Source organism: Ceratotherium simum, chromosome 24 (assembly GCF_057802395.1).
Source record: "Ceratotherium simum simum isolate JZ-2026a chromosome 24, ASM5780239v1, whole genome shotgun sequence".
Lineage (NCBI taxonomy): Eukaryota > Metazoa > Chordata > Mammalia > Perissodactyla > Rhinocerotidae > Ceratotherium > Ceratotherium simum.
In genome coordinates, this window is record NC_141923.1 from 23,724,328 (window position 1) to 23,868,506 (window position 144,179).

Sequence of the window (144,179 nt, forward strand, 5' to 3'; positions counted from 1 at the left end):
GTCTCAATATTTCACAAAGTCTGACAATTTACTTTTGGAGTCAAATCTGGCAATGTGACCAGGAAATCTTTCGGAAAAAAAAAAGTTCTTGGTATTTCCTGCTTCTTTGTAGATAATGAATTCAGAAAGGATGACCTCCTCCCACCAAGTTTAAAAAAAAAAAATGTTTACCTACCCTTCTGTTTTCCAACCCAAACTGGTATGATAACATTCAGGAGGTCAACATTTGAAAATGGGTTTTGAAAAAGAAAACCACCCACACTCAAAAAACTATTTTCCTTCCTTCTAAATGTAATTTTAAATTTCAAAGGCAGGATTTAGGTCAGTGGTTTGGGTCATTTTTTATTTTACCCAAACTGGGCCACCCTTCTCTTATTGTGCAATTCAGAGGAATCAGAAAGATGTCAGGTAATAAAAATCCAGCAAGGAAAAAAGAAGTTGGAATGCATTCTGCCCAAAGTTGCATGCCCTTAAGTTCTGCTGACTTCAGCAGGATTTGTACATTAGTAACGAAGGGCAGAATCTGGTCCACTGATTTTATTATCACTGAAGAGGAGATTTTTCTGACTGTAAAATGGAAAAACATAATTTATGATTCAGCCCCAGGCTTGACAGGCTGAACAAGAACTAGAAACTTACCTGCTTGTGGCTTTAAATACAAAAATATGCAAATGAGGGGAGACCAGGAGCACCCACACATGACTGAGAGGCACTCAGGTCCAAAATGACCTTTTAGCTCCTGGAACATCCAGAGCATATGGATGTGCTCTCAGACAGGGTCTGTAACTAAAGTTTATTATGACATGGGAGCAAGATGAGGTGTGGCGAGCTGACTGGACAAGTGACCTTTTCAATCTGTCAATCTCTGTTATCCTCATAAATAATTTCAGTGCAAGGCAGAAGCCAAGAAGACTATTTTTCACCTCATACATAAAGATTTAGCTTGCTAATGCTGACACTTAACCTGGACTAATCACCTTTGATGAATGATGAAAATATGGATGAGGTGCAAAAATGATGTTCCTTTGAAAACCCTTTGCCCCCAACCTGCTGTACTCATATTTGAACTCGTCCACTTCTCACTGCCTGCATTTACTTCACCTTTTGATTTCATACGAATGTGCTACTTTTCTGTACTAAATGCTCAGGTGCTATGATCCTTTGGCTGATTGGTGACTACATTTCAGAGATGGTTAAAGTGAATCCAGTTAATTGATCTACGTATTTTTGGTGTTTGGGATGCTATTAACATATAGACTCTCTAACAAGTTCAACTTTAATGAATATGTTTCTCTTAATCATACCAACTGTCTCTTTTTGTAACTCTTTCTTTTTAGAAGCTCATATGTTTATTCAACAAACATAACCCAGTACTTGGTACATAGTAGACATTTAGTTAATGTTTGCAGAATAGATGAATGGCTTCTTATTCATAGCAGATGTTATATTTGAACTGGATTTTGAAGGATCGGTGGAATTAAATAAGTGAAAGGGGGAAAGGGGAAAGTACAGCCAGAGAGGTATGAGAGTACAGGCATGTGTGTGGAATGGGCCCAATGCTTGGTACTGGGTAGGTGATCAACAAATTTATGTTGAATGAATGAATGAATAATGGTATTAGGCACTGAACAAATAGATAAGTAAGTTATAGCACCTTCAGAGAGCTTAGAGTCTAATAAGGGAATTGGATCCATAAATAACTAAAGATAAATCATTTATTTGTTCCACAAATATTTACTGAGTGCCAACTGTATTAGTCAGGGTTTTCCAGAAAAAGAACCAGTAGGATATATCTCCATCTTTCTCTCTCTCTCTCTGTATATATATATGTCGATGTCTATATCTATATCCACATATAGAAAGAAAAATCTATCTATCTATCTAGACGGAGATAGAGAGATTTATTTTAAGAAATTGTGGGGCTTGGCAAGTCTGAAATTGGCAGAGGGGGACAGCAGGCTCAAGACCCAGAGAAGAGTTGATGCTGCAGCTTAAATGCAGTCTGGAGGCAGAATTTCCTCTTCCTCAGGGGACTTCAGGTTTTTTTCCTCTTAAGGCCTTCAACTGATTGAATGAGGCCCACATACATTATGAAGGGTCATAGTCTCTACTCAAAGTCTACTGATTTAAATGTTAATCTCATGTAAAAAAAAATACCTTCACAGTGACATCTAGACTGGTGTTTGACCAAATATCTGGGTACTGTGGCCTAGCCAAGTTGGCACATATTAATCATCACACCTACAAAGTGGTGGGTCTTGTCTGGGCACTAAGCATATAACAGTGAACAAGATAGATGAAAACCCCTGTGATTATGGAGTTTACAACACATAATATGTAAAATTTACATTATAACATATGGTAAATATTATGTAGAAAAATAAGATTAAAAAGGGAGGAGGGGAGCTACCATTTTAGAGAAAGGTCAGAGAAGGCCTCATTGAGAAGTTCCCATCTGAGTCTAGACCTTAAAGAGGTGAGCAAGTGGCCATACTGATATCTGGGAGAGGAGTGCTCCAGGAGAGGGAGCAGCAAATGTAAACTTTAGGCAGGAGGGTGCTAGTGTATTTGAGGATCAGCTTTTGATAAGTGCTTTTAATATATGTAAATATAAGCAAAAATGTAACATAGACAAAGCTTGCTATTGGATTATTGTGGAAAGAGAGATGATTTCCAACTGGAGCCTTCTTGGGATAGACCTCAGTGCCTAGTACTTAAATATTTAATTACTGTTTTCTGAATAAATGAATAGCACCTCATCATAGATGATGCTGTATTTGGGCTGGATATGGAAGGATGGGTGGAATTAAACAGTGAACATGGGGGAAAGAACAAGATGAGCAGTAGGAAAGTACAAGGTATTTTTGAGTCATGGACACCAGTCTAGAGTGGCTAAGTCATGAAAGGTTTTGTGGATTAGGGATGGGGAGTGTAAGGAAGACCAGGCTCAAAAGGAAGGTTGAAGCCAAATGATGAAATGCCTTACATTCAGGCCACAGAGCTTGGGTGTCATTTCATAACCAATTCTGAACCATCAAGTTTTTATAGGAGGGGAAAATGAAGTTATGTTTTGATTTAGGAAAGTATTTGCTAAAGAACGTTCTTTAAGCTCTTATTCTTAGAATATTGGTAGCTATTATATGAAAAAACCACACCAACAACTTAATTTTTAAACAAATTTGGGATATGCTAGGTTAAGCAAACGTAAACAGGTTTTTTACTGCAACCCCTCAGATAACTCAATATGCCAATACGCATTGTAAGCTCAAATAGATGGATATAATTTGCTGTGTTTTCTAAATATTTTTGGCCACAGAAATACCCTTGATAGCACAGCTGAAAGGACTAAGAGATCATTGTGTGCACTTCATTGAAAATTTTGTTTTGGGAAGATAACACTTGGTAAGACTGGATTGAAGGAGTGAATGAAAGGAGAAAGACCGTTTGGAAAGCTGATAGAATAGCCGCAGAAAAGTTAAGAACAGCCTGAATTGGCGCCATAACGGGATTGTGAAATACAGACTTTTCAGAGATAGAATCACATGATTTGTCAATGGATTAGGCAATCTTGGGGAGAGGAGGTCTGGGGGTTATAAAAAGAAAAGAGTAGACAAGGTTATTGTTTAGAGAATGGGAAGGTGGTGATGTCTTCTGAAGTAGAAACCCCAAAATAGATTTAGGTTTGAGGAGGAAAGGATAAATTTGAGAGACTTGTAAGAACCAATTTTGTATAATTTCTAAACATTTGGATATTTTCCAGATATCTTTCTATTATTGATATGCTTTATTTTTATTATGGTCAGAAACTATATTTTGTATGATTTCAATTTTTTCAATTTGTTGAGATTTATTTTAAGGCCCAGAGTATAGTCTATCATAGTGAATGTTCTATTCACTAGAAAATAAAGTACATTCTTCTATTGTTGGAGGGAGGATCTTATAAATATAAATTTGATACAGTTGGTTGATAGTGTTGTCCAGGTCTTCTATATCCTCACTGATTTTGTTTACATGTTCTATCAATTACTAAGAGAAGAGAATGGAAATATCCAACAAAAATTGTGGATTTGCCTTTTTGTTTTAGTTCTTTTAGTTTTGTTTTATGTATTTTGAAGCAATGCTTTTGGGTGCAGTCACATTTACAGTTGTTATTTCATTTCGAAATATCCCTATATATGCCTGGTAATATTCCTTGTGCTGGAGTCCTCTTTGTCTGATATTACAGCCACTCTAACTTTCTTTTTGTTAGTGCCTGCATGGCATATTTTTTTCCTAACCTTTTACTATTTACCTATCTATGTCTTTATAGGTAAAGTGGATTCAGAAGATAGATATAGTTATGTCCTGCTTATAAAAAAGTCCAATCTAGCAGTCTTTGCCTTTTAATTGGTGTGTTTAGATCATATATATTTAGTGTAATTACTGACATGCTTGAATTTGAATCTACAATATTGCTAGTTCTCTTCCACTTGACTCATCTATTCTTTTTTTTTTTTTATTGGTTTATAACATTGTAAAAATTTCTGGTGTACATCATTGTACTTCTATTTCTGCATAGATTAGATCATGTTCACCACCAAAATACTAATTACAACCCATCACCATACACATGTACTGAATTATCCTTTTCACCCTCCTCCCTCCCCCCTTCCCCTCTGGTAACCACCAATCCAATCTCTGTCCCTATGTGTTTGTTTATTGTTGTTATTATCTACTACTTAATGAAGGAAATCATACGGTATTTGACCTTCTCCCTCTGACTTATTTCACTTTGCATTATACCCTCAATGTCCATCCATGTTGTCACAAATGGCTGGATTTCATCGTTTCTTATGGCTGAGTAGTATTCCATTGTGTATATATACCACATCTTCTTTATCCATTCGTCCCTTGATGGGCACTTAGGTTGCTTCCAAGTCTTGGCTATTGTGAATAACGCTGCAATGAACACAGGGGTGCATGTACCTTTGCAAATTGGTGTTTTCAAGTTCTTTGGATAAATACCCAACAGTGGAATAGCTGGATCATATGGTAGTTCTATCGTTGAATTTTGAGGAATCTCCATACTGTTTTCCATAGTGGCTGCACCAGTTTGCACTCCCACCAGCAGTGTATGAGAGTTCCCTTCTCTCCACATCCTCTCCAACACATGTTGTTTCCTGTCTTGTTAATTATAGCCATTCTGACGGGCATGAGGTGATATCTCATTGTAGTTTTGATTTGCATTTCCCTGATAGTTAGTGATTTTGAACATCTTTTCATGTGTCTGTTGGCCATCTGTATATCTTCTTTGGAGAAATGTCTGTTCAGGTCTTTTGCCCATTTTTTAATTGGGTTGGTAGTTTTTTTGTTGTTGAGATGCATGAGTTCTTTATATATTTTGGAGATTAAGCCCTTATCAGAAGTAGCCTCATCTATTCTTAGTTCCCCTTTTCTTCTTTTTTGCCTTCTTTGGATTCAATGTTATCTCCTCTATGGTCTTATTAGTTATACTTCTTTTAAATTTTTTTCAAGATTGCTCTAGGATTTAAACATATATCTTTTACTTATAATAGTCTATATTGAAATTATATTAAACTATTTCATACATAATGTAAGAAACTTTCAACAATATACTTTCATTTTCTCTCTCCCAGTTTGTGATATTGTTTTCATACATTTTAATTCTACATGTTATAAATCCTGCAAGACATTATTTTTGCCTTAGATAGTTATTACTAAAGCAATTAAAATAAGAACAATGTATCCTACATGTATAGCATCCTTTAAAAAAACATTTCTGCTGCTCTTAATTTTTCCATGTAAGATCTTCATTTCTAACTGGATATCATGCTTCTTTTGACAGAAATATTTCCTTTAAAGATTTTATTTATTCATTTTTTTCCCCCCAAAGCCCCAGTAGATAGTTGTATGTCATAGGTTCACATCCTTCTAGTTGCTGTACGTGGGACTCGGCCTCGGGTTGGTCGGAGAAGTGGTGCCTTGGGGCGTGCCCGGGATCCGAACCCGGGCCGCCAGCATCAGAGCGCGCGCACTTAACCGCTAAGCCACAGAGCCGGCCCAGAAATATTTCCTTTAAAATTTTTTGAGTCTACATCTGCTGACAAGTATTTCAGCTTTGGTTTGTTCCAAAAGGACTTTACTTTCTCTTCATTATTGAAAGATATTTTTGGTGAGTATAGAATTCTGGGCCAGCAGCATTTTTTGTTTGTTTGTTTGTTATTGGTTTTGTTATTGTTTTTGTTCCTTTTGTCCTTTAAATATGTAAGTCTAATGTCTTTGGGCTTGCATAATTTCTGCCAAAATATTTGCTGTAATTCTTATCTTTGTTTCTCTGTATGTATATTCATTTTGTCTCTGGCTATCTTCAAGATTTTCTCTTTATCTTTGCTTTTTATTGTTTGACCATGATCTGTCTGTGTGTGTCTTTTCATATTTATCCAGTGTGGAATTCTCTGAGTTTATTGGATCTGTGGTTTGTTGTCTTTCATTAATTTTAGAAAATTATTAGCCATTATCTCTAAAGATTTTTAATGCTCTATTCTCTCTTCTCCTTGGACTTATGTTAGACCATTTGCTATTGTCCACCAGTTTTGAATGCTTTGTTTTTATCCTCCACTCATTTTGGTCTTTGCATTGAGGTTTTCATGAGGACAATGGTGTTCATCTCATATGAAGATATAGTCTGAGGCTGTTCACTTTATTCCTTATTCCATGTTCCCAACTGACAAAGAACCATAATAAGAAGGGAAACCCCTTATCACAGCTGAATACTAGGTCTAAATGCCATAAAGAATTTCATTAAAATTTTTTAGGATATGATAAAGGAGAGACTGATTGAGCTAGCAAGTAGTGAAGGAAATTTACCAAGCAGGCTTTTCTTTGATTGTGAGGACTCACAGGCTGGTTGACCCTTCCTTCAGAGTGGCATGGGCTTGGAACAGTGGGACTATGGGGTAATCAGGAGGTATAGGAAGTGGTACACAAATCTCAGTCCCAGTAAAATCTCTGAGAAGTATAACTTGAGCTACTGCTATGGTGAGCATAGCTGGTGCTTGACTGCAACAGCATAATGAATGAAGCAGGGACCCATCTGAAGTTGGTACCTTATAAAGACAGTCACCTCGGTTAAGGAAGCAAGATCACATCCTTAGTTAACGTCTAGCTATCAAAACAAACATGGAAAACAAACTTGAAAATACATGGATGAAACTCACTGTTATAACTATCTTCAGCTATATTTGAGAAATTATCATAAAACTCATTGAAAAATCTAAAGTCATTATAAGAGAAAATGTAAGAAATATGAAGAACATTCCCAGGCTATTAAACCTAGGAATATCAGGAAAAAAGTACAGATAAATAATAATAAAAGAGAAAGGGGAGAAAATTTTCCTTAGATGAACATTTGAGTCTTCACCTTGTAAGCACTTATCAAACCAAATTCAGGCAAAATAAAAAGAATGGCACCTAGACTTAACCTACAACGTATTTTAATTTTTGGAAAAATTCCTGCAAACATTCAGTGAGAAGAAATAAGTTATTTATGAATTACTTCTTTTTCACAATATTAAATGCCAGGAGACAGTCTTTAGATTTTGAGGGAAAAATATGATTTATGAATTTTATACTCAATCTATTTCTTACATGCATAGTAACAAAAAGAAATTCTCAGAAATGCAAGAGTAAAAGTATTTTAAAAGCAAGCTCTGGGGCCAGCCCAGTGGCATAGTGATTAAGTTCGCATGCTCTGCTTCGGCAGTCTGGGGTTCGCGGGTTTGGATCCCGGGTGGAGACCTATACCACTCAGCAAGCCACGCTGCAGCGGTGACCCACATACAAAATAGAGGAGGACTGGCACAGATGTTAGCTCAGGGCCACTCTTCCTCAAGCAAAAAGAGAAAGATTTGCAACATATGATAGCTCAGGGCCAATCTTCCTCACCAAAAAAAAAAAAAACCTAGTTCTTTGAAATCTTCAAAGAAAAGATAAATCTATGCTCTGGACAGTGCTTAGAATAAGATGGACATCTTCCCAATTTGCTTTATTAAGCTAGACTAGCCTGATAAGAAAAAAAATACATTCTTTTCTTAGTAGATACAAAAAAAAATTTGGTAAAATGCAACACTTCATCTTGATCTTAAAAATAAAGGTCTTAGTAACCTATGATAGGAGAATGCACATTAAAATACTAAAATTATCAGTATGAAAAAAATGGAAAATGTGATATCTAATGGTGAAAGACTGGAATAATGTCATGAAAGTCAAGGAATAAAGTAATTACATCAGTTATTACTAAATATTTAGTGTTGGTTTGAAAGTTGTAACAGGTGCAATGATAAGAAAAATCAATGAGATGTAAATATTAGAAAAGAGGAGACATAATTATCATTATTTGCAGATCATGTAGAAAACTAAAGCGAATCAGGTATAGGAAACTAAAGAGAATCAACTTAAAAGCTATTAGAACTAACAGAATGAAATAAGGTATCCTTTTAAAACTTAAATACATAAGAATTAATTGATTTCCTACATGCTCATATTTGAAAATATGAAAAAATAATAGAAACAGTTTATTTCCTAAGAGTCACAAAATTTGAAAATATCAAAGAACAGAATTATCATGAAATGTATGTAATCTACAGAAAGAAAATTCATATATCTCAATTAAAAAAAAAAGAAATTTTATGAATTTTATCAAGTGACCTAAAAGAAGACTAATGAAAAGCTATTCCATTTTTGAAAGATTTAATTATATGGGTAATTGTTTATAATATTTGCTTGAAATTGGCAAGACACAGAGCTTTAAATGCAGTATGACTTCAAATATTTATTCATTCACTTAGGAAAAAGATTGGAGAAAACCTACCCAAGTTAACAGTGGTTATCTTTATATAACAGAATACTGGGTGATTTATTGTCTCTATGATTTCTTTTTCCTCAACATGAATAAAAATTTCAAAAATTCACAATAAATTTTAAAAAATTGTTTTAAAGATAACATTCTAGGGGCCGGCTCCGTGGCTTAGCGGTTAAGTGCGCGCGCTCTGATGCTGGCGGCCCGGGTTCGGATCCCGGGCGCGCCCCAAGGCACCACTTCTCCGTCCAGTGCGAGGCCGAGTCCCACGTACAGCAACTAGAAGGATGTGAACCTATGACATACAACTATCTGCTGGGGCTTTGGGGGGAAAAAAATGAATAAATAAAATCTTTAAAGATAACATTCTTAGCCTTATGGATATAAAAATGTAGCAGTTAAGTCAGTGTTTTATGTCAGTGGCCAGTCTGCAATCATTTATTTCATCTGGAGTATTTGTTTAATTCTTCTGACTCTGGGATCTTATGTCACACCCATTGATTCAGACTATCTTAACGAGAGCCTAGGAACTTGTATTTTAAACAAACACTCCAGATGATTCTTGTGTAAATTAAAATTTGAGAGCAAGCAGGTTAAAGGGCTTGCTTAGCTTGTGCACAAGGAAGGCATTTGTACAGCAGAGAACAAAATAAATTTGTTGCACCTGGGGTCCTGCCCTTGCTGGTATGGGATGAGTTCAGATGCAAAGCTGGAAGTGTGTCTCAACAGTTACTAAGTCATTTTTTTTTTTAATTTTTTGTTTATTGCAGTAACATTGGTTTATAACATTGTAAAAATTTCAGGTGTACATCATTGTACTTCTATTTCTGTGTAGATTACATCAGTTCACCACCAAAATACTAATTACAACCCATCACCACACACATGTACCGAATTATCCCTTTCACCCTCCTCCCCCCCCCCTTCCCCTCTGGTAACCACCAATCCAATCTCTGTCCCTATGTGTTTGTTTATTGTTGTTATTATCTACTACTTAATGAAGGAAATCATGCGATATTTGACCTTCTCCCTCTGACTTATTTCACTTTGCATTATACCCTCAATGTCCATCCATGTTGTCACAAATGGCTGGATTTCATCGTTTCTTATGGCTGAGTAGTATTCCATTGTGTATATATATCACATCTTCTTTATCCATTCGTCCCTTGATGGGCACTTAGGTTGCTTCCAAGTCTTGGCTATTGTGAATAACGCTGCAATGAACACAGGGGTGCATTTATCTTTACGCATTGGTGTTTTCAAGTTCTTTGGATAAATACCCAGCAGTGGAATAGCTGGATCATTTGGTAGTTCTATCCTTGATTTTTTGAGGAATCTCCATATTGTTTTCCATAGTGGCTGCACCAGTTTGCACTCCCACCAGCAGTGTATGAGAGTTCCCTTCTCTCCACATCCTCTCCAACACATGTTGTTTCCTGTCTTGTTAATTATAGCCATTCTGACGGGCATGAGGTGATATCTCATTGTAGTTTTGATTTGCATTTCCCTGATAGTGATTTTGAACATCTTTTCATGTGTCTGTTGGCCATCTGTATATCTTCTTTGGAGAAATATCTGTTCAGGTCTTTTGCCCATTTTTTAATTGGGTTGGTAGTTTTTTTGTTGTTGAGATGCATGAGTTCTTTATATATTTTGGAGATTAAGCCCTTGTCAGAAGTATGGTTTGCAAATATCTTCTCCCAATTGTTAGGTTGTCTTTTTGTTTTGTTGATGGTTTCCTTTGCTGTGCAGAAGCTTTTTAGTTTGATGTAGTCCCATTTGTTTATTTTTTCTATTGTTTCTCTTGCCCGGTGACACGTGGTGTTGGAAAAGATGTTGCTAAGACCGATGTGGAAGAGCGTACTGCCTATGTTTTCTTCTAGAAGTTTCACAGTTTCAGGTCTTACATTCAAGTCTTTAATCCATTTGGAGTTAATTTTTGTGTATGGTGTAAGGTAAGGGTCTACTTTCATTTTTTTGCATATGGCTATCCAGTTTTCCCAACACCATTTGTTGAAGAGACTTTCTTTTCCCCATTGTATGTTCTTGGCTCCTTTGTCAAAGATTAGCTGTCCATAGATGTGTGGGTTTATTTCTGGGCTTTCGATTCTATTCCATTGATCTGTGTGTCTGTTTTTGTGCCAGTACCATGCTGTTTTGGTTACTATAGCTTTGTAGTATATTTTGAAATCAGGGAGTGTGATACCTCCAGCTTTGTTCTTTTTTCTCAGGATTCCTTTAGCTATTTGGGGTCCTTTGTTGTTCCGTATAAATTTTAGGATTCTTTCTGCTATTTCTGTGAAAAGTGTTGTTGGAATTTTGATAGGGATTGCATTGAATCTATAGATGGCTTTAAGAAGTATGGACATCTTAACTATGTTAATTCTTCCAATCCAAGAGCACGGAATATCTTTCCATTTCTTTGTGTCTTCTTCAATTTCTTTCAGAAATGTTTTATAGTTTTCGGTGTACAGATCTTTCACCTCTTTGGTTAAGTTTATTCCTAGGTATTTTATTCTTTTTGTTGCAATTGTAAATGGGATGGTATCCTTAATTTCTCTTTCTGCTACTTCATTGTTAGTGTACAGAAATGCAACTGATTTTTGTATGTTGATTTTGTATCCTGCAACTTTACCATATTGGTTTATTACTTCTAAAAGTTTTCTGGTGGATTCTTTAGGGTTTTCTATATATAAAATCATGTCATCTGCAAATAGTGATAGTTTCACTTCTTCCTTTCCAATTTGGATCCCTTTTATTTCTTTCTCTTGCCTGATTGCTCTGGCTAGGACTTCCAGTACTATGTTAAATAGGAGTGGTGACAGTGGGCATCCTTGTCTGGTTCCTGTTCTTAGAGGGATAGCTTTCAGTTTTTCACCATTGAGGATGATATTAGCTGTGGGTTTGTCATATATGGTCTTAATTATGTTGAGGGACTTTCCTTCTATACCCATTTTATTCAGAGTTGTTATCATAAATGGATGCTGTATCTTGTCAAATGCTTTCTCTGCATCTATTGAGATGATCATGTGATTTTTATTCTTCATTTTATTAATGTGGTGTATTACGTTGATTGATTTGTGAGTGTTAAACCATCCCTGCATCCCTGGAATAAATCCCACTTGATCATGGTGTATAATCTTTTTAACGTATTGTTTTATGCAATTTGCTAGTATTTTGTTGAGGATTTTTGCATCGATGTTCATCAGTGATATTGGCCTGTAATTTTCTTTTTTGTGTTGTCCTTGTCTGGTTTTGGTATCAGGGTAATGTCAACTTCGTAGAATGAGTTAGGGAGCTTCCCCCCCTCCTCAATTTTTTGGAAGAGTTTGAGAAGGATAGGTATTAAGTCTTCTTTGAATGTTTGGTAGAATTCATCAGGGAAGCCGTCTGGTCCTGGACTTTTGTTTTTGGGGAGGTTTGTGATTACTGTTTCGATCTCCTTACTGGTGATTGGTCTATTCAAATTCTCTAATTCTTCTTGATCCAGTTTTGGAAGGTTGTATGATTCTAAGAATTTATCCATTTCTTCCAGATTGTCGAATTGGTTGGCATATAGCTTTTCATAGTATTCTCTTATAATCTTTTGTATTTCTGAGGTGTCTGTTGTAACCTCTCCTCTTTCATTTCTGATTTTACTTATTTGTGCCTTGTCTCTTTTTTTCTTGGTGAGTGTAGGTAGAGATTTGTCAATTTTGTTGATCTTGTCAAAGAACCAGCTCTTGGTTTTATTAATTTTTTCTATTGTTTTTTTGGTCTCTATTTCATTTATTTCTGCTCTGATTTTTATTATTTCCCTTCTTCTACTGATTTTGGGCTTGGTTTGTTCTTCTTTTTCCAGTTTCTTTAGGTGCATTGTTAGATTGTTTATTTGAGATTTTTCTTGTTTGTTGAGATAGGCCTGTATTGCTATAAACTTCCCTCTTAGAACCGCTTTTGCCGTATCCCATAAATTCTGGCATGTCGCATTTTCATTTTCATTTGTCTCCAGGTATTTTTTGATTTCTTTGTTGACCCAGTCATTGTTCAGTAGCATTTTGTTTAATCTCCACGTATTTGTGGCTTTTCTGATTTTCTTCCTATAGTTGATTTCTAGTTTCATACCGTTGTGGTCAGAAAAGATGCTTGGTATTATTTCAATCTTCTTAAATTCATGGAGACTTGTTTTGTGGCCTAATATGTGATCAATCCTGGAGAATGTTCCATGTGCATTTGAAAAGAACGTGTATTCTTCGGTTTTTGGATGGAATGCTCTGTATATATCTACTAGGTCCATCTGTTCTAGTGTGTCGTTTAAGGCCAATGTTTCCTTATTGATCTTCTGTTTGGATGATCTGTCCGTTGGTGTAAGTGGAGTGTTAAAGTCCCCTACTATTATTGTGTTACTGTCTATTTCTGTTTTTATGTCTGTTAATAATTGCTTTATATATTTAGGTGCACCTACACTGGGTGCGTAGATATGTACAAGTGTTATATCCTCTTGTTGGATTGTTCCCTTGATCATTATGTAATGCCCTTCTTTGTCTCTTTTTACAGTTTTTGTTTTAAAGTCTATTTTGTCTGATATGAGTACTGCTACCCCAGCTTTCTTTTCATTGCCATTTGCGTGGAGTATCTTTTTCCATCCCTTCACTTTCAGTTTGTGAGTGTCTTTAGGTCTGAAGTGTGTCTCTTGTATGCAGCATATATATGGGTCTTGTTTTTTTATCCAGTCAGCCACCCTATGCCTTTTAATTGGAGCATTTAGTCCATTGACGTTTAAAGTAGCTATAGATAAGTGTATACTTACTGCCATTTTTTAACTTTTTTTTTTTTCTCAGTGTTTTAGTAGTCCTTCTCTGTTCCTTTCTTCTTCTATACAGAATTGATGGTCACTTTAGTTTGACCTCTGTCTGAAATATGTACTCTTTAACTTCCCTCCTCCCTCCTTTTATGTTTTTGATATCATATCTAACCTCTTTTTTGTGCATTTGTATCCATTACGTTCTAATCATGGAAATAGATAATATTTCCTATTTGTGGTCTTCTCTTTTCCCCTTAAATCAGTCCCTTTAACATTTCTTGTAGCACTGGTTTCTTGGTGACAAACTCCTTTAATTTTTGCTTATCTGGGAAAATTTTGATCTCTCCTTCCATTTTCGATGATAACCTTGCTGGGTAGAGTATTCTTGGCTGTAAGTTTTTTCCTTTTAGCACTTTAAATATATCGTGCCATTCTCTTCTAGCCTGTAAGGTTTCTGCTGAAAAGTCAGCTGATAGCCTTATGGGGTTTCCTTGACATTGTCTTGCAGCTTTTAGGATTCTCTCTTTATCTTTAATTCTGGACATTTTGATTATGATGTGTCTTGGTGTGGGCCTCTTTGGGTTTATCTTGTTTGGGGCTCTCTGTGATTCCTGTACCTGGATGTCTGTTTCCTTCCTTAGGTTAGGGAAGATTTCATCTATTATTTCTTGAAATAGATTCTCTGACCCCTTGTCTCGCTCTTCTCCTTCCGGGACACCTATAACACGGATGTTAGTGCGCTTGATGTTGTCCCAGAGGTCCCTTAGACTGTCCTCACTCTTTTTAATTCTTTTCTCTTTTACCTGTTCACCTTGGGTAATTTCTTCTAGTCTTTCGTCCAGCTCACAGATCCGTTCTTCTGTATCCCCTACTCTGCTTTTGAGTCCCTCTAATGAAATTTCATTTCCAGTATCATATTCTTCATTTCTGATTGGTTCTTTTTTATATCTTCCATTTCTTTGTTGACATTCTCACTGAGTTCATCTATTCTTCTCCCCAGATCAGTGAGCATCCTTAACACTCTAAGTTTGAACTCTCTTTCGGGTAGGTTGCTCATTTCTGTTTCACTTAGTTCCTTTTCTGGGGTTTTGTCCTGTTTCCTTACTTGGAATGTATTCTTTTGCCTCCTCACTTTGCCTCTTTCCCTGTGCTTGTGTCTACATATTAGGTAGGTCAGCTATGTCTCCTGCTCTTGGATAGGTGACCTTATGTAAGTGATGGCTTAGGAGGCTTCCAGTGTGCTTCCCTCAGTTCTCAATGTTCCAGGGGTGACCCCTATGTGGGCTACGTGTGTCCTTCTGTTGTGGCCTGTTTGCTCTCCCTGTAGGCACCCAGGGAGGCCGAGTTATGCTCCTGGCCAGCTGTTGTAATGCTCAGCTGCTTGTAGTTGTTGTGGGCCCTTCAGTCTCTTTATCAGGTGTGGGGATCCCCAGCACAGTTGGCTGCAAGTTCTAATACCACATTTGTGTTGCAGTATTTCTTTTAAGTGAGTAGGCCCCCAGTGTGGCAGGTTGTTAGGCTTAGTGCCTTACAATTGCTGTAAGCCTCTAGCCTATTAGGTCTCTTGTCAGCTCTCTGAGGATTGCAGCTGGGTGGGGCTGGCCTCAGGTACAGGAGCACCCAATTGTTTCAGGCTTTGGAAGGTGGGGCAAACCTCCTATGTGGGTCTTTGAGAAGCACAAGTCTTCTGCAGCTGACAAGCCCTGCCGCCCACAGGTCCACACACACAGTCAACACAGTCCTGCCCCGTGTGAGCGCCCCGATCTCCCCAAGCGCACCCAGTCTCTCCACGGCGGGAGCCCCACACACTCCGCCACCGCCCCACACTCTCCACCCACTCCTTGTGCACACCCTGCCCCGCTCAAGTCGGCTCAGTTGCCAGGCTGCAGAGAATCCAGTCACCAATCTATGCAGGCCCACACGTTGCCTGAGGGCTTGTTGTTGGGTGGGGCCAGTCTCTAGGGTGGGCTGCCTGCCCTGGCTGAGCTGGATTAAATTGGTGCTCTAGCGGGTGGGGCAAGCCTGGGCTAGCAGGTCTCAGGGAGAACTCCAGTGGCGTCTGTGTCAGCCCGCCCACACCAGGCCACAACAATGGCCGCCGCCAATGTCCCAGTCCCTGGAGAGGTCTCACCCCCCACCGAGTTGCACTCAGGGCCTATTAGGTGAGTCTCTTTTCACCACAGCACTGTGCTCCTTTCTTTCTGGTGATTTTAGGATGCTTTCTGAAACGGGTGAGTTTGCGCGCGGGCCCTTTAAGAGCCAGTTTTAGTTTCTTTGTGAACCGGGTTTTCTGGGGGTGCTCCCCAGTGTTTTAGTAGCAGCAAAGTCAGATATTATGCCGCTGGTCTCGACTGTGCTGGGTCCACCAAATGCCCACAGCAGGGGCGCTCCCGGCTCAGGGCCCCGCGCCTCCAGGGAGGCTGCGTACCTGTGCGCTGCTCCCGGCGGCCGTGACCCTGGCGGCTTGTGAAGGCGGCGTTTTTCTCTCCAGAAGGGAGTCTCTGCCTCTTCTACCTCAGTTAGGATTGTCCGTTGTTGCAGGAGTTCCTCTCATCCAGTTTTCAGTTCTGTCTCAGGGGTAATTTTTCCACGAGTAGTTGTTATTGGCTGTGTCCCCTGGAGGAGGTGAGTTCAGAGTCTGCCTACGCTGCCATCTTGACTCCGCCCTCCTACTAAGTCATTTATCTTCATGCTTGTAGAGCAAAAGTCCAGACTAGGTGCTCATGAGCTGGAAAGAAGTTTGCTTTGTTCTGTAAGCTCCCACTGGTCTGTAAAAATCCACAAATTCCAGCTTCTTGGATGGAAGCATTGGCTGTCATGTTCACCACTGTATCACTAGCATCTAGAACAATACCTGGGACATTATAGATACAGAATCAATATCTGCTTAAGGAATGAATAAATAATAAATTGACCTGCCAAGTGTGTGTGTGAAACTCCAGTGCTCTAAGAAGTCACCTGGAAACCAGGCCTGGGTCACTTACCTCTATTTTCCCTCCACAACTCCTTTCCTCATAACCTGACGATTTCAGAGAAATCAGAAGTTGCTAATTGTTAAGAAATTCTGGGGATCTTGTATCTTAGAGACATGGGAAATGGTTGAAGCTTGAGGTCTGTAGTTCAGTGGCTTTGGTTTCAGCACCTAAGAATATTCCTTTAGTTTATTTCCTGGAAAATAGAAGATTAATGAACTCTTTATGTCCTAATAGCATACATGGTTCTGTGTAGAGAAGAAAGTGCATGTATTAGTCAGGGTTCTCCAGAGAAACAGAACTAATAAGATATATATTTATCATGAGGAATTGGCTTGGCTCAAATGATTATTGAGGCTGAGAAGTCCCACCATGTGCTATCTGCAAGCTGGAGACCCAGGAGAGCCCACGATGTAATTCATTCTGAGTTCAAAGGCCTGAGCATTGGGGAACCTGATGGTGCAAATCCCAGCCTGAGGGCTGGAGAAGATGAGATGAGATATCTCAGCTCAAGCAGGCAGGCACAAAGCAAAAAGGGAAAATTCCTCCTTCCTCCGAACTTTGTTTCATTCGGGCCCTCAATGGCTTGGATGATGCTCACCTACATTGGGGAGGGCAATCTAGTCTACCGAGTCTACTGACTCGAATGCTAATCTCATCCAAAGAGACCCTCACAGACACACTCCAAAATAATGTTTAATCTGAGAACCCCATGGCCAGTCAATTTGACATATAAAATTAACCATCACAGTTCATTTCCTTTGGTAGGAACAAATGATAAAAATACCTGTTGTAAAGGTTGAAATGATATTTCTTGTTAAGTTGAGTTGCCTATTAACTTGAAAATATTCTGTATTAATTTCCTATTGCTGCTATAAAAAATCATCACAAACTTAGTGGCATAAAACATAAATTTATTATCTTACAGTTCTGTAGGTTGGAAGCGTGACACAGGTATCTTTGAGCTAAAATCAAGGTGTTCGCAGGACTGCATTCCTTTCTGGAGGCTCTAGAGGACAATCTGTTTTCTTGCCTTTTCCAGCTTCTAGAGTGCATGCATGTTCCTTAGGTTGGGGCCCCTCCCTCCATCTTCATAGCCAGCAACATTGTATCTCTCTGGCCATTCTTCTGTACTCACATCTCCCTTTCTGACTATAAACTCAGTTGGGAAAGGGTCTTCTATTTTAAATACCCATGTCATTAGATTGGGCCCACTTGCATAACACAGGATAATTTCTCCATCTGACGCTCCTTAACCTTAATCACATCAGCAAAGTCCCTTTTAACCTGTAAGGTAACATAATCACAGATTCCAGGGATGAGGACTTGGACATATTTTGGGAGTCATTATTCCATCTTCCACAGACCCCATAGGACACCTACGTTTTAGGGATGTTTTGGGATATGAGTGAGTGCTGAAATGCTTCTTTTTCCATAACAGAGTGCCTTTGTCCTGCAACTAAATCAGACAAATGTTCAGACTGCAAATGCCAGAGGTTGCAAAGAATTTACTGCTTAGAGAGGGAAAGGACTGAAGGTTTTATTTATAAACATGATGCTTCATTTGGCCTAAAAAAGTTGAACTGAGATTCTGTTTTTGCTATGAGGATTTGACAGAGAAATAACTGTTTTAATGTAAACCAGTGTATTCCTTAGTTCAGTTACATAATCTGCCACCTGGTTCTCTACTAGGGCTATGGCATTTGAATTGATGTTATTTGAAGTTTAAGGATGTTTGGACAGTGGGAGATTAGAATCTTGAGATTTGGGAGTTAGACATTATCTATCATTGGAAACAAATCACTTCTGACTATTTGTTCCTTGAAAAAAGGTGGCAAGGAAAGACCTTTGAGTGCAATATTATTGATACATATTAATAGTGATCCTAAGATAAACCAAATACACAAGACTCTGAGCAAGATTGCTAGAATTTAATTAAGACACAGGAAGGGGTTCAGTTGGTATATTTACACACTCTGTATGTCAGTTATTTGCAGAGGAACATTAATAATCTGAGGAGAGTGTGACCTATATTTGTCTGAATATGTAAATAATAAAGTCCTTTTGCCAAAAGTTAAAACTGTTTATAGCCTGTGGAGAATTTCATAGTAACTATTTTTATCCTGTCATTTCTCTGTATCTTGTGTAAACATCACTCGAGGAGGATTATCTGCAAGCAGGAATTAGTTAGCATTAGAAATAAGATGTTCTCATCAAGCTTTCAACAGAGATACCATTTTCCAAAGTGACATGCTGTCAGAGGCCTGCATGACTGCAAAGATATCATAATGAGAAAAAGGGGGCACACGCTGAAGTGATCCAAGTGTTCTTGCTTTCTTCACAAATCTCTCTTGACAAGTGGAATGAAATCCCATGTACACTCCAAGGACGTGTGTGTGTGTGTTGTGTGTATCTTTCCGCCAGTGAACAGCCACTTTGACTATAAATCACTGAGAGTGGTCTTTTACATTCCTGATTATCTAGGCAGTGGAACCAGCTGTTGATGTGGTTACCCCCGGTGGGATACTAGTCAAGATAGAGGCAGCGATTTAGCTCTGGGAACATAAAAAGCAGGAGTTGAAGGGTCCCAAATGTGTTTACTGCCTATTGACATCCTGTGGTTTCCTGGATCTCTGCCTCCTCAGTTTGAGGGTGAAAGGCCATGTAGCGTGGTGGTTAAGAGTGAGGCCCCAGATCAAAAGGCCTAGTTTTAAGTCCTGATTCTTGCCACTTTCCAGTTGTGTGGTGTTGGGAAAGTCATGTAACCTTAAAAGACCTCAGTTCCCTCATCTATAAAAATGGGGATAAAAATGGTACGTATCTTGGGGCTGGCCCGGTGGCGTAGTGGTTGAGTCTGTGCACTCTGCTTCGGTGGCCCCAGGTTTGCAGGTTCGGATCCTGGGCACAGACATATGCACTGCTTATCAAGCCATGCTGAGGCGGCCTCCCACATATAAAGTAGAGGAACATGGGCATGGATGTTGGCCCAGGGCCAATCTTCCTCAGGAAAAAGAGGAGGATTGGCAATGGAGGTTAGCTCAGGGCTAATCTTCCTCAGCAAAAAAAAAAAAAAAAAAAAGATACCTATTTCATAGGACTGTTGAAGGAATTAAATCATTTGACATATGTGGAGTGCATAGAAAAATACCTGACATAAACTGACCACTATCGAGTGTTACCATGTTACCATTCTTGTTTGAGGTCATTTTGCAGGTGAAACAATTTTATAAAGAGATGTGCAAATAAATTTTTAGTAAAGTGAATTCTTTGTTGAAATATTTTTAGGAGAGCTGGGTATTTGAAAGAAGGTGTAGGAGATGGCTTGAATAATGAAAAAACACCTCATTCTCAGGATACTAATGTCTTCCATTCTTTCAGAGACTGAAGCCACACCTGTCTCTGCAATACTTGATCAGTGCACCAAGTAATCATGGGAATAAACCTCTTCCCCACCTCTTTTATTTACATGAGAAATACAGGGCTGGGACTAGGGTGAGGCACTGGACTTGGGCACCAAAAAAACACTCCTACATAAACAATATTTTAATATAATATTTTAAAAATCAAAATTAATGCAAAAAAATCATGATGAACACAATATCAAAATTTTAAGCAAAGACAGGCTCAGCATTACTGATTTTCCCTTTTGCCTCAGCCTCCAATATGGCTTGGCATGGCACCAAGTAATACACTGATACCATCCATATAAAAATCCAAATTATTCGTAAATACATGTAACAACATTGGTTAACATTAATGGATGACTATAGGCTAGACACTATGTTAAGTGTTTTAAATGAAGTAACTCCGTTAATACAGATACTCCCATTTACACTTCATTAAACTGAAATTAAGTGACATGTGCCAAGCTAGTGGTTGGTGGAGTTGAGATTCAAACCCAGGCAGTCTGACCATAGACTTATGGTTCCATTCTCTAAACTACTCCACTAATGTCCCTCAAAGTGTGATTCAAGGACTGTTGAATCCTAATTACTTGTAGGTGCCTGCTAAAGATGCAGACTTCTAGGCACAATCCTAGATCGACTGAATCCATCACTCATGGTGAGGCTTGGAAATCTGTGTTTAACAAGCTCCCTCTTCCCTTCACTCTAGTTCACCTTCCTTCCCCACAATTCTCCCTGGACTTAATTACTGTTAAGAGTTTGTGTGTCTTCTCTCGACCTTTATTTCTGCACAGATAGTTTTCTATTTGTATGTTCTTACTTCAGGGGAGAAGGGCTGTAAAGATAATGTCTCATGGTTATCTTTGATTCAAGGAGAAATCAATGTTAACAATGCACTTTTATTTTCCAGTTATGTCATTCATTATCCTTTCTTATGGAAGCACTGATTTTTGGCCAGTCAAATGCATTTTCTTTTTCTTTCTCAAGGGTAGTACTACAACCATTTATAATTAATATAATTATTGATATTATTAGATTTGTATCTACCATCTTTCTATTTGTTTTCTATAGGAAATATAGAAAACAATTTCTATATTTCTACTTATTCTTTGTCCCTTGTTTCCTACTTTCTTTTGGATTAATTAAATATATCTTATGATTCCATTTTATCTCCACTATTGACTTATTAGCTATACTTTTTTTTTTACGTGGTTGTTTCTATGGCTTACAGTATTATATATCTTTAATTTATCATAGTCTTCCTTCAGATAATGTCATACCACTATACATATATTTAAGAACCTCTGCTAGTATACTCCCATCTCCCTGCCTTTTGTTATTGTCATACATTTTACTTCTACATATATTATAAAGTCCATACTACATAATTATTAATTTTGTTTTAAATAGTGAATTATCTTACTATTACTATTATCTTATTTTTAAAAGTATAAAAAACATTTTTTATATTTACTCACATATTAACATTGCTGGTGCTCTTCATGTTTTTGTGTAGATCCAAATTTTCCTCAGGTATCATTTTCCTTCTGCCTGAATAACTTCTAGTGATGAATTCTTAAGGCTTATGTTTATCTGCAAAAACCATTAATTCATCTTCATTTATATATATATATTTTTGTTGGGTGTAGAATTCTTAGTTGAAAGTGTTTTTGTTTCAATACTTTAAAAATGTCACTTCATTGTCTTCTTGATTGCATAGTTTCTCAAAAGAAGTCTGCTGTCATTATTACCTTCAGTCTTCTATATGTGATGTCTTTGTCACTGAATATTTTTAATATTTTCTCTTTATTACTGTTTTTCAGCCATTTGAATATGATGTAAATTGGACTGATTTTCTCTTTGTCTATTTTGCTTGGGCTGTATTGAGCTTCTGGGATCTGAGGGTTTATAGTTTTCAATAAATTTGGAAAATTTTTGCCATTCTTTTTTCAAATATTCCTCCTCCCATTTCTTGCATGTTATATCACTTGATATTGTCCTACAGTCACTTATGTTCTGTTCATATTTTAGTCTTTTTTCTCTCTGTTTTATTTTGGATATTTTCTATTGCTATGTCTTCAAGTTCACTGATCTTTTTCTTTCTTCTGCATTATTTAATCTGTTGTCAATCCCATCCAGTGCGTTTTTCATGTTAGAGATTGTTTGATTTGTTTTTTTCCTTTTTGTATATTCCATTTCTCTCCTCATCATGCTCACGTTTTTTTTCCTTTATCTTCTTGAACATATTGAGCATATTTATAGTAGCTATTTTAATATCCTTGTCTATTAATTCTATCATCTTTCCATTTCTGGATCTATTTCTATTGATTGATTTTTCTCCTAAAAATGGTTTATATTTTCCTCATAATTTGCATGCCTGGTAATTTTTGATGCATTTGTAATTTTATGTACTTGAGTGCTGAATTTTGTTCTATCCCTTAAATACTGTTTGGCTTTGTTCTAGGTTGCAGTTAAATTACTTGGAATCAACCTGATCCTTTTGAGACTTGCTTTTAAGTTTTATTAGGGAAGATGCAAAATCAGCCTTTAGTCTAAGACTAATTTAGCCCCACTTCTAAGGCAATGCCATACTGACAACTCTACCTAACTCCCCATGTATTAGGAGGTCTTTCCACTTAGTATGGTTGGAACAGAACGATTCTCAGCCCTGTGTGAGCTTTAGGAACTGTTCACCTTCTCCCTTCCCTGGCCTTAGATAGTTTCCTGTCACACACATGCGCATCAGTACTCAGCCAAAACTCAAGACTCTCCCTCTTCAGATCTCTGGGGGTTTCTCCCTGTGCAACTCCATCCTCTACTGTACTCTACCCCACTAATTCTAACTGCTTTAGCCTCCTTGAATTCCAAACTCTGTCTGCTTAATTCAGACTCAAACTTCAGACTCTGTCTCCTTAATTCAGAAAGAGCTGTGGTTCTATTTGGGTTCCCTTTTTCTGCACTGAGTCTGGAAACTCTCTGAGAAGTAAGCCAGGGCAATTATGGGCTCGCTTTATTTGTCTCCCCTCTCTCAGGGATCACTGACCTGTGTTGCCAGTTGTCAAATCTTTGAATATCATTGTTTTGCATTTTCCCCCAGTTTTATTATTGTTTAAGATAAGAAGATAAATCTAGTCTGCATTACTTCATCATGGCTGGAATTAGAAGTCTCCTTAAAGGTAGTACTATTTAAAAGTTAAGGCCATTTAGTGTATTATTTAATCTTCATTACATTCTCACAGATTAGAAAACTGAGGCTCAGACAGAGAAATTGAGTAATATTGAGGAATGTTATAGCATAGAGGTTAAGAGCATTGTTGAAGAGCTAGCACCATGGGTTCAAACATTGGCTTCTTCACTAATTAGCGATTTGGCCACTCTGTATTTCTGTTTCAACATTAATAATAATAATGATATCTAATTCATAGAGCTATTATGTAGACTGCATGGCTTAACACATGTCAGGTGCTCAGAACAGTGCCTGGCAAATATTAAATTCTCAGTAAATGTTAATTATTGTTATTTCCAAAGTCACATGGCCGGTGATGGAGCAGGGTCTAAAATGGGGTCTTTGTAGCTATTCATGTGCTTTCCTTTATTTTATGCTGGTTCTGAATAGTGAGGCTTATGAACGTGCTATTCTCGAGACTTAGCTGATGAAATCTGGTAAAAAAGTCTTAATAGTCTTTCATTAACATATATACGTTGAATGTATTGTTTTAGGTTCCCAAGTAGTCAAAAAAAAAGGACTAGCTGTTTACGATATAAAGTGACCCCCCCCACCCCCAAGTGATAAAAGTCAATTTAGGGGCAGTGACTTAGGGCTGGGAATATAAAAATTGAAGCTGAAGGGTCCCAGATGTCTCGGCTGCCTACAGGAGGCCAATACTTTGGTAACTTGGCAAGCAGATTGTGTAAATATCTTTGATATATCATTTTTTTTCTCTTTTTTTTCTACTTCAGGCCACTCTTTTGCTGTACACCCACACTGTACCAATTCAACTCAAATTCAACTCACAGCCCATGCAAATATTTTGGATGGCACCCCTGCCTGAATCACAATGCCTGTGGGGACTGGACTCTTTTCTGTCATTTCCTTTCAGTTTCAAAAATCTATGAAGGACTATTTCAATGAAAGATTAATCTCTTTCAGGAGGCGTTTTTCTATTTAGATGTCTTGAGAACATAGTGAAAAACATATTGGATCTTTTCTTTTTATTCAAAGAAAAGAGAGAGAGAGATTGAGAGATAAAGAAAGAAAAGAGACAGTAACAGAGGAGGGCAGGGAGAGAGAGAGTGAGCAAGCCATAGAATAAAAAGAAATGATCAAATAGAAACTTCCATTTTATCTGAATGTTTATAAGAAACAGAAAATATTCAAGGTAACTTAAAGTGATTTTACCTTAAACTTATTTGATAAGACTATGACTATCTGATAAACTCAGTGTTGAAAGATCCTATAAAAGCCCCCAGTGTCCTAAAGAAGGTAAATAATTAGAGGATTGATGAGCCGCCAACTTTCTTTTTTACCAGTTTATCTACATCGTTAAGCTCTTAAAATGACTATCTGTTCATTTCTTACCAATGTGACCTTCTTTTCTCAGGATTTGTCTCAACTGATGTGGCTTTCCTATCAAAAGGATAATTCTTTTAAGGCCAATATGTTTCTCTTATAAGCTGGGGTCACGTCAGGTCTTCACGGGGTTAGTGGGTTTACATTTTTTGTCTTAATTTCTTCATTTCTTTTGGGTCTCTGTCATTTCCCTTTATGATGATATCTGAAAGGAATTTCTTCACTTTAATTATAAGTTACTAGTGTTCTTCACAACTTGCTCCCCGAGCGATGAGGAGCAGCTGATGCTTCCGTGAGGCGGGGAGGCTCTGAGAGGGCCTCTCTCCCTTATGCTGAGAAATCCTGTTAGGAATGTACCATGTTTAAATGGAAGTTCCTTTGTTTGTTTATCTGCAATTGCATGAGTGACCTTAGCTAAGTGAAACCTGATGAAGAAGAAGGGAGACACTCATCACAGTCCACTCTTTTTGTTTTCTTGGCCCACTGAGTGCATTTTCTCAAGTTTCTGGCATTTCATTTTAAAATTTATTTGGAATAATTTTTCTGTTGCATATTTAAAAACAAAAGCGTTATAAGCTGTTCTGGATTTGGCAAACCAAGCCTTACAAAATGGTCCACTTTATGATATAAGAACAAAAGCTTTGTGTTTTTATAACTATTTTCCTTTTGGAATGGTGAAAATGATGGTTTTTTAAACAATCAAAGCTGTAATCTTAAACAAAACGTGCACTCCAGAAGCATCGGTGGACAGTGAAGTGTCTTCTATTGAGACTTGGTACATTATTAACCATTTAGACTTGATTCGCAAAGAAATACTCACTTGATTGTTTTAATTCCCTGGTGACCCATTACGAGGTGAAATAACTCATTCTCCATACACCAATCAATGCTTGTACAGATGGAGGCAGCAAATTGAAGCAAAATGTCAAATTACGTAATGTTACCCCCGTCACTCTTGAGAACAGGATGTGCTGCAGTCACTGCCCCATTCTCAGGCGTGTGCTTCTCCACACATTTGAAACAGGAGTCATTAAATTATAACTGTCATCATGTAGACCCGTGAAGGATTAGTTAAAACCTGGAGCACATCTTAGAGGAAGGGTTTATTGTGTTTACATAGTCTTTCTTATAGGGAACATCTTGGTCTTAGAGATGGGTATAACTAGGGAGGAAGTTTGAGTAAATAGATGCAGAAAATAAAAGACCTTGTAACTGCAGATTTTAATTTGATGTAGAAAGTTGCTATGTTGAATGTGTATTTATTTCCCTACTGATGTTTTACATTGATTCGGAATAGTATTGGGATAGAGTCTTGCATTGCCAGAATGTGCAACTTTATGCAGTATGTATAGCAGCAATTCTCAACCTTGTTTGGAATTCTAATCTTGTTAGAATACCTGTGGAACTTTAAAAAAATACAGGTGTCTGAGCCCTACCCAAAACTTACCGAAAACAAATTTGTGGAGATGAGGCCTGGGGATTTGATTTTTTTTAAAGCCCCGCAAGTGATTCTGATACATATGCAGGATTGAGAATCACAGTGTACTCAAAAAAATTTTTTTTAGTTTTATTTTGGGCAGTTTCCCCTTTCTATCCATACATTATAAAATTATCAGAGTAGTTCAATTAATAGTCAATTTAAAAGATTCTGGAATATCCAGGTAGATTTTTTCAAGAGATTTTGAAAAAATCTGGTTTGAGAATGACATGTTATTCAGTGAGAACATCTCCCTGGTCCTTTTCTCTTTCTTCAATCTTTTAGTCTAAAATAAATAACAACAATCACTGTTACTTCTCTGTACTGAGAGTCTGCTCTGTCAAACACCATGCTGGCTCTTTTCATTCAATATCTCATTTGATCTTCAAATTTATCCTACAAAGTAAACATCATGTCCACTGTAGAAATGAGACAATTTGGGCAGAGACACATAGCAAAAGCCAGAATTTAAATTGATGTCCATCTGATTTCAAAACTTGTTCTTTTTTTACACCATCTACCTTCTTTTCTCATTTCTTTTCACATTTCCTACCCTTTTCCTCTCAGCTCCTGTCCCCTTTAATTACTTTCTTCTTTTCTTTACTTTTCCATGCCATATATATCTGTCTGGAAAATGAGAGAGAAGAGTGCATATGTCTCACCAAAGTTCTTGGTAACAATGATTGCTTCAGTCCTCTTGTAAATATTTTCGCTTGGAGACGTTAGCACAGTCACTGATTTGACAAACCTTTGTCTGGTATCCTTTGACTAACGGAAATATTTATATTTTTTGACTGCCTCATTTTAAAGAATGTCTTGGGATTTGCTCAAGAGAATATAAAAACCCGCTGTCCCTGTTTCCATTTGCAGACCCAGACATGACCCCAGGACATTGAAGCATCTGCTTTTAATTTCACATCTTTTCTATCTTAAGGGCCATCTTTCTGAACTGGGGTTTGAAGTATCTCAACAAACAGCAGATGTGAGATGAAGGTAATGAGGGCAGTGGCTTTGGTTGAAAAGTGGCAGAAAATACAGAACTATCTCGTTGGGATATTGAGGAGCTGTGTAATCTGGCCTTTGGTGGAGTCGTCTGTATTCATGGCCTCCCATCTGCACTTGCCATGGGCCCCCTGCTCCCAGCTGCTCATCCACCTGTGCTCCTTAAATACTGCCAAAGAGACGTAACTTTTCTTATCCTTTTCTCCTCTAATCCACTTACTTTTCTCTCTAGGTAGTGGATGGGGAAAAGGGACTATGGCTATAAATTACTATGCAAAATAAGAGAATTTAAAAATTGATATAAGTTATAGAGAAAAGTTTTGACCCTTTCTGTGGGGCTGAGGTGGGCATACACTTAAGAAGTCAGACTCCACATGATATTTTATAGTATTTCGCTGGAAATTGTAGAGGAGACTAGTTCTAGATTCAAGAAACACAGAGATGAACAACTTCTGTTGGTCATTTTCAGAAATGAAGAAACTGACCAAGTTGGCAAGGATGAATACTCCCACTTAGTAAAATATATTGCACACAGTTGATGCTCAATAAATATTTGCTAACTGACTGTGTGACCAAAGAAGACTGGAGGGAGGTGTTAGAGTTGATAACTGGAAGCCATAGTGATGTGGAGTCAGAAATGTCCATTTCTGCCCAGAAGATCATGTGTGACCTTGGGCAAGTGACATGGCATCCCTGAGGTTCTGCTGCTTCTGTAAAATGAAGTTTATGACATCTACCTCACAGACTGTTTTGAGGATTAAATGAAATCCTATATGTGAAAGTACTTTGTAAATTACAGGCTATGAATAACCAATCAAGGATATAGGAGAACCCTGACATCACAGATATATAGTGTGAAATTTTTTTTTTTTTTTTGGTCAGGACGATCCGCCCTGAGCTAACATCTGCCAATTTTTTGCTGAGGAAGACTGGCCCTGGGCTAACATCCATGCCTGTCTTCCTCTACTTTATATGGGATGCCGCCACAGCATGGCTTGCCAAGCCGTGAGTGGGTGCGCGCCCAGATCCGAACCGGGGAACCCCGGGCCGCCGCAGCGGAGCGCGCGCACTGCGCGCACTTAACCGCTTGCGCCACCGGGCCGGGCCCTATAGTGTGAATTTAATTAAAAGTTTGGTAGAGAGTCATGAAAGAGAAATTAATAGGGGTAAAGTTACATAGACTAGGTATATTTGGACCTAAAAGCTATTGCTGTTGTTGAAGACAGAAACTTTGGTTTAAGGTAGATAATTGATTCAGGGCAAGGATCATGTTTTATTAATACTTATAGTTCCTGTTCGAACAGGGTCTGTTTGAGGGGACAGATGGATGGATGAACAGATGGGTGTGTGGCTGTATAACTCTGGAGTCATTTTTAGGTTCAGAAATGGAAAAGTAGTCTATGGTATTTTTTTTTTTGCTGAGGAAGATTGGCCCTGAGCTAACATCTGTGCTCATCTTCCTCTATTTTGTATTTGGGGTGCCGCCACAGCATGGCTTGATGAGCAGTGCGTTAAGTCCACACTCAGGATCCGAACCTGCGAACTCTGGGTGGCAGAAACAGAGCTTGCAAACTTAACCACTATGCCACCGAGCGGGCCCCCTAATACAAGTTTAAAGGAAAAAAAAATCATGGCTTTTACTAAACATTTTGGTAAGACATGCAGTGTTTTACCTCATTTTCTAGAAAGACGGAAGATGGCAAGGAATACTGCTGAGAGAATAAGACTTGTTCTGTGTGATTGGAAGCCACGTTTTCTGAATGAGTATTACAGTCAGCCGATGAGACCGAGCCAACAGTTACATGATTGTTAAAGCAGAAAAGAGGTGTAAAGACTGTGCCGTCAGCCTGTTTTCTCACATACCATAGTGTGGGCACTTGTGGTGCCTGCTGGCAATGGGAACCAATATCCTTATTAGGCATTGGGATGGGAAGGAGGCAGTGATCTTGGTTGGGGAGAAATCTTCCTACAGAATTAGGAACAATTATGGATGAGACCTTTACACTAAGTTCCAAGACTTATTTGAACCTTTCAGAATGTCAAAAGCACCAATTTGGCACATCTCACGATTTATGTGTTCATTTTGGTAGGCTTGAGCTTTTGTGCCCTTACATTGTGCCCATTAACATTTTGCACAGAGAAGAATTGTGTGTTGGTGAATAGGCATCCAAACTATTGGTGAATTCAATCGAGTAGCTCTTTGGTTGCACAAACTTATTTTTGTAGTTTGGAATCCCCTGCAAGGAAGCAAGACACAAAAATTTGACCCCTGGAGGCTAACAAGATAGACATGAAGCTCTGTGAAAACAATCCAGTTCCTGTTATTGCTCCCATGGGGAAACTTTCTTGGGATACGCGAAGGCATCAAGTTTAAGCCTACTCAAGAGAAGTAGAAGGAGCAGACAGAGAGGGAGAGTTACCAACCTTTCTATGTTCATGGGCCAGCACACGTCAACGAAGGGTGCTTCCTGGTGACTGGACAGACAGTCTCCAGTCACAAAATCATAATTATAATGCCTAGTGTGTAAAGCAGAGAGAGACCTAGGATTATGGGCAGTAGAGGATGGCTGTGGGCACATAAATATTACTTGCAGCCCACATCAGTGTGTCTGGCCTTAACCCATTCCCTTTGGGAAGGTGTTGTAAGAAGTTGGAGCAGCATGTACAGAAGCCTTCAGATGAGATCAAGCTAGGTTCTTAGAGAAGCAGAAAGGAAGTCAGTGTGCGTTAAGTGGAAGGATTACAGGGAAGAGAATGAGACTGGAGGGACCGGCAGCAAGAGAACCAGGGACACCTGTGTAGATCATGATTCAAATCTAGACATCATTCTAAGTGTGAGGAGAAGCTATCAAAAGGTTTTGAGCAGGTGAGCAATATGGTTTGATTTATATTTTAAATTCATCTTTCTGCTGCCATGTAAAGACTAAACGTCTTGGGGCAGTCACTGTGGCAGCAAGACCAGTTATCCCCTCATGATCTCTAGCCTACAAAGAATATGAGCTCCCCAAGGGCAGAGAATACATCTCTACATATTATTGTTCCCAATGCTTTGCCTTATCCTGGCACTTCATAGGTACTTGGTAGATATTAAATATATTCTCGATGAATGGTTAAGGGAGATTTGTAATTTAGACTGGGGCAGAAATACCTCAGCCTTTTATGACTTAGGACCCTTCCCACAGATGGATCTGTCCCCATGAAGGGTGAACTGAGTTCCTTCTGTTTTCTAGAGTCTCCTAAGTGATTCTTGGGGATCATGGAATATACGTATAATAATGTCCACATAGTACTTGCAGGGATTTATTGGGGAGCTATGAAAGCATCACATATAATGGGGACAAGGAGAAATATGAGTCATGCGGAAAGTTTGGCTTGAGATTGGAGACCGAGACTAGATGAGACAGCTGGTCAATTTGTTGTCTTGACCTGAAAGGCACTTTGCAGATTTCAGCCACGGAAGCATTAAAATTTTTCTTCCCCTTTGTCAGTATAAAATGTATTTGATAAGGTCAGAGAGTGTTGGATAAAAAATAGGTCTTTCTTCTTTGATGGGCCCCTCTGGAGACTTGTCTTGACCTGTGTCCATAAAAATCACCTTTTCCTAGCTAAATAAGAGACACAAATCTGTGCAAGCCTCCTCATAATTTTGACTTCTGGGTGTCAAGCAAGTCTGTGAGCTCCCACCCTTATTATAAACACCATCTCCACAGGAGGTGGATGTTCTTAATTTTTACAGTCACACTGCAGTCATGCTTTGAGATCATCTGAGAAGTGCTGTAGAAGCACAAATCATTATTACTATCATTATGACAGTAATGACTATGATTATAATGCAGTTGGGGGGGGAGCCGAGGAGGAATGGCAGTTAAGGGTGAGTAACCTTTACCCCCCATATGTCTGAGTAAGTAAGATTTGCAGTATCAAAAACCGTGTTTGTGTGCATGTCTGTGTGGTGGGCACAGGGAGGCAGATGTGGGTATTGAGATATCATTACTGGAAGATACATACTCAAGTCCACTTTAGTGAAACTGTGTTTAGAAAACTTCATTCCATTCCATTCTACTTAAAACCCAGAGCACGGCTTTGCTTTGTTTCAGTAATAATGTGTTGGTATGAAATATGATTCCCCTGCATATCACTTGGGAAGTGATGGTGATCTCAGGAGCTCTGGATGCAGCAGGAGGTTGTGATATAAAGTATTTACAGTCATGTGCTGTATAATGACGTTTTGGTCAACAATGGACCGTGCATATGTCAGTGGTCCCATAGATTAGTACCATATAGGCTAGGTGTGTATTAGGCTATAGCATCTAGGTTCAAGTACACTATAATGTTCACACAAGGACGAAATCACCTAATGACACATTTCTCAGAACATATCCCCATTTTAAGAGCCACATGACTGTATTTTAGATGTTACTCTAACTGGTCTGGGGAATGAGAAGATGTAATAGAAGGTCTACAGTGGGCATCTGTGTGATTTACTATGTTTTTCCCACTTCCTTCCTGGATATCCGTTTTTGGGAATCTGTGATTCTAAAAAACTAGTATTTACTCATTCAACAAGCATTTGTAGAGTATCTATTAAATACCATGCCTGGTGTTGGCTTGTAGAATTAATGGGATGAATATGATTTGTTTCCTGCCTTAAAGGTTTTACAGGTTAGTGAGGGTGTCAGGCAAGAATATCAGTGGGTTTGATGTGTTAAATTCCAGCTCTTCCTTTGCCCGAGTGCCATGATCAAATTTACACCTTAGATGTCTCCCTCTGGGATCAGTGTGTAAGATGGATTTAAGTGGGTTGAACTGAAAGCAGAGAGAGCCTGATCAAGACCATTGCGGAAAGTAGAGGTGAGAGATGAGTGTCTTTTGAAAGATTTTTCATCTCTGAAACCCAAATACTGGGCATTAGTTGTCATTAGACCAAGTGGAGGGAACGAATGGTTTGTAGGATTTGAATAATTTGTGTGGTTGGAATATTCAGTTCCTTGATGGTGTGTCCTGCCTGTGAGTGGAGGAGGAAGCGATCATTTGGCAGGGGTGGGAAATGCCTAGACGTTTCCTCTTCAGTTTGAGGGATTCTGTGCAGTTGAGGAATTGACTTACTCAGAAATGTTTTGTGACAAGTTCCCATAGAGGGCTAGAGTTGCATGTGACATTTTGGACCTGGGCCTAAATGTTGCCTAAGAGAGTGTGCACAATAATAATGACCAAAATTATTGCTTCTTCTCTACCAGAGTAGATTGCCAAGGTAAATTTTGGAGATCTTTTGGGCTTTGAGAACTATTCTAGAGGAGAAAGGGGGGGTGGAGAGAGAGAGAGAGAGGGAGGGAGAAACAGAGAGAGACAGAGACAGAAAGAGAGACTGAGACTACATCTGCCTTGTCTGGGATAGATACAGTGGGTTTTGGGAGAAGATCCCTGGTTGTTCATTTCAGGCAGGGTTCAACAAGTCAATGAACTCATAGGGCTATATAAGATGTACTCTATAAATTCTTCCCTATCCTAAGAAAGCTGTAAAGCCCATGACTTTTAAGGTTATAAAGAAGCTCATTGTTTTGAATTTATAATTTCGAAAGGCTGAGTTTGCCTTTTGTATCACTGGGAAGACTATAATCACTATGAATTAATGATGCAGAGTACATTTGCAGAGGCTATGTTTTACTCTCTTAGAGATCAAACAGCTCTCGGGGACTTCTGGAACTTTGCTTGTATGCAAATATTTGCTGTTAATTACAAAAGAGGCTTAATTGAAGTCGGACTAACATCACATGAGATCTGAGTTATAGAGTATGGGGACCAACTGTTTTCTATTCCCTCTGCAAGTGTGGAAAAGAGGAATGACTTGAAATGGAACCAGGAAAGATAAAGCTAGCAAGCGTCTTTCTTAATACAAGTAACATAACAAACAAACAGTAGAAGACTGATATCAAATCATCAAGAAAAATATCTTGATGGTCGCTATAATGAGACCTGAAGGAACCTACCTTGGTTTTGCCAAACTCGTCTTTTCCTAAGAGTTCCAATAACAAAGGAGTCTGTTACCTTTAAGGTATCCTTTCAGGCGGTGAAGGGACTGGTTAAGCTCTGTAAGTTCTGTATTATACAGAACTTGGAAATTACCTTCGTGGCATTTGCAGAAGTGTGGACCATTGTTGAATTTAAAGGCAATACTTTCTTATTGCCTCCAAATAAGAAAAGACTTTCCAACTGCATTGTCAGAAAACATCTCTACCAGAAGCAGAAATAATATGGGTTGCATGGGGACATATTCCAGGACTTGAAATCACTCCCTTCTATAGCTACAGAGACAATTTTCTTTTTACATCTTCAGAAGAAGCAGAATGGTCCTCTATTAAGATGAATAAGTGTAATTTGATTGACATTTATTAATATCTTCTTATGATAGGCACCCTGCTAATGTTTTCACATGCATGATCTCATTGCATCTCACTTTATTAAATGAGGAAGCAGATACGAGAGACTAGTGATTTTTTTTTTCCCCCAGAAACAAAGAGCAGAACTAAGTATGGCAGAACTAAAACTTGAAGCTTCTGACTTTGAGATTCAAGGTTCTTTCCCATACAGCTGTGGTCTTCTGCTCTTACAGACACGCTAGTGATAATAACTCCATGGCTGTCAGACAAATGGGCTGAGCCCCAGGCAGCGTCTCTATCCCACCCTCCACCTTCAACCCCCTCCCGATCCCTCAAGCTAAGTTCTGGCCTACTCATTGAAAGTTTCTACCTCTGTCTTTAATTCCTCAACTGTTATCTCCATCCTTATCCAGTGTTGAGACAAGAACTTCAGAATCCCCTTCAACTTTCAGAAATGTTGGTTTCAGAAGTCTTAATATACACACTGCTGTAATGTTAAGAGGCATGCTATAGAGAATTTGTTAGTTCCAACTCCTGCATATATTTCAAACGTATCAAATTTCCTCCATTACTACATTTAGCATCCTAGCTCAAGCCACCATCTTGAAAGAGACAAAAGTCTGGATTCCTGTAAAAGTATTCTCATACTTTGCTACACAGAGTGTGGTCCATGGACCAGTAGCTTTTGCATCACCTAGGAGCTTGTTACAAACACAGAATCTTATGCCTCATCCCGGACTTGGAGAATCAGAATCTACATTTTAACAAGGTTCCCAGATATTCATGTGCACCTTACAGTTAGAGGATCACTGTCCTAACACCTCCCCACATTCTCTTGGCCTCTTTCGTTATATTCTCCCTTTTGTATCCAGTGTGATCTTTTAGAAATATATATGGGTTCATACCATTTCTCCACCTTAAGTCCTTTAATGGCTTCCCATCTCTCTTCTATATTTATTTATAAAATAAAGTCCAGACTCCTTACAATAACCTACAACGTCCTCCAAGATCTGATTCTTACCTATTCCCAGGCTCACTGACTTTCTTTCAGTTCCTAAAACACACCAAGCTTGATTCTACGTGCAAGACTTGCCTCATTATTTCCTCCGTTCAGAGGAATAGATAGAGGACTCTTCTCCTGCTTTTGGCATGATTTTAGTTTTCTTCACCTTTAGTCTCAGTTTAAATGTCACTTCTTGGAGAAAATTCACCTGACCACTCTAGGTTCCTTCAGTTTTTCTATGTCATAACCATGCCAGTTTCCTTCAGAACATATATCTCAGTGTGTCATCATCTTATCTATTTATTTCCCTAACAATTGTCTATTTCCCCCCTGGACTCCATAAGGGTAAGAACCATGAGTATTTCTCTAGTACTTAACATAGTGAATGGCACAGAGAAGGCACTCTATAAGTGTCTGTTGAACTAATAAATAAACATACTATAGTTGTGCTTCTTGTTTATTGAATTTTTTCAGGAGCATGTAATTCAAGAGAAGTTGTTAGTGTTTATAATTCTTGCCATTGTTACTAGTTATTTGTAGTTTTACCTGAATTATGTTCAGCTAGCTATGCAGATTCCGGAAGGCTTTTCTAATACTGACTTGCAGCATTACCAGTATAGTGATTTTCATTTCCAAGCTACTTGCAAATGTGAGCTAGTTCTCATTTACCTACTGTAGCCAACAAATATTTCCCTTTTGTCAAATGTCCAGCCATCTCCTTAATGGAAACCAGAAAAGGTTGTCTACACGTATAATTGCTTTGGTCCAGAGTTGATGAGGGAAAATATTGGACAAATATTCTTTATTTCTTTCTGTTTTTTCTTTTCTTTTCTTCTTTTTTCATGAGAGAGTGCAGTAAAGGTTGCAGGGATAATGAGTTCAAGGACTGGTGTCTTGAAATGTTAGGCTACAACTGATGGCTAACCCAGGGTCAGAAAAAGAGAACTCCCTTGTGATGTATCATTGCACAATTGCATAAAGCAGATGTGTAATAGAGGCTTGTATCTTTCCCTGAAACATCTGGCATTACTCATCATGAGAAGCAGGTGCCTAGGTTGGACAGATCACATGTTCGTTCCAGGATGACACATTTCTGTTATTTCTGGGTTGCATTTGAATTTTCTTTGGCTCCTGTCAACCCAAGCACATTAATGATCAAAATGATAATGCAGAGAAAGATCGCCTAAGAAAGAAGGTAAACAAGGTAGCTGCTTCTTCTGGCATGATGAGGTTCTGAGTTTCAGAAAAATTAGTAAGCCACCCTGTGATTGACAGCCCATGGCAGTCCAGATGTAATGTTTGTACACTTGTTGTGACAGGCTGAGTCACGACTTCCGTGGGTGGGGCTTGTCTCAGAATGGAGGGTTTGCCTGCTAGTTAGCCAAAGTGTTTGTTAGGTCTTGGCCAACCATGGCTCAAGGTGTCATAAAAATTTACTGAATTGTACCCTTTCTCCTCACATAAGCCATTGTGTCTCACAGGACAAAGGTTTGCAAAAGTACTGGGACAAAGTTTATAAACGTATAAAACTTCAGCCAGGGTACATCTTGTAAAAACTCACTAAGAGAAAATAATGAAGTCACCTCTCCTGTTACGCCTTTTTCCTTTGCTTTACTCTAGTATGGTGTTAAATCGTTGATTGTTAGATTTTCCAGAATGAAAATCATCTGGCTATTCAAGTCCATGCACACTGCTTGGATTGTGATCTCTTTGAATCCCATGCCACGTTTGGCTGTAACTTGTTAATATTTGAGATTCTAAGAGTGGCAGTGTTTCTCAAGGTGTGGTGTGCTGATCATCTGCTTCAGAATTATCTGGCATGCTTGTGAAAAGTATAGATTCCTGAGGCTGTCCCTACAGATCTACTGAAACAGAGTCTCGGACATAAAGTTTAAAAGTCTATGTTTTTAACAAATATTCCAGATGATCCTTATGAATTCTCAAGTTTGAGAACTACTAGCTTCTGCTGAAGTTAAGCGTGCCATTTTCAAATTATTTTCTAATAGGCTTTAGATAGAATTGAGCGTTAAAGTAGTTAACTTTAAAAATAAGACTTTCATGGATCAGCAATAACCTTACAAGCCATTTTTAGCTTGTTGGCTATGATGCTAATGAAAATTATCCCATAGTTAACCCTTAGAAATGTAAGTGTATGAGTCTTGCTCAATAGAGACTCTTTATAGGACAAAGACTTATTTTCAGAGATGGTTTACATGGTTTGGAGTGTGCGCGTGTGTGTGTGTGTGTGTTTATGCATGTGTGCACATGTATGTGGCAGAAAGGGGAGTTTATTAGGGGTCTGTTGTGTATGACGACTTTAGATTTCTCTTTCTTATTCCAGGTCAAATATTTTTGGAATACAAGGACTAAGAGGAATTTGTCTTTTTTTTCTTAAGTGAAATGATTTTAAGAAATTTTCTCCTGTCTTTTTCTTTTGCAAAACAATAGATATCCCCTATACCTAAGCTCTTCTCATGACTCTTGTTTTTGTTTTAAAATCTGTAGTGCAAAGATACAAAAACTGCCATTTAAAAACCATTCAGGTTGTTTTTAGTCCTCACTGTTAGAAGTCATTTCTTAGCAAAGTTTATTGAATTGTAATATACAAATAGAAAATACACTGAGTGTCATCATGTAACCAGTCCCGAGATCAAGAAAAGAACTTCATTGATACCGTCTTTTCCCTAATTCCAATCACTAAGCCTTTCTGAGAATAACCACTTTTCTGATGGCCAGAAATAATGTTAGTTCTAATAAATATCTAATCACTTTACCAATATTTTCTGTAAATGTTAGTCTTTCTACACATATTGAAATCTTTAGTATCTTATTGATCAGTATTAATTCAATCTGAACTTTCCTGACTAAATTCTGACTTTTAAAAAACTCTTTTCTTTGGCTAATTTATAATTCTAGAATTTTTCTTTCATTGAAGGAAATTCTCTAGATTCGGCTTCAAGCATTCCTGTTTCCTCCATGTTTTGCTTCTGATCTGGAATGTACAAATTAAAATTTCAGGGTGGTATTAGGTATGTAATCAATATCAAGTATGGAACACTTGAGGCAATTGTTTTAACTACATTAGTTTAACACAAGTGGCTGATTTTTTTTTCATTTTATCCAACTGGAAAACTTGGTTTACAAGCAAACCAATTGATCGGATATAAAGGATTTAATGCAATAGTTTATCGGGACTACAGATACTCCAATAGGAATTGATATTTGATATATTAGGGAGCCACAAATAAAAAGAAGTATGGAGCTATTAGAGACTTCACATGATTTTCTATTTTAGTCCTAAACCAGACTGCTATTCTCAGCAAAGGGCAAGGCTACCGTCTGCAGCATTAAAAGACAAAGTATCACCGGGGCCGGCCTGTGGTGTAGCGGTTGAGTGCGCGTGCTCCGCTGCTGGCAGCCTGGGTTCAGATCCCGGGTGTGCACCGAGACACTGCTTGCCAGGCCGTGCTGTGGCGGCGTCCCATATAAAGTGGAGGAAGATGGGCACGGATGTTGGCCCAAGACCAGTCTTCCTCAGCAAAGAAAGAGGAGGATTGGCGTGGATGTTAGCTCAGGGCTGATCTTCCTCACAAAAAAAAAAAGAAGAAGAAAGAAAAGTATCACGATAATGTGAAAAGAATACCGTACTTAGGGTCTGAAACCTTGTTTCATGACCAAAGGCAAGTCATACAACCTCAAAGAGTCAGTTTCCAAATCTATAAAGTAAAGATAATGATATTTTCATTGTGAAGTTGTGGTGAGAAGTAGATAAGATTAATGTTTCTAACCATCTAATTAAATGCCTGAACATAGTAATTACTCAATCAATGCGGGCTTCCCCTCTCTTTCAGCATGGCAGGATTTAATAGCAAAGAGATTTAACATGGGAGGTCCATTCTAATGGAAAATAAGACAACACTATATTATATCCTTTCCCCATACATTTTCTATTATTTATTTAATTCTTATTCTAAAACAAATGCATGCTAATTACATAAAAATTTAGAAAAAGAGATATGACAAAAGAACTCCCTTAATTCCACACTCTCAGAGACAGCCACACTAAATACTGGTTTTTGCAGGCATCTCACTTACCGCCGTATTTCATCAGTACAGTAGCCCCCTTTATCTGTGGTTTTGCCTTCTGTAGGGTCAGTTACCCGTGGTCAACCGGGGTCTAAAAATATTAAATTGAAAATTCCAGAAATAAATAATTCATGAGTTGTTAATTTCTCGGTGTTCTGAGTAGCATGATGAAATCTTGTGCCATCTCATTCCATCCTGCCCAGGACATGAATCATCCCTTTGTCCAGCATATCCACACTGTATATGCCACCTGCCTGTTAGTCACTTAGTGGCCTTCTGGGTTATCAGATCAACTGTCGAGGTATCGCATTGCTTGTATTCAAGTAACCCTTATTTTACCTAGTAATGGCCTCAAAGTGCAAGAGTAGTGATGCTGGCAATTCAGATATGGCAAAGAGAAGCCATAAAGTGCTTTTAAGTGAAAACATCAAAGTTCTCAACTTAATAAGGAAAGAAAAAAAACCATATACTGAGGTTACTAAGATCTATAGTAACTTTTATTACAGTTTATTGTTATAATTGTTTTATTTTATTAGTTATTGTTAATCTCTTACTGTGCCTAATTTATGAATTAAACTTTATCATAGGTGTGTATGTATAGGAAAAAACATAGTATATATAGAATTTGGTACTATCTGCAGTTTTGGGCATCTACTGGGGGTCTTGAATGTATCCCATGCAGATAAGAAGGGCCTACTGTACCCCTCAGAATGCACTGCACATAGTAAGTGTATTAGTGTTTGAGGAATTGAACTTTTTTCCCAAGAAGATATGAAAGTGATTGTAAATCCTTTAGGAATATTAATTATTGGCTTAGACTGGAATCCAGCAGACTTTCTGGTCTACCTGTTATTTTTTCAATACTCCAGGACAGATACCTGACCTACTGAATTCTCAAATAGCTCTAGGAACAGAGATTACAACATCTCTTTTTATAGCAGGGTGGGTCTAAGGGCAGATGTTAATAAACTAAATCATTTTAAAACTCTATTTTATTAGATTTTCATTGCATTTAAAAATAAAAGCTGGGTTTTTCTTTGCTTTGCTTTTCTTTTAAAAGGAGTACAGCATGACGGGAAAAACTGAATTAGGCATGGCAGGGGCTAAACTGTTGCACTTACTCATTCGTTCATTCATTTCGCTGCCGTGGGATCTAGGTAAGTGGTGCAGCTTCTGTCACCTTGTAGAAAGAGGGGAAATAATGCTCGCCCTGCTTTCCTCTTACATGGTGATTGTGGAAATCAATCATCGTAATGTATGTGGTGACGTTTTTCATGCAGTAAAGTGCTATAAGCTTTTTGTATTGCTATGGTAATAATAGGAAAATTAGTATGCGTAACATTAACATAAATATTTCTGTTGGGCTATATATGAAAGCAATGAAAAGCATGGACTTTATGCTCTGATTTTACTTTGCAAAGCAGTTCATATCTACGTCCTTAATCATTTTTGATGAGTGTCTGGAGGTTGGGAGCTATACCCAGAAGTCTAAAATTCCCCAATTGCCTAGAACTTTTGTGGATTATCATGTCATCTCTTTACTAAGTTCCAGTCTAGAAATTCAGAAAGCAGAATTAGGAAAAAGAGGATAATACATTTTCTAGCTCTCATCTTACCCAGAAATAGATGTCCATTTATATTACCATTTTCCCTTGGTTTTTATACTTAGATACAACATAATGATAATAGTAACTATTATTCAAAGCATTAAATGAGCTACTTAGCATTTGGGAAAAAAATAATATTAACACTAAATACTATAATCATGCATCCCTTAGATAAGTGGTAAGACGTCTGTGTCTCTGTGTAGAAAGAATATGTGAACAAGCTGGTTTTGAAACATTGCTCCACTTTATCAGCTACGTGACTATGAGGGTAAGTTATTATCCTCTCTAAATCTCAAGGATTAAATGAAATGGCATTTATAGTGTAGCCAGGACAGTGGCACATTTTAGGCGTTCTGTGTTCTCTTTTTCTGCTTATTACAAAACCAAAATGTTTACTTATTTTAACAGATATGAATGTTTGATAACTTAGGGTAACATGAAAAATATGTTACATTTATTTTTCCCAGGCATAGTGTAAAAATCCATGCTTTTATCTACATAGATTGAGAGGCTAAGAATTATATTTTCAGAAAAGATGTTTATTGGAAATTTATTTGCCTTGCATAATGTACAAACATAAGCTACAATTGGATTAATGACATAAATGTGAAACTGAAGCTGCAGAGCAGGTAAGAGAAAGTATAGGAGGCTATTTTAATGATCTTGGATTGGAAAAAGGCTTTCTTCACATGATAACAGCTCAGGGATCATAAAAGAAAAATATGTCTCATTTGATTATGCTAAAATTTAAGACCTCTGGCAAAAATTAACCATAAAACAAAGGGTAAAGTGTGGAAATGTATTTGCAACTCAGAAGCAATATCCTTAGAGAGCTTTGTCAAGAGCTCCTACAAATCAATAAGAAAAGATAAACAACTTAGTACGGTAAGCAAAGGTCATGAAAGGGCAAATGTTTAGGTAACTCACTTTTTCCACCTGAAAAACTTACCTTGATAGTTTTGGATCCAAGTATAGTCATGTGCCACATAACGATGTTTCTGTCAATGATGGACTACATATAGGACAGTGGTCCCATAAGATTATAATGAAGCTAAAAAGTTCCTATCGCCTAGTGACATCATAGCCTTAGTAACGTCCTAGTGCAAAGCATTACTCATGTGTTTGTGGTGGTACTGGTGTAAACAAACCTACTGCTCTGCCAGTCATATAAAAGTATAGCATATACCCTATGTACAGTGCATAATACTTGAAAATGATAATAAATGACTATCTTACTGGTTTGTGTATTTACTATACTATACTTTTTATTATTATTTTATAGTGTACTTTCTACTTATAAAAAAAAGTTTACTGCAAAACAGTATGCCATGTTATACTGGCAGCAGCCTCAAACATCTCTTGTTTACTGCGTCTTTTGATTGTATCATTTTTTCTTGTGCTTGATTTAATCTCGTGTTGTTTTGTTCCTCATGGCCCCTAAGCATCCAAAATCCATTGCTAGTGTTGCCAGTAAGAGGCCACATTGAATGATTGACCTGGAAGTGAAATTAACTGTGATTAAGACTACAAAGGTGGGAAATCAATGATGGTTATTGCTCGCCATGTCACATTCCACCATAGCTACAATCTTGAAGAACAAGAACAAAGTGACGGAAGCAGTTAAAGGATCTGCTTCATTGAAGGCAATAAGACTAACAGAAATTCAAGAAGGACCTATATCAGACAGAGAGAAACTTCTAATGACCTGGATTGAAGACCATATACAAAAGTATATCCCTCTCAGGACCATGATGATCATGGCTGAAGCAAAAATATGTTTGTAACATTGAAAGAAAAGTCTGGACCCAACTACGATGTTGAATTTACTGATAGCTCTGCGTGGTTTAAATGAATCAAGAATCATTATTCATTACATAATGTGAAAGTGAGTGGTGAGTCTGTGAGTGCCGATGTGAAGGCAGCTGAAGAATTTTTGAAAACTCTAGATAAGCTGATTGTGGAGGAAAATTAGTCACCAGAGAAAATATTCAATATGGATGAAACCTCCCTATTTTGGAAACAGATGTCTAAAAGGACTTTCATCCATAAGGAGGCCAAGTCACTGCCAGACTTCAAAGCTTTTAAGGACAGGATGACAGTTTTGCTTGGGGGCAATGTTACAGGCTACAGATTGAAACCCTTTGTGATCTAGCACAGTAAGAACCCCAGGACCTTCAAGCACACGCTGCTAGTGTATTACAAGAGCAATAAGAAAACATGGGTGACTCAGCTCCTCTTCCAAGATGCCCTCCTGAGTTGCTTTGTAAGTGAAATGGAGAAGTACTGTTTGGAGAATACCATACTTTTCAAGATTTTGCTTATTGTTGATAATGTTCCTGGACATCCTCCTTTTATTGGTGATCTTCATTCCAATATCAAAGTGTTGTTTCTCGCTCCAAACATCACCTCTTTGATCCAATCAGTGGATCAAGGAGTTATAGCAGCTTTTAAGGTCTACAACCTGAAGAGGACATTTGTCCAGTCATTGCTGCAACTGAGGAAGACACTGAGAGGGCACTGATGCAATTCTGGAAGGATTACAACATCTATGAACCTTGCCTGGGCTTGGGGTGATGTCACCAAGAAGTGTATGAATGGCATCTGGAAGAAGACACTCAAGAGGTTCATTCATGACTTCAAAAGATTTGCCAAGGATGAGGAGGTTGCAAAAATCAACAAGGCTGTGGTTGAGATGGCAAACAACTTTAACCCAAGTGTGGATGAGGATGACATTGAGGAGCGCCTAGAGGTGGTTCCTGAGGAATTGACCAATGAGGAGTTGTGGGAACTGGAACAGGAGCACACAGCTGAAGAAGAGGCAAGAGAAAAGGAAACTGCAGGAAAAGAAAAAGAAGAACCCCCAAGAAAATTCACAGTGACAGGTATAACAGAACCTTTTGCAAATCTCAACAAACTCCTTAAAAAGTTTGAAAACATGGACCCCAACACCAAAAGGTTTTCATTAATAGAGAGGAATGTTCATGGTGCATTATCTGCTTACAAGCAAATCTATGATGAAAAAAAAAAAAAGAGAGAAACAAACCAAGCAAACTGCCATGGATGCATTTCTGAAAAGAGTGACACTTCCTCAAGAAGAGCCTCAGGCAGGTCCTTCAGGAGGTGTTCCAGAAGTAGGCATTGTCACCATAGGAGACGACAGCTCCATGGGTGTTATTGCCACTGAAGACCTTCCCGTGGGACAAGATGTGGAGGAGGAAGACAGTGATCTTGATGATCCTGACCCTGTGTAGGCCTAGGCTAATTGTGTTTGTGTCTTAGTTCTTAACAAAAACATTTAAAAAGTAAAAAAAAAAAACCCAAAAAATTTAAAATAGAAAAAAACTTATAGAATAAGGATATACAGAAAGAAAATATTTTTATGTAACTGTACAATGTGTGTTTTAAGCTAAGTCTTGTTACAAAAGAATCAAAAAGCTTGAAAAAATTTAAAAGTTTATAAAGCAAAAAGATTATAGTAAGCCAAGGGTAATTTATTATTGAAGAAAGAAAAATATTTTTTTTATAAATTTAGTGTAGCCTAAGTGTACACTGTGGATAAAGTCTACAGTAGTGTACAGTCCTGTCCTGGGCCTTCACATTCACTCACCACTCACTCACTGACTCACCCAGAGCAGCTTCCAGTTCTGCAAGCTCCCGTCATGGTAGGTACCCTATACAGGTGTACCATTTTTTATCTTTTATACCGTATGTATATATGGTATGAAAAAATATATATATATTTTATACCTTTTCTATGTTTAGATGTGTTTAGACCCACAAATACTTATCATTGTATTATAACTGCATACAGTATTCAGTCCAGTAACATGCTGTATAGATTTGTAGCCTAGTAGCAATAGGCTATACCATATAGCCTAGGTGTGTAGTCGGCTATACCATGTAGGTTTGTATAAGTACACTCTAAGATGGTTGAACAATGACAAAATCACTTAACAACGCATTTCTCAGAACGTATCCCCATCGTTAAATGACACATGACTGTACCGAAGAGAAAGCATTAAAACATCTTTATATGTGAGTGGGAAGACAGTGGTCCTATACTGATCCGGTGGCATTGTGATTAGCTCTGTTTTGAATGAATGAGTTTTCTTGACTGGCTAAGTGTTTATGCCTGTAAGTTTCCTGAAAAAATATTGTTTAAAAATTCTAGTTTTGGAAATCATATGGTATTTGACCTTCTCCCTCTGACTTATTTCACTTTGCATTATACCCTCAATGTCCATCCACGTTGTCACAAATGGCTGGATTTCATCGTTTCTTATGGCTGAGTAGTATTCCATTGCGTATATATACCACAGCTTCTTTATCCATTCGTCCCTTGATGGGCACTTAGGTTGCTTCCAAGTCTTGGCTATTGTGAATAACGCTGCAATGAACACAGGGGTGCATGTGGTTACCAGAGGGGAACGGGGGAGGGAGGAGGGTGAAAGGGATAATTCGGTACATGTGTGTGGTGATGGGTTGTAATTAGTATTTTGGTGGTGAACATAATGTAATCTATGCAGAAATAGAAGTACAATGATGTACACCTGAAATTTTTACAATGTTATAAACCAATGTTACTGCAATAAACAAACAAACAAACAAAAAAAATTCTAGTTTTGGGGGCCGGCCCGGTGGCGCAAGTGGTTAAGTGCGCGCGCTCCGCTGCGGCGGCCTGGGGTTCGCCAGTTCGGATCCCGGGCGCGCACCGACCCACCGCTTGTCAGGCCATGCTGTGGCGGCGTCCCATATAAAGTGGAGGAAGATGGGCATGGATGTTAGCCCACGGCCAGTCTTCCTCAGCAAAAGGAGGAGGATTGGCAGATGTTAGCTCAGGGCCGATTTTCCTCACACACACACAAAAATAATAAAATAAAAAAAATAAAAATAAAAATAAAAATTCTAGTTTTTTAAATGATGTTTATAAACATTTCTGTTTACTTTGTCTTCTTTGTCAGAGCTTTAGAGGACATACATACATTTAACCCTTTCTTGATGACTTAGTTCATCATTAAGAACATTGATTGTTGCATTTCGCTATAATGCAGTGCAGTGAGGTTAGGAAGCTGTTTACCCTTATGATAGACAGGTTTAGATTGCTATGCATTTTGAATTCATATGGAGATATGATTACCAGCAACAAAAGACAATCAGATAAATTAAAGTTACCATTGCAAATCCCCTAGGAAGCTTCCACTGTGGAGATCAATGTATAATCAATCTCTCAGTAATTCCAGAATAGCCCATTTTTCTTTGACATTGGAAAGACTTGCTATTTCTCTGATTGAGGCTCAGATAAGGTAGTTGGTTCACAATGTGGTACCAGGTTCTATAAATATCTGTGATTGAACTCTAGGGCACTTGCTTTGTGTTTATACTTTACATGAATGTGCTGATTACATCTTCATACCTATCCTATGAAATATACCCATTTTATAGGTGAGGAAATTGAGGCTTTGAAAGATTAAATCCCTTACCCACTAATCCATGGGAGCTAGTATATGTGAGAGCCTGTGATCTGGATTTAGATTAATCATATGCTATACCAAATTTCTTAGAATTGCATGTAAAATAAAAATAAAAAGGCTCTGAGTGAGAGCCCAATAAACTTTTCACTGAATAAAATATGGAAGTTTTAAGTATGAGCTGTGGGAATAAATGTGTACTAACTAATCAGAGGCATCACTGTCTTCTGCTTCTCATCAGCATTCTGCCTAAATGAGATAATACTCTCCGTATCTGTAGAGGTGATAACTAAAGTATGAAATGCTGTAGTTTATAAAGATATGTTTTTGATCATGTATGCAGCTTGCCACACTGTATTATATAAAACACATTGTGATTGAGCAATGAATTATAATAATTTCATCTTCTACTGGGTATTTCTCATTTGACACCTCTGTACTGTCATTGTCCTCACGAATCTTTCATTGTGCCTCAGGGTTGGGTAATAGAGTTGAGCGTATCAGGGATGGAAGCTTTCCTGGGAGGGATGTCTATAATCAGCTGATGAACTGAATACAATTGGCTATGCATGATGTTACTCCTACCATATACACCCCACAGAAAACCCTGAGTAAGGGAAAACAAACCCACCACAGCATGTTTACCATTTATTCATGAGTGCACAGTTCTTGGCTTCAATACTCTGGCATCAAAAAGGATGATGTGAATTGGAAGAGTTAAGATGAGGCTCTGAGCAACAGGGAATTTTATATAAACCTCTCTTGTAATGATTGCGATTAAATGACTTAATGTTCTTCTATTCTTTCTAAGAAGAGATTAGCTAGGGAATCATTTTCCAAACCTTACCTCAAGCAATTAACTCAAATACTTGTCCAAATGTCTTAGATTTTTATGACATCTAAACTTTTTCCTCTTCTCTCTTTACTGCTCTCAGTGAGAATTCCTTGCGTTACTCTTAGGATGAGTCTCTTTGATTTCTTTTCAGCCATTATTTCCCCTCCTCCTCTCTCCCCTCCACTGCTCTTCTCTTCCCCCATCACATAGCTGCTCCACAGGAAGAACCAGCTTAAACACATTTGTTAAATTATACATTTTATCTACTTCACAGAGTCAATTTTATTCTTTTTATTAAGCCCCTGTTGCTACAGAACTTTCTCAATTTTTAATGTCTGAGCTACCATGAATTGCTCCAATTTTTTCAACTTTTTAGTTTGAAATTACTCTAATTTCTTTGTTTTTTAAATTCATGTGTATTGGCAGCTCCATGTTTTATCCTTCCACCCACTCTCCACCTTCCCCTTTCTCTGGAGAGAATGCTGCTGCTGGTGGCTACACCTTGGAAATCCATGACTAAAACCACTCACAAGCTTAGTGATTTTGGGCTCTTGCATAACTTCTCCAAGTTTTAGTTTCTTATCTACAAAATGCAGATGATAATAATAAGTTGTGGAGTCGATGTGAAGATTAAACAAGATGATGCATATAAAGTTCTTGGCAATTGTATGTATTGTATTATGTGTGTTAAAGAAATGTTAACTATTGTTATGATTGTGATCATCTCACTTCTCATAAGTTCTTTTGTATTTGAAACGTGATCTATACTTTGTAGTTTGTATTCATTTGGTAATATATGTCATATATGTATGTGGTCTTGATTTCAGTTTTCCTACCCATTCTGATTGTTCTTCACTTACATTTTTCTCTTCTAGATATCACTCTATTTTTCTCCTTTCATTATCACATAGCTTGAAGGAGTATTCTATATTATTGGCTCTGGATTCAGAATTTTTGAAGCCCTCAGCTCTGAAAAGATTGTGGTGCCCCCACTCTCAATACTCATCCATATACAAATCGAAATAAAATTCTATTTTTGAAGTAACACAAAATCCCATAATAACTACTTCTGGTTTACAGATGAAAATACGAGATTTAAATGATGAATTAAAGTAGATTTTTAATTTTATGATTATAAGTTTCTGAATCAATTCACTGTACCGGTGCTTTTTACTTCTTTGGAGGGGGAACTGTTGAGCTGTTGTTAGTCTCTGTATTAAATAGTTCAGCCTTGTAAGCCAGTTGTCATTTCTTTGAGAGACATGCAATCACACACACATATTCACACGTACTACTATATGCATATATAGATTATATGCATATATATATATATAGTCATGGTATTGTTCAAAGTACCTGAAGTCTGGAGATGATGAAGACAGTTCTCGCATCTGCCATTTGCTAGCAGATTTTTGTGTAGGTTTCTCAACATCTGTGAGTCTCCTTTTCTGGTCTATGAAAATGGGGTCATAACAATATTTGCTTCTCAGGGTTGCTATGAAGATTAGAAAAGATTATGCAGGTGACACCATTTGAGAAGTTATTAAGCACTACAGAACCTCAGTGAATTAAATTTAAATATGGAATACTTTCTTTATCTCATTAAACCATTTAGCTGTGAGATCAAGGTCAGTACTGAATAATTGTTACCTACCTATCCCCTGCTCTTCAGCAACACATTCCTGGTTGCCGAGTGAGCACACTGTTTCTTTCCCACCGAAGTGTAAGCACCAAGATGAAAGTCTTTTTTTCATGACAAGGGAAAGGCAAAGGGGCAGATGTGAAAAGTAATATCTACTTCATAGACTTGTTGGGAGGTTTAAATGTGCTTGTTTGTAAAGTACTCACCACACTGCCAAGTGCATAGAAAGCTAAATAAAAGGGGCTATGCTGATGGTTATTGATAAACTTCTTTGGAAGCAGAGCGCATTCTGATTTTTGGTCCAAGTCAAACCCAAGATTCAAGGATTGGAGTAAGTGAAGATGAGAGCCAGATTGAGGTAAGGACAGCCAGAATTAACATGCAGACAGGTATGGTATATATAGACAACAGCGTCAGTCCACATAACTTTCATGGATAGTGATTCTGGACAGCCTAGCTTATTTTTAAGAATACTACATCTCATTGCCTCCTATGGAGGGTGGGTGATATAAGTTAAAAGGCCTTTATTTTCCTGAGTGTCATGGGGCTTGAGGTGCAATTTAGGGGTAGTCCTGAGGCAGAGCTGACATTTTCAGCATGCTAAAGGGGAAAAGTATTTGAAGATCCTGAGAAAATTCGAGAGGAAAGAGAAAAGAGTCAACAAGGTTGGGCAGCATGAGGCGAAAGAGAAGCGGAAGAGAAATTCTGGTAGAGTTTTGGAAAAGAAAAGAAATATCTAATGGAAGCATTTAAAGGTTTTGGAGGGATGTGCAGTTTAAATCTCTTCCTCCATCTTGCCAACAAAATCTTCAGTAAAATCTGCACTGCTTGTGAATGCTTAGGTATAGATGGATTCTTTAGAAGAACTATTGAGACACAGAGGTATCCCTAACAGAGATAGCACAGAGCTGGTGCCTTTGCGAACATCTGGGTCACACTCTGCCTTTCCCCGTCTCTTTTACTCTAACATCCATGGTTCTCAGAGGCTTCTGTTATGCAGAACAGGCTTCCTCCATAGCCTTTTTAATATTCAGATTTGAAGTCACTGTCAAGTTAGGCTCTGATCTCCCAGACCCCCAATTCTACCTTACATTGCCCTAGAACATGCATACTCCTTTGATGTGAGGGTTTAGATGTATAGTTCAAGAGATCAGAAGGCAAGATCACAGTGATGGTGGTAGTAATAACAGCAATAATGGTTACTGGCTTTACAGAAAAGCATAGTATAATGGTATGATGGGAAAAGATCCACATAATTTTTGAGTTAGATCCACTTGAACTTGAATTAAGATTCTGTCATTGTTTGCAGTGTGACATCAGTCAATTTATATAACTTCTCGAAAACTTAGGTGTTCTCATCCATAAACCCTTTCCTCAGGAAGTTGTGAAAGACCCACAAAGACAAATAACAGTGGTGAGATGGCAGCAGGTTGAAAGAATCCCATAGACATCAGCATTCCCTATTAAAGTTAAGATCATTTTTTTTTTTTTTTAGTTTTAATGAAATAATATTCCTCCTGGCTAAATATTTTGAAGAAGATCATTAGTCTACAATATAGCAAAATAAAGATGCACTTTGATAAATGTTTATTTATCCTCTTTCATAAGAAAGTAATTGTAATAGTCAATGAAGTCTTCAGGTATTCTAATTATTTTAATTATGAATAATCTGGTAGATTTACACAAGATTCAGATATTCATAGTAGTAGTTAGTATTGACTGCCTATGTATGAAACTCAATTTTTAAAAATTATCATTCTAGAGGCTGGCCCGGTGGCGCAGTGTTTAAGTGCGTGTGTTCTGCTGCAGCAGCCCAGGGTCTGCAGGCCCAGATCCTGGGCGCGCACCGACGCACCGTTTGTCAAGCCACACTGTGGTGGCGTCCCATATAAAGTGGAGGAAGATGGGCACGGATGTTAGCCCACGGCCAACATCTTTTTGCTCAGCAAAAAGAGGAGGATTGGCATCAGATGTCAGCTCAGGGCTAGTCTTCCTCAAAAAAAAAAAAAAAAATTCATTCTTAAACTACCAAGAGGATAAAGAACTTGCACAACCCTTTTGGCACAACCCTTTAGATACTGGTAAATTGAACATTTCCAAAACTAATTATATACATCACAAAATAGCAGTAAGGATATGCTACATTTGCAAATGTATTATCTTAAAATTTTTATTATTCAATTAGCATATCAACTTAAGGTATAGATCAGGAACTAAGGAAGGACTACTGAACCATTTATTGGACGAAGAACATGAAGTTACTCATTCTCCTCAGTCAGCTTCAAATTTCTAGTGCCTCTGGAGCTAGGAAATGCCAACCAAGTTGCAAAGGAAATAATCACGGTCTCCTTGCCAATATTTTCTGTCTTAATAGAACTAAGGATCATGGCTAACATTTTTCATTTAGCTGTTACTGGGCAAAAATTTACCTTCTATAAATCTTGCTTACGTACAAACATGGTAGTGCTTGAGAAATATAATGGAGAATAATGGCTGTTTTGTAGAAATATCTTTGAAGAAAATGGTCATTCCAGTATTTAAACATTTATGGAATAACTAAGGGGATTATAAGGAAGACACTTTCAAGTTTCTCAATTTGTAATAGTTGTTTAGCAGAGGGAATATCTTTAAAGTTTCCGTTCCTATTAAAAGGGATAATCAAAGGTGAACCATAACTAGAGATCCCCTGAGCAACCAATATACAATCATTTAGTAAATAAAAGAGAAATTAGAAGGCTTATACAATAGAGCATTTTTTTCCAAGTAGAATTGAAAAATTACTTGAACAAGGACCAGATGATAATTAATAGGGCCCATTACTAAGAGTGGATGGCCTGATGCAGTACTTTAACAAGCATTCTTATTTATCTTCAAAGCCAAGGGAAAATGCTTTGAAACTAGGTCAAAGAGAGAAGTGGTTTTTCTTAGATTATTTTATGATCTGATATTGCTTGACTTCTATATTATAGAGTAACCGACCACAACAGAGATAATCATGTGATTTGTTTACATTTCAAAGAAATCCATAAAAGACTTTACTTCATTCTGCAGAGTTGAGAAGTTATGTGATTCCTTTACTGTTGATTCCAGGGCTTTTTTAAAACCTTGAATGACAACATGTATTCTGATTTTTTTTCAGGTCTTACCTCAGCAATTTTTGATGTATTATAATTAGAATTATCACAAACACTATCAATTATTTTATCAAATAAGAAAAATCTTTGCTATAACGTTTTTTGAAATTAGTTTTGTAATTTTAATTTGTCATGTATAAACTCATATTCTTATGAGTTGTGTTGTTATATTGACATATAACCATTTCAAGAGTTAAGCTGCAATTGACTAGTTGACATACAATTATGTTTTGTAGACATTAAATTGAACATCTATGAATTTAAATTTTTCTGTTTTCTTTTCATAATTTGGAGCCAAGGGATTTTTTTATATCTTTAATATTTTTGTAGGCCCTAAGTCCTGAGCCTATAGATTAATACATTTTTAAAAATCTCAGGTTTTATTGCCTTCTATCCCTCAGTGTTTCACAATTGATTGCTTTCTACCTAACATGCGTTTGTTATTGCTGCCAACTAACTGCTTATAAAGTACAACCATATTTTAAAATTTTTATCAAATTTGCAACAATTAGATAGCCATTTATTGCATAATTAATCATGATAGTTTGTACCTAATGAAAGGTATTAAAGAGTTAACCTCCTAAAGATTCAATGCAATACCTATCAAAATCCCAGCTGGCTTTTTTGGAGAAATTGACAAGCTGATCCTAAAAGCTGATTCATATGGAAATGCAAGGGGACCAGAAAGCCAAAATAATCTTGAAAAAGAAAAACAAAGTTGGGGGCCAGCCCCGTGGCTTAGCGGTTGCGTGCGCGCGCTCCGCTGCTGGCGGCCCGGGTTCAGATCCCGGGCGCGCACAGATGCACCGCTTCTCCGGCCACGCTGAGGCCGTGTCCCACATACAGCAACTAGAAGGATGTGCAGCTGAGACATACAACTACCTACTGGGGCTTTGGGGGGAAAATAAATAAATAAATAAAATCTTTAAAAAAAAAAAAAAGAAAAACAAAGTTGGAAGACTCACACTTTCCAATTTCAAAACCTACTACAAAGCTACAGTTATCAAGACAATGTGGTACTGGCAGAAGGATAAATATGTAGATCAATGGAATAGAATTAAGAATCAAGAAATAAACCCTAGAATTTTGGGTCAATGGATTTTTGACAAAGGGGCCAACTCAATTTAATAGAAGAAACAACAGTCTTTTCAACAAATGGTGTTGGGACAACTGGATATTCATATGCATAAGAATGGATTTGGACTGCTACCTAATACCATCCACAAAAATGAACTTGAAGTAGATTATAGACTTAATGTAAGACTTAAAACTAAAAAGCTCTTTGAAGAAAACAAGAGTAAATCTCTGTGATCTTGGGTTAGACAATGATTTTGTAGGAATGACATCAAAGCATAAGGAATAAAAGAAAATATCGGTAAGTTGTACTTCATGAAAATTAAAGACTTGTGCTTCAAAGGACACCATCAAGAAAGCGAAAAGACAATTCACAGAGTGGAAAAACTGTTTGCAAATCTGATAAGGTATTTAAATATAGAATATATAAAGAATTCTCTCTTACAGCTTAATAAGATAAGCAACCTAATTTTAAAATAGGCAAAGGATTTGAACAGGCAGTTCTCCAAAGAAGATATAGGAATGTCGAGTAAGCATATGAAAAGATGTCAACATTATTAGTCATCAGCAAATGAAAACCACAATGAGATACCACTTTACACCCACTGAATGGCTATAATAAAAAAGAGAGATAATAACAGTTGTTAGTGAAGATGTGAGAAATTGGAATTCTTATACATTGCTGGTGGGATTATAAAAGTTACAGCTACTGTGGAAGACAGTTTAGCAGTTCCTCAAAGGTTAAGCATAGAGTAGCCACATGACTCATCAATTCCAGTCCTAGAAATCTACCCAAGGGAAATGAAAAGATATGTTCACACAGAAACATGTATACAAATGTTCACAGCAGCATTATTCATAATAGCCGTAAAAGGGGAAACAACCCAATACCTACCAACTGAGGAATGGAAAAGCAAAATGTAGCATAGCCATACAATGGAATATTATTCCATAATAAAAAGGAACGAAGTATTGCTACATGCTACAACATCAATGAACCTCAAAAACGGTATGCTAAGTAAAAGAAGCCAGTCACAAAACATCACCTATTTTATGATTCTGTTTGTATGAAATGCTCTGAATAAACTAATCTACAGAAACAGAAAGTAGTTTCCTAGTTGCCTATGGATGGGAGACGGAATTTGGAAGGAGATGGGTGTGACTGCTGATGGCTATGAAGTTTTTTGTATGGAGTGATGAAAATGTTTTAAAATAAGATGATGGTGATGGTTGTACAACTCTGCAAATATACTAAAATCCATTGAATTGTATGCTTTAAACAAGTGAACTTTATGGTATTTAAATTAAATATCAATAAAGCTGTTTAAAAAATGAGGTAACCTCCAAAATGCAATAAAGTGGCATATGAATATTTCTCATGGTAATTATTTATGGTAATTTTAGCAGCTGTGATTTATATTTTCTCCAGAAATAGTCTGAATAATGTAATTTCATGATCTCCATTTCTCTTTCAATTTTTACCTCTACCTCTTCCTACATCTGTCTATCTCTACACAATTCAATCTACAAAATTAAAACACTGTGGTAGGATATGTTTTAAAATCCGGGCAATGTAGCTATGTGTTCCCATGTTTTTTTTTTGTTTGCTTTTTTTTAAAGCTTCCGCGCATAGTTGTGTCTTCTAGTTGTTAGTATAGTTCTCTGTGTGAGCCACCACCACAGTATGACAACTGATAGGCAGGTAGTGTGGTTCCACGACCAGGAAACAAACCTGGGCCACAGTGGTGAGAGCACTGAATCTTAACCACTAGACCACCAGGGCTGGCTCCCCATGTTTTAATAAATATCAGTTTAGGTTATTTCAGTTTAATGTGCACTAAACTAATAAAACCTCTTTCATGTTTAGGCTTGATATTAGCAGACACACTTGGCAATTATGGATCATAGCTGTTACTGAATAGCCTCAGATGAATTGTCACTTTCTGAGTCTCGACATTTCTTATTAAAGTTAAAGAAAACTCTGATTAATTTAGGAGATAGGTTGAAAGATATTAGAATTATTTCACCTGGGGAAAGAAAGCTTATTGAGAATCTTCTGGTATTTGAAGGATAGTGGTCAGTTAATCTCCCTCTACTCTGAGAAATATTCTTAAAGACAGGCAAGAAGAATTTTGTTAATGTGTAAGGAAGAAATTCCTAAAAGCAAGGATTTCCAACAATGAAATGACTTACCAAATGTTTGCTTGGCATTTTTTAAAAGCTCGTTCACAGGAAAAAAGCAATCCACAGGAGCCACTGCGGGCCTAATGGCTAGAAGCAGAGGACTTTCCCAAATGAACCAATTAGGCACTTTCTTTTTTTCCCAGGAGATCTTTTCTTGATTGGGGAAGTTCAATATGGACTAAATGTTTAAGTTAGTTTTGATGTGTTTCACATCAGTCATTTCGTGATTAAGAACAACTTCTAGTGAAATCGATCAGTTGAATTGACAATCTAGGCTAGCTTTGGACCAAATTAGGAAGTTGATACAGTTGTTCCCCGGTATTCTCTTTCTTTTCCTTCTTCTTCAGTGAAATGCATCTCTTCCTAGTAGGCAGCACGGTGCAGTAGAAAAGCAGTGAACCTGAAAGTAAAATCCAATTTCCCACATACAAGTTGTTCATCTGGTCCCAGTTGCTGAACCTGTTTGAGTCTGTTTCCTCATATTGCAGAGGAGGATTATCACTCCTACTTTATGGAGCTGATATGAGCTTTAAGTGACACACCCCTACAATGTACTAGAAACAGAAGAAATGTTTCCTTTCCCTTCCTCTTAAGGTGTCTCCTGTCACAAAAGAAAGCAGTACATTTAAACCATTCTAAGATGTTGTCATCTTAATAAGTTACTCTTTTTCAGGAACATTTGAGTTTAGAAATAGCCTGTGTAGAATTTTAAATAATTTGTCAGAAGTGAGGAAGGGAAACATTTGAGGGCACAGGGAACAATCTTAAGTTCCCTTAAATAATATTATGGACATGATCATGTACATCGCTTACACATGATTCTGGCCAACTTGCTCATGGTACTATACAAGTTATCAGCTAGTTGGCCGAGGATGTGTGGCCTGATGGCTCTGATGTAATGACCATTTATACGACATTTAAAAATGATGACATACAATGAAATATTATTCAACCTTAAGAAGGAATGAAATTCTGACGCATGCTACAACATGGATGGATGTTGAAAATATTATGCTGAGACAAGTCAGATACAAAAGGACAAATATGGTATGATTCCACTTATATGAGATACCTAGAATAGTCAAATTCATAGAAACAGAAAGTAGAATAGTGGTTGTCAGCAGCTGGAATGAAGGGGAAATGGGGAGTTATTGTTTAATAGTCATAGAGTTTCAGTTTGGGATGGTGAAAAAGTTCTAGAGATGAATAGTGGTAATGGTTGCATAAACTTATTGCCACCCAACTGTACACTTAAAAATCGTTAAAATGTTAAATTTTGTGTTATGTATATATGTATGGATATATACGTGTATGTATATATACCACAATAACAAAAGTAAACTGCTAAAAACAGAATAAATGATATGATGTAAACACTGAAAAGTATACATATTGAAGAGCATGAGAAGATAAGCCATAGACGGGAAGAAAATATTTGAAAAGATATATTTAATGAAAAACTGTTATCCAAAATATACAAAAAACTTTAAAAGCTCAACAATAAGAAAATGAACCAATTGATTGAAAAATGGGCCAAATGGGGCCAGCCTGGTGGTGTAGTGTTTAAGTTCGCATGCTTCACTTCGGCAGCCCAGTGTTCACAAGTTCAGATCCCGGGCACAGACCTGTGCACTGCTCATCAAGCCATGCTGTGGCGGCATCCCACATATAAAGTAGAGGAAGATGGGCACGGATGTTAGCTCATGGCTAACACTCCTCAGCAAAAAGAGGAAGATTAGCAACAGATGTTAGCTCATAGGCTAATCTTCCTCACCAAAAAAAAAATAAAAAATGGGCCAAAGATCTTAAAAGATACTTCATCAAAGAAGATATAGAGATGGCAAATAGCATATGAAAAGATGCTTCACGTCATGTCATTAGGAACATGTAAATTAAAACAAAAATGAGATATCACTACACACCTATTAGAATGGTCAGAATCTAGAACTCTGGCATCAAATGCTGGCAAGGATGTGGAGCCACAAAAACTCTCATTTGTTGCTGGTCAGTATGCAAAATAGTGCTGACACAGGAAAGACAATTTGACTATTTCTTATAAAACTAAACATGCTCATACCATATGATCCAGCAATCATGCTCCTTGGTATTTACCCAAAGGAGTTGAAAACTTATCCACACAAAAACCTGCATGTGGATATATGTAGTAGCTTCATTCACAACTGCCAAAACTTGGAAGCAATCAAGATGGCCTTCAGTAGGTGAATGGATAAATTGTGGTACATCTAGACAATGGAATATTATACAGCACTGCAAAGAAATGAGCTATTAAACCATGGAAAAACACAGAGGAAACTTAAAGGTGTATTACAAAGTGAAAAAAGCCAATCTGAAAAGACTACATAGTGTATTATTCCAGCTATATGACATTCTGTAAAAGGCAAAACTGTGGAGACAGTAAAAAGATCAGTTGTTGCCAAGGGTTGGGGAGAGAGAGGGATGAACAGGTGGAGCACAGAGGATTTTTAGGGTAGTGAAACTATTTTATATGATATTGTAACTGCAGATACTTGTCATTATACGTTTGGCAAAACCCATAGAATGTACCAAGAGTGAAATACTGACACAAATGGAATAATACAATATATACTCTTTTGTATCTGGATTCTTTCACTAATCTGTTTTGTTTGTAAGAATCATCCATATTGTTGCCTATAATTGTAGATTTTTCATTCTCATTGTCATGTAGTATTTCATTGTGTGAATATCCTATAATTTATTTATCCACTCCACTAATGGGTTTTTGAGGATAACCCTGTTTTGGGCAATTATGAAGTGTACTTCTATGAATATTGTAATGTATTTTTTTTTTTGGTGAACATATGGATATATTTCTGTTGAGTTTATACCTGGGGGTAGTATTGCTAAGCCATAGGGTATGCACATATTCAGCTTTAGTAGATACTGTCAAGCGGCTTTCCAAAGTGGTTGTACCAGTTTACATACCACCATCAATGCATGTGAGTTCTGATTGCTCTGCATCCTCGTTAGCCTCACCAATTTTGTTATCTTTCTGTCTTTTCATTTTAGCTATTCTGGTGGGTATGTGTAGCCATATCAATTTACATCGTTTTTGAAATGGCTTCTCAATTGCCTCTATTATACATAGCTAGATGTCTCTGCTTTTGATTAGGTTGATGCTCAGATTTAAAAAAAAAAACAAAATCATCCTTTATTCTTTTACCTTATAGTTAAATTCTCATTTCACATCATTTATTCATAAATAAAACAGTGGATTTTTGGTCTGGGTTCCACTGTTGTTTTCCTGGCAAACACTTCAAAAGCCAACTGGTAGTGTGAAGATTCCAATGTCTTGGTATGAATAAAGTAACAGTTGTCTTTGCAGAATTAAAAATCTAGCTTAAGGCTTTTGAAATATTTTGACAACTGTTTTACTGATGTAAGTAATTTAGACAGCCCGTTTTTATGGAGAAGGAAAATCAGAATACTTTGAAATCTCAAAAGGGTAAAATTACTGATATTGGCTAAACTTATTGTTTATCTAGTAGTATCCAGGTTATGTAAAAAAATTGGGCCCTGTCAACTAACAGCAAAATAGGAATGACATTAACTCTTACTAATTCAGATTAATTGAGAGACAGTGGTATAAATATTAAATTTGAGTTCTATAAGAAATTTAGTTTTATATTTTCCAAGCATATGCTACACAATTGGTAACTAAAATGTTTATCAGAGGTCATTTAGGAATTTGCTAAATTCCTAAAAAGTGAATGGATAAGGATTCATAGTATATTAATTGTTTAAAGATTGATATAAATAAGGTAGTCAATAAAATTTATTTTTTCTCATCAGTTAAACATAAACTTTGCAGTACCATGTATATTAGCAAGTTGATTAATATACCATTCTCCTTTCTTTTAGCCTTTCTCTGATCTATCACGAATTCAAAATGAGTAGATTATGCATTAACTAATTAAGTGTTTTTGTGACACTTTGATCTTCAGGGATTCCCAGGATTAAAATTACATGCATGCAAACAAAACAATTCTTTGCATATCAAATTATTTATGTAGGTTGATAAAATATGCATAAAAGTTTCTACAAATCAATGAACCATCATTATGCATTGCTATAACTGCCACACAGCCTTATACTATTAATAATGTATTTTTAGATACTCAGCCATCCCATAAAATCCATTAACAGTTCTGTCAGTCTTGTTGAGTCTATCCTCAGGTGTCATTTAAGGGATAATCAGTTTAAAGGTTTAAGACACATTTTCATGTTCACACTAGAATTCAACCCCTGGGCCACACTACTCTAGGATGGCTGAATCTCTCTGATTCTGAAACAAGAACCATCCTGAGTCTTCTTAGTTAGTGATCCTTGAGGCGCATGTAAGGATGCCCTTGAGGTATTTAATTAGATGGATTCATTGCTTACCTAGGGTTATTGGGGGGTTTGCCAAAGGAATATAATATTTAGTAGATACTTCAAAAGGCTTGTGTGCCAGTTGAAAAATTATACTCTGTAGTTTTCAAATGAGTAAGTAGAGTTCCAACGTTTCCTGCCATTCCATTCACCACAGAATGCCAGAAGTGTTCTTCAGTGGCTATTTTCACTTGTTATAGTAAGATCATTCTGGTCATTCTTTACTGTGATTTTTTTGAAAACTTCATTCCTATCCCTAACATAATTCTAGGAGATAATTTTTTAACTCTATTTTTTCATTTCATTCTGTGTTAATTTTCTGACTTCCATATATCATCTATTGGCTTTCATTAGACTTGGATAATACAGTTTCTCTTCCTGGCAGATATGGTATTCTAGAATATAATCTTCATGAGGTCAGAGACTTTTGTCTGTTTTGTTCACTGCTATATCCCCAGTGTCAGGAATAATGCCAGACACATGGTAGATCTCAGTAAAATTTGAGTTTTTGAGTTTGAATGAAGAATGATAAATGGCAATTTAAACTTCAGGTAAATTGTAACAATTAAAAGAAATGTAGAATGGAAATAGTAAATCCAGTTAAATAGTTAAATCCAGTTTTCTAGATATCATTGGTAAAGGAATACATTTGTTTCACTTAAAACTTCGCGATGATCACAGAGGGTGAACCTCATGAACTCCTCTCTTCTTTTCTTATGTGAGGTTGCCTCATCCTCAAGCTGAGAATCTACCTTTCTTATTTCCTTTACTGCTGAACTCTTTGAAAGAGCAAACTCTCTCTACTTCCTTGCTTATGGGTCAGCCTCCTTACCTCCTCCTCACATTGCAGTCAGGCTTTTCCTCTACCATTTTCCCAGAGTTCCTTTCACTAATGTCACCAAAGGTTTCCCAATTATAAGATCCAGTGGTCTCTTCCTAGTTTCTCTCTCACTTGACTATTCTAGAGGATTCGTCCTCTTAGCTGCTTTTTTCATGAAACTCTTTCTTTGGCTCCTCCCTTTCTCCTGTCTTCTTCTAAATTATTGCTTATTTATGGGCTCCCTTTCTGACTTCTTTCTGCTTACCGTTGCAGGGAAAATTGGTCTTCCTCAGCCCCACTTCTCTTCTTACTATATATCTTTCCTTCTCTGACCCCATTCATTCCCTTGGCTACAACCTTTCCCTCCATGCTACTTACTTTCTAGTCTGTATCACCAACTCTGATCTCACCCTCAAGTCGCACGCCTTTATGCCCAAAATCTTTTGAGATTTCTCTACCTGTATGTCTCTTAGATTGGACATATTCAAATTAAACCTATTTAGAATTTAAGTCAGTGCCAATTCTTAAAAGTTGTACCATCACCTGTCTTCACTATTTCAGGTAATAGCATTACCATCTTCTCAGATACTCAAGCAAGATAAGTAATGGTGATCCTTGACTTCTTTCTCCACATCCAGCCAGCCACTGAATCCTATAAATTCTAAAATAAAGTTGATTTCTTTTATAAAGTCACTTTGAAGAGTGAATTAGTGAATACTGAACCATTGCTCCTAGAGGAAATACAGGGTTAGGTTCCTGTGAGCCTCTGGTCACAACATTTTTGTGAGTAATGCATAACCTTGTTTAGTGTGTTTTTATTTAAAGACATCTTAATTAAGATATATTGTTGATTCATTAACATTGAAATCATGGCCAACAAACATCACTATAACTCATGCCTGAATGAACTTATCTAATAGACGAATTTTCTCCATAAGGCACATCACAGCCTTCTTGCACTTAGGAAAACTAAATAACAGTTTGCTTGAGGGCCATTTTAAACAGTGAAATCACCAACAAAAAGCACAAAGATGTGAAAAACAAAGCACTCAATAGACCATGAAAAGGACACTTGCTTTCAGTATCAAAACTGTAACAGGAAAGCAAAGCGTCTCCTTGTTTGACCTCAGCCGGGAATATGCATGTTGGGCAACTCAAATTTTTCACTGCTCTGTGCATGTCTGTGAATGACTACAAAAGGGACATGAGTATTGATTTGGGGGTTCCAAAAAAATTTTAGTGAGTAGGCAAATTTGCAAATGCAGACTTTGTGTGTACTTAGGATCAGCGAGTACGTCTGAATCCCACTCTTTTATGTCCATTGTTTATTTCAGATGCTCCTCATTTCTTTCTTGGGTTATTATAATATTGCCTAACAACTATCATTGACTCAGGTCTCTCTTTAATTTCTCCTCCTACTGTTTGTTAGAACTCATCATTGATCTAGTCACATTTCAGTGTAAAAACTTTCAGTGTTAACTCCATTAGTGAAGGACTATATCTAAATATATGAGCACGGCATATAGATTAGCCACAACCTGCTTTTCCAGTCCCATATTTTATACTCACACATCCCACTTTCTTTTTGAACATAACTGTTCAGTGTTGGCCTTTTAGTATTTTTCATACTCTCAGTAATAACCTCATCCCTCTTCATTGCTGGATAAAGATAGGCCTCAGATGTCATCTGCTTTGAGTAGCCATTTGAATCTTTGTCAGGCAGGTAGTTGTCCTCTCACCTTGCTCCCATAGATTATTGTAATATACCTGGACTCTATTATTTACTTAGGCCTCCCCACACACTGTGCCCTTCTTAATGGTAGGAGCCATATCTTATTCAGGTAATTCCTCTTTCTCCACTCACATCCAATTAGTCATTAAGTTTTATGAATTCAACTTTTAATTATCTGATAGTACTAGGCTTAGCATCTGACCCTTGTTGGCCTAACATGGATATTTGCTGTGTAAATGGATGAATGAATAAATAAACAATTGAACTTCAGTCAATTTATGAGAGATTTTTGACTGGTCATATACTTTTATTAACAGTTTATAAGAGATCATAAAATGTTAGTCCAGAACTCTCCATGTGCCTAAATTAAAGCAACTAAAGTATATAAGCATTTGCTGGCATTTGTTCCCAGTATAATTTCTCTTCAGGATTGCATCCTGTTTCCTATGAAATGGAAACCAGATGACAGCCATTTTGAAATTCACTCTGAGCTGGTGCCACTTGTATTCAGTTGGTGTGGGTCAATTACCAATGATTTTTTTGCTAACAGGATTGTTTAAAGAAACAATGAGAGAAGAAATGTGTTAAGATTCTGAAGAATATTGTTACACACATTATTTTGTAGTTTCTCTGGGGGAAAATCATAAAACAGAAAATGATAATATCAAGAACAGTTCAGTGAAATAGTTTACAAATGATAGCATGAAAAACTTTACTATATTTATTTTTCCTTGGTAGATAATGTTTGAAATCATGGATGTCTTTTGCTATGATCCATCTTTACATTCTAGAAAAGTCATTTATATGCTGATGAATGTAATACCTTTTGCCCTCATTTTTGATGAACATCATTGGGTTACTTGGATGTTAGCAAGAAAAATTAAACCTCTGAAATGCTTCATTCAGGAATAGAAATAGGGTGTTTTATTATATTTCTGTGTAATGCATGAAAAACTAGAAAGGATGCATTTTTATCTATGGGAATCTTGTTTTTTATATCTAAAATGTGTTTTATTATTGCTTGGAAGCTGTAATAAAGCTTTTATCTCTCCCTGTGTTCATAAATGCTTGTGTGTATGTATCTGTAACAAGATAAACACCCCACAAGGCTTATGTATGTATGTGTATCTATTAATTTCTTTTTCCTTCTGAGATTGGGATTCACAATCAAGTACTGAAAGAGAAGTGAAACTGTGCAGTATAATGGAAAGAGTATTTACTCTTGACCTTCGCTCTAGGCTTACCTCTGTCTTTACCAGGAAAATTGTGTTGCTTGAAGCAAGTCACTTAGTGTCTTCAGGTTTTATTTTTGTCACCTGTATTAATGATTCGGTTGGACGACATAGTTTCTAAGATCATTTTAGTTTTAAAATTTTTTGATGAAAGATGAAAATTCAGTTACTACAGGGATGTTGACAGAAAGATTTATTCCAGGCACAGAGCAGTCATTTAACACACCGAGTGCATATTTGTTAAATGAAGGAATCCTGTGTGATGGCTAATTTTATGTGTCAACTTGACTGGGTCACGGAGTACCCAGACATTTGGCCAACCATTATTCTGAGTGTGTCTGTGAGGGAGTTTCTGGATGAGATTATCATTTGAATTGGTAGACCAAGTAAAGCAGATTGTGTTCCTAATGTGGGTGGACCTAATCCAATCAATTGAAGACCTGAATAGAATAAAAGGGCTAAGTGGGAATTCCTCCTGGCTGACTGCTTTAGCCGGACATTGGTCTTTTCCGGCCTAAACGTCAGCTCTTCTTGGGTCTTGAGCCTGCCAACATTTGGACTGGAGCTTACACTATTGGCTCTCCTGGTTTTCAGGCCTTTGGACTCAGACTGGAACTGCACACTGGCTCTCCTGGGCCTCTAGATTGCCAACTGCAGAGCTTAAAACTTCTCAGCCTCCATAATTGTTTGAGCTAATTCCTTATATCTATCTATCTATCTATCTATCTATCTATCTATCTATCTATCTATCTATCATCTATCTATCTACCTACCTACCTATCCATCCATCCATCCATCCAACCATCCATCCATCCGTCCATCCGTCTTTCCATCCATCCGTCTATCCTCTTTGTACTGGTTCTCTGGAGAACCCCAACACATCTTATATGTGTTCCCCTTAACCCTTTCTTCTCCACCTACATCCAATTAGTCATTAAGCTTTGTGAATTCAGCTTCCAAAATATCTGGTATCTTCCCAAACTAGATTTTACTGAATTGAAGCTATTGTTAATTTTTTAAAACAATGTACACAGTGTCTTCTTTTGTTCAATTTTTCTTCTCACAAACCTGAGTAACAAGTGGACCAACAATTTTCTAAAAATATATTTCATTATATATAAGTAGCTTTTTATCCAGATACATTTTTGTGATTTTTTTTCATGACGTGCTCTAATGAAGTTAAATTACAGGAGTACTGTACAGATTATTTTATTTATTTAAAAACTCAAGGGATTCATCTCATATGTCAAATAAAAGGACCTTGAGGAAGAAATAGTGAATGGTCCAAACTATTGGTATCAGAGTATGTAAAATGTAAGAGTCATGAAGATGTGTTAATAATGGGGATGTGTTCTAGAATTATAACTTCCTCTTTCCAACAGCGTAATTAATCAAGTAGACAATGTGTTAGGTATTGGGCAAAGAAAGATAAAAAAATATATGGACCTTATCCTTGAGGAATTAAGTCTAATGGAAGACAAACAGATATGTATTATATTATAGGGAGGAATCTAAGTCCTGTAACTGGAGTTGGTTTCCTCTACTTTTCAGTGGGGTAATACAAATAGTAGGTACTTCACAGAGCTTTGAGGTTTAGATTAAATGGCAGTGTATTGGATTTGCCCAATATCTCAGTGGCTTGCTAAAACCAAATTGTGTTTCTTTCTCTTGTTACATGAAGACTGTGGGTTATCTGTGGTTTTTCTGGACTTGATTGTTCTCTGCTGAGCTCCATGTGTCTTCTCATTCTGGGAGTCATGTTAAGGGAGCGTATTGGACTATTCTGTTCTTGTGGTGAAGATAAGAGTAAGAGAGAGAGAGCCAAACTGTATGAAGGCATGCAGGCACGTAAGACATGTAAGGCATGTAAGAGTAGGATCAGGGAGGCCCTCCCCCATAAGCTTTGCTTTCTCTGTTGCAGGAATCAGGGGTGGAGGCCAATTGTTCTTCTGTTTTTTTATTTTATTAGGTTACGTTGGTTCATAGCATTATGTAAATTTCAGGTGTACATCATTATATTTTAGCTTCTGTATATAGACTGCATCATGTTCACGACCAAAAGTCTACTTTCCATCCATCACCACACATATGTGTACCTTTACCTCTTCCACCCTGCCCCCACCCCACGTCCACCCCAGTAACCACCAATCTGTTTTCTGTATCTATGTGTCCATTTGTTTGTTTATCTTCCACATAGGAGTGAAATCATATGATATTTGACTTTCTCTGTCTGACTTATTTCTATTAGCATAATACCCTCAAGGTCCATCCATGTTCTCACAGATGGCACGATTTTGTCTTTTTTTCTGGCTGACTAGTATTTCCATTGTCTACATATATAACACATCTTCTTTATCCATTCATCTGTTGATGGATGGATGAAGCAACTTAGGTTGCTTCCAGGTCTTGACTATTGTGAATAATGCTGCAATGAACATAAGATAGGGTACATATATCTTTTTGAATTAGTGTTTTTGTGTTCTTTGGATAAATACTCAGAAGTAGAATAACTAGATCATATGGTATTTCTATTTTCAATTTTTTGAGAAATCTCCATACTGTTTTCCCTAGTGGTTGCACCAGTTTGCATACCCACCAGCAGTCTATGAGAGTTATCAAACCAACAGCTACCCATAAAGAAGAGAACTAACCCTAGAGATCCAGTCACACTGAACACTTCAGTAAGGCAGCAACTCCACGAAGAACTAGATTCAAGACAAGTTACCCGAATATTACAACTGTCAATCTACAATTAGAATCTAGTTCTTTGAGGAGTTGTTGCCTTAGCAAAGTGTTCAATCTGACCTCATCTCTAGTTCTGTTCTGTTCCTTATGGGTGGCTGTTGATTTGATAAGCACCAGGAATAGTGTTAGAAGGCTGCTGAGTGGCTTTCAGACCTGGCCAGCCACTGTGTTTTCAGAGTGGTGCTTTAAGGTTGTACTTCCACCAGACTCCAGATGGGAGCAGAGCCCCCTTGCCTGGGCTTTCCTACCTCTCATGTAAGGTGTGGGGAGAGAGGGAGAATCCCCCTCTGCCCTTTCCCTTAAGGTTCTTATGGCTGGCCAAATAATCAACAAGACAGGTTAGCAGGAGAAAATAATACCAAGTTTAATAACATGTATATATGGGAGAAACTCAGAAATGAGCAACTCATCCCTCTGTCTAAGCTGCTTGCTTAAGTATTGTAGCTAAAGGCGAGGGAGGTGTTGGGGGTGGGTAGTGATCTGGGACTTCAGAGGGAAAGAAGACAATTCTTTTCAGGGTCATCTATAGATAATGTGGTCAGGGAGAGATAAAGTCTTTTGATAAAAGGGGCTTGGTGCCCCTCCCATTGTAACATCTATTTTACATTATCATTACAGCCATCATGATAGAAGATCTGTTCCAGGAAGGAGCCACCATGTCAAATTCTTTAGGCAGTTAGTGGGGGAGGTCAAATATCCCTCAAAGAAAACAATCAAGGTAAAGAGATATATTTCAGGGTGGCCAAATCTTGATCTCCCACACGGGCCAGGAGCACAAAAGTGGTCATGAAGCATCAAGCAAGCACAAACTCTACATATGACAGCAGGGATATGAAAGAACATGTCTCTTTGCTTTGGATTCTTCACCTTAAAAGGCCAGTCTATTTATGAACAATGGTTACAAATGGATAGATGCAATTTTTTCCTAAGAAACACCGTAACTTATGAATGCCTTCATAACTATTAATAATAACAGATTTATCACTTATGTAGCACTTATTCTGTGCTAGGTATGGCTGCAGGTGCTTTACATATACTAGTTCATTTAATCCTCACAACTCTTGAGTTAATACTGTTATTATCATCACCATCCCCATTTGATAGATGAGAAAATAGGCTCAGAGTACTTAGCCCGGGACTATACAACTAATAAGTGGTCAAGCCAGATTTGGGACCTGGGCAATCAGGCTCCACCACCCTATACTGCCTTTGGTTAGCTAAGATATATTTCTAGTAAGCCACAATACGCATCTGCCTGATTTTAACAGCAGCAACACCATCCCAAACATCTTGTCGAACCACAATTGTCATTCTAGGGGAAGATACTGAGTTAAAAGGCAGACAAGTTTTCCATTCAGAAAGACTGATGGAAAGGCACCCATCACTTGAAAGATAGATAGCCTTAGGGTTCCATACGGCAAAGAGAAAGGAGATTGTCAGCTAAGTCTTTAAGTTTGAACAAAAAGCATCAGAATATGAATTGAGACCACCCAAGCCAGGCCAGGGGTGACCATGCCTTTCAGATTATGCTAATAAACTTAGACTGAGACTACAATCTTTATGCAAATGGTAGGCATCAGACCTGATGTTTAATCTTTTGCTTTACCACTTATTAACTGGCTGGCTTTATTTATTTAGCTTTTCTAATTTGTTTTGAATGTTAGTCTTATGTAACTCTGCTGCTTAAAATCCTTCAATCTCTTCTAATTGCTTGGTGAGCACAATCAAACTCTTGAAAAATGGTCTATAAGGGCATGCAAAATCTTGTCCTTGCCTACTTTTCCAGTCTCACAGAATGCCTCTTTCCAGTTTGCTCTCCTCTCTAGCCTCATTAGCCTTTCATAAATTTCTTATACTTCAAACAGGCTCTTTCTTTTGCCTGACGCATTATTTCCCCTCCTTTCACTTGGCTACTCATCTTTGAGGTCTTAGCTTAAATATTCCTGCCTTAGAAAACAGGCCTTCTTCTCTGAATTAGCTTCCCATCCTTTTACTTTATAGCCCTTACTCCAACTTGCCATTATATATTTATTTAGGTAATTATATTTTAATATTTGTCTCTCCCACTATTGTTAGCTCTTAGTAGCTCTGTTTGGTTCTGCATTGTTTATCCAGCACCTAGCACAGTGCCTAGCAATAATAGGCATTTGATAAATATTTATTAAGTAATGAATGAGCCTCAGTATCTTCATCTATAAAAGGGAGTTTCTAGGGTTGCTGTGAAGATTAAATGATATTTATTCATACACCCACTGCCTAGCATAGTTCTAGCACATTAGTAGGGCCCGAATAAATATTAGTTCTCTTCGTCTTTTTCCCTTTGATGTTAGTGACTCCAGTTTGGGCTCTTTTTAATTTCTCATAAGCCATGGGTAAGAATGATGAATGATGGCTGGTGGAGATGCTGGGTGTGGGGGATGCGGGAATTCCAGGAAGAGAGAGCAGCATGAATAAAGGCAGAGAGGCAGAACAGTGAATGCCAAATTTGAAGAAAAGGGGGCATTTTGACTGGCTAAAACTCAAGGACTGTGTAAGGGAGTTATAGTAGAATAGTCTGGAAAAAATAAACTTGAATCAGATTTGGAGAGTCTTGTTAAGGAATTTAGAAGAGAGATTGAGTCAGTGATACAGATTTTGGCATTATTTGCAAGCTTGATTGTGAGGGTAGGAAATTCTAGTGGGACATTTCAGTTGTAGCAAGAAGGAAAACAAGGACTATGACTGCCAATGCAGGTGGGTTTATAGAACTGGCAATCATTTCTTTTTCCTTTGCTGAGTTTTCTTCTTCTTCTTACCACTTAAGTGCTGATACTTCATGTACTCTGGCTTAGTGTTATTTTCTCCATATTCTGTTCTTTCTCCCTGAGTGTATCATCTATTTTCCTAGTATAATCATACGACTGGACTATCTCTTTTATACTTATAAGTGTCAAATCCATATTCCAATGCAGAGCATAAACTCCAGATCCATCTAGCCAACACTTCCTGGATTTCCCTGAGATATCTCAATCTCAATGTGTCTGAAGCCCAACCCACTGTCTCCCCCACCAACCTATACCTCTTCCTATATTGCCCATCTGTAAGACATGGCATCAGCATCATCCATTCAGAAACCCAGATCAGAATCCGGGAGTCATCTTGGATTCCATTCTCTCTGTCCCTCCCACCCTCCCATATGGAATCAGCATCAAATCGTATAGATTTTACCTCTTTAATCCTGACTCTTCTCCACCTCCTTCACTCTTCTCCATCTCCTCTTTTCCATCCTCACTGAAGCTACATTAGTCCAAGCCTGCATCAATTCTCACCTAGCCAACAGCAATCATGTCCCAATAAGTCTCTTCATTTCTAGTTATTTTCTTCCATTTCTTTCACTGCTTTCAACCATTTTTCCAAAATGCAAATCCGTATTACTTGCTGGCTTAAAATTTCCCAGCTTTCCTTTCTCCATGGGATGAAGTCTAAGAAGTTTCACCTCTTTATTATGACCTACAAGACTCACCTCTTCCTAGGAGAGGTCATTCCACACCCCTCTTCAAGCAGAATCTGCCACTTTCTCCTTTGTACATCACTGTTTTCAGTCCAAATCCAATGCACAGCACAGTGCCAAATATGTAGCAGGGTTTTAATCAATATTTGATGAAATAAAGTGGCATGAAGATTGGAAACTGACTTGAAAATAGCTTTCACATAGGGAGTGGGAGGAGAAAGCAGAGCCAGGGAAAGCGTGAGACCGGGTGATAAACACAAAGAAAGAATAGCCATTGGAATTAGAGAAGAAGGACAAGAGTTCTGAACAATAAAGTTAGTTTGCCTTTGGTTTCTAAAGAAGGACGAAGAAGTCAAAAATGTCAAATAGAGCAGAAGGATCAAAGAAGATGTTGGGGGAAGAGGGAGAATTCCCCTCTGCCCCTTCCCTTAAGGTTCTTATGGCTGGCCAAATAATTAACAAGACAGGTTAGCAGGAGAAAATAATACCAAATTTAATAACATGTATACATGGGAGAAAGCAGGGACACTGTGTTTCTCAACACAATAGCAGAAATTCTCGTCTTAAATACCATGTTCAGCCAATGACAAAGGAGGATGTTGGGGGTGGGGGGAGTCAGTTACAGGAGATTACCACTAAAGCACAGTAAACAAGAGTAAGGTTATTATGCAGATTTAAGGCCTCACCTTCCACATTGATAAATTTCTAGAAATGAGGTCATCCCCCCTCTTCCCAATACAGAGAGGGAGATACCTTTACAAATGGAGATTTCCCTTTGTTTGTCTGGCAACTCCTCGAAGGGACATCCAGAGAATGTGGCCAGAGAGACAGAAGTTCCAATAAGATGGGCTTGTTGGTGCCTTTCCTATTGTAACACCTATTTTACATTATATTACAGCCATCAGAGAGAAGATCTGTTCCAGGAAGGAGTTACTATGTCAAATTCTTTAGGCAGTTAGTGGGCGAGGTCAGATGTCCGTCAGAGAAAACACTCAAGGTAAAGAGATAGATTTCAGGGTGGCCAACTCTTCATCTCCCACAAAGAGAAGGAGTGAGAAGAGATATCTTAATTAAGTAATTAATTAAGTAAGTAATTAAGAAGTCATTGGTGACTTTTGGGAGAAGAGTTTTAAGGAATTAGCAGATGGGAAGTAGAAGTCATATGGTAAACACTGAGAGATGTGTGGCAAGAAGGTTGAGGCAAGACATACCCTTGAGGATTTTAATCATGAAAGGAAGAGCAATATCATGGAGTTCATGTTAGATGTGACTGTCCCCTCTCCTCCCCAAAGAATATGTATGAAAACTACCCCTTCCGCTTAATTTGGGAAAGTTAAGAAATGTGATGTAGTTACATTTTACACATTCTTCTCCCTACCAACTACTTCTGAATCTTGGAGAGAGTGTTAGGATACATGTTGAGTGTAGAAAGAACTGGGTTTCATTGGGGAAAAGTGACACACACACACATACACATGCACACATGTTGGAGAGGGAGAAAGAGAAAGACTGTTATATATAAGTTACTTAGTGACTCTTTCAATTTTTCAAGGAATTTGTGCAGATTTTAAAAGTAATGCATACTAATTATAACTATAATATAGTCATATGAAAAGAAAATAAGATCACATGTAATTCTTCTGCCCAGAGAAAACTATTTCATGTCCATATTATGTGTCTGTATGTGTATAAATATACCTACTGCATAACTTAATTTTAGCAGCCTAACTCAAAGTTTTAAAGATTAGGCAGGAGTCTAGTGGCTTCATTTATTGTAGAGTACGTTTGCTGTTAAACTGGTTGGAACTTCTTATAATTATTTTTTCCCCCAGTGGAAGCTCTCAGTATATTTTTACATTTAACAATTATTCTATTTGAACGTAGCCTAACAGCACTGAGTAATTTATGACAAAGGTCTGTGAGTAGCAAGCTAAGGGCAGAGTTTCTGGGCTTAGTGACCCAAAGAGAGATGGGTCAATCAATAATATGTTGTAAAACTTCTGCAGAATAAATAACTCAGGCTTTCCTCTTCTACCAAAATAAACTTGCCATCTCAGCAGTTCTTGATGGATTTTTCACTCCCTGAATGCAACTCTCCATGATGTCATAGCTCCTTTGTAACCAGGCCAATGACTTTGGAGCTTTTCAGTCAACCAGGAGTGTCCTAAAACCCTCAGGAAGAGGCTGTTCTTATGGTTTTCTGAGCTGGCACAGGAAGTGGAAACACTGGGACTGAAGCTCTTGTCGTATTTCTAGCTGACTGCTGTGGGAGCTAGGATTTGGCTCTCTATTGAAATGTTTGGGGAACCTTGAACTCTGACCTTAAAGATTTCCATCAGGTTTGAAGAAGAAGGAAAACAATGTTGCTACATTGTGCTGGTCCCTTATGGAAACCACAGTTTCAAGGCACTACTTTTTTGTGTTGTTTGTAGCTTGCCATGTCATCTACAGGGGAGATGAAACTGGCCTGACTTCTAATGCCAGCCACACTCTGATATTCCTCTCTTCTCTGTGTTTTACAATGTTCTTTACATGTCATGCCAGAAAAATAATAACTCTGTGAACCTTTTTACCCCTGATAAGTGCTCACACAATGAATTTAATTAAAATCCCCCTTATCTATTATGCAGAAAACAAGGAATTAACAATATCCATTAAAATGACTATTACATTCACATCAAATGGATTTCAACACCCAACTAAAATGATATGAAGGAAGCCATAATCACGTGAGGCCCAATATGGTGTATAAATTTTAAACCTTTCGAAACCCTAAATTATTTTAATCTCCAAATGTAATTATCATAAGTGTCAGTCAAACTTTCTCAAGGCCCCTTTCTGTTGAACAAAAAGAAATAAATGAGACTATGAAGGCTTTAAGCTTTACAAACTCATGGTTAACTCCTCCGTTACTGGTGGGCTCTCAGGCTCAGAAGAAAGAAGACATATTTAAGTGTGTCATAGGGCCTGAAATATAGTTTGCAGAAGAGATAACCAGGGGATTACGGCCAATGGGTTATACCATTCCTGGAATTAAAGTTAGTTGGCTGATAACGCCAATAACTTTTTAACAACAGATATGGATTCTGCTTTTTGCTACAAATTTGTAAAAATGAAAATGCAATAATCACTATATGATAATATTCAATTTTATGCAGTAGGTAAAGTTGCTCTTCTCCTTGGCACCTTCAACAAGTAGCATTCCAGAGCCACATTTCAGGTTGAGACAAGAAGTAAATAAAGGTAGTGATCATCTTTCTTATGACATCAAAAGGTATATTTATCAAAACCAAGTGCTATTGCTCAGGAAAAATTTGTCTGAGAAAGGGAAGAAACCATATCATTTCTTGAGAAGAGAGAACCAAGTTTTAATTGTGGTACTGTATTAAGAGATGATGTCAACAGAAGAGACACAGACTTATTTTAGTTCATTCTCTACCACCATTTCCAAGAGTACATTTTATCCAAATTACACATTCTAAAGCACTGCTAGGAAAGACTATTTTAGCTTATATTATCTATGACTGGGACTCACAGACATCTCCTTCTAGAGCACATATTACCAACTGTTTGTATGTTTCGTCTCCTTTCTAACACCAATCATTACCCAGTCCAATTCCAAATTTCAATTAGAAACAAAACAAGAAATTCACAAACACCAGTCCAATTATGCACACATTGTAAAATTGTCTGTTAACTGTTAGATATTTAGAATTAACCTTATACTAGAAAAGTAGCCTTGTTAAAACCCTGCTCACATCACTCCCACTTTATCACATCAAACCAAGGCTTAATCTTATTCTTTTTTCCCTGATTATTTTATTGCCTTATCTGGTACTTTTCCCTTCTCTATTGTTGGTAAGGTCTGAAAGCCTGTCATATTGAGCCTGCTGCTACTCCATTATTTGCTTTGAACAAATGCTATTATGTCGCCCTTATAACCACAGCTGTGTAAGCATCTATCAGTCTCTTTTATTGTGGTCTAATTTCTATATATGAAAGTAATTTGCCCTCAGTGTCTGCTGATGATTTCCATCGTTTGTGTTGACACATTGCTCAACTCTCAACCCTTGGCTCTTGTCTGCCCTCTCTTTCCCTCCCTCCTACTGGAGCAATTTTAGCTTTTATCCTGAAATGCTACTTTAAAATTAATGAAACTAAAGTGGCCTTAGCCCTTCAGTGACCAAAAGGGCAGCAGAAAGAGACTGACTTGCCAAATCTTGAAAAACGTCTCAGTTTGATGCCTCCTTTCTGAGACATCACTATCATCTGTATTTGTGGATTGCCATGCTGACAGTATTATTACCCTCAAGAGTGCCAAGGATTTTAATGGAAACTTGAGACTGGAAGCTGTCTTTGGACTCTGTTACAGAGACAGCAGGCAGTCCCTATGATATCACCGTAGACGGGAATTAATCCAAACTAAAGGTCTTTGGAGCAGAGACAGATTCTAACCTTGGACATGGCTGTGAACATTGAGTATGCCGTGGATGTCCCTGTTGGTAGCTTTACCAGAGTTACCTCGATGTCATACTTTTTTGGACAAGATTCTGAATGAGGTCCAGAAGCACAGGAGACAGAATGGGGAGGAATATCTGTTGCATCTCTTCAAGTTTGTTAATATCTGCATTCCATAAATGAGTAAACTAAGGTTCAGAGAGGTTAAGTAACTCATCCAAGGTTACCCAGCCAGTAAGTGGTGGATTTAAGATTCAAACTCCAAACCTGTCCTCTTTCCATTATTTCTTTGGAGTGCAGCTTGGGGTAGCCTGGCCTCTCTTGGCAGACACCAAATCAGGGTTTTGTGATGGCAGAGAGGTAGGAGTTACTCCTCATGGGCACGTTAACATTGAGGCTCAGATAGGGCAATGCATTTGTGAAGTGAATGCTGATAAACTATAGCTATACACTAGCGAGGTGGGTAGGGGCAGCCAGAGGTGGCTCATTTGGAGCAATTTTTCGGCAGTTGTGAGATGAATCATGAGTCCCCCAAAGCATCTGAAAATAGTGCCTGCAGCCTCAGATCAGACCAAACCAAGGGCTTCGTGTATTTTGTGTCATTAGCTATATCTGTTTTGTGTGTGTGTTTATGTGTGTGTGTGTGTGTGTGTTGTTAGTGTTGGGATAAATCACAAGATTATCCTGATCTAATTTACTTTGTAGTAAACTTAAAACAACATTATAATAGTAAGTACCAAATCCTATCAGCTCTGCCTTCAAAATTGATCTGAAATCTGACCACTTCCCACCACCTCCACTGTTACTACCTTAGCTAAAGCCACCATCATCTCTTGCACAGATTACACTAAGAACTTCCTAACAATTTTCTGTGTTCTTCTACATTCTATTTCTACCTGGCAGCCAGGATGCTCTTTCTAAAACATAAATCAGACCACATCGTGTCTCTTATTGAAGCCCTCAAATGGGCCGCCTTCACACTTGCATTATATACATCCCATGCAAAGTCCTTAAGAACCTACAAGCCTCTGGATGGTCAGAACTCTGCCCACCTTTATAACTGTCTCTTCGCACTCTGCCTTCACCCTCTCTGCTCTAGGCACATTGGCTCCTTGCTGCTCTCTAAATACATCAAACATGCTTACATATCATAATCTTTGCACTTGCTGTTCCCCTAATTGGAATGCTCTTCCCTCCATGGCTTGCTCTCACTCACTCACATTATTCAGGTCAGAGAGGGCTTCCCTGAGTCTCCTGCCCCATCCCACCCCAACCCAACCCACACATTAACTTTCTATCCCTGGCTCTGAATGATTTTTCTTCATAGCACTTAACACTAATTGACATCATACTGTAGATTTACTTTTTGTTTGTTTGCTTTAGTTTGCTTTATTTTATGTCCCTTCCCACTAGAATATAAGCTCTAGAGAAGAGGGACAATTTTGGGCTTGTTCATCACTCTGCCTTCTGTGCCTAAAGTGCCAGATGTGACAGTTTCTTAATAAATATCTTTAAGGGATTAATGAATGAATGCAATTTGTTAACAACTTTAAAAGATTCACATTTCTTTTGTACCTCTGCCAAGTGAGTGAAAAGTAGTTTATCAGAGCTCCATTATGCACTTGTTAATAAATATTTATTAAATCTAAACTAGATGCTGGGACTACAGGTGCAAATAAGGCAGTCTGTATCTGAAGAACTCATGCTAAAGGAGGAGACACATAATAAGTGTTATGACAAAAAGAAGCAAAAGTGACTGTGGAAGTCAGGGGAAGCTTCCTAATCTGGTCAAAGGAGAGAAGAAGATTTAAGTGGGAGAAAGACAGTAAGGATTTCTAGAGCTTTCTGGAAGAAGTGACTCAGCTGAGCGGTAAAGCATCCTTAGGATTTATCTAAAAAAAAGTGTAGGAAAGGTCAACCTAAGCAGCAGGAAGGGCTACATATAAGAGTACAGAGAGAGAGAGAGAGACAGAGAGGAGAGCAACTGATTGACTGACTTTAGAGAACGGCCCTTGGTCTCATTCATGCTTCATTCATTCTTGAATGAAAAAGGAATGAGAGTAGCAGGAGATGGTGCTTTAAGATGAACATAGACATTAGCAGGTTTCTTGGTGAAACAAACAAAAGAAAAATCTCTTTTTCTGAAAAGCTTTAAAGAACTTTATATTTACTGAAATTTTTGGAAATACTTCATGGTTCTATATGAAGTTCTGAGGTGAAAACTTGACCAATATAGTTTCTTCTAGTTCTATTGTAGGGGAACATTTTTGAAGCACTTTATTTACTCTAGGTATACAATTTGAAATTTTAAATAAAGAAATATATCTTCTACTATTAATCTGAGATTACATCTATATAGCCAAGTTCGCAATAGCTCTAAAATTTCAGCTGAGTCCTAGAAATTTTGGCTGAGAACATTAAGACAAGCCTCTCCTGGTATCAAAAATTTCATAGAATCTTTAAAATCAAAGTTTTATGTGCTTCATATTAATATAAAAGTCTCATCCTAAAGCCCCCATAGCAGACAGCATTATACTCTACAAATTACCTTGTAGGGGGGGCTGAGTGTGCCTTGGTGGGATTTGAATTTGTGATTTAAGGGCTCTGAGTATTTTACAGTCGATGCTCAGACAACTAAATAATTCCCCCAGGGCTTTCCTGGTCCTCCAGTGGAGGGGCTCAACATGAATAACCTATGCACAAATGCTGGCTGTTTTGGGTGGATTTGTTAGAATCCTGTTGGAACTTATACACTTCCAGAGTTGAACTCAAGCCTGCTGAACTGGCCTAAAATGTTAGCGTTGACCCTTCCAAAAAGATCATATTATGTAGCAAAATCTCAGACATTTTTATTATATCCAGTTGGAAAAACAAAAAACAAAACCAAACTCAATGAAAAAAAAATTTGCTCGGTTGAATATAGTGTTTGAAACTTCTGGGGAGAAGGCTCTTAGAGTCTTTCCAGCTGCTTATTCTCGCAGAGTTCATCGTGACCAAGTTCACAAAGCTGTTTTCTGGCATTACTGATAATTACACAAGCAGATGGACCACTTAATGCTTTGATCTTAATGGTTGTGAATTAAATAGGGTTGGGCCTTGTCAATACTTTAAAGGGAGGTCTACAAGGAACTTTGAAGGTCTGCAGCAATAAACTTACTTTTTAATATAGGGTGCTCAAGAGTGGCCCTGAGTACAGTGGCTGTCCAAGAAGGCTCTCTGGCTTGTCCAGAAGATTATTCATGAAATCATTATCCCTGATATCAATTTTAAAATATGACAGTAATAAATTATGGCAATTTTTAATTTAAAAATTTCGGCATAAAAAATGTTTAAAAATCTGTTTAACACACATAGAGCCTAATACAAAGATTCACCTATCATTTCTATGCAAGTAGTCCCCTTCATCATTATCCTCATTATCATCCTCAAAAAAACCTTCATATCTGGATCTGTTCTTCATCCTATGTTTTTAGCTGTCTACTAGAAATACAAGACTCACTGCATGGAGAGAAAACTTATTATTTTCTCCTCTCCTCTAGGCCAACTAGTACTGTTTCCCAGCTCTGTGGTTTCTAACCTAAGAAATAATGAAGTTGTCAGGGTGCTAGAGACATAAATGAGGTAGTATCTATGACTCTACAATTTTCTCCATCTCTAAAATCCACTCAGTCATTCTGGTGTGTCATTTCGTCCATAAAGTGGCTCTTGAATTTACCTTTTCCTGTTTGTTTCTATGGTCTTGATTTAAACTCTCATTACGTTATGGGATTTGAAGGGCAAGGACCATCCTAAACAGCCTCATTTCCTCCTCTCTCCCTTTCTCCCGAATATTACTAAAATTATAGGTTTCCTAAAATCCTCTTTTGTCATCACACCCTTGTCGTAAAAGTCAAACTCTGATCCTGGCTTTAATTGTCCCAAATTGTTCCTCCATGGCTAGTCCTGCCATTCCACATTGCTCCTCGGCACATGTCATGAATTCCGTTCTCTCTTCTGCTGTCTGTACTGCATCATGCTCCTCCTATTAGGACACTTAGCATGAGCACTGGATTGGGAGTCAGGAAGTCTGGGTCCTAGTTCTATTTCTATGAATTATCTATGTGAACTTGGGGCTGTTATTCAAACTTCCTGGACTTCAAGTCAAATACTAACCAAAAGAAAGCTGCTATAGGAATATCAATATTATCCAAAGTAAACTCAAAGGCAAAAAGAGTTACTTGTGATTTTGAGAAACACTGAAAATGAGGAAAGCCTAATTTCATCAAGAAGTTAAAACATTCTCAATTTGTAAGTACATAATTACCTCAAAATTTTGAATAAAAAATTTACAGAGTTGCAGAGAGAAACGTGCACAAAACACCAAGAATGTTCATGATATAGTTCTTAGTCTTTGATAACACAAGCCAACTGAGACACTTTTATGTCTATGTGTATAGAAGATTTGAACAGCAAAATCAGCAAATTTGTTCTAATTTACCTATATGGAACATTGCATCCAGCAACTGGATAACAAATATTCTTTTCGAGCACTTATAAAACGTTTGTGGAAACTGACCATGTGCTGAAAACTAACCGTAAAATTAGTCACAATAAATTTCAAAGGATTGATAATACACACATTATCTGATTACAATACCATTAAGTTAGAGATCCTTAGCTCCCTAAAAACAGAAAAAAATATTGAAAATTAAAATATATGTTACTCATGGGTCAAAGAATACATCATAAATTTAGAGAATACTTAGAATTTAATCATAACGAAAATCCTACTGTCAAAACTTTGTTATACAGCTGAAGTGGTGTTAGAGGGAAATTATTAGCCTTAAAGAAGAAAGACTCAAAATTAATGAGGCAAGCATCTTAAGCATTCAATTAAAAAGTTAGAATAGCAAAATAATCCTAAAACAGTAGAAGAGGGAAAATAATAACAGAAAGTAATAAAATAGAAAATGAGGAAAGATGGCAAAAATCAGCAAAACCAGAAGTTGGTTCTTTGAAAAATGCTAATGAATTAGATGAAACTGTGACAAGATTAGTCAAGAAACATTTGATAGAAATTACAAATAATATTAGAAATGAAAAAGGAAACATGTTATGCAAATTAATAGGATACTGTAAATAATCTATGAGTAAATATTTAAAAACCTAGGTGAAGTAAATAAATTATAGAAAACCACAAATTCTGAAAGGAACTCAAGAAGAAATACAATTTATGACTAATTATATAGTCTTAGGAAAGTAGAATTAGAGTTTAAAAATCTTTCCATAAAGGAAGCAGCAAGGCCAGATGGCTTTATGGGCAAGTTATACCAAATTTTCAATGAAAAGATAATTCTAAACTTACACAAACTCTTCAAGAGGACAAAAAAGATCCTTTTCCAGCTCATCTAATAGGGTCAATATTACCTTGATACCGAATACCAGGCAAGACTATTAAGAAGTACCAGGCCAATCTTGTTATTAAACATGGACACAGAATAATAGCAAATTAAACCAAGTGATGTATAAAAGAGATAATCATGACCAAGGTGAGTTTATCACAGTGATAGTCTATATCAATTAAATAAATTATCACATTGACAGATTAGAGAAAATCTAATGTCAAATTACTAAACAGGTTAAAAAAAAGCATTTTGTGGAACTGAATATCCATTTAAAATAAAAACTCTTAACAAACTGGCAATAAAAGAAACTTTCCTTAATCTAATGTAAAGATCTTCAAAAATCCTATAGTAAGCATCTTATTTAACTTTGAAATTTGAAAGCACTCCCTTTTATATCAAGATGAAGTCAAGAACTGTTTACATAGAAAATTCTAAAGATTCTATAGAATTTTGTTATAATTAATATGAATTTAGCAACATTGCTAGATATAAAAGTCAATAATACTAAAGTTTATTGTTAGGTATAAAAATACAACTACATAACAGAGTCAGTGAGGATTAAAATGGGTAATATATATAAAGCACTTAACACTTGGAACTCAAATGGTAGAATTGTTGTTGATGTTAGAAAGGTCAACAGCATTCTTAACATCAGCAACAACCAGATAATGTAATTTGAAAATACTGTCTTAGCCTGGATTTCTTCATAAGCAGACCCTGAAACAAAGGCTTTTGTGTAGTTAGGTAAGTTGAGAATGTGATTCCATGTAGCAATTGAGAGATGGGGGAATAAATAGGGAAGCATAAAAAGCCAAGATAAGTCTGTGTTATTGATGTAGCAACAAGAGATTCTGAGGAGCTTATGAAATGCATCTCAGAGATGTCCTCTGTGCTATAAAAGAGCGAAGCATTTATCCTTATGCTGCTGTCCACCAGTGCTCCAGGATGGACCTGCAAGGGCTAACTCTCTTGCGCTTCTAGATTGCCTACAGATGAGTGTGTTGAGTTTCCATAGGTGTCCTTCACTGTTGTATCAGGGATGTTCAAGGCAGACATTAGCTCATGTGGAATATGAACAAAAGCACTGTGCTATGTACAAGGTTGCATGTAATGAAGCTGGTCCAATTTGTTTAGAAATGATCACAGCAGTAGGGCTAGAATAAGAGGTGGGGCAAAGAGGTTATGAAACGATGCACAAAAGGTGTTTGATACAAATAAATGCTCTGTTAAAAACAACACCAGCAACATGTATGACTAAAACTAACAAAATGTAGTTAAAATTTCTATACTAAAAAGTTTTTAAAGTTATTGAAAAACAATTAAAAAAGAAACCAAAAAATATTCTTGGAAAGGAAGACTCAATGGTGTAAAGTTGTCAGTTCTCTTCAAGTTGATTTTTAGGTTAAAAGGAATCCTCTGTATAACCTCAGTAAGATTTCTTGTACAGTTTTGTGTTTATGGAAGTTGATAAGCTGGTTCTAAAATGGATGTGGTAGAGTGAGTGTCCCAGAAACTAAAAACCCCGCACTCCTAAAGAGGAAAGCCAGTGTCTGTGTGGATGTGTGTGTGGATGTGTGTGTATGACATCTTGCTCTGCCACATGTTAAGACTAAAAAAGCTATCACAATTAAGAAAATATAATACGTATGCAGGGATAGACTCATTGGAAAATGAAACAAAGAATAGGGTCCTCACATACACTCATGCATATATGGAAACAATTTATTAAATGAGAGTCTTTTATTTCAGTTATTATATGAAAATTATAAAACAAAATTAAATCCCTACCATATGCCATAAACAAATATCAATTCCAGGTTGAAGAAAGACTTAAATGTCAAAGCCAAAACCAGAGAAAACTTTAGGAGACAAGAAAAATATATTATTAATTCTGGGTAGAGAAGGAATTTACAAAAAAATTACATAAAGGTAACTCATAAAGGAAAAGACTGATAAATGGTACTAAATTAACATTTAAAGATGTTAAATTAGCATTAAAAAATTCCGTAAAGAATGCAAAACGACAAGACATAGTTTAGGAGAAGATCACTACAGAACAAACAACAAAAAAATGATTAGTATCTAGGGATCAATAAGAAAAAGATAGGAACTCAATAGAGAAAAAGGCAAAACAGAACAGAACCAAACCATAAAGAGGTCTTACACAGAAAATGAAACACAGATGGTTCACAGATATTTGAAAGCCACTCAACCTTATTTGCACTAAGGGAATAACAGATTAAAATCACAATTAGATGCATTTCACATGTACAGGATGGGCATCTTTAAAAGTCTGAAAATACCAAGGGATGACAATGACTTGAAGCAAGGGAAACTCTCATCTAATGCTGACGGGAAGGTGAATTGGCACAACCACCATGGAGCTGTTTGTTTTTAGCAAGTGAAGTTGAACTTGTGTATTCGCCTTGCTCTAGAACCCCAAGAAACTCTTCCCTGTGCACCGGAAAACGTATACAAAACAAGCATGTTCTTAGTAGGGTTGTGCATAAGAATAATTGGAAACAGCTGAAATGTGCATCAATGGATTAATACATTGTGATATAGCCATACAAATGGAGTACTATTTAGTAGTGAAAATAAATGAACCATCCCCATGGATCAGAATCAGCATCATCATGGATGAACAGCAGAACTTCAAGCTAAGGAAAAAAAACGTGAGACAAAATAGTATATACAGCATGATTAATTCCTATAAAATATAATACTAATAATATATTATTTAGGGCAACATGCATAGGTGGTAAAACTATAAAAGCAAAGATATGATAAATAGGAATTCAAGATATTTCTGTCCCACGGGAGCTTCTAAAATACTGCTGATGTATTTTTTTCTTAGTGCTAAATGTATGGGATTTTATATTATTGTTGTTTAAAATGTTGAGATTTGTTTAATATACCACTTTATGAAACGTCTCAACATAACAATAAAAAATAAAAGTTTCAGTGACAGAGTGTTCTCATGGATAACCCATTCTAATTTTGGACATGTCTACTTTATAATCTATGTCTTTACATTAGCTGAAGTATTCTTTACTTGGTCTATAAAGTTTCATCGAAAAGAAATCCTTCTTACACATGACGGCTTTTTAAGAACTCAAAGACAGTTGTCATGTCTCCCTTTAGGTTTCTTCTTTTCCAAAAAATCAACCATCATTAAACCAGGTTTTCAGACACCTCACCATTTTGGCTACCTTCCCCTGGACATGCAGCCAGAACTGAGTGCAACGTTCCAGTTTGTTCTGGCCAGTGAAATGTCTGATGGGACTAGTAACTTTCTCGTTTGAGACACTACATTTATTGATATAGCCTAAAATTGACCTAGGTTTTTGTAGCCTTGTACACCTCATTAATTTATATTGGGCTCCTCATCATTTCAAACCTTTAAGACTTTTTCACATAAAAGTCGGTGTAATAAGATTTTCCCATCCTATACTTGTGAGCTTAATTTTTTTGAAAACTATATTTGGGACTTTATATTTATTCCTCTTGTTTTATCTTGAAATTTGGTGACATTCTTCTAGCCTGATAAGATCTTTTCAGTCCTGATTCTAACATCTATGTCTTTACTTTTCTTCCTAGATTTGTATCATCAGCAAATTTAGTAAGCACTTATTTCATTAATCAAACATTCATTTTTAAAAAAACCATGTATGAGACAATGTGCTAAGTAATGTATATTCACTCCAGTAGTTAAAAATATTAAAATGGATGCTGGCTCCATGGCCTAGTGGCCTAAGGGTTCCGCTCACTCTGCTTCGGCAACCCAGGTTGCTGGGTTCAAATCCTGGTCATGGACCTACATCCCTTGTCAGCCATGCCGTGGTGGCCACCCACATACAAAATAGAGGAAGATTGGCACTGACGTTAGCTCAGGGCTAATCTTTCTCAAGCAAATAAAGAGGAAGGTTTGCAATGGATGTTAGCTGAGGGAGAATCTTCCTCAGCAAAAAAAAAAAAAAAAAAGGAAAAAAAATTAAAATGGAGATATCCAAAAGTAAAGTCTTCTCTCCAGATAGACAACAATCCACTCATAATCAAAAACTTTTGATGTTTGATAAAAGTTGGCACATAGGTTTACAATCCATATTTCTCTATCATGTACCTTTAGATTTTTCCCCATTCTCACAGTGAATTCTCATGTCTTTGTTGACAAGACCTAAAACTATCCCTTTAGCTTTGATTGAATGTTCATCTGTGATTGACTCCTCTATTTTACTACCTTAACCTCCACAAAGCTAAGCTAGATGCAGGATTTTCGTTTTGCCAAGACCTGCCCCTTTCTCTTTATTATTCAAATTGATTAATGGCTTTAATGTCCTCTCATACATTCAGTCCTCACAAACTTGTAGTAGCTCTTTTTTAATTTAAAAAATCATAGTGATTTTTTCTTAGCATGGAAGAATGTGGGATGCTGTTATTTTAAAAAAGAGGAAAGGGGCCAGCCCGGGGGTGTAGTGGTTAAGTTTGGTGCACTCTGCTTCAGCAGCCTGGGCTCAATTTCGGGGTGCAGACCTATACCAATTGTCAGCCATGCTGTGGCAGCAACCCACATACAAGTTGGAGGAGGAGTGGCCACGGATGTTAGCTCAGGGTGAATTTTTTATTTTTGCTGAGGAAGATTGGCCTGAGCTAACATCCATGCCAATCTTCCTCTATTTTGTATGTGAGACACCTCCACAGCATGGCTTGATGAGCAGTGTGTAGGTTTGCGCCCAGGATCCAAACCCTCCAACTCTGGGCCACTGAAGCGGAGCACGTGAACTTAACCACTATGCCACCAGGCTGGCCCTCTGGTGAATCTTCCTCAAACAAAAAGAGGAAGTTTGGTGACAGATGTTAGCTCAGGGCCAATTTTCCTCAGCAAAAAAAAAAAAAAAAAAGGAAAATTAATAGTATAATGATACAAATAAAAATTAAAATAAATAACTAATAACCTCAGCATCCAGAAGTGAGTATTGTTATATTGATGTTTATCCTTCTAATCATTGTTCCATGCATTAGAGAAACACAATCACTATTCACTTACCCAAGTAAGCAAAAGTTTTAACATAATGTGAATGTGTATGGTGAAAAGAATAACCATAAAAGTAATATCTATGTAACAATCTCCCACGTCGAGAAGTAGGTTATTGCAAACACCCAGATGACCCTCGTACACTCTCTGTATGACTCTTCTCTCCCTCTCCAAACGTTCCTGTTCTGACTTAAAATATTATAGTTTATTTTTCTTGTTTTTTAAACATTTATTTAAATGAAATAATATATATTCTTTTGTGTCTAGCAAATTATTTTGTTCTACGTTATGTTTGTGAGATATAGCCACGTTATGTGTGGGACAGTAGTTTATTCGTTTTCGTTACTGTGTAGTATTCCATTGAATGAATATGCCATGAATTATTTATCCATTCTTGTGTTGATTAGCATTTGTAGTTGTTTCTAGTTTGAGAGTATCATGATAAGGCTACTGTGAACATTTTACAAGTAGTCCTCTTTGAAATATACCTAAAAATGGAATTGGTTAATAGGACATATGTATACTCAACTTTAGTGTATGATGTATGTTTTGCAAAGTGGTTCTACTATTTTAGAGCCCACCACCAGTATATGAGAAGGTGTCCCACATTCTCACCAACACTTAGTATGACCAGTCTAATTTTAGCCATTCCAACTGGTGTGTGTTGATATCCTCTTGCAATTTTGATTTACATGTTCCTGTTACTGAAAGTCTTTTCATTTGGAGATCTTTTGTGTACTGTCTGTCTAAGTCTCTACAAATGTCTTCTCCCAGTCAGTGGTTTACCTCTTGGCTCTCAAAGTTTTCTTTGATAAGTAGAAGTTTTTAATTTTAATGTCTTTTCCTTTAGCATTAGTGCTTTATGTGTCCTGGTTAAGAAATTTTTTCTTACCTCAAAGAACTGAAGACATTCTTCCATAGTTTCTTCTGGAGTCTTAATTATTTTATCTTTCACATTTAGATCTACAATATACCTATAATTGATTTTTGTGTGTAATATGAGGAAGATTTTCTTTTACGATATGCCTATCTAGATGACCTAGAATAATTTATTGGAATGACCGTCCTTTGTCCACAGCTTTGCAGTGCCACCTTTGTCATGAACCAGTTGTATGTATATGGAAGGGTGTTAATGGACTCATGTTCAGTCGCATCTATTCTGTTGGCAATACCATGCTCTCTTAATGACTGGAGTTACAAAATGAGCCTCGACATCTAAGTCCTTTAATTCTCTTCATCAAGATTGTCTTGGCAAACTTTTGCCCTTTGAATTTTTACTTCATTTTAGAATTAGCTTGTTAAGATCTACAGAAAAAACTCCAACAAAACAATAACAAAAAAACTCACCTCCTGATTTTTGACAGAGAGAGGTTTGAAGGGAAATATCAATTTGGGGAGAACAGATATCATTATTATATTTTCACTATATAGTAATAAATTTTATTTTTCTGATTATTTAAATCAAGGGCCAGCAAATTATAGCCTATGGGCTAAATATAGTCCTCTGCCTGTTTTTGAAAATATATTTATATTGGAACACAGCCACACCCATTTGTTTCCATGGCATCTGTATCTGCATTGGCAGTACACTGCAGAGTTGAGTGGGTTGTTATAAAGAAACCATCTAGCCTGCAAAAGCAAAAATATTTATTTTTTGACCTTTAACAGAAAATATTTGCTGGCCTTTCGTTTGGATATTCCTTATTTCTTTGCACCATGTTTTATATTTTTCTGTGTGGAAATGCTTTACATATTTCCTTAGACTAATTCCTAGAAATGAAATGTATTTGGATGCTGTTATAGATGATATCATTTAAAATTTAATTTTCTGTTCATTCATGTTTAACAAAATACTATTGATTGTTTCGTGTGTGAGAGGAAGATTAGCTCTGAGCTAACATCCAATGCCAATCCTCCTCTTTTTGCTGAGGAAGAGTGGCCCAGGGCTAACATCCGTGTCCACCTTCCTCTACTTTATATGGGACGCAGCCACAGCATGGCTTGACAAGCGGTGCGTCGGTGTGTGCCCAGGACCCGAACCTGCGAACCCCGGGCCGCTGAAGCAGAGCTGCGAACTTAACTGCTACGCCACTGGGCTGGCCCACTATTGATTTTTATATACTGGCTTTGTACCCAATCTATAGATTCTTCTCGATTTTCTATGTACAAAATCCTATCAGTTTTTATTTCTTTGTTGCTTACTTTTTATGCATTTTTATTAGATTGATGACAATGGGAATACTTGTTTTGTTACTGGTAGCAGAGGGAGAGCTTTCAACATGTCATTATCATGTAGGGTGTTTGCTATAATTTTTTTTTAGATAACTTTGATCAGATTAAAGAAGTTTTCTTCTATTCTTAGTTTGCCATGAGCTTTTATTATGAATGACTACTGAATTTTATTAACTCTTTTCTCTGTACATATTGAGATAGTCATATCATTTTGCTTATTTATTCAATTAATGTGGGAAGTTATAGTGATAAGTCTTCAGATGATAAACCTCATATTACTGAAATAAGCCCAATTGGTTATGATGTATTATCCCTTTGGTGTTTGCATATAGTTCATTTAGATTGTTTTGTTTTTGTAATTATGATCATGAGAGAGATTGGACTGTAATTTCCCTTTCGTATAAGGTTTGATATGAGGGTTATGCTGCCTGGAAAAATGAACTGGGGAGTATTTCCTCTTTTTCTATTCTCTTCAAGGAATTTGTGTAAGATTGGTATTATTGCTTCCTTAAATGTTTGGTATAATTTATCTACAAAGTCATCTAAGTGTGTTTTCTGAATGGAAAAAATTTTAAATGAATTAAATTATTTTATATTTATAGGAACTTCCACTTTCCTTTAAGGCAGTGGCAGAATATTGCTTCTTCTGTAACAACTAGAAAGACCTGGATGAATTAAAAAATTATACGTATATATATAACTTGTATCTCTATCTCTATAAAAGTCATCAGAAAATTGTGAATGTGTAGAAGTCTAGAGGAGTTAATTTCCAGAGGTTGAAGAGACCTTCTAGATGGGCAAAATTTGGCAACCGTCTTCCTCTCTGGGGGCTTTTACCAACTCTATTCGTATGCTGAGGTTTCGATGCAGATGGGCAGACATTGGTGAGGGAAAGAGAACTCAAAGGAGCTTTTAACAAAGGGATGGCATCGCCACTTGGAAACTGGATGAGTCCTAAATGCATAGCTGTTTTTCCCGCACTGTATTTCTCCACAGGACTCTTGTCTAGGGTTGTGCAAGAGGGAGACTGGGCTGAAATACTCAGTAAAAACTATTTCTGTGTCCAAATACTGAGAAGCCAAAATTCTGCAAGATGAAGAGGTTTATAATGAACACAGAACAGCTCATACATTTATGACTTAGTCTAACTAAAGTGGCAACCCAACTCTCACCCAGCTTAATTCCTAATTAGTTCAAAATAGTCAGCCAGTCGCCCTGTCTGCCTGACAAAGGAAAAGGCATGTCCTCTCTGAGGGAAAATAACATTGACTCCAGGCTCTATTTTCCTTTCTGGCATCTATAAAACAACTATGCCACATATGAAGAAGGAGCAAAATATGATCCATAATCAAAGAGAAATACATATACCAGACCCCCAGATGATCTAGATTTTGGAAATAGCAGACAAGGGCTTTGAAATGACTATTAAAATTTGTGATGGAAAATAGAAAATGACAAATTTTCTAACAAGATAGAGATTTCAACAGATAAATATAATGTAAAAAATTTTCCCAAGTAGATATTATGGATCTAAAAAAAAAAAAAAAACCAGTATCTGAAATTCAGAACTCATTGGAATGGCTTAGTATTAGATTGTACACACTAGATAAGATTGGTGAACTCAAAGGCAAGTCAGCAGAAATTGAAATGAATGAATAAGAAGAGTTTAAGAGACCTGAAAGACACTGCCAAACATATGAGTAGACTCTCAAAAAAAGAAAAGGAGCAAGAGAGTGAGACTTAAGCAATATTTGAAGATACAGTGGACAAGAATTTTCCAAAACAAGTGAAAGATATCACCCTAGAGATTTAAGAAGTTCAGCAAGCTCCAAGCCAGATAAATATAAGAAAAATGATGAACTTAATAAATTATGACACATTGTCGTCAGTTTTGGAATGTTTTCAGCTCTTTGTTTCTCCTCTTCTTGTAGTAGTCCAGAAGGCCTGTCAGGCCTTCTTAATGTATCTATTAAGTCTCATAATTTTTTTTTAGTTTTTATGCTTTTAATAATGTGTGCTTTATTATGAACACTCTTCTTCCGCCCAATTGTCTTCAAATTCACTAATTCTCTCTTCAACCACAACTTAGCTGTTTTTAATTTATCCATCAAGTTCTTTTTTTTAATTGTGTTTTTGCTTTCTGAAATTTTCATTTGATTCACTTCTTTCTCAACTGCTAGGGTTTTTTTTTTTTGTATAAATATTTTTAATCTCGAATTTTATTTCCTTGCACACGTTGAGCATAGTTTTAAAGTCTGTCATCTAGGTATTTTCTTCAGCACTTATTTTTGATAACTCCATTATCTAGATATTTGATTGCTTTGTTTATATTGACTATCATTTCAGCCCCCCCTTCACAGTTTTTGTCTCTTTTTTTATGTCTACTTATTTTTGATCAAGCGTAAGGCATTGTATATAAATAATTGTGGAAAGAATTTGTAAACTAGGATAATGTTACTTTTCTTCATCAGGGCTTTACATTTGCTTGGCAAGTGGCTGAAAGCACAAACAATCTAGAATAATCTTACTCTAATTTCAGAGTTTGAGATTACTTTTACTCCCTGTGTGGGTTGGTATATTTCTGATTTATTCTTACTCTTATGGTGCAGCTGTTTGAGGTCTTAATAAAAAGCATTGGGGTCTTGGATTTTAATTTTTGTCTCTCTATCCTAAAAGTTTTTCAAAAGCTCTGCTTAGGTTCTTGGCCTCTCAGCTGGTTTTCTAGAATCTACAAACACTCTTACAGTTAAAGCAGCCCCAAATGCCCGACACATCTCTCAGAGACTTTTTCTCCTAAATCTTTGTTCTATAATTTTTTACTGTCTCCTTAGGTCTCATAGCTTCGAGAAACCTTTAAAAAATATTTTGTCTAACTTTTCTATTTGTTTTCAGTGAGAGGATTTGCTTGAGTTACGTATTTTGGCTATATTACCAAACATAATTTTTACATAACTATGGTGTTAGTTACATTTGATTTTGGATGCTTATAACAGCAAACTCAAACCAGTGGCTTAAATCTGAGAGAGATTTATTTCTCTCTCACATTAAAGAAGTCCAGTAATAATCCATCTAGTACTTGTTTGCATTTCTATGGTCATTAGGGACCCAGGACATTTTTATATTTCTGTTCTACAAGACTTAGCATATGATTTCCATCCTCGAGTTTGTCACAAGGTCTGAGATGGCTGCCAGAACTCTGGCCACCATGTCCTCATTAGAAGCATAAATGGAAGAATGTGAAAAAAAATCTACCAGTGATTTGACCTTTAAAGGAATGTTCTCAGAAGTTCCACTCAACAAATTTTGCTCTTATCTTATTGGCCAGAACGTAGAGTCATGATCACCTAGCTGTAAAGGAGGTTGGGAAATGAAGTATTTTATCTGGGAAGTTGTCTCAAATAGAATGGGATTATGTTATTAAGAGATAGGGTATGGTTGTATGGATATTGGGCAAGTAGCTTGTAGTCCCTGGTATAGCTCCATAATATCCCATCGTGTGGCGGGCGCTAATTTATTTATTGTTGCACGTTCTTGTTTTTCCCACCTTTTCCATTATTATAAGCACACTGTGATGACCCTGATTCTGTAAAATTTTTTATACATGTACATTCTTATGACCTACTTTAAAATATATTCATATTATACTTCTGGCATAGTTTTTAATATTGAATATTCCTCAAAAAATCCATGACTGTAAAATATTTCTTTATGTGTACATACTATAATTTACTTTCTTATTCCCTATTGTTGGACATGTAGCTTTTATCCACTGTTTTGCCATTAGAAATAATGCTACTATGAACAGTATTTCTCCACTTTTTTTTTTTTTACATCTTTGATTATTTCTCAGGATAGCTTTAAAGTAGAAGTATTGTTCATTTTTGACCTAGATGTCTTTGGGGGCCACTATTCAATCTACCACAATATTTATAATCAATTGACCTTCCTATTAACCATATGTTAGAGTTGCCGTCTCAACATACCCTCTCCAGGATTAATTCCTGTCTTTAAAACAAAAGATATTGATAAATTTATAAGTGAAAAATAATATCATCAATTGATTTAGTTTATATTTCTTTGATCACTATTTGTTTTAAATATGTATTAATATATTTGTTTTCGTCATATTTTTTCTTATAATGTCTATTCATGTCTCTTGTCTATTTTTCTACTGAATTGATAGATCTTTTCTCAACTAACTTAAATAACTCTTTATAGAAAAATTGCATTTACCTTTTATTTGCAATAAATATGTTGGACTTTTTTCCTAATTTATTCTTTGCCTTTTAACTAGGTTGATAATAGATTGTAAGTAGAGTTGTATTTAATTGTAATATACTTAAATCTATAGATTTTTTTTTGGTGATTTCTTCCATGATATGCTTTAATTATCCATCCTCCAAAAGAGATAAGTTAAATATTTACTATCATTTCTTGTAGTTTTCTTGCATGATTTCATGCATTTTTTAAGCAGGAGCATATTTCACACGTGAATTTGATTACATACGTTATCTTTAAGATGAGGACTCCTCGGAGGGCAAGGTCCAGATTGCCAGCATATTTTTATCTCTAACACTGAATACAGTACTTGGACCAACAGGTACATAATACCTGCAGTTAAATGAAAGTGAGGGAGTGAAATTGTCTTTGTGTACTTATTTCTTCAACTACTCTGTGTCTATGTCTTTGCTTTTCTCTGTACCTGAGACCCATGTGTTTGATGTATGTGTGCTTAAATCCTTAAGGTATCTTCCTGTTATAATTAACGTAGTTGTTCGAGTATGAGAATTTCCCTGATGGAAGCTATATAACTAGCTTTCTTGCCAGTCACTTTGTGGCATAAGGGGGAAAAATAGGGAGGAATGGGAATGTGTGGACAGAGGATACAGCCTTTACAGTTCTCCCCAAGGCAGATTTATGGTATGCTAATGAAAGGCTCAGGCCTTTCATTTGCAATGTGTTCACATAGTCATATATTTTTGCAAAATATACACAAATGAGGTATTTTAACCACAAGTGGTTAAAACAACTATTTCTTTGCATCCTAACTTTTATTCTTTCATGCTTCTTGTGTCCGGTGGTGATGAAGGTAGCAGACGCTTTTAGTAGAAATGCATTTAGTTCAGGTTTAATGCAATGTATTTATGTTATTTGCAGTCACTTGTGCATAGTTAAGCTATTTCTAGCTGTCCCTGTGTGGGATTGCTTCTAGGAATACTGCCTTCCATGACAAATCCACTGGTATTACGACAGCAAGGTACAGGACCAGAGGACTAAGAGATGTGGTTGTAGGGGGAAAATAAGGTTGGAAGTGTATAAAATCAGAAGCTCACTGCTGGAAAATCCAGTCTTACAACACTCATGTGAAAGAAAATTTGACATTCCTCCTAAAATTTTACATTGACTTTAATGCGCTGTAAAGCTGAAAGAAAATCTTCTAAATTATCAATAATAGTAAGGAATTTTATTCCTGTTTGCAGATTTACAGGAAAGAATATTATCTTTTTATTTTCTATAGAAAATTGTATGACAATATTATTGTCCTATGAAGAGATAATCAAAGCCTATACTGTCACAAAATGTAAGATATATACCAGGTAGTTAATTCATAAAACATACCATGCTGTTTTTCTGGGTTTTGTGATGTTTGTGGTATTTCCCAGCCTTTTAAAATTTGTAATTTGTTGTGACGTCTTTTCAACATTCTGAATAGCCATTCACTTTTGTACCTAATTTTTGTATTTATAACTATGTATTCTTTTTCTTAAAGAGGGATCTTCCAAATTATAGAAGCTTCAAGCCTCATAAAATCTGGATTCACCCCCAAGTTCTCCTTTATGCTACATTATTCACTAAGGAGAACTGGTGGAGGACTCTCCCAATTTGCAAGCCAAAGTCCTTGGATCTGCAAAGTCAACAAAACTCAGATCACATGAGACTTCTATTTTCAGTAACAGTAGTGCTTCTCTCTCTTTTTGGGCGGGGTAGGAGAGGGGCAGAGGGAGACCAGAATTTTGGCAGGTGAAAGTGCTTACCTGATCATGACAGTTACAAAGATTGCCAGCCTCTCAGGTTGGAACAGTCTCATCTATCACTGCTTGAACTATTAGCACTGTCAGCTTCCTCTTAAGAGATGACAAGTCAAGGGTAGCTTTCCTTACCCACTGAAACTCCCTCAGTCAAAAGAGCAAAACAATCAGAAAGAGGGGCAGGAATGCATTTCTCTGGCAACAAGAACTGGCCCCATCTACTTTCAGTCTACAGAACTTCTTGTACTTGTAGTTGCACGACTGTGAAAGAAATCCTCAGCAGAAGCCCTTGACTTGCTCGTACAAGAGTTGGGGCAGGGCTTGCGTCCTTTGCCTTGGAAGGGAGTGGTTGTGATGCCAGGAACAGGAAGGTTACAACAACTTTGTCTATATACTCTTACAAATGATGTCTGGTTAAAAAAAATAACAATAAGCACATGCCCATATTTGTTTGTACATGCATTATCTTTGCAGGATGGGCAGAAATGAATCGCTGGTGGAGGTATTAGAAATGAAAGCCAGCTGTTAAGCTTTGCCTTCACTTGGTAATAGGAGGAACATTGTAATGGATTACCTTTTGGGGTTGTGAGGATTATTTAGATCTGAAAGCAGAGTTGAAATTTTTTGACCCTGATGCAAATAGGATAGATGTCTAGAGAGTATCATGTTAACTCCTGGTATTATTAAAAATATCAGTTATTTACATGATTTGAAGAGAAATCATAGTGCAAGTAGAAGGTTTTAAGAGTTCTATCAGCTCAGACAGTGTCATTTCTACAAACATTCACAAAAATCCATTGTACTGATGGATTTTTAGAAATTCTTTTGTGTTCTTCTATATTTATTCTACTATTTTGAAAATAAAGGGCTGAAAATCTGCTTCACAGGTTTCTATTTCTCTTAAAGTTCATGATATCTTATCACTATTGGGAGCCTCATGACCAATATCACTTAGTTTTATTTTTATCTGCTGTAGAAAGAACAGGGATCCCTTTTTAGGGGTGAGACAGGGAAAGGCATCTCAGTTGGCCTTTTCTTAACTCCTTTTCTCTTTACCTGCACTCCTAAATCACCCAAGGAATTAACATTATGCCTGTTGGCCACCTAAATTAATGAAACTGCTAATGTCTGATGCAGGAACATTGCGTCCGTATGCTCTAGATACATGTATGAATAGAACTGCCGTGGATGCACATCTGCCCTGAGCGTCAGTGTGTAATCCATGCAAATCAAGGATTAGTTTTAAAATCCTCCTTCCCAGAAACCTCAGTTAAAAACTGTTGAAGAGATATGGAACATGAACAAGCTGTCCCCTGGCCTAGAGATAGTCACAAAATTATCTGATTGAAAATAAATTCTCAATTGTTGTTTTAAAGAAGCCAATCTTTAGTGGTAAAGGACGTCCTTGTTGGCCTGCCTTACAACTTTATGATTTCCTTTAAAGCAAGACCAATGTAAAAGAGGCATTAGTTCCACTCGTTGTTTCTTAACTTATCCCATTTCAGCCAACTGGTTATATTAATTAGCATTTATACTTGCTCTAAAATAGTGGTTTTCAACTGGGGATGATTTTGTTCCCCAGGAGACATTTGACAATATCTAGACATTTTTAATTGAAGGATCAGGTGAGGTAGAACAACTAGCATCTAACACATAGAGACCCAGGAACCTGCTAAATATCCTACAATACAAAGAAGAATCCCCACAACAAAGAATTGTCTGGCCCAAAATGTCAACAGTGCTGAGTTTGAGAAACCCTGGTCTAAAGCACTGCATATAAAGTAGAGTCTTTTTGATGACGATGTGTTGAAAAAGTTTTGCAGGTAATTGAAATGCATCCTTTCTACCATGAGCTCCCAAGTCTCTTTGTCATTGTTAATTATGACTACGTCAACTGGCTTCAGTAAAATAAGTTCTGATTTCTGAACCCTATTTTTATTTTCACTGAGAAAGAGAAATGGGTTGGGGTGGACAGCTTCACCTCTGTTGGCTATCCTATGATGGAGTAATCTAGTTGCTGTTTCGGAATAATCAGTCAGGGTTGGTGTAAAACCTGCTAGAGCTTGGTCTAAGTGTCTCTGTAATTTTTATGATATTCCTAAATAGACTAGAGGTCATCATGTCCCCTGTATTTGTTGTTATGCAAAAATCTTGTCTACCATCACTAAGTAAATATTTGTTGCTTCAATTTGTTATACTACCTTATAGATTAAATTCTAAATATAGAAGTCACAGATGATATTATTTAACAATTTCTTGACAGTCTATTTAAATGACTCAAAACAACTTTGTGGAATTGATAAAAATGCCTATGGAATATATAATCACTGTTAATGTTAGAGGGATTTTTGACTGAGTTAATCTAAGTGTTTTTAAGCTAAAGATCCATTATTACTTTTGAAAATCACATAACCACACCCACCCAATTTCATATATCTCCCCATTATACTTAGACTTTGAAAAAAAATCTAGTTTATTTGAATTCCAGAACCATTTCTGAGTTTTGCTATAGTGGGATATCAGAGGAAATCTAGAAAGATAATCGTAACACCAGAAATAGGTCTTGTAATAAAGAGACTAAATAAAGAAGCATTATTCGTCCTATGGAATTTAACAGTGACATGAGGCCACTTAGAGTACAGAGGACTATCATAAAAGACAAAAATAAGCTAATATCTGTTCCTGTAGGAGATGGAGCAAAAGGAAGTGGATGATTTATAAATTAGAATAGATTATTTCCTTAGAGTGAGATGGTCAAATGTTGAAAAAATTTTAAATCTCTTCTTCAATTTTTTAAAACGGGAACATTTCGCATGTTCAAAAGTTGAAATATTCTTCTAATTGCATCCTGTATTACTTTCCTGTGGCTGCTGTAAGGGATGGCCACAAAGTGGTTGGCTTTAAACAATAGAAATTCGTTCTCTCACAGATCTGGAGGCCAGAAGTCTGAAATCAGTATCACTGAGCCAAAATTAAGGTGTCGGTAGGGTCCCTCTCCCCGCCTGGAGGCTCTAGGGAAGAATCCTTTCCTTGTCTCTTCCAGCTGACATTCTTTGGCTTGTGACCACATCACTCCAATCTTCAAGGCTAGCATCTTCAAAACTTTTTCTGCTCTGTCTTCTCATTGCCTTCTCGTGTGTGTGTGTGTGTGTGTGTGTGTGTGTGTGAAAAATCTCCCTCTGCCTTCCTTTCACAAGGATGCACTAGATGGCATCTAGCGCCCACCTGGATAATCCAGGATAATTTCCCCATCTCGAGATCCTTAACATAATCACATCTGCAAAGACACTTTTTCCAAAGAAAGTAACATTTACAAGTTCCAAGGATTAGGACTTAATATGTTTCTTTTGAGAGGGGGGATTTTTTAGCATACTATACAAATTGAGGGATAAACTGGTTGAGTGCTTTATGGCTACTTTTAGCATTAGGATTCTGTGATTCAAAGATTGTGACTTTTGGCAATTTGCTTCACTCCTCCCTGAGTCTTAGAAAATGCCTCATAATAGTATTTAGGCCATAAGGTTGTTTTGAAGATTAAATGACTTAATACAATCAAAAGATTTAGAAAAGTGACTGGGCCATAAGAAGTTCTCAGTAAGTGTCAGTTATCATTACTCGTTGGTGCTGTTTGTTTGGTTATTAACATTATTAGAAAAGAAGGATTATGTGAGAAGATAATTGGGCCCTTGCTTGGTGGCTTAGGTTATAATCCATATTACTTTACTGTTGTTTGTTTGATTTTGTCTTGACAAATTTAATGAAGGTGGGTCACAGGAGTGGTTAAAGTAGCGAGCGACCTGGTTTCTAAAGAATGTATTTGATTTACTTTATGGAGTTTAACTTTGGCTACAACAGGGACAGACTACCCTAACTCCCAAATTGAATAGGAAACTCAGAAGCCAAGTCTTACAAAATTTCCCATTAAGAATAATAGCATGAGGAGTAGCAGAGATGTACTATTTGCTCAAAGAAGAAATTATTCTATACTCCAAAAATGTTTGAAACACCTTTTCAACTTTTTATGGACATAAGTAAAATCTCAAATTTTTCAATTGTAACAGAAGTCCTTTCCTACTAAATTGGGTACCATCCTTACATAATATGACTTGTTTAATATCAGTCTCCCATTCAGGTTGGCCTTCTACCTCTAAAACTTTAAATTTTTCCTTTTTATTCATCATTACTGTAGTATAAACACATCTAATTTGTTAATAACTAAACAACAAAGGTCTAAAAAACCTTTTCTAGTCAAAGATTTTACTGGGTTTTATAAATATGGACATTCCATGTTCTAACATACATTTTAGTGGTCATTATTTTGAAGAAGGAACTACCATGTCTATTGCACATGCTAATTGGTAGGGTATATAATTTCTTCCCAGGGCTCTATTAGGCCAATGACAGAGTCATTGACAGAACAGACTAAAAAAATAATATTAATTTGTTTTTTGTTATTAATATGACATGATTAAAAAGATAAAATTTAAAATAATAATGTCAAGGATACACCAATGAAAACAATACTTCCATTTTTCTCTGTGCATTTCACCAAGAAATAACCGTATGTAGCTGAAGTAGACCTTTTCATATTTGAAATACTATTAGGTTAAATGATATGAAATTGCTGTTTTTGTAGACCAGAAAAGGTTTAATGTGGTGGTTTCATATAGTACAGGGTAAACAGACAGTATCCCTGTGAAAAAGGAGTTCAATTTTCCAGAGCTATTTAATGAAAGTAGCTAGATGAAGCATTCAAATATATATATAAGGAAATTTTTACATTTTCAAGTTACTTATATTTCTACCAATAAATATAAACTGAGTCCTGTTTCTTAGTCTTTACTTTAATGTCCATGATTATGAGAACATACATTATTAAGAGAAAGGAAATGAGCAAAAGAAATTCATAGTGGGGAAAGCTAGGTAAATAGAAAACAATGAAAAATGCAGATTGTTACAAACTTTGTAATCATTTCTGTTTGACAATGTTTATCTCTTTAAATGTTTATCTTCTTACCCATTTTTATTTCATTTTTATGTGTCTCATAAAGTTGAGGATCACTCAATGTTTAGCTCTTTGGTGTCTGAACATGGAAAGCAGATTGCCCTGGCATTTTTATGTACCATAGAAAAAAAAAGTCATTTTCATTTATTGAGATTTATTATTTGAATATGTTTTTCAATATAGCAAAGCACACCTACAAAATGTAATGTACATGCATATGCAAGTACACTATTCTGGCATAGCACCAGGTAAAACTTTATACTTGCTATTGAAGAAAATGCAGAGAATCAAATAAAAGTACATCTCCCCTCCTACCCTCCACCCTTTCCCTTAGTGATCAGTGATATGGGGAAAGATATTATATTTTCCATAAAACCCTCCAAAACATCCATTCATCACTTTTTGGGCTAGGGATTGTTCTGGAACGGTAAGTAGTTGAGAAAATGCCAGATCTCTAATGGAAGAGAGTATTACCTTTGGGGAATGTTTGATGACTCAAGGAAAGAGAATGACTTTAGGGAACAGGCATATAGACCTATTATTATGGGTTTCACTAAGCAGTTAAATTTTATATTCATAAATTTGTTTTTATGGTAAATTTCATGATTTTCTTGTATCAATGAAGTTTCCCTATGAGAAATTTCACATTAAGAAACACATGAGCTTGTCATCGATCACCTCCATGCATTCTTATCAACAGCTTCTGTTCTATCAGAATTGTCAGATTCTTATGACCTACTTGGCAATTTCACGTCCTGCCTTGCGGTACATTGCATTTGGGGGTGGATGTAAATGAGTAAACTGAGACCACCTTGTAATTTAAAAAGCAATCTCTCTCAGAGTCAGCATGTGTACTGCATACCATTAAAAATGAATGAAAAAAGGAAATGACTGTGGTTCAGTAATTTATGAAAAATGTTACAGTTATCTATCTATGCATTTTTTTTTAACAGTACCTGTATCACAAGGGTACTCAGATGAAAGATTGGATTCAAACTCAGAAATGATGGGGGGAAATGTCTATTTTCCATTTCTTTCTTAGTGGCTTAACACATAAGTGTCAAAGAGTGAGTAAAAAGGTAGATATAAGAGAATAAATCAATTGGCTACCTAATTTATATGATGCTTTCTGTAGGTGAAGAAACAGTGTAGATGTTTTGGGAGAATCCAAAAACTTGACTGGAACTTCATTCAAAATTACTGGGGAAGTGGATAGGGGTGGTAGAGATGAAACAAGGTTGGTCTGGTCATGAGTTTATATTTGTTGAAGCTGGCTGGTGAGTGTGTTGGGGTCCTTAAACTCACTACTCTACTTTTGCATATATTTGAATTTTTCCATAATAAACAGTTTTTTTAAAATCCCAGGATTTAACTATGTCCAAGTAGGAGTTTATACTTTCAATAATAATTGGAAAGAAGAATGTTCATCATGCACATATACCACAGGCTCTGTATTTCATAAATACATCCTTTTGCCATAAAATCTTGATTTCTACATCTTTCTTGAGCTAGCTCATACAATTCTCCAACAAGTAAACATCCTCAACATCTCTAACCCTGCTTCCTATACATGTCTGGGTGATTTGTCATGAGAGGACAAAGGTCATGAAAATCACAAATAAACGAGCAAGGCTGATACCCTAAGGTACAGACCGAAGAGAAGTGGAAAACTGAAAATTTGGATCAGAGTCATTCTGAGTTACTAGACCTATTTTTTCCCGTAGCAGCATAAAGATTCCAAAGGCTACAATAGTAGTCACTAATTTGGAATCTCAGTGTGCTTTGTTAGTTTGCCTTGGTGAAGTACCTGGAGAACTCCAAAATGGAATGAATGGCTCAAAATCATACAAGTGTGATCATGGAGAACTAGAATTGATCTGGTCGCTGCTAAGATCTAAGCACTAGGAAATGCTTTCTAGTTTCCATAGTATATCCATAACATTAAGATGTTAAAATTGAACTTGTACCTACTAACTTTCTGTCAACTGAAAAGGAGAGAAAGGATATAACCAGATCCCTGTTCCTTGCTGTTACTGATAGGATCTGTCAAAACAAAGTTCTAAGTTGGGCCGGCCTGGTGGCTCAAGCGGTTGGGTGCGTGCGCTCCACGGCAGCGGCCTGGGGTTTGCCAGTTCAGATCCTGGGCGTGCACCGACATACCGCTTGTCAAGCCATGCTGTGGCGGCATCCCATATAAAGTGGAGGAAGATGGGCATGGATATTAGCCCAGGGCCAATCTTCCTCAGCAAAGACGAGGATTGGCATCAGACGTTAGCTCAGTGCTGATCTTCCTCACACACCCAAAAGAACAAAGATCTAAGCTAACTTTTTTCATTTTGTGTAACTATAACAACTTTATGTTTATTGAGCGAAGATTATCTATTCCTAAATAACTTATGTTCCCAGGTCAAAAAATACTAAGTTCTTCTAATAGAGATCAATGATAAAATATTACAAACGTGGATGTATGTGAAACCATTATTTTAAAGTTGTTCCATTATCAAATACTACATTTTTGAACTTGATTTTGCAATACTATATTTAGTAGGGCCTGGGTTTTTTTTCATTAACCCTTTCTTGACTCTTATTCCACATAGAATTGGCTAAATTTCCCTTTATACCATACTGTATGCTGCAATTCTATTATAGCACCTATAATATTGTGTTGTTTTCTTTACTTTACATGTCTGTCTCCCCCTACTGGACTTTAAATTTTTTTGAGACCAGGGATCCTTTTCAATGCCCAGCACAATGACTAGCTCTTTGTAGGTTTCAATAAACATTTGTTGTAAGTGGATGGCTATCTGAATAAATGTCTTATAGTGGCTAATCCTTTGAGTGATTTCGAGCTAATTTTGTAATGTAAGCAGATGTCTTTGGCTTTTTCCTATCCCTTTTCTCACATTTCCTATATCCTTTCACTGGAGCTACATATAGAAATGGAAAGTATTTTACCTACTGACTTCCAATTTCATGTTCTTTCATTGAACTAACCTTTACATTCTTTATATTTCTTGATTTTCCCAATACTTAGCATCTATTGTGATCAAAACAATCAAATGCTATCGATTATGCACTGTCCCCCGAAATCCTTATTACATTATTCTTCTAAATCCAGCTCTGTCTTCCATCTTTTTGCTTTGCCCCTTGCCTTCCCCCCCCCATTGCCTGCTAACTCCTTCTAGAAGAGTCATCCTGTCATTCAAGAAAACTAATAGCTTTGATAGCTCTTTTGAAACCCATAGTTCTGAGGTCCCAGAATAGAAGGAAAATGTTTCTATCTAGGATGAATAAAACATCTCTTAAAGAAGATGCAAAGTGGTACCACAAGCATTGGTGGACACTGAATTTTGTTGCGGCTTCAGTTTGACAAGCACATTGTCCATTAATATGTCAATGGTTTTCTTCCTTGTTATTGAACATTTTTCTACCCCATTCTGGTCCAGGAAACTTAGGAGGACAGTTGTTTTCCAGGATCAGAGATATTTGGGTAGCTTTCTTTCTATTCTCCGTAGAATGATGGAAGATGCAGGAGTATTACATGGTGAATAATTTAGAGTTAAGGAACATGGCTCCCTAGAGGGCTCTCAAACAAGTTCAGTTTAGAATTGAGTTTGGGCAAAGATTCAGGTTGATTATTATTATTCTTTAGGCAAGGTTTGCCCATTCCTAGTATCCCCAATGATAGGTAATCTTTCCTGTTTTCCACTAAGTAGCCAAAGTTTCCTTAAAGTCAAGTGGAGCAGGTTGGTAATTCCCTGCCAGGAACTTTTATTTCCAACAGAGGTTTTATTAGCGGGAATCTATTGACTTAGGCAGGTCCGAATAAACTTAGTAGCCAAGATTACTTTTTATTTTTAGTATTTTTAGAACAAGACTAAGTTTCTTAAAAACATGAATACATTAGCCACCAACATGAGATAAATATGAGAAGAGATTTTTAGCTCCATTTTACAGGTAGAAAAATCAAATCAGAGGTTTGCTTCTGGGTCTTGTGGGCCTGGATGGCCCCAGAAATAGATTCTGTATTTGATGATGGAAGTCCATTGGACCAAGACATCTCTTTATAAGAGGCAAATGCCAATCTGCTGAGTGAACAGGTATTATTTAACATTTTTCAGGAAGCAATAGAGGTATTTGCTCTGAGGAGTCTGAGGTCTTAGATTTGTGTGTCATTTACCTCATTACTGATACAAAACTCATAAAGTATATTTGTTTTACTTTGGGAAGACACATTTCATGTCTTTAAAACATGATAGAAAATTCCCCTGAGAAAACAACATGAGACTATTTGGGAATTTGTATACACCTATTTTTAAAATAATCTTTTAGCTAAGTGGTTGTGTCGTGATAAAAGACTGCCAGTGTTCATCTAATAAATGAGGCTGGATTTTAAAAATGGATTTGAATTTCGTGCTTTATATTTTGTCCCTGGAAGACATGCTAATCCTTTTCTATATACTAACTCTTGGGAAAACACAAGGATTTATTTAATTGAACAAAAAATTAGTCTTCAAAATTGAAATGGAAACAGAGTAATAATTTATGATTACGGTATTCTGCCATTAGCCCAGTTGGGTGGTTTTATGTATGTGTTATATGTTAACTTATTCCAAACTATTATTTTGATAGCACCATAGGCTTAAAAAGATTTTGAGAGATTATCTTATTAGCCTCCCTCTCTACCTTGAGAACAGGTCCACTGACAACACTTTCATAACCTCCCTTGGTAACATATCTCATTGTACAATCATCTTCATTGTGGGTATTTTATCTCCATATCAAACGTGGATTTTTCATGCTACAGTTAATTCTATTAGCTTTACCATCTCCACTGAGGTTGAATAGAATATCTAGCTTATTCTCTCTGCACATTAGTATCTACTGATTCTTGAGAGAGGAGGTGTGTCATCCTTTGCTCTCGGTGGGAACAAACTACACTATTATCTCTCGAGTGGCATGAACCAGCATGTATCTTAATATATCTTGTCGTGCTCTGTGTTCATGTACTCAGCTTATGAGTGAGGCGATGTGTAAGTGATTTTTTAAAAAGCTACCGTAAAATCATTTATAAAGAATGACATATTTTATTTTAAAACTTAATATCACCTGGTGGTTTCCTATGAGCTGTGGAGTGAAACAAAGTAGAGGAAAAGTTGTTCCAAAGATGATGACTCTTTTTGACCATTTCGCTTGTTTCTTTTGGTCTATTGCATTGGGTCAAGGATTTACGGAGAAGGAAGAGATTGAGTCAGATTTTCAGAAAAGAGGGTGAGTTCAATTTGTTGGTTCTGAGGAGTTTTGGGTCTGAAGGAATTCACCATGTATAACTTTACAGTGTGTTCTTCTCTTCTGTTCCCCTCCCTACCCCATAACCTTGGGCATCTCTAGAGGTTAATAAACTAGTCTTAAAACTAAATAACACTCAGAGAGCCTCACTGCACCTGGAGAGGTTTGGGCAGCTGGGGGTGGGGATTGACCATCAATTTAGATCTAGACCAGGTCAATAGCAAATGAAGGCTGTTGTCTCCTAACAGCTGTTCAGTGGCCTCTGGGAATGAGGTGGTGGCTTCCAGCCAGTTTCTGGACAGCTGTCTTCCTCACAAAAAGCATTGCCACAATTGGCATTAATTGGCTCTCTTGCTGGCAGCCTCCGAAGGCAATTCATTGAATCTTCTTTGTTCTCCCTTCCTCTTTCTCCTCTCCACTCCCCTCTTCTTTCTCCTCTTCATTTCTGCTTTCCCTTCCTCCTGTCTTTTCCCTTTTCCTTTCCTTCTCTGTCTTACCAGTAGGTGGCCTAGAAAAAAAGAGCAGTAGCAGTTCCTGAGGGAAGAATGCATTAACACCTCAGACTGTGCTCTCTGCCAGGGCTTGCAAAGGGCCCTAAGATCCGGCTGTTGGGATAGAATTCTCATACCTCCCACAGCGCCTGCCTTCTCTGCCCCAGCCCCAAGTTGGTTTGCTCAAGGCGTGTCAGAGTTTACTCTGGGGGTGTCTGTTTTATCCATTGAGCTCCTCCTTTCATCACAAGGCAGGGAACACGGCTCTGTTTGTAGAATGGATGGACCCATGGGGAATTTTGAATGATTCAGTAGTTATGGTATAAACCTTTCATTATAACTCCCTCTCAGATACAACCAGGAGTTACTGGAGACAAAAGGCTGTACAGTTTGTGATTCCCTTCTCTGATAAAAGCTGAGCTATTTTGGGAGGATATGTATGTCAATCATATTCCCAAACCTAAAAACACATCTATCCTGACCAGACATTTTTGGATTTATAATGTATTTATCTGACAAATTTTTAATAAAGTAAAAATGAAACTTCATTTTAAATTATATGTAACAAACCACTTGAATCAGAAGGAATAAAATTCTACAAAATTAAGACTGCTTGAAAATCCACAGCATGAATTATTAACTGCACAGAATTCTTTAAATGCTCTTTGGCTTCTTCAGATAACAATAAAGAGATAGTAGTGGTAGCTTCCAGCCTTGAAATTTCCAAATCTGCTGTCAGGTGATCCAACTTCATTTTCTGAGTCTCATGTCCCATGCAGAAAATCCTTCATTGGTCAATGGATGTCCTACTTGTTGTAACTTAAGAGGGGAGAGGGAGAGGGAACAACTCACTCCACCAGGATGCTGATGTCATTCCCTCAGTCTCAATTTAAGAGTCAAAAAGTGGACTAAAGGAAGACTTTTCCTCATATACCTGTTATTTTTCCAACCAGAAGGAGGCAATGGTAGGACATGATGCTCTCTTACTATGGAAAGAGAAAAAAATTAAACAATTTTGCAGTGGTTCTGCACTTATTAAAAAGTCCAAAGCACTTTGCCCTAGGCTGCCTCTCTTTGGAATTTAAAACCTGTGTACAACATTGCATGGGGAAATTCAACGAACATGCCACACATTGGTTTGCATTTAACTCATCACAACGTTGATTGCTAAGAACACTTACACGACCAAGAAGATATCCAAGCCTTTCAAATGATCATATGAAATCAAAACCAGAAGCTTGAATTGGGGGCAATATTAAACAGATGTGAAATCCCAGATATCCTTTGCAATTTAGAAGGTAAAAGTACTCAGTGCAACCACTTTTGGCAAGGGTTTTGATTCTTGGTGTAATGACCAGGACCCACAAAACAGTCATGTAGGAAAAAAGTGAGGTTTACAGTTGGGGAAAATAGCCCAACACCAACTGACTCTACAACCTTGACGATCCACTTTCATCTATATGATGGGACAAATCATACTCTGTCACCTTATGGGTTATTTTTGTTACTTAATGGGTATAAAATTACTTGAAGATCAAAGTGCTAAATATTATTACAAATTAGAACAAGCAACTGTGAACCATGCATAAAAGAGAAATCGCTTTGGAGAAATGTGATTTCTAGGATGGACAGATTGTCTAAGAGGTAAAAGAATGGCTCTTGGTTTTGTGATTCGTATATTCATTCATTTAGAAAAAATGACAGAAGAAATCTGAGAAATAATATCATCAGGCTATGTGCCTATTTGTTTTTCTATTAAAAAAAACATTTAAACCCTCTGACTTCAAAAAAGTGAAAAAGAAAATAAAGTAAAAAGGAAAAAAAAGCCAGTCTGACTTATAACCATTTGTAATCTGGATGTCTCTTGAACTTTGCATTTAAAAAGAAAGCATGTTTCTGATTTTCCAGCAATCTCCCTCCTTAGCTTGCCATTTCCAAACATACCTCTCTCCTTGAAAGCAAATGACAAGTAAGGGAGAATTGCTTTATAGCTGCCAAAGTCTCTACTTTGAAGGAGAACTGGTTTAATTCAAACAGGGCAAAATGAATGTCTGTGATGGGGTGAAATTTTAAGGCTTGGGCAGTGAGTGGAAGCATCATTTCCTAAGTCCACACCTTCTTCTGTCATTGTTGGCTGGGACATCATCTGGCTCTGTAGCTTTCCCATCTACACTAGTTAAAATACCATGTTGTCACCTCCCTCTCTTTTTGTCCTTTCTGTTTTTCCATAAGGGCATTGAGAAGATTAAGAGAATGAATGGAGTAAATGTATATGTATTATGTACGTGAATAATATTCTTTTGCTAACAACATATGCTAGTCATAGGAAAAATCTTTTTCTATGTGCTTTATATTCATTTTCTTAAGCTCTGAAGTCTTCTCTAAAAATTTAGTCCATGGGATGGAAATCCAAAACTCATCATGGACTAAACTGATGATAACAATGAAGGAATCAGGTTTTTAAGACAATAGGAAGTAGTGAGGATTATGTCAATGGAGAGGCCATACCCAAGTCCAGCAGGGTGTAGAATTCTGGGGCACGCCAGTCACATCATATTTTATGTGAATGGTGCCCCCTAGTGTGGAGTAATGCATGCCCTGTCCATTCATCCATTCATCCATTCAGTACATCCTCCTTGAACTTAAGTATGTGCCCGGCATGGTTTAACGCTGGGACATGGCAATGGACAAAGCAGACAGGAATCCCTGGTCTCACGGAACCTAAAGCCATTCTCATTCAATTATTATTATTTTTTAAGGCAAAAAGCACCACACCAACCAAATAAAACGCATCTGTATGCAGAATTTGGCCCATGGGCCACCAATCAATGACCCCTGCTCTAGGCTTTTAAATTATGTCTGTGATCTTGCAGGATTTAGCCACAGGGACAAAACAGAGAAATGTACTGACCACAAGTTTGTACCCACTGCTTAGCCCACGCTTAATGAGAGCTCCGTGTACATAGAAAAGTCAGCTAATTAAATTTCAATTAAAATTCCGTATCACCACTCTAGTGTCTGCACTTGCCACCCATTCTTCCAAGAAAATATAATTCCTAGAGGGGACCTGTTAGGTAAGTGAGGAAGAAAAACTAGAATGAGGTGACGGGTCATGGCATTCTGCCAAAGCATTGTCTGCTTAAATACCCATCAGTCCCGGAGACTAATGGGAGAGGCGAGCCATTGAGCAATGGTCAGTGTGGTTCTTGAACCAATTCAAAGTCTGCTCCTAACCACCTACAAATTTAATTAAAATTGTTTTCAAGCTAGAAGGAAGATTCCCTAAAGGTCAGGTCTCTTAGGAGTTATGCTAACAGAAGCAGGGAAAGTGCAGAATTTAAAGAGCTCTGTTACAAAGAATTTATTTCTCAGCCTTATGGCATCTTTATGCCATTTGATGGAAAGTTTTAATTTAATCTACATATAGGCAAAATGGAACTAAAAGGAGATCTGGTCACCTAACTACATTCATGTCTGCAAGATTTTTTTTTTTTTTGCTTTGGAAACTTTGGTAAAACTGAAAAGAAAACGTATTAATTTTCTGCAGGAAGCTTTAGAGAAATGCTGTGATGATACTCAAAAAATTGAAAAGTTTTCCACCTCACAACTCACTCTGAATTTCCTTAAAAAAGATCATGACTCAAAAATATTTAAAGAACCTAGGTCACAAATCTGACGAGAGAGTCACAGTATACAGGAATAAAGACCAAATGTAAGCATTCACATCTTCCAAGAAATAGAGCATGGATCATCTCTGATTACTCTTTCTCTTTTCCACCTGTCTGCCAGGATCCTTTCTTTCCAAAACCCCTCATAAACGAAGAATAATGACAATAATAATAATCAGAGGAGAGGGTGTTACCCTGTCAATCTACACGTTATATTAAATTACTTTTCCCAAAGTTCGGGAGCATTTCCTGAAAACCCTCAAAGGTATTAATTTTTTTCTCTCTCTCTTTTTAAATCACAAAGCAAAATTCCGCTGTCCCTCTGCCCCCCCTACTTCTGAAAAAAAAAAAAAAGTTGTCGAGTTTTGCTTTTTTCTTCACTGCAGTCCTGGCCAAAGTAAAGCCCTCTCTCTCAATGACGTCAAGATCTTTACCAAGATTAGGCTTTCATTTCTCTATTGCAGCAATTAGCCAGGGAATGTATAAAAGCCTTCAGGGAGACTCACTGGGCTGCAGAGAGGCACTTTGCACCACAGACAGATAGCAGGAAGGAAAAGCCAGAGGGAGTGAGGCAAAAGAGCACTCAGTCGCTCCTGGGAAGGGAGAGAGTGAGACAGGCTGGGAGAAGGAGAACAGAAAGTGTGTGTAAAATGGAGAAAAGAAGGGGAAAACGACCCTTAAAGCACATTTTTAAAACTCTGGCAATTCAAGAGAGAAACAGGCTACGTTTCTGAACATAGAGACAATGAAAAGCTAAAGAATATTTTGCAATCTCTGCCACAGTCTCATAGGTGCTTGGAAATGAAAGTAGAGCTGCCTGTCTTTAGCGGACTCTGAGAGGGGTAACTGGATTAGGGACGGGTACGCCAGCTTTTTTTTTTTCAAACATCTTAAATCCTGAAAAAAAAAAAAAAAAAGGCAGCAGCTCCGAATTGAATGAATTGATGGGCACACTCCAACTGCTGGGCTGGAGAAACTGGACTTGGTCTTGCCATTTCTGCTTCTTTGAAAGAGGAGACAACTTGGGCTTCCTTTTAATTTAGTTTTTCTCCTTCTCCCCCCCCCCCCCCAACCTTCCCCCTTACCTCCCCCACCCCCTCTATCACCACCCCCCTTTTAAATAAGAGGGTGAAGGGGAACCAGAGCGCACAAGGGAACTGACTCAGGAGGCAGAGAAGATGGGCATCCTCAGCGTAGACTTGCTGATCACACTGCAAATTCTGCCAGTTTTTTTCTCCAACTGCCTCTTCCTGGCACTCTATGACTCGGTCATTCTCCTCAAGCACGTGGTGCTCCTGTTGAGCCGCTCCAAGTCCACTCGCGGGGAGTGGAGGCGCATGCTGACCTCAGAGGGAATGCGCTGCATCTGGAAGAGCTTCCTGCTCGATGCCTACAAACAGGTGAGCTGCGCTCAGAGGGGCTTCTCTCACGTCAGCAGGGGCAGGGGCTGGAACGTTGGGGCTCCAGGCCGTTGGGAGCGTTGGGGTGAGAATTGTGGAGGCGTATTTGGGGGTCTGGTGCTTATGCTCAACTGAGCTCCTGCCTTTACTGTCGACAGCTGTCACACAAGTTAGATTTGGGGGTGACAGGTATTAAGCCGTAATGACTGTGTGAGCTAATAAGGAATCTTTCCAATAAGAGTCTTTAATGGCTTGCTGTGATTTTGGAGTAGAGAGTGTTTGTGCCGGGAGAAAAACTTTGGGAAAAGTCAGAAAATGTTGGGGGAGAGGAGACTGCTGCATTTAATCTGCTCTTGTCATCAACTGGGAGTTTTATGTTTTGCTTGATGAGAGGCTATGTAAGCTATGTTAGGAAAGACAGTTCAAAGGTGTGGACACTGAAAAGCAAGAAAAAAAAAAGGCTACTCAAAACTCCCAGAGAGTTGACAGGACTTAACAATATGGTCACAGAAGGTGTGATTTGGCATAAATGCCTCTTCGTTTCTGGTAGAGGTAAGAGTTAATGGAAGCAAGCCTGTGTGCAGCATCATCCTCTACATTGATTCAGATTTGAGCTCTTTTGAAGGGGTTATCGGGCACAGAGTCCTGAGTTACTTGATATCAGGTTGCAAAAGAAAGATCTGAGAACTGGCTGTCAGAAATCCAGACTTTGTAAGGGAAACCACGTTTGCTTTGTTTCTCAAAAGCTAATTAAGTTCTCTTAGAAAGAGTAGATAGGTCTAGTTCATTGCAATTTCAAAGCTGCTATAACATGTGCCTTGAGCACTGGCGCGGTGGCCTCACTTACCTGAGGAAGTTGTATCTCAGGCTCAAAACCAGAGCTGATGACCTTGTTTCTAAATGAAGAAGGCTAGCATTCCAGCCTTTTTCCTGCTTTGCGGATGTTGGTGGAGTGTTCTCAACTCAGATCTCAAGGAGCAAAGAGGAACATTTTGGCACTAGTCCTTTGTCAGTTTGCCTCCTCCTCCTATGCCTGTATGACTCCTGAAGGTCCCTGGGCTTAAGAAGAATTGACTCACTTGGCAAAAGTTGCTGTTGAAGCAGACAATCTTGGTTTTCCCTAACTATATTGGGGGACCTTGCTCAAGATGCCAGGGAAAAGAGTTGGAGAGGAATATGGAAGCCAATGAAGTGGTACTCTATAGACAGACAGCACCTCAAAAATAGAGACAGAAAACTCAGAATAAGAGAGGGAAAGGAATGAGTCCTCTGTAAATAAACCCCAGAAAAATCTATGCACCAGGAAAGGAAAAGAAGTAACTTCTAGTCATGAAGAATCCAGAGTAGGATTCTTCCACTGAAAATCAAACAAGTGTTCAAGAGGAAACTATCCATTGTGATTTAGGAAGTTTTACTACATGTCTTTGTTATTGAGAGTAACCTGAATAAGGTTTGTATTTGTGGTCTTAAAGACAGGAGAACAGCAAGAGCGCTTGTTAGTAAGTGAAAATTCCTTTATAAAAATATGAAACGATGGTCAAAGTTCTAACAGCAAAAACTTATTTATGTTATGAATGTGGGGCAAAGGGGAAACGTGGAAAGGAGATACTGAGATGATCATTTCATTTCCAAAAAAATATACATTGAATGTGAGTTTTTACGTTTTGTTTTGAGGGTAGAGAATTTGGAGAAGGGCAGGGAGTACGCAAATACGTCAGGCATATTATTAATTAGAAAGTTCCCTCGTATATGTCTGTATTTTGTAGGTGTTAGGAGACAACATGGCAGTGTCAGTGGTTTGATCTCAGCATATTAAAGTCTTATTTCTTTGAAAGACTATTGACTTTGCCTATAAAAGAAAAATCACTGCTTGGGAGAATTTTACTTAGATGCATATATACTTATATAGATATCTCTCACACAAAATATGGGGGCTATGATGTCACCCACAAATATTAAGTGAGGTTGTTTCTCCTATTAAGCAGCTTATTGAAATAAAAAGGGAAAAACAAATGTTTCTTTAATAAACTTTATTTATTTTTTTCACTAATGCATAGTGTTCCATTGTGTTGCAATATTTTGTTATTGCTATTCCAGGAAATTGAGAAAGATGAGTGATTTGTTTTCTTTTTTGCGTATGGTTTATGTATTTCTCTCCTGTATTGTTTCTGTCTACTGATTTGAATAGTGACCAAGTTCATGAATGATGTTATTGTGTTTGCTTTTAACGATTTATATAATAGCTACCATGAGAAGAAGCAACCCGAGAACCCATATATCAGGGACAAGACTGAGCTGGGTGTGTAATGGAAACATTATGAACACAGCTTGCACTGAATTTAGATCTCCTCTGTCTCCAAGTATGGCAAGGGTGATGGTGGCTATGGTGGCATTTGAGGTGGCACTCAGAATCTCTGAAACAGGTTGAATCACTTCCCTGAATTCTGTTGTCATCTGTGCCACTATCTTTAGGTGTAGCCATTTCTAGAGACACACTGGAGGAAGTTCTGTTTGAGATGGCATCACAGTGCTTCACACTCCTGACTTGCATTATTTAGAGGCTGCCACCCTCAGAAGCAGAGTTTTCCAGAATGAGGGGTGTATGAACTTGCAATACAATTAGACATAACATTTTTGTGTGTGCATGTGAGGAAGATTAGCCCTGAGCTAACATCTGTTGCCAATCCTCCTGTTTTTGCTGAGGAAGATTGGCCCTGGGCTAACATCCGTGCCCATCTTCCTCTACTTTGTATGTGGGACGCCTGCCACAGCATGGCTTGATAAGCAGTGCATAGTTCAGCACCTGGGATCCAAACCTGCGAACCCCGGGCAGCTGAAGCTGAGCACACAAACTTAACCACTACGCCACCGGGCCAGCCCCTAGGCATACTATTTTTAATTCTGCTCGTTGTTGAATGTTAGATACTTGAGAAGATGTTAACAGAAAGTACAGTAAAATTGTTATCCCTGTGTTTGGCTCCTACAAGAGGCAACACAGAAATTAGAACAAAATAAAACAAAAAACCCTTCTTCGTTAAAGTGTTGAGTGAGATTTAAAATTAACTTTGTATGGAAGCTTTTAAAGATAATTTCGGTTTGGTTGGAGTTGCATGCATGGTTTTGATGAAAAAGAAGGTCTACAGAAACTTGTGAGAGATGGAAGTGAATAATAGGTAATTGATTATTTAAGTTTCCCTGGTCAGTGTCATTGCATCTAACACTGCATCTTTATGCTGGTGCTCAAAGACTAAAAAATGCAACCAGTAAGCAAACTACCCTGTCTGGGAGCCTGGCCCCTACCTAAATGAAGTATAAGAGTAAATGCACAGTATAGATGCTGACAAGCAGTTTAGCTTCTGCACGGTTAATATTGCAGTGGCACAGAAAACATATTCATTTGAACATATAATTTTGGTTTTGAAAGGATCTCTTTAACATTCTCCTCCTCCTCTTCATTCACCTCAAGCCTTTTGACACTAGTTTCTACAATGGAAAATGGCTCTGTTAAGAGAGAAACATTCCCAAAAGAACACAAAGAAGGCCACGGCCAGAGCCTGTCCATCACTTGGACAAAACACTGGAAAATGATAGAGCTTAGAGCTACATTTTCAAGGTATGGATCAAAAAGAGAATGGCCTAAAGGAAATTGAACTGAGAGGAAAGACTAGGTAGCTTATTCTTCAACTGATTTGTTTGGCCAATTTGAATGTAAATGGTTGAAGTGCTGCTTAATAATTATTTGGCCACATTTGTAAGGACATTAATGTAGCCTGATCATTATGTCAAAGAATTTGAAATTTCCTGATAGATAGAAAGCCATTCCAGGGCTTTGAATAGCAAGAAGGATGTGTGAAAAGTGTTCTGTCACTCCCCCACCCCCATTTTTATCATTTGCTTTACTTTCTATCACGAGATTAGGTGATATTTTGTCCAGAAGCCTTCCTCAGGCTGTGGAAAAGAAAAAAACAAGGTTAGTAGTATATGCTCTATTTCCAGCTTCGACTTGATGAATGGTTCTTTCTTCTTTCCCCTCGCCCTGCATTTCACAAGTCCACGTGCTAAACCAGCATTATCCTTTTCCTCATGCACTGAACACTGTCAGGAAAAGGAATCCCACCATCAAGGGAATCAAATTTATATATATGCCATATATTTACGCTCCTGTTCATATTTATGAATATGGCTATCGCAACCTTCGAGCTTGGCCCAGAGATGTCCCTGCTGTAAAAATGCAAACCTTTTATTCACCTCCCTTGTTGGTGTTGTGTTGATGCTGATTACAAAAGCATAGAAAGAACAACTGTAATAGTGCAGATGAGAGAGAGAAAAGTCAGTAATGACGATATTACATTTTACGTATGTCCTTTCTGATCCTTGCAAAATAAAGGGACCCTTTGGGAACATCGGAACTTCAAGACCAATTAGTGGAAATGATGCTTCTTGTGTTTGGGCATTAAATACTGGGCAAGGTTCTCTTTAGAGAGGCTAGTGCTGGCAGGGAAAGAGGTACCGACCTAATTACTCTTCCGCAAGAGTAAAAAATGCCTTTTGAATGCCTCTTTGGCAAATATGTCTCATTAAGCACAAAAACCAAACACAAACCCTCTAAGAAGGAGAAATTAAGATGATAGGTAACTTGTGGCCAGGAGACTTTCTGTGCCACTGTGGGAAATTAAAACAAAGTTTGAGAGTACCAGGGGATAACTTGTTTTTGTTGAGCTTCTTTCCTGCAGCCTAAATGTTATTATGGGACCAACTTTATTTTCTTCATCATTTTGGCTCTTTGTCAGGAATGCTTTGCTCCTGGGGAAAGCAAAGAATCTTCCGTCATTGAAGACATTGGTGATGATTGGCCACTTTCATTTTATGCACTGACCAGCTGAGAGAATCAAGAACAGATCCACAGCATTAGGCGTTGATTATGGCGGTGCCCTATAGTAGGGCTCCAGGATTCACATTTCTAAATTATCTGCCTCAGTGAGCTCATCCATCACCCAAATATGATTATGTTCATTGCAGGCCAAGGTTATTATTAAGTGTAAATTTCCTCACTGACCCCTACCTAGGATTATAACAACTGTCATTCATTCAATAAAATTAAAAATATATATGTATTTTCCAGCTTAACAAAATGCCAAACACCTCACACAAAGAGCATTATGTACTTGATAACTTTCCTAATTTTTAATTTTAGAATGAAGGTATTATACTTGTTCTAAATTTTCTAAGGTAAACTAGTCTGTATTTTGGAAAGAATTGTGTGGCTGAACTCATTACTGAGAAGAAGGAGAAGGTGCTTTAACTTTCCAAAAAATTTAACTACAGGTTACAAGAGAGTCACCTGTGACTGAAGCATCAGATTAGCTTGTTCAGTTGAATAATCAGGAATAATGCCAGGATCAACAGTTCTGCTAGTGTGAGAGTCAGGGAGGTCAGAAGCCCAGTTAACAAGACCACACAATTGTTCCTAGGTCTTAAAAATGACTTCAAAAAGCGGGTGGATATTTTCACCTACCAAGAACCTAAAGTCTATAGTTCAAAGATGATTTTTCTCCCGTGTATGGGCTGCTCACTTAACAAGAAGTTGCTACAACAGCTAATGGATTCAGACTGATCTGAATGTATTCAGGTCTTTATATTACAGTATTTTGAGGAACACAGCACAACAATATTGTTAAAAGCAGCCCTCTGAGAATCATTATTGCTACTTTAATTGGGAAAGATCTAATGAGATGGTGATGGTAATGCTACCCACCACCTAAATCTACAAAGACGTGTAAAAAGAACCCATAGATTAAAAGGTTTATAATACCTTTAAAATGTATATCTTTAAATTTTAAGTATATTTAAATACCTCAGAGGCGAGTGTAGCTCGTATAAAATAATCCACCTGAAAGTGGCTTATTGTTTCTCCATCTAGTGTCACTTACAAATTAACCAAGAAAATTAATATAAATAAAATAGCTTTCTCCCTGATAGTGACTGCAAACAAACCTACTTACTTAAGTCACACCGACAGCTTCCTTTTCCTAAGAAAGAGGACTGTTATTCTAACACTTCTTTGAGAAAACAGTACTTGTTTCAAACCTGCCCTGCTTAGATTTTTCAGAAAGAAGAGAAAGGACTTCTTTAATTCTTTCTCTACAGTTACAATGAGTTATGCATTAACATTAGATAGAAGCTTCTGAATAAAAGCCCTTGAGTGTTTTTTATCAGCTTGGATTCTTGAGTCTTGAACAATTCACTTCTAAGTGACTTCAATTAACAGCAGTGTTATATGCGGCTGTATTTATGTGAGAGGAATAAGTCAATCCACTTGGAAGTGTTTTGTAATATTAAGAATAGTGTATAAAAATCAATTGTACAGTCATAAGTTGTCCCTAATGTTATTGGCTTTGATTAAACCATTCTCGGGGAAGATCCAATTCTGTTAATTCAAACTAAAGTAATTGGCTCTTTTATCTTGCCTGCTTTTTATTATCAATTTACAGATCCAAAGGCCAGCAAACTTTCTTTCAGTCTGTGTTCAACTGTTTAACCCACATGCAAAAGGGGCACAGGGAACAATTTTCTTCTATACCTCTTCTGCCTGAGTATTTTATAATTCAGAGGAGCTTGTTAGTAAATTATGTGGTAGAAAAGTAAATGGTCTGTGACTTTCTAGATAAAAGGAGGGAAACAAACAAAAACACAATGAAAAATGAGAAATTAAAAATAAAATTCTGGAATAATTGTATGTTTTTGTTCATATGTTTGTTTGTTTTTTTATTGGAAATGGTGAGGCTCTGGTCATAAGGACCACAAAGTAAGCAGTGACTGTAGAATTCTCCAGGAGGATGTCATATTGAGGAATGCTCAAATCACTTCTAGGGATAATTTTTTTTAAACATAGAATTGCCTAGGAAAGATGGTGTTCTGTTTCATATGTTTGGGTGGCATCTAATAATGGCAACCTATACCCACCCAATGATTTATAGTGTACAAAGAGTTCTTTTCCTTATGTTATGCTCCTATAATCATAGGAGGAAGACAGGCATTATTATCACCATTTTACAGATGGGAAAGCTGAAGAGGTTAAGTAGGAGTACCCCTTCTTGTAAATGGTGGATTCTAGGTTTTCTAGCTCTGGCCAAGAATAGAGCCCGTTGATATCACTGCCCATTGGTTGAGATTAAATAACTTTGCGTCATGCAAGAAAATCGTCTTTCCTGAGTATTTGAGAATTTGGAAGTGGGAATTCAGAAAGAGGTACTATGTCCCACGACTCTGATAATTTGTCTTAAAGTAGACCATTCACTTTTAACTTTTAAAATGAAGTCCATTAATCGTTTGTTATATAGTGTGTGCCAAGCATTGCCAGCAAAGTGAGGATAGTAAAGAATACCAGCCTCAACTTAATTATGAAGAGAGTTAATTGCAGTGCCTTCAGTGATGAAAATAATTACCTTCAGTGGCTATACAGAATGAAAAAGACTTTTAATCTCTTTGGGGCCATTCTTTACATTACCTGCCATGATGCCTCTTTACTCAAATCAATTTATGTTTACCACATCCTCTGAAGGAAATACATTTTATGAGCGCCAATTGTTTTTATATAGAGTGAATTGAAGTGACGATGTGTTTAATGTGGTATTCTCTCCCTCTTTCTTTTTTTCCCCCACCAGGTGAAATTGGGTGAAGATGCCCCTAATTCCAGAGTGGTGCATATCTCCAATCCCGAAGGAGGTGACAACGATGGAAATGGTGCCCAGGATAAGACAGTTGATGGAGCCGAGTGCCATCTTCTTGACTTTGCCAGCTCTGAGCGCCCACTGGTGGTCAACTTTGGCTCAGCCACTTGACCTCCATTTATTAACCAGCTGCCAGCCTTCAGCAAACTGGTGGAAGAGTTCTCATCAGTGGCTGACTTCCTGTTGGTCTACATTGATGAGGCTCATCCTTCAGATGGTTGGGCGGTGCCTGGTGATTCTTCTTTGTCTTTCGAGGTGAAGAGGCACCAGAACCAGGAAGACCGATGTGCAGCAGCCCACCAGCTTCTGGAGCGTTTCTCCTTGCCGCCCCAGTGCCGAGTTGTGGCTGACCGTATGGACAATAATGCCAATGTAGCTTATGGGGTAGCCTTTGAACGCGTGTGTATTGTGCAGAGACAGAAAATTGCTTATCTGGGAGGAAAGGGCCCTTTCTACTACAACCTTCAAGAAGTCCGGCATTGGCTGGAGAAGAATTTCAGCAAGAGATGAAATCTAAGTTAGCAGTTAAAGGTATGATTGTAATAGAGCTTTCTTTTTTAAAAAGAAAATTATGTACAGGAAAGCAAACTAAGAACTGAATCCACTATTCCAACTGAATCCCATTGCCTCACTGAAAGACAGGAATTTACATGTCAGAAGAACATAAACCTCTAACATCTCAATACTTCTTTTACCACTCAAACGGCATTTGGCTAAATAGTGATGGCTACCCCATCACTTCTCTTTCTAGTGAAAAGCCCTGGGGGAAAAGATCCCAAGATGGAGAGGAAGAAACCCTGTTTCAGCATGTGTTCATTCTGCCTTGAGAAAGAAGTGATACAGCTGATGCATGCTTTGGGACCTGAAGAAAAGACTTATGTGAATAACTACTATGTGAGGGAGGCTACTGTCCTGTTGGTATAAGGGGTGTTGCCTTGGCTTTATTCAGCACGGATAGAGCCCACCTGGAAAATTCCCAAATATTTACCTGCACTGTCCTTGAACCCAGGCCATGTGGTTAGGATCTTGGTATTTAACATGTTAGAGTAGTTTCCGATGTTCTTGTTTCTAGCCATTTAGTGCTCTATGCCGGTCTAAATATCCCAGAACTCATAGAGTATTTGTAGAGATCACAAATAATCCCTCAACCTGGAGGGTTAGAATAATCATCTAAAATCTGAGGGTTACTTTCTAGGCAGGTGGAAAAAGTGCTAGAAGAAAATCAAGTTGACAAGCTAGGAAAAAGAGGCAGAAAAATTAGGAGGCTTCTTAGAGTTTCACCATGAAGCTGTAGAGAGGCAGACTAATTTGTTAGCGATAGAAACATGAAAAAGTACACAAGGCCAGAAAAAGAAGCTTAACTAAAAGTAACATAGAGAATATACATGTGAAATCAATGCATTTATCATATATTCTTAGACTGAGGGAGAAAAGGAGATTGAAAGGAAAAAAACACACTTCAATATTTGTATGTATGAGGGTTTTTTTGTGGAAATAATTACTTTTGAAACATGTTTGTGGTGTGTATATTTTCAGGGGGTAAATTATACGCCAAGATACTGATTAAAGGTAAAACCAGTGGGTCCAGTGGTGCTGGTCTATGCCTCTCCATCCCTACAGTTATGATGTGGCCCCACTCATTCTTGGTCTCAGTCTCTATAACAGTGTTCTCTGGATGCTGAGCTAAAGAGCATCCTCTTCAGGTCAGAAATATATATATATATATTATGTATTTTCTCAGCTGCTGTGGGAGGTAGGTGCCCTGGCCATTCAGCTGCAGCACCGTTTTCCTCCCAAAGTAGGTCAACTATAATGAATGATAAATGCAAACAAACAAGGCTTCTTCAGTTGCAAAATAGAAGAGGGGAAAGTTAGTTTGAGACAATTCCCATCAATAATTTTGGAGGCTTTGATATAAGGCAACACTCAGTTGCATAGAATTTGGTAAAATGGAATTCCCATTTATGTTTGAATTTGGACTTGGGTCTTCCTTTGTTTCTATCAGCTGAAGTCTAGTAATTTAAGGCCTCTATAATACATTATGATAATGTTATTTTAATATATAGATACTATATTTTGCTTTAAAATAAAGATACTATAGTTTTACCTATAAGCAATATCTAAATAGCCTAACCTCCAAAAGAATAGACCAACGAATTTTGTATCATAAATTTTTTACTGTAAATTTGAGGATGCTATCAAATCACAGTATATGGGTGCATTTATATGTACAGTCAAAGGTTCTTATGACTATTCCATTAATAATTGAATCATAAAATAAAGCTAATAGAAAAAGAGACCTAAGGTTGAAAATATCTTCCTGAACTAGTTGCCTGAAATGAGAAAAAAGTGGGAATTGAGTGTGCAAAAACCAAAAGTCTATTTTTTAAAAAACTGAGGCAACATAGCAGTCATATCACTAGATTATCATTTAGCTACTAAAGCATTATTTTAACTGATTATTTTTTAGAGCAGTATTTAAGCTTACCAGTGTTTTAAATTCTAAAAAACACACCCACAGAGAAACAGAGCAAATTTTGAAAATGTGTCCTTATCTAACGAATTTCTGGAAAATCCCACTGAGATTAGATGATTTCCATTGTTAAACACTATACTCAAGGCTTATCAGTGGGCCCCATTGATTTTTATCTTCAAAATGGTGTTGAGATTTATGTATTACCCTAGAGAAGTAAAATGAAAAATTGGTTATGGCACACTCACACTATTGTCCTTAAACTCCCCCTTTGTTCAACGTGTGCAATAATGGAACAGGATGTTAGAGAAGCTGGTGGGGGGATGAGATTTGGCTAAGGCAGTCAGCGCTAGTCGTCTGGGGAAAAGGATGATGAAAAAATCACCCAGTTGTGATATACTTTTAACGAAAGAGAAAGTTGTGTGCGGGCAATTCCTCTCCCAGAGGACAGTCCAGTGGAGAAATGAAGCAGCGGAAGTAAACACACAAAGGCATAGGCTGAATATCAGGGAAAAAGATATGTTCAATAGAACATAGATGAGTTACTGGAAGAAAGGCATTTAGGGGGCCAATGGAGAAAGTGAATTGACAAAGCTCAGGAATCCTACAGTGTGTAGAATGGCTTAGTATTATCAGAGTTATGAGAAACCTGTAAATATGTAACTTATTTATCTCAACATAAACTTTTATGATTTCCTGTGATGTATCTTTTATGAACTTAACAAGAACTCATTATTTGAGATAGAGGAGAATCAATGCTTAGCTGGTATGCTCAGAGAAATTATTAGATTGTCAATACCCACCCCACCTATCCTGTCTTTTATAAAGTATGTTCCTTTGAAGAATTGTAGTTCTTATTCTCACAAGTCAAAATTATATGTATATAATATATAGTATATGTATATACTATATATATACCTTTGAGTTCTTCTTAGTACCTAAACATGTTTCCCCCCGTAGGCTGTGTTTCCATGGAGCTATCAGTTTAGCCCTTTAAATTGAATTAGCTTGTCTGTTATTGAAATAGTTTCCAAGCAATTTTAGATATTATCATAGCATCTGAATGTACTCAAACATTTAGTGTTTGAAAGACTTATGTCTTGGAACTATTCAAAACTACTGTATTTTATTGATTAGAGAAAATGCTAGTGAAATCAACATGACTTTCTTGAATGGGCATGAATGAAATGCCTGTACAATAAGGTAGAAGCATTGGAAACAGATACTAAAATGTAACTGACCTCCTAAGAGGTAGATTAGTAACTCTGTTCTTGCTTTGTATAGCTAAAGTGACAGTCATTTAACTTATGTGACTTTTTATATTCATGTTTTGGATCTCTGATTCTATGTCTTCACTTGTTTGTAGAATGGATCCTTGATTTTTGGTAATATCAACTTCTAAATGGCCTATTGAATTAGTTCAATTCTCCTTCCATTAACCAGGAAATGCCTATTCTATGATCAAGGAGAGAAGAAAAGCTTGCTGTCTTTCATTTTGCCTGAGTGTATTTTAATGTTTGGGCTCTTGAATAAAAATTATGAAATATGGTGAGGCTATGCGTGGGTGCTGCCTTGCTGCATAAAATACCAGAGGGGCAGGTTAAAGACAACATTTATGCCTTTGGGAAAATTCTCAGCTGAATACGAGGTACCCTTAGCATGCCCTGTGGGCTACGTCCATGGCAAGAGAAATGCACTGATGTACAGGACTTCCCATTCTGTGAATCATAAGAGGATGAACCTGGACATGTATCCCACTGACCTCTGACTAATGGTATGGAAAATAAGCTTAATTAGAATCACATGGCCATTACAAAGGGGAAAATATAGACTCCGACTTCTGTCCCATTGAAGGATTAATGAAAACCTTTACCAGCATTTGGAGCTTTTCAGAACATGCCCAATGTCATGTCTCTCAGCAGTGGAGATTAACAGTGAGGCTTTTGATTTTCAGGAGATTTAAAAAAAAATGATATTGCCAAAAATCAGAGCTAAAGTGTTTTTAGTTGTATTCCAATCTCCTCCCCACTTCCTCCTTTATCTAAAAATACAAGCCAAACCCAGTCTTCATATGTATGTCCAGAATGGGGCATAAGTACCAAGCTTTGCTGGGTGATCAGCACTCTCTTGTAGAGTCTTGAGGTCTGGGCTTGGGAGAGTCAAGAAGTTGCTAACTGGGAAGAACTAGGCTGTGAGGGCTCAGTCTACTGATTTAGGAATATTTGAAAAGAAACTTCTCATCATTGGAGGAGGGCTGCTGAGTATCATTAAGTGACTTTAGGATGAACTCAATATTGGGCCACTTCCTAATGCCTTATTTTCTGGATATCACCATAAGCAAGGTCTCAGACTTAAGAGACCCAGCTCTGTTCCAAGGGAACTCTAAACCAATAGAAAGCAAATATGTACAGATATCCAAACAAGACTACTCACACAAGTTGGGGCTTGCTGCCCATCTTGGGCGGCAGCACCAGAGCTCCAGGGAGTTTATTTAATATTTACTGGTGAGACTTTGAAGACCCTGGAGATGTTTAATGAAGTCACTCTTTTGGCTCAACACTCCCCCTTCCCCCTAAAAAGCAAATAGGTAAACACATCAGTGAAAGAAGCCCACAGAAGGGAGTGGGAAATAAATAAAATTCTCTCAAGACTTCTCCAGACCATGTCACTGGTTGGTACGGTTTTCACGTGTGTTAGGATTGGAGGACAAGAAGACATAAGTATCCAGTACTTTATAACCAAAGCAATGAAAAGATATTGGGTAGGGAATGTTGGCCAGTTTTGTTTAGTTTTGCATCACATTACCAGACTCTATCACTAGCCCAAGTAATCGGGCCCCCGAAGAGGGAGATTGGGATGCGCAGAGGTTACCAATGTGCAAATGATAACTACTGACGAAAGAGTCATCGACTCAGTTAGTGGTTGGATGTAGTCACATTAGTTTGCCTCTGCCCATCTTTGTCTCCCTAGCAAGGAGAATGATCGGGGTATGATGCTGTGAGTACTGGGTAAATGTGGTGAGAATGCATGTGTGTATATCTCTGCTTCTCAGTTGCAGAAACAGAAGTTCTTTGGAGATTATCAGTAGACAGAGTGTTACTATATTGGTGCTGAGTGGTACGTGTGCTTTTACAATTTGTTCTTGTACTTTAATAAACTTTGAATAAAAGAGTAAAGTTACTATTTGGTTCTATTTGTTTATTTTTAAATTACTCTCTAGACCTTGCCCCTGGCTGGAACACATTCATGGCTGACAAGGGAAAGAGAATCCATCATTCTAATATTTATTCCTTGGTATTTGTGGGCAAAGTCACCAGAAATGCCAGGTTATTTTAATCTCATGCTGTGTGCCAGAGTCTTCAAGGAAATCAAGACAAGTTAAAAGAAAATCTTCAGATACTTTCCATATTCATGAACAAGTTACACACACAATTCGTGGAAAGGGGCCTGTTAAAGAGACTGTGAAGCAAACTTTTACTTTGTTATATTTACCCCCCAGGTTTTCCAAGTGTAATAAATAAACTTTCCAGGAAGCTGGTTAAAGCAATACATATAGATACACACCCACACTGTGTATGTATGTATCTGTATGTTGTTGTTAGTGCCGTAGAGCGGATTCCAACTCCTAGTGACCTGTGTACAGCAGAGCAGAACCCTGCCTGGTCTTTTTGCACCGTCCTCTCACCTTCCAGCGTTATACCAGACAATGCTCTGCTGCTATTCGTAGGGTTTTCATGGCCAATTTTTTTGGAAGTGGGTGACGAGGTACTTCTTCCTAGTCTGTCTAGTCGGGAAGCTCATTGAAAGCTGTCCACCATGGGTGACCCTGTTGGTATTTGAAATACTGGTGGCATAGCTTTCAGCATCACAGCAACATGCAGCCACCACAGGATGACAACCTACACATGGGGTGGTATGGTTCCCTGACCCGGGCTGTGGTGGTGAGACCACTGAATCTTAACCACTAGACCACCAGTACTGGCTGTATGTGTATGTGTATATGCATGTGTGTGTGTGCATGTGTGTATACATGTATATATATATAATTACATGATTGACAGTACATTAATGTGGAATGAAAAGAAATCAACATCTGAACACATTTATATCAAGCACACTCCACTATGAGAAAGTATAAAGGATATGAATGGTTTACAGAGGCAGTGGCCTGTTAATGACAAGAAATATATTTGCAACATGATTAAATATGTACATTTTGTTCCTGAAGAAAGGTAACTTAACCAAAGTATTAGTGTCTCTTAAGACTCTGAACTAGTTCATGATTTCCTACACATAATAATTTCTTTAATATTTGTAGTGTCTTATATAATATTCCAGAATTTTAGTGGAAGTTTAAAGAACCATTACTTCGACAACTACTGATTGAGTTTCTATTCTTTGCAGGGTGCCCCTGTGCTAGGTGCAATGGGATGTGTAAAAGCAGTAAATCTAAACTCACAAAGACATGACTCCCTCAAGGAGCCTGTCATCGATTTGTCAAGACTCTGCAAGTGACAAACTCAAATTAGTCTACCAAAAAAAAACCAGAAAACACTCCTATAATTTATTGGCTGATATAACCAGACCCTGGAAATGATTGGGATGAAACTTGCCTCAAGGATAGCTGGATTCTGGGACTTAGAAACTTTTAGTGCTCACGAGGTATCTATCTCTGCTCTTTTTTGGGAGTCAGCCCATTCTCTCAGACCAGCGTCTTCTTATGTTGGGTGACCTGGCTGGGGGAAGCGCCTCACTTACACTCTTTTTTTTTTTTTTTAAATTAAGGTGTAATTGATACATAACATTATATTAGTTTCAGGCTTACAACATAATGATTCAATATTTGTATATATTGTGAAATGATCACCACAATAAGTCTAGTTAACATCCATCACCACACAATTACAAAATTTTTTTTTTTTTTTTTTTTGTGAGGAAGATCATCCCTGAGCTAACATCCAATGCCAATCTTCCTCTTTTTGCTGAGGAAGATTGACCCTCGGCTAACATCCGTGCCCATCTTCCCCTACTTTACATGGGACGCCGCCACAGCATGGCTTGACAAGCAGTGCGTCGGTCCGCGCCAGGGATCCCAACCTGCGAACCCTGGGTCACCACAGCGGAGCGCACGCACTTTGCTGCGCCACCAGGCCAGCCCCACAAAAAAATTTTTTTGTCATGAGGACGTTCAAGATTTACTATCTTAGCAACTTCCAAATATGTAATACAGTATTATTAACTACAATCACCATGCTGTACATTACTTACATTCTAACAATAAGACAGTTCAGATAGTTTGACCCTATCCCCAGGGAAGGACTTGAATTGGACCAGCTTGCGTTCCATGCCCACTCTTTTGGCATGGGAGGTAGGGTCTGTTACCAGAAAAAGGAGAGCAAGAAGTGCTGAGAATATACAAAGATATCAGAACTCTGTGGCCATTATTTTTAACTTCCCTGATAGTAAGGGTTACAAAAGATACAGGGGCACCTCAGTAAGTGATTAGATATGTACAATCAATAAAAACAAGTTCAGAGAAAGAAAGGACCCAAAGGATAGGGCTCTCAGAGGAGACTTTGTGGAGTTTAAAAGGACTGAAATTGACCTAGGCAGACGGGTAAGATTTCGGCAGGGAAGAAGATAGACTGTCTTCCATTTGGTAAGTCAATACATATTTACCAAGTGTCCATTAGTTGGGACTAAAAAGGCCAAATCAGTGAAAAAGTAAGACACCAAAATATGTCCATCGTACTTAGAAAGGACAATCCAAAATAATTCAGTAAAAGTTAAGAGAACTGAGGATAGAAGCTATGTTTTATATTTCTGTGTATTTATCCCTCTCTTGAGTGAGCAGACATTTAAATAACTAAAATACAACCACCAATGAATGTTTTGAGCGCCTCTTAAATCATAAACAGAGTAGTAGCCATCAAAAGAATAGCATTCAGTGGGTGAGTATACAAATGGTATAAAATACAGTTACCCACATTATAAGTGTTTACAATCTAGTTGGTAAATGGAAAATCTAAACATGATAGCTAACGTACCAGATATAACCTCCAAATGTACTGAGGCTAAAAACCTTGACGTTTTGCCACTTAACTCCATCTAGAAGAACCTTTAGAAGAAACTGGAGAAAAAACAGAGAAAAGAGCATTTTAAAAAAGGGAAGTCTTCCAGCTGGTATTGAGCCCTTAAAGATATTCCAAGAAAATTTGTAGTAAAATCCTTAGTATAATGCATTGTATTGGGGCATTTTGCAAAGGTATTCACAGTCCTTCTCCGATTTTCACGTGAGTGAGGATTCACTGTGGCTTAGTCATCTTAATCAACTGCTGTGCCCTGATTTGTGCAAAAGACAAAAGGAAGATATTCTAGAGTTAAGAGGCATAGGCTAAATCCTCAACATCCACTAGTGCAAACACTTGAAAACTTTTCGTCAGGAAAATGCAAGCTCTGTTACTGTGAAGCTGATGAGATGTCCTGGTTGAGCTTGCACATCTAGCCATTGGGAATTCAATGGGTCTACCCACAGGAGCCAAGATTGGCTAGAATCCCACTGCAGTTAGGCTCTCGGTGGAGCACATGCTGGCACTTGTACCTTGTAACTTTAATATCCAGGGGGAAAAATTCTGGGTCTTGCAGCTGCCTAGGTCTTCTAGAGTAGTGGCAGAGATTCTGGGTACCTCTTGATTAATTATGGCCATTTTAACTGGCCCAAACCAGGGAGATTGGGCTGAGAGAATGCTACAGATCCAGGAACCCACTCACTCCCATTCTTGCTTTGGAAAAGGAAGGTTAACTTCTGTTTCCTCTCCTGGCTTTGCCATCACCTTCATATTTTCCCTCCCCCTCCACAAAAGATAAGAACTTTAGCTTGAATGCGATGAGCGTGGAGATGGAGTAGAATGAAGTGGATTGTATATTTGGTATTGTCTATGTAACTGAGGCAAAAATCTTGATTTACACATTTTAGACAACACATGTGAGGCAACTGATTAACATGTACAGACCACAGACCATAGACCACTCCCACAGGAGGCTGCATATGCCCACTTAACACTGCAGAATAGTTATTCATCAGATGTCCCTCCTTCAGCCGCCAAGTTTTCATTGCCTTTTGTGGTTCTGTTCATCTATACCTTATTCATTACCTTTGTTACCTGTTTGAGGTTTAGTTGCTTTACCAATTCTAATGGGAGAAGGAGTGCATGGTAAATGTTTGACACAGTAGTGTTTCTTTAAAGTGAAGAAAGCGCTAAGGGAAATTTTAGGAATTCCCACTTTCTGATGGTACTAGGGGAATCTAATCCTCCATTTCCAACAGTCACCATCCTATAGGGAAAAACCTCCCTGATTTTGTAATAGCTGCACTCTCCTTCATCAACACTAATTATTTCTTTTTGTCAACGCCACTAATGACTCTTTAAATGTGCTCCCTATTAGACTTTAAGGATGTATAAATATAGGCTATTTTATGTTGTAATGACTGAAATTCCCTAAATTCATTCTTTCCCATTATTTCTTACAGAAAAATTTCTTTTCGCATATGTGTTCCTGGTTTGTGCATACTTTTTAAAAGCACTTCCCTTGGAGCACAAACTGTGCGGCCACTATGGGAAACAGTATGGAGATTCCTAGAAAATTAAGACTAGAACTACCATATGATCCAGCTATCCCACTGCTGGGTATTTATCCAAATAACATGAAATCACAAATGCGTAAAGATACATGCACCCCTATGTTCTTCGCAGCATTATTCACAATAGCCAAGAGTTGGAAGCAACCTAAGTGCCCATGAAGAGACGAAAGGATAAAGAAGATGTGTTATATATACACAATGGAATACTACTCAGCCATAAGAAATGATGAAATCCAGCCATTTGTGACAACATGGATGCACCTTGAAGGTATTATGTTAAGTGAAATAAGTCAGAGGGAGGAAGTCAAATACTGTATGATCTCACTCATGGGTAGAAGATAAAAACAACAAAAAAACAAACACATAGAGACAGAGATTGGATTGGTGGTTACCAGAGGGGAAGAGGGGAGGGCGGAGGGTGAAAGGGATGATTAGGTGCATGTGTGTGGTGATGGATTGTAATTAGTCTTTGAGTGGTGAACATGATGTAATCTATGAAGAAATAGAAGCATAATGATGTACATCTGAAATTTATATAATGTTTTATAAACCAATGTTACCACAATGAAAACAAAAAAAGCATGTCCCTTGCATACATCAAGGAATAACTACTCCTATTTTGCACCTGCCTGCATTTACTTCTTCCCTTGTTCTGGTGATCACAGCTTCCACACAGAGAGGTTGGTGAGTGATATCAGGCCCACATTTTAGTTACCTTTTTTAAAGATTTGTCATTTTCTGTTTTGGGTAAACATTTATATACACATCTATAAATCTATTACTAATAGTAATCTATGTAGTTCATTCCATGGCGTAAAATGGTTAACTTCTAAACCCTAGAGAAAAAAGAATCCCCTCATGTAGTTAAGGAAAGAGAGAGGTTGAACCTGAATTGAATTGTCATCACCAACCTAGTGACCAGAAAGAGTAGACCAGGCATGTTCCTACTGGGTGTGCCATGATTATGGAAAAGACATCAAGAAAATATCCAGGTTAAGGGCTATTTCTGTTTCTTGATGATTCAGGTACATATAGTTACACCCATAGCCCAGAAACACCAAACATGTTTGTGTGCTGGTTTTATGTGGTTCTGGAAGGCCTCCAAGTAATGTTGAAGTTGCAATAATCCCTTGAGTGCTGTGTTACTTCAGGCTTCTTAGTCACTCTTTGGAAACAGTCCTCTAAAGTCACCAGTGACCTCCTTCTAATCTAGACAAGTCCAGAGAGATCTAGGCTCCTTCTGGCTTTCTACCCTCATAATGCCTTGTGGTCGTTATATGCCCATATCCTAGGCAGAAGGGTAGAAAAAGGAAGAAAAAGAAAAAAAGGGCAAGTATGTGTCTACCAGCTGTCTTCTAAGGAGATTCTTAGAATCTGCTTTATGGACAATTTCACTTATATTTCACTGCCCAGAACTTTTGTCACGAGATGATTCTACCTGCAAAGGTTAGAAAATGTAGTCTTTCTTCTGGACAGCCGTGTGCTCATCTGAAAATTCTATTACTGTAGAAGAAGGAGAAAATATATTTGTAAAGACATTATCCTATATTTTCTTCTAGCAGCTTTAATATTTGTTTTACATAAGTATGTGTTTTATCCACTTGGAGCTAATTGTGTTTATGGCATTAGGTATAAAAATCTAATTTGACTTTACTTTCCTATCAGATAATTAATTATTGCAGCTTCCTTTATGCCTTTTCTCACAATGATCTATAATCCCAGTTCTGACAAGTTCCCATATATGCATGGATCTGTCTCTATGCCCTCTATTCTGGATTTTCCTTGTCTATTTGTCTTTCTCTAAACCAATATTATACTACATCTCTATTACTAAGTTGAACCATGAAAAGTTACCAATATTTGTTTTCGACCTATAAAAATGTCAGTTTCTTATGATTTTAAACTAATGTTATATTTTCATAATAAGTTTTATTACAAAATCCTCTTCCTACTTTCCTCCTTCATACTTTTCTTCCTAAGAAGCATCTTGGTTATTTTTGGCACTTTGCTCTTTCATATAAATTTAGAATCAGTTTTTCAACTTCCAAGAATGAACATTTTTAGCACTTTAATTGGAATTTTGTTCAATTTATAGATTAGTTTGTGGGATAATTGATATCTATATGGTATTGCATCTTTCCATCCTTGAACACGGTATATCTTTCCATTTATTTATTTCCATTTAATATTTTTCAATGAAGCTTTGTAATTTTCTCAATAAATGTCTCACACATACTCTTACATGTTATTTTGGTACAATATTTTAGTTCTATCTTTTTCAAATTACTGTCATTTCATACACAGACATTTTTCACTTATATTCACTTACATATTTACCAGTTTATTTACTTACTTGTCCTTGAATACAGGCCTAGTTCATGAGATGAGTTTTTTTTTCCCCTGAAGTACATTCTTTAGATCTTCTTTTAGTGAAGGTGTGTTGGTAGTAAACTTTTTCTCTTTCTTTTATTTTTTATCTACAAATATCTTTTTTCACTCTTGTTCTTGAATTAAAGTTTAGGCAGGGATATAATTATAGATAACCTTTTGGAGATATTCTACTGGTGTTTCCAATATTGTTGTTGAGACTCTGCTGACAGTCTGCTACCCATTTGTATGTATTTTTTTCTCTCTCTGGCTGCATTTTAGATTTTATCTTCGTCATTAATGTTTTGAAATTTCACTACCATGTACCAAAATGAGGATTTTCTTTTATTTACTCTTATTGGTATTACTATGTTTCCTGAATTGAAGATACATGTCTTTTGGAGAGTCTAAAAAATTCAATGCCATTAATACTTTGAATGTCAATTCTCCTGTATTTCATTACTTTTTCCTTTGTTAACTCCAAATAGATGTATGTGTGTTCTTATTGTGTTCTCCAAACATCTTATACTTGTTTTTATTCAAGAGTGCTGCATTGTTTTTAGTTTCTTCAGATCTGTCTTAAGTTCTCCAATTCTCTCCTCAGCTGTGTCTAATCTGTTGTTTAACCAATCCACGAGTTTGAAGTTCAAAATTTATATTATTAATTTATGAAAGTTCTTTTGAATTCTTTTTTCAAATATTCCTGTTTATTTCTTGAAAATACCATGTTCTATGTTCTTATTTTTAATTCTCTCTTTTCCCAAAAAACTTTTTTTTTTAAACTTTATATTTTTTTGACTATTAGTGGTTTTCTTATCAGCTATTTTTATCTCTTTTCTTTCTTGTGAAATTTTTGTTGTACATTATTATTTATCAGTGACCATATAAGTGCATCCCTCCACCCCTTGTGCCCACCCCCCACCCCCCAGCCCCTGGCAACCACCAAACAGTTCTAACTGTCCGTGTGTTGGTTTATCTTCCACATATCAGTGAGATCATATAGTGTTTGTCTTTCTCTTTCTGGCTTATTTTGCTTAACATAATAAACTCCAGGTCCATCCATGTTGTTGCAAATGGGACTATTTTGTCTTTTTTTATGGCTGAGTAGTATTCTATGGTATATATATACCACATCTTCTTTATTCAGTCATCAGTCGAGGGACAGTTGGGTTGCTTCCATGTCTTGGCTATAGTGAATAATGCTGCGATGAACATAGGGGTGCATAAGCCTCTTTGGATTGTTGATTTCAGGTTTGTTGGGTAGATAACCAGTAGTGGGATAGCTGGATCATAAGGTATTTCTATTTTTAACTTTTTGAGGAATCTCCATACTGTTTTCCATAGAGGCTGCACCAGTTTGCATTCTCACCAGCAGTGGATTAGGGTTCCCATTCCTCCACAATCTCTCCAGCATTTGTTACTTTTGGTCTTGGTGATTATAGCCATTCTCACGGATATAAGATGATATCTTAGTGTAGTTTTAATTTGCATTTCCCTTATGATGAGTGATGTTGAGCATCTTTTCATGTGCCTGTTGGCCATCTGTATATCTTCTTTGGAAAAGTGTCTGTTCATTTCCTCTGCTCATTTTTTGATTGGGTTGTTTGTTTTTTTTTTATTCAGTTGTGTGAGTTCTTTATATATTATGGAGATTAATCCCTTGTCAGATATATGGTTTGCAAATATTTTTTCCCAGCTGGTAGGTTTCCTATTCATTTGATCCTGGTCTCATTTGCCTTGTAGAAGCTCTTTACTCTGATGAAGTCCCACTTGTTTATTTTTTCTTTTGTTTCCCTTGTCTAAGTAGACATGGAGTTCAAAAAGATCCCTTTATGGCTGATGACTAGTAGTGTACTACCTATATTTTCCTCCAGGAGTTTTATAGTTTCAGGTCTCTGCTTCAGGTCTTTGATCCATTTTGAGTTAATTTTTGTGTATGGTGAAAGAGGATAGTCTACTTTCACTCTTTTGCAAGTGGCTGTCCAGTTTTCCCAGCACCATTTATTGAAGAGACTTTCCTTTCTCCACTGTATGTCCTTAGCTCCTTTGTCAAAGATTAGCTGCCCATAGATATGAGGTTTTATTTTGGGACTTTCAATTCTGTTCTATTGATCTATGTGTCTGTTTTTGTACCACTACCATGCTGTTTTAATTACTATCGCTTTGTAGTATGTTTTGAAGTCAGGGATTGTGATGCTTCCAGCCTTGTTCTTCTTTTTCAGGATTGTTTTAGCTATAAGGGGTCTTTTGTTGCCCCATATGAATGCTAGTATTCTTTGTTCTATTTGTGTGAAGAATGTCCTTGGGATTCTGATTGGGATTGCATTGAATCTGTAGATTGCTTTAGGTAGGATGGACATTTTAACAATGTTTATCCTTCCAATTCAAGTGAGTGGAATATTTTTCCATTTCTTTATGTCATCATTGATTTCACTCAGTAATGTCTTATAGTTTTCATTGTATAGGTCTTTCACTTCCTTGGTTAAATTTACTCCTAGATATTTTATTCCTTTTGTTGCAATTGTAAATGGGATTGTCTTCTTGAGTTCTCTTTCTGTTAGTTCGTTGTTGGTATATAGAAATGCAACTGATTTCTGTAAGTTGATTTTGTACCCTGCCACTTGGCTGTAGTTGTTGTTTATTTCTAATAGTTTTCCAATGGATTCTTTAGGGTTTTCTATATATAAGATCATGTCATCTGCAAACAGCGAGAGTCTCACTTTTTCGTTGCCTATTTGGATTCCTTTTATTCCTTTTTCTTGCCTAATTGCTCTGGCCAGAACCTCCAGTACTGTGTTGAATAAGAGTGGTAAGAGTGGGTACCCTTGTCTTGTCCCTGTTTTCAGAGGAATGGCTTTCAGTTTTTCCCCATTGAGTATGATGTTGGCTGTGGGTTTGTCATACATGGCCTTTACTATGTTAAGGTACTTTCCTTCTATACCCATTTTGTTGAGAGTTTTTATCATAAATGAATGTTGGATCTTGTCAAAAGCCTTCTCTGCATCTATTGAGATGATCATATGGTTTTTATTCCTTGTTTTGTTAATGTGGTGTATCACATTGATTGATTTGTGGATGTTGAACCATCCCTGTGTCCCTGGTATAAATTCCACTTGATCATGGTGTATGATCTTTTTAATGTATTGCTGTATTCGGTTTGCCAATATTTTGTTGAGGATTTTTGCATCTGTCTTCATCAGGGATATTGGTCTATAGTTTTCCTTCTTAGTATTGTCTTTGCCTGGCTTTGGTATCAGGGTGATGTTGGCCTCATAGAATGTGTTGGGAAGTATTCCATTGTCGTCTATTTTTTGGAATAGTTTGAGAAGGATAGGTATTAAGTCTTCTTTGAATGTTTGGTAAAAATCTTCAGAGAAGCCATCTTGTCCTGGAGTTTTATTTTTTGTGACGTTTTTGATACCTGTTTCAATCTCTTTACTTGTGATTGGTCTATTCGGGTTCTCTGTCTCTTCTTGATTCAGTTTTGGGAGGTTGTATGCGTCTAGGAATTGATCTATTTCTTCTAGATTGTCCAATTTGTTGGAATTTTTGATAGTGTTCTCTTATAATCTTTTGTATTTCTGTGATATCTGTTGTAATTTCTCCTTTTTCATTTCTAATTTTATTTATTTGAGTCTTTCTTTTTTTCTTGGTGAGTCAGGTAAGGGTTTGTCAATTTTGTTTATCTTCTCAAAGAATCAGCTCTTTGTTTCATTGATCCGTTCTACTGTTTTTTTTAAATTTCAATTTCATTTATTTCTGCTCTGATTTTTATTATTTCCCTCCTTCTGCTGAATTTAGGCTTTGTTTGTTCTTCTTTTTCTAGTTCTGTTAGGCATAGTTTGAGGTTGCTTATTTGGGCTTTTTCTTGTTTGTTAAGGTGGGCCTGTATTGCTATGAGTTTCCCTCTCAGGACCGCTTTTGCTGCATCCCATATGAGTTGGTCCAGTGTATTTTCATTTTCATTTGTCTCCAGATATGCTTTGATTTCTCCTTTAATTTCATCAATGATCCATTGGTTATTTAGTAGTGTGTTGTTGAGTCTCCACAGCTTTGTCACTTTCCCATCTTTTTCCTTGTAGTTGATTTCTAACTTCATGGCATTATGGTCTGAAAAGATGCTTGTTATGATTTCAATCTTCTTAAATTTATATAAGCATGTCTTGTTTCCCAACATATGGTCTATTCTTGAGAATGTTCCATGAGAACTTGAGAAGAATGTGTAATCTACTGTATTTGGAGTGCTCTGTATATGTTTATTAAGTCCATCTCATCTAGTTTTTTGTTTAGGTCCATTATTTCCTTATTTATTTTCTGTCTGGATGATCTGTCCATTGATGAGAGTGGGGTGTTAAGATCCCCTACTACTATTATGTTGTTGTTAATAACTCCTTTTAGGTTAGTTAATGGTTGCTTTATGTACCTTGGTGCTCCTGTATTGGGTGCATATATATTTAAAAGTGATATGTCTTCTTGGTGGAGCATCCCTTTTATCATTATATAATGCCCCTCTTTGTCTCTCATTACCTGTTTTATCTTGAAGTCAACTTTGTCTGCTATAAATATGGCAACACCAGCATTCTTTTGTTTGCCATTAGCTTGGAGCATTGTCTTCCATCCTTTCACTCTGAGCTTGTGTTTGTCTTTAGAGCTGAGATGTGTTTCCTGGAGGCAGCATATTGTTGGGTCTTGTTTTTTAATCCATCCCACCACTCTGTGTCTTTTGATTGGAGAGCTCAGTCCATTTACATTTAGGGTAATTATTGATATATGGGGGCTTGTTGTTGTTATTTTATTACTCTTTGTCTGGTTCTTTTGCATTTCTTTTGTTTCTCGTCCTGTGTGTTTCGGACTACCAATTTAGTTTGGCACTTCTGTATGGGAGTTCTCTTAGTTTTCTCTTTTTTTATTGTGTGTGATTCTGTTCTGATTATTTGGCTAGTGGTTACCATGAGGTTTGTATAAAAAATCTTGTGGATGTGATAGTCCACTTTTTGATGGCCTCTTATTCCCTTAGACTAAGTTGATTGGATCCCTTTCCTCTTCCCCTTCTAAGTTATTGTTGTCACATCTTATTCCTTCTTGTGTTGTGAGTTAGTGTTTAACATGATGAGGTTATATTTATGCTTGGTGCTTACCTTCCCTTGATCTTTGGTTTTATACTTAGGTGTTTGCTAATCTATTTTGATAGAGGACTGCAATTTTTCTGGTTCTGTCAACCTATTTTCCTCCTTGTTCAAAACTTTGAATCCCTTTCTCTTTTTTTCCTCAGGGATGAAGGCATTCTTGAGCACTTTTTGTAGTGGGGGTCTTGTGGCAATGAACTCCCTTAGCTTTTGTTTATCTGGGATAGTTATTATTTCTCCATCATATCTGAAGGATATTTTTGCTGGATAGAGTATTCTTGGCTGAAAGTTTTTGTCCTTCAGAATTTTGAATATATCGTTCCACTCTCTCCCAGCATGTAAAGTTTCTGTTGAGAAATCGGCTGACAGCCTAATAGGAAATCCTTTGTATGTTAGTTTTTTTTGTCTTGCTGTCCTTAATATTTTTTCTTTGTCGTTGACTTTTGCCAGCTTTACTACTATATGCCTTGGAGAGGGTCTTTTCATGTTGATATATTTAGGAGATCTATTTATTTCATTCACTGGTGTTTCCAGCTCCTTCCCCAGGTTTGGGAATTTCTCAGATATTATTTCTTTGAACAAGTTCTCTGCTCCTTTTTCCTTCTCTTCTCCCTCTGGAATACCTATAATCCTTATGTTGGATTTCCTAATTGAGTCGGATATTTCTTGGAGAGTTTCTTCATTTCTTTTTAGTCTTAGTTCTCATTCCTCCTCCATCTGGAGCATTTCTGCATTCCTGTCCTCAATATTGCTAATTCTTTCCTCCATATTGTCAGCTCTGATGCTTAAGGCTTCCAGATTTGTCTTTATCACCTCCAGTGTGTTTTTCATCTCTAAGATTTCTGATTGGTTTTTTTTTTTTACAGTTTCAATCTCTTTTTTGAAGAAAATCCTGGTTTCATTGAATTGTCTGTGTGTGTTTTCTTATATTTCATTAAGCTTTTTCATGATGGCTATTTTGAATTCTCTGTCATTAAGGTTATACATTTCTGTGCTTTCTGGGTTGACTTCTGGGTGCTTGTCATTTTCCTTTTGGTCTGGAGATTTAATATATTTTTGCATGGTGCCTGTTGGTGTTGGCTTACTTTTCCTCATAGTGAAAATATATGGTTGCAGTTTCCTCTTGCTGCTGCTGGGTGGGGGTCAGGCACTGTGTATTCTGGCCTGCCTCAATCCGCAGGCACTCTCGTCAGCCCCTGGCTGATCTGAGGCATGGCTGAGTTGAGGCTACTGGGGGTGAAACGTGGGAACAGCTGGAGCTGGAGCAGGGGAACAGCTGAGACTGGAGTACAGCTGGGCCAAAGCAGCTGGGGCTTGGGGGCAGGTGGGTTGAAGCAGCTGCAGCTGAAGTGCCCTTGGGCCAAAGAAGCAGGAGCTGGAGCCCCACTGGGCTGAAGAAGCTGGAACTGGTGTGCACTGGGCCAAAGAAGCTGGAGCTGGTGTGCGCTGGGCCAAAGAAGCTGGAACTGGGGTGCACTGAGCTGAAGTAGGAAGAGCTGGAGTGCTGCTGGGCCAAAGAAACTGGAACTGGAGTGCGCTGGGCCAAAGAAGGAGGAGGTAGAGCACCTCTGGGCCAAAGAAGCTGGAACTGGAGTGCACTGGGCTGAAGAAAGAAGGGGCTGGGGTGTCACTGAGCCAAAGAAGCTGGAACTGGAGTGCGGTGGGCCAAAGAAGGAGGAACTGGAGCACCGCTGGGCCAAAGAAGCTGGAACTGGAGTGCGGTGGGCCAAAGTTGCTTGTTCCAAGTCAGCTGGAGCCTGAGCACAGGCTAAGCCAAAGCCACAGGAGCCAGGGGTGGGGGGGGCGGTCAAGCTGAAGGAGCTGGGGCTGTGGCACGGAGAACCCGGGGAGGCTGGGGCTGTGGCTTGGTCCAGCCAGAGCAGCTGGGGCTGTGGCATGGTGGGACCTGAGCTGCCACCACCTCTGGTGTGGGGGCACAGGCTCGCCTCACTGCTGGTCAGGCCCAGGCACCTGGGGGCCGCTGCCTGTGGGGGTGGGGCACGGTCACGCTGCCCCTGCTGGTGGGACCTGGGTGCCTGAGGGCTGCTGCCTCCAGGGATGGGGCTTAGCTGAAGCGCCGCTGTGCTGAAGTGCCAGTTGGGCCGGCCAGGTGGGGGAGGGGTGCTTACTTTCGCCTCCCCAATCTCAGAGGTTTCTCACCTCCCTGTCGCTCTCTGCTCTCCTGAGGGGCTAGCTTGTTGAAACTACCCTTGCAACAGTTCTGCTCCCTCCATAGGGGGATCCCCATGGGCTGTGAGGGATCTTGGAGAGTGCCTGTTTTCACACGGTGAGCTGCCCCTCCCCCTCCTCTGAGAGCCACGTGGTCTCAGTCTCTGGGTCGCAGTCTTTGGGGAAGGAAAGGAGCTCCTCTTATCTCCTTTCACTTCCTCTGGGGATTCCAGCACCTCCGTCCTTGGGAGTATGGCTGCCAGGGTGTCTTAGACGTCCCCTGTGTTGTGTGAATAGCTTCTGTTGGAATATGAAGGTCCTTTTTGTTGTGTCTTAGAGGGGGAAAGTTCAATGGGGGGAGCTCACTCCACTATGATGCTGAAGTCACTCCTCCCAAAAAACTTTTAAAGCATATTTTAAGATAATTTATATCTAATTATTCCAACATCTAAAGTTAGTGCATTGTTTACTTGAGTTTTTTTTTTTTTTTTTTGCTAAGGAAGATTTTCCTTGAGCTAACATCTGTTGCCAATCTTCCTCATTGTTTGCTTGAGAAAGATTAGCCTTGAGCTAACATCTGTGCCAACCTTCCTCTATTTTATATGTGGGTTGCCGCCACAGCATGGCTGATGAGTGGTGTAGATCTATGCCCGAGATCTGAACCTGTGAACCCGAGCTGCTGAAGCAGAGAGTGCCAAACTTAATCACTAGACCACGGGGCTGGGCCCAACTGTGTTTTGATAATTTTATATTATAGTCTTCCTTTTGGAATTATATTGGAATTGATATTAATTTATATAGATTCTGAGGAATTGTTTCTCTAGATATGATCTGTGTTCACTTCTGTCACACGTCCCAGGCCACTGATAACCTGGAAGTCCTTAAAAATTAATTTTGCTTGCAGTTTTACTAGAATGCAAAGATAACAAGTGTTCAAGTCCCTAACCCATGTAAGGGCAGGCTTACCGTTATGAATTTCCAGGGCAGACTCCTTCTACCAAGACCTAAGGCACACTGGTTCCTCTGTTGTTCTCTTTTCCAGTGAATAAAATTTTTTCTGGCTTACATTTTTATTGAAGGAGTATCCCTCCAAGTAACCCAAATTTCTGCAAGAGTCTCAGATTTGACTTATTACTATGACCAAGCTGAGGTCTTTCTCAGCTTTCGTGGTCTTTACCATTAAAACCTGAGCGTCTAGATTTCTGCTGTCAGATGTCCCTGGGCAGTCTGTGACCTTAACACTTGCTTACGTTCAGTTTCAGGCTTCTTTTTTTTTTAACCTGTGAATTTCTCTTACTTTCTTTGTTGCTCATCTATGCATTTTAAAGTCTACTTGTTTTATTTTATCCAGAATTTTGCAGGGTTTGTGGTAGAAGATTTTTCTGGAATATGTAGCTAGTCCCGTTGCTGAAAGCAGAACTTGATGCTATTCGTTCCTATGGAATGTTAACCATTCCAATGATTACTGTCATTAATTCTATGCTAATGACAGTGAATCCCAAATCTATATCTTCAGACCTACACTCCCACCTGCTGTCTATTTCCCATAAGCATTTGTTAATATGAACTAGCAACTTGAATATTTCAAGCTGTTAAAACTCAACTTGTCCAAAGTGGAATTTATCTTCTTCCACAAACTGATTCTCCTATCAAACGTTGCTATTTTGTTATTTTAACAAGCCAGTATTATTCCTAGTTTTTAGCCTGTAAACCTTGAAAAGACTAGAAATGATTACTGCACCTTCATATCCTTTATGCAATCTGTCACTGTCTCCTCTCTTTGCCCCAATATCTATATTACAAATTTTCATTCCTAATCCCTATCCATAATACAAGACCCTAACCACCTCATTTAAGGTTAATTTGATAATTTCACTGCATCTAGTATATATTGATCATCTGCTTTGTGAAAGGTAATATGCAAGCTACTACAGATGATACAAGAGACAGGCTATTTGGCACTCTCTATAAGATCCTGGGTTTCAAACAGCTAATACAAGAGAGGTTGTCTACTAAATTTATATATTATTATTTAATTAAGTATTGAATAAATATAATCAATTGCCTAAATGTCTGGATCAGGTAATACATGTATGGGTGGGGACAAGAAAGAAGAGATTTCAATGTTTGCTGGAGTCGGAGAATGGCACTAAAGATGAGAGAGCTGAGAGAGATGGTTTACTGATGACATTATTTCAGTACCTACATCTAGCCATGCTTAAATATAGTCTAGCTAACTAAGTCCATAAATTCCCCTTCTCCCTTTATTTTTCTTTAGCTTCTTCTTGCTAGCCCCTTTTTCATCTTTTAAAAACAAATCCATTATTTTATTCTAGCCATCCACATTCCCCTTTAGAGGTCTAGTTGGGGTTTGATTTCTAAAATAAAAAGAATCCTAGTTATCCACCTCCAGTGAGGGTTTGATCTTGCAGTGCCCAAGATTCTTCTTGACTCTATAGTTACTCCCTATTCCTCAAGACTCATTGCCCCTTTGAAGTGTGCCTTACATCCTCTAACTTATTTTTTTCTTCATATTTTTAAATACCTATTACATTTATTTTCTATTTTTTCAAACAAAATAATATAACAACATTTAGTTAAGCACGAGTTATTTTCTTTCTCTCTCAATCTCCGTCTCTAATGAATGTTTAATATAGGAAAGTAAATACCTTATACTCATCTTTCTATCCTCCCAATGATAAACATAATGCTTCAGTCATAATTAGTGCTCAATGCATGTTTATTGGACTGAATCTTGTGGAGACGACAGTTCCCTGAGAAATGAGAAAATTTTCGTTCCTCCTACATCTGCCACCAACTGCAGTGAAGTTTCTGATTCAACATGCATATTTAGAAGACAATTACTCTGACTTGATGGGTGGTCAGAAACTTTTTCTTCCAATATAAACATTCTTGCATCATAGGTATGCCTTAAACTTCAGCTTCAAACACAGAATCAAATTATTGGCTAGAAATGTGGACAATTAAAAGTTAAGATTTTTACCTAGTTCCAGAGAATTTATTCTATCATTTGATTTATTAATTTGTTGCCTTTTTTGGAGCCTCTGACGCTAATTTGCCACTAATAAAAGTGGGTTTTTTAAGAAAAAACACCCATCATGGATTATGTGTGTTATATTTGCTGTACTCTATGAACTATAAAAAAATTCTGCTTTTAGATCTGGAGAAACACGTAGTTAGATCATTCACCGTTGGAGATTCTGTTACAGATGTACTGCTAATTTACGATAATGGAGGCAGAGATCTTATTTATCTTGTTCATTCTTTTTATCTCCAGTAAGTGCTCAATATAGTTCCTTGAACATGGTGGATGCTCAATGAATATTTGTTGAATAAATGAACACAACAATGTATATATATGATAAGATTAATATAGGACCAACACTTTGTTTATACAAACTGGACCTTGTGCAGTATCCTATTTTCAGAACTATGTTGATATATGGTACTCAATAAATCGGCATCCCCATCTCTCAGGATTTAGTTGTCATTCAATAAGACAATGGGCTAATGCAAATAGAGAAGAGGGGATGGGTCACGGGAACATTGGAACAGCAGATAGGTGTTTTAAAATATACCTCACTTTTTAAGTACCAAATAATGTAATTTCATGACAGGTCCCTATTGCATTATGAAGTTTGTCAATAAACAGACTGGTAGCCTGAGTATTCAGAGTAACTAGCTTCTTGTTGTAGCCCTGTTGCTAAGCAGCTATGGGTGGTATCACCTTCCTGGTCCAGTTTCCTTATTTAAAATGAAGAGGCTGGCTTCATTTTGCTAAGAGTTCCCTTCCAGCTCTAATTTTCTATATTTTATATTTACTCCACATATGTTGTATATTCTGAGCTCACTGATCCACAGTTGGAGGCACAAGCCATCCTGGTTGCTACTCGGTCTGAGTAGGTAGTTTTCATGCAGGAATGCAAGTCTGAGGTGATCAGATCTTCATATTTTTTAAAAAGAAACCAGAAATCTGGATTTTTATGTGAAATTTCAAACTTTTAAATGTTGGCCATAAAGTCAAGTAGCTTTAAAACACTGTTTAATCCAAACAAAACACAAGAGGGTTTGGATGTGGCTCATGGTCTCCCAGTTTATGCTTTAAAGGATTTTTTTCTGCCCTTACCATTTTCAATTACTACTTTTCTGGTCAGTGAACAGCAGCTGCTGCATATTATTTTTCTGCTGCCTCCACAAAGGATCTAGCCCAGTAGAGTTGGATGATAACATGTGTAGGTTTATTATTCTAAGATGACATCGTAGTTATAACATGACGAAAAACTGTATTCTTGGTCAAGTTTCACTTCAGATTTTCAAGGTATGGGATGACTAGTTATTTCACATAGGTCTTAATCCGAGAATTGTCACATTCTTTGCAAGAAGAAAAGAGAGGTCTACAAAGGACTTTAGAAGTACAGCAGCCAACAATTCAGTGGAAACCTTGGCATCTATTTCCCATTTTTGATCAAAGATAGAGGACATAAAGTAAGCTCAGTGAGGGAGGAATGCTATTTCATATCTAACCCAAATATATCCCTTCTACAAGTTTTATGTCTGGTGAGGTCATCTAAATTTAATTAAAATTTAATTGAATCAGAATGGTGTGGCAGAAAATCACATGGACATTGGAGTCAGCCATGGGTGTGACTCTAATTTCACTCACTAACTGTATGATCTTAAAGTCATTAATTTTGTCCGGTCCTCACATACTTCTTCTACAAAAAGGGATAATAATACCTCCGATGCTTGTTGTGGGGAATAGAAATAACACATGTACTGATACGGAGTGTATAATGAATAATAGCCAAACTTAAACCAAATGTAACATACTTCTTTTTGGAGCCCTTCCTGTGTGAATGTTTCTGTTTGTGCTCTATTGAGGGAATAAACATGAACGAAGCATTATTTCTGCTCTCTAAGATTGAATGCTCTAATTGGGGAAATAGGGTATAACCATATATGGCTATCATTCGTGGTAGACTCTAACGTATATTAACAAACAGAAAGCATGAGAGCAAAAATAAGAGAGAGTTCTATATTACCTCCTTCTTGAAGACTTTTATTATACCACTCATTGATAAGTCCTTGAGTCTTGATTATTTCAGTAGGAAGAGGTGAATTGAGAAGAGATGCTAGGAAAGACCTTCCAGGAGACGGAAAGAGCATGAGAAAATGCATATTTTGCAGAAAGCATAGGACATATAGTGAAGACACTGATGGAAAATATAATGGTAAGAGAAAAGAGAAAACATTGGAAAAAAGAGGTATTGGAAAGATAGTGACATAAGCAGAGGTATTCAACTCCCCCATCACCAGATTCCAATAGAAATGGCCAAGTCATACAAAAACGTGCAAAAACTAGTAATTGTGAAATTCATCTTCTAAAAATGTTAAGAAATTTCACCTAAACTCCAAAAAAGGAAGATTAAATAAAGCATAGAAGAATGACCTAAAAGCTTCCCTCCTATAAAGAGCATAGGTGGGAAAGTAGAGGTTAGGAGACTCTGGCAGAGCATATCGATGGAATGCTAATTCAGAGGAACAGCAGGCCTGGGGTAAGAAGTCACAAGAAGCAAAAGCCAGAAGTTTTTATCCTGGATAAATGGAGAGAGTTCTGCCTCCTTGGGCTTCTCCTGTTCTAGCACAGGCCAAGTATGACTGAATTTCTTTCTTCTTCTATGAGGACATGTAAATAGGGAATTTTACCAAACACATAAAAATGATACTGTATTCAAAAGGATAAGATCATTTTTCCTTGAGTGGATGAAGAAAAATTTAGAAGTGTTCTCATTATTAACTATTGAATCATGTTAACTATTAACATGATTCAAAAAGCTGTCATAGCTATGAAAATTAAGCAAGCAATTGTGAAAGAAAATATTCTGAAATTAAGAAAGATTTAATGGGAATTTCTTAAAATGCTTAATCAAAAGGAGGTGGTGAAAAGTTGATTCAATACTCTGAAAACTGAAAAATGATGTCTGAAACTTTGAAAATATGTTCAAGAATCTATGGGATAAAATAAATGGAATTCTTGAGAGGAAAAAAAAGAGAAAATTGAACACAGATTTCGCAAAAAATCTACGTATAGTAGAATGGAAATCAGTAAGAAAAAGAATGGAAGAACATAATGAATAAGCAAAGAAGGAAAAGAAAAAATTGTTCTGACTGAACAAAGACCCAAATATTTGATTGAGAGGACTCACCAATTATCAGGTAAATTTAATGGAAATGTATCAACACCTAGAAATAGCTTGTTGACATTTTTTAAATTAAAGATAAATAACTTAAAAGCATAGAAACCAATTGGAATAGGTTGGGTAAAATAGAACTAAGATGGTGCTGGCAACATACTTTTCCAAAATACTAAAGACAATAATAATGGAGAATGAGCAAAAGTGTTTTGGATTTTAAAAGATTTTACACAAGAATTCTATAGTCACAATGTGTTTGGTAAACGGAATGTGTTTGGGGAAGGAAAAAATAGTTAAGATTTGCAGGGGCTAGGAGAATACGTCATGAGTGTACCCTTCCTGAAAAAAAAGAAATTATTTGAACACACATCTGGGGAAGACAATTGACAGTTAAAAAAATAGAATGAATTCAAAAATAAGAAAATCATAGTGAAAAAAAGATGATTTGATTTTGAACAATAAAACTATGTGAATATCAATAATTATTTCTTGAGTGATGAAACACTTTGAGCACCAAAAATAATCTTTAAAATAAAAAATTCATGACAAGCAAAGTAATGGCTTAATAATAATTTGGTCTAAAAGTTCAGATTATGTCAACAAAAAACTGGGAAGCTGATGGGGAAATGAAAGAATGATAAAGTAAAATTATGTCTTACTCTATACTGAGAAAATAAATGGGTATTTTTCATTCTTGATACTAATAACTAGAGAAAGTAGGTTCTAATATATTTTTGAAATAGAAGTTAATCTTTTCTTCACTGCTAGAGAGAAAACATGATGTAAAACTTCCGAATCACTAGAGAAAAAGAGAAAAGATAACTTCAGATAAATGTCATGATACAATAATTAACTAAAATAAGCAGCAACTATATATCCTACAATGTCAACAATTATTAGTTCTATGCTATCTAAGTATGGAACAAATTTACTTGTTTCCTTATTTCTGCTTGTCATATTTTACACACATTTTACAATAAACACAGATTAATTACATAATAAGAACGGGTAATGTATATTTTTGAATCAGTGCAGCAAATGGTATTAAAACAATTAAAAACTATTTTCAAGTATGGAAAAATGTTACTGATATACTAGCAAATAAAAAATAAAGGGTGTTTACACTTTTGTAAAGAGGGACCTATGTAGAGAGACCAAAATATCTTGAATGATGAAAGTAGGATTAAGATTTATATCATTTTTTCTTATTTTTTGCACAGATTTTCTACAATTACTTGGAGTTATTTTTATAATAACAAAAAACAAACAAATGCTGTCTATAGCTTGTCTGGGACTGGGTTGTGGAGGACTTGAACAACAGGTTAAGGGGTTTTTGGATGCATTCTTGCTCAATGGGGAGCCAGTGAAGCTTTTTAAGAGGGGAAGCAATGTGAACAGATTTGTATTTTGAGAAGATTAAGACAGAAGTATCATTATTGTTTAGGTTGGATTCAAGTGGAAAATTGACTGGAATTTATTATAATGGTCTAGACAGGAAGTAATCGGGGCCAGGACTACATCTCTGCAGAAGGGATAGGATAGAGGAGAGACATCTGATCTAATAGAGAGGAACAGTCAAGGGGACTCGGTGACAGCATTCAATGTTGGAGAATTTGGGAAAGAGAAAAATCAAAGAGATACAGAGTCAAAGTTATTGGGAGAACAATGGTGCTCTTAGCAGGAATAAGATCGTGAAGGGAAGCAGAAAGAGGAAAAGGTTTAGAAAAAAGGGTGAAAATTTTGATTTCCAATATGTTACATTTGGTGTTAAAGAGATATCACATCTTTGGGGTTTTATGGGATAATGGCAGCACTCCGTCTGGGAAATACTCTTTTGGAGCTATAATGGTCTCATTGAATGCCCCTTCCCTTCCTTGACAGCACCGGGGCACAAATCTGTAGATGCCCAGCCCCCTATGGCCTATAACCCATACAAGTGCCAGCTTCCTTTCTTGCCTTGAGTTTAGAAGCGTAGCTCTAGGCCCAACATCAAAGACCCCACCTAGGTCAAAGGGTCCCTAGATGATTCCTGACATTCTCAGCCAGAACTTGTCTTAGACCCTGGCAACTAAGGTCCCTGACCTTGGCTTGGCACTTTATAGGGTCAGCTTCTCCAATAGGGTATAAGGTGTCTGTGGAGCCCCAGAGGGTGCCCCCCAACACCAGACTTCCCCCGACTTCTATACTGTTCTGGGAACCTGAGATGCTGAAGTCAGTTCTCAGTGCTTGCTCAGTCTTCTTCCCCAATCTGTCCTCCCAAGAGTGAACTATATTGTTTCTCTATTTCTGTGGACCCAGGGGGTGACCAAGGGGCGATAGTTTTAGAGGAGGAATATGGACTGAGGTGAGTACTCACTCTATGTGGCTAAGGATCTTGATGGTGAAAGACAGAGGCAGAAGTGAGAAAGGAAGGAGAGTGGGCCACAGTATGGGGCCTTCACTTATATTTTTGCTACCCAGCAGAGGGCAAGCAGAGGCAATGCACAGGGCAATTAAAGGACACAAAATCTAGATGTATGTTAATATTTTGGTTACTGGTGCTAATATGCTGAGTATACTGGC

General features: G+C 37.4%; 1 protein-coding gene across 2 annotated transcripts; it reads left to right on the forward strand.

The window, feature by feature from the left end:
* The first annotated feature begins 15,649 nt into the window (after positions 1–15,649).
* On the forward strand, positions 15,650–121,278 carry DIO2 (iodothyronine deiodinase 2). Of its 2 annotated transcripts, XM_087448104.1 has the most exons (4): positions 15,741–15,802; positions 39,592–39,688; positions 107,621–107,895; positions 115,560–121,278. In XM_087448104.1, exons 2-4 carry the CDS (start codon positions 39,601–39,603, stop codon positions 116,145–116,147), a joined length of 951 nt encoding a protein of 316 aa, XP_087304230.1. In that variant the 5' UTR covers positions 15,741–15,802; positions 39,592–39,600; the 3' UTR covers positions 116,148–121,278. The 2 variants fall into 2 exon arrangements, with proteins under 2 accessions (XP_087304231.1, XP_087304230.1); XM_087448105.1 differs by lacking the exon at positions 39,592–39,688 and having other exon boundaries at positions 15,650–15,802.
* The last annotated feature ends 22,901 nt before the right edge of the window (positions 121,279–144,179 follow it).